At 45.9% G+C, this 143,831-nt stretch overlaps 1 protein-coding gene across 2 annotated transcripts; it reads left to right on the top strand.

Moving 5' to 3' along the window:
* The first annotated feature begins 26,728 nt into the window (after positions 1-26,728).
* Positions 26,729-143,604, top strand: Adcy9 (adenylate cyclase 9). 2 transcript variants are annotated; one of them, XM_075941825.1, is made up of 11 exons: positions 26,729-26,862; positions 27,046-28,781; positions 105,740-105,930; positions 115,196-115,300; positions 116,276-116,493; positions 122,531-122,633; positions 125,112-125,320; positions 128,607-128,766; positions 130,829-130,977; positions 134,303-134,344; positions 139,555-143,604. In XM_075941825.1, exons 2-11 carry the CDS (start codon positions 27,089-27,091, stop codon positions 140,744-140,746), a joined length of 4,062 nt encoding a protein of 1,353 aa, XP_075797940.1. In that variant the 5' UTR covers positions 26,729-26,862; positions 27,046-27,088; the 3' UTR covers positions 140,747-143,604. The 2 variants fall into 2 exon arrangements, with proteins under 2 accessions (XP_075797940.1, XP_075797939.1); XM_075941824.1 differs by having other exon boundaries at positions 115,196-115,357.
* Positions 143,605-143,831: the final 227 nt, after the last annotated feature.

The raw sequence follows: 143,831 nt of genomic DNA, 5'->3' as shown, positions 1-143,831 counted from the left end.
AGCTCAACTTTCTTATCAGTAAAATAGAGATAATACAACACAGCTTCTCAGGACTGTGGGACCGAGCCAAGCCAGACTTTTTTTTCCCCCCGAGTGTTTGACCGAGATATGCCTGTACCAATATCTTTTTGCAGTAGAGACAGAGCTATGTTATCTGTGCCTATGTCTGCCTACCACACACAGATAGGCCAGAGCAGGAGAATTCCAAGGGTTTAGGGACAAGCCTTGATTATTATTTTTTTTTTACAATTTAAAATTACACATATTTATTTATTTAGTGTGTACATGCACATCAAGAGGTCAGAAAATACTTGGGGGAGTAAATTGGTTTCCTTCTCCTGTGTGGGTGCCAGGCATTGAACTCAGGCCACAAGGCTTGGTAGCCAGCACCACTCAGCAACTTTGCCAGTCCAGGCCTTGCTTATTTATAGATTTTACTTCTCTGTTTTCCTTTTCTTTTTTTTCTTCAAGCCAAACTGTACCTAGATTTATTAAAGATACTGCCCATAAACCATCATACTATCTCAGTCAGGGCAGAAAATCATTTATGGTAAATAAGAATTGCCAAATTCCCTTCTTGTATGGACTACCAAAATCAGGAAGCTGTTCCAGCCTTCATTCGATGCCTCGGACAGTGGGGAGAGCTTAGAGTGGATTATCTGAATTAACCCAGGATCCACATCTTTTTTTTTTTTTAAATGAACCACTGTTGTTTTGAGAACACTTAATGATATCACTGCAAAGTCCAGGTTCCCATTAGACTGGAAAAACCATTTTTGGGGGTCTTATTCCAACAGGTCTCTGCTTTTAAATCTATGTTGTTGGTACAGAGGGAGGAGGCTGTAAAAATGAATTTAGAATTTTCCCACACCACAAGGCATTTTGTACCATAGTGGTCACATATGTCAACATCAGGATGATTCTCCTGGGAGCCAAGAGGAATATTTCAAAATTATCAGGGGAAGATGTTTCTCTGTCATCCATCCAGCGTGGGAGACATTTTGTTAGTGACACATGTTCCTTCACCCCCCAAAACAACGATGTGCTCTATGTGCTAATAACATAGTTTTAAAAAAAAAATAAAAGTAAAACAAAACTCTACATTTTTATAAAACTTGATAAAAATAGTATTTCAAACTGTACAGTCACCAGAAGGACACGGTTATCAAAATGCACACTCTTCCCTTGGCATCTCCAGCACCATCAGTTTTCTGTGTCTGGTCATATTGGCGTCTCCACTGTCTGCAGGATTATTAGCATCTTTAGCATCATCGGCTTCCCCCTTCTGCCCCTTGGGTACCTTCTCTCCCTTCTTTGCAGGAGCATTTTTGGGCTTGGGCTCTGGCTTTGGAGGAGCAGGTTTAGCAGACAATCTTGCAGATCTTTTCCATGGCATCCTTTATCTCCGTGGCTTTATCTCCTTTAGCATCTCTGTCAGCTGAATGCAGGGATGCAGTGGTGTGCAGGTTTGGTACCATGGTGTGTGTGTGTGTGTGTGTGTGTGTGTGTGTGTCATCCTCGCTGCTTCTTCACATGGCTAACTTCTCTGTTTCTCCAATAGGGCGTTTTGGCTCTGGGAAGTGGTGAGGACATCGCGGGTGGGTCGGTACCCTAGGTCTTCTCATCCTGACCTCTCTGTCAGAACATTGCTGGTAGTGTGGGCCCAGAGAGGAGAATCTGGATGGGGTCTAGGAATGACAGTGAGGGTGGGAATCTGGGCTGTTGAAGCATAAGGCCTTGTCTTTCATTGGTGCCTGTGTCAGAGTCCCAATCAAAAGTCCAGTCCTCTGAATAGCCGTATTTGCTACCTTGCTAAGAAGACAACATTGCTTCAGTGTAGACAGACCCTCCTCCACTCATTTGGGGAGGCAATAGAGTCATTTTTGTCAGCAGAAGATGGTGTATTTTTATGCCTACAGAGGCATCAAGTATTGGTAGCTTATATGTAATAGAACCCAAGAACAATTTGCTAAAATACAGTTGGAAAAAGGAGGTGGCCCCGCCTCAGGCCTCATCAACCATCCATGTCTCAGCTTGAGTCAGTCTGTTGGATTTCATGGCTACTGACAACTCTGTGGGGGACACTGAAGGGCATGACACAAGGCAACAGAGATTTAGTAAGACCAAGAAGTCATCTCAGGAAGTAGAGGAGTACCTTTGAATTCAGCCAGTACAATAGCCAACAGTCGCTGAGTGCTTACTGTATGCCAAGAGTTGTGCATAGCGGTTCAGATCTATCCACTTATAAAAAAGTTGTATCTTCTACCAACATCTAGAATCTATTTAGCATGTCCTTTAGCTCTGAGTAGAGCAGCAAGCGACTGTATTTTTTTCACAAGGATGTGGCCTTGTGACTGTGGATAGCCCAGACTCTGAGCTGAAGGGAACTCTGAGAATGAAGCGAGAGCATCTGCTTCCTTTCCTCTGGCTATCACGAGAGATGGAGGCAGAAGCCGCTTTGTTGCTGTGAGCTGTGTTGGCATAACCACCGAAGGAAGACATCTGGCTCGCAGCCAGAGAGGCAGTGTGAGTAACATTTCCAGGATTTTGCTGGTGGAAATTTCCACAAATGTGTCTTCAGGGGAGGAGGTCAATTTATTGGACTCATATGGAAGTCTGGAAAGGGTTCTGATTAACTTGTCAGTCTCCTTTCCCTCTGTTTTGTGGCGTGGGGATGGAACCCAGGGCCCTTTCTCATGCTGCGAGTTTTTCATCCCAGTTCAAAATGTACCATTTAAAGTGCACAATTCAATGACTTTAGTTTTTATCTTTTATCATCATCGATTATTTATTTAGTTTGTTAAGGCAGGGTCTCAGGTGGTGAGAGCAAGGGTTACAGGTGTACATCAGCAGGCCTGGCCTCAGTGAGCATCTTAGTACAATCACAGAGGAGCACATGGCCTGATTCTAGAACATTTTTCCAAAGGAGACTTAGCAAAAACTCTTCACTCTGCCCCCTGGCACAAGACATCACTAGTCTACTTTTTTTTTTCTTTTCTGAGTCTCACTGTTTTACCCTGGCTGTACTGGAACTCACTCTTGTAGACCAGGCTGGCCTTGAACTCAGAGCGCCACCTGCCTCTGCCTCCCAAGCACTGGGAGTAGGGGTGTGTGACACCACCACCTGGCTACTAGTCTATTTAGAAAAAAAAGTTATTGTTGTAAATGTATGCATGTGTTCAGCTGGGGCAGAACATGGGTGGAGGTCAAAGGGCAACTTTGTGGCGTTGATCCTGAGGTTGAAGCTCTAGGTTGTCAGACTTGTGTAGAAAGTGCTTTTACCTTGTGAGCTAACTCAGCAGGTACCAACATTCACTTCCGCACCTGGAGATGTGAATTCGACCCCTGGAGCCCACAGGGTGGACAAGAACTCTTGCGAGTTGTCCTCGGACCTCCTTGCTTGTATCACGGCAGGCACATGTGAATACACACACACATATTCTAAATTAAAAGCTAATGAAGAGTCTCATAGTAGGCCACGATGGTACAGCCTTTAATCCCCATCTCTGAGTTTGAGGTCAGCCTGGTCTACAGAGTGAGTTCCGGGACAGCCAGGGCTACACAGAGAAACCATGTCTCAAAAAATTAACCAAACGAACAAAGAGGCTGACACACAGCAAGCGCCTCCTGTGGGTCTGCAGATAACTGACACTTTGTTTCTGCCTTCTGTATCTCCTATTTTCGCTTTTCTTGCTATGTAGTACAGTGACTGGAACATTCGAATAGTGTCAAGCAGAAGTGAGCGAGCTGTCGTTCCTGTCCCGCTCCTGACTTCGCAGGGGCTCTTCTTTTACATTTGCCACGGTGCTAGGTTTTCTCAGTGCTCTGAAAATTATTTATGGGTACGTTTGTGGTCTGGGGATTTGAGGTCTCCTGGAGCAGGAATTACAAGTGGTTGTGACGTGGGTGCTGGGAGCCAAATTCAGGCCCTGTGGAAGAGCAGCTAGTGCTCTTAATGATTGCGTCATCGCACCTGCCTTTTTTTTTTTTTGCACCTGCCCTCTTGCTAGGTACTTAAAAATAGAGTAAGGAAATCCTTAGTTGAAGTTAATATCAATAGTTGTCAAATTTGTAGAACATTTCTGCGTCTGTGTACTGAGATCAAGTGTGGTACTACCATTAATTGCACTAACTGATTTCCCTCCCACATACAAGCTGCTGTGGATTGACCCATGTGTATACCTAGCTCTGTTCCCAGCTCCACAGTAGTAAGATCTCCAATATGATAACAGTCTTGTGTTTCTGGTACATTCCAGGTGGGCATGGAGGAATTCTAAGGTAAGCGGAGGGTCTCACAGAGCTTTGGAAGTCCAGGAAGGATCTGCAGAGCTGTCTTAGAGAGGAGGCTCAGTGCTGAGAGAGAGACGGGAGTATAGGAGATGACTGCAGAACCCCAAGCCTCTTAGCCCCAGAACAAAGGTCTGAGGGGCTGGTCAAAGAGCAATGGGAGAACTATGAACCATACTATTCCTGGAGCTTGCAAAGGGTGGGAAAAAATTTGACTTTGCCCAACTGGAGAAGAAAATCCCTTCTAAACATGTGTAGCTTTCAGGAAAAACTTCAAAAGGTCAATCTCAGCAGCAAGGCTGTTTCACGAGTAAAGTCTATGGAAGACCTTAAGAACATACTTCCAAAGAGTCAACTACATGGGCCCGTAACGCGCCTCCTGACAACTTCTAATGCTCTTAAAAATTAACATGAAGTCTAACATTCCGCAAAGTCGACTTCATAATAAAATGCTGTGGTCAGCAAAACAAGCAGTAAGACGTATCCCCAGTCAGAAACAAAGTCAGCCGATGGACACAGACTCCGATGGTAGGCACAGTGCCACCGAGGACAAGGACTTTAAAACAGTGGTTTAATGTGTTCAAAGATGCAAAAGAAATCACTCACACTTGGGGAGAAAAGTAGCGGATATTTAAAAAATAACCCAGCTAGCTGTGGAGGTGCGTACCTAAAGTCCCAGCACTCAGGGAAACGGTGGAAGGATCATTGCAAGGAAGAGGTCAGATTGGTCTACACAGATCGTTCCAGGCCAGCCAGGACTGCACCATAAGTGAGACCTGGTCCCAAAACAGGAACAACAAAGAAGACCCAAGCAGATGAAAGTGCCGCCACCAAGCTCAACACTGAATTAGATCCTGGAACTGACAGGAGTCATCTCCACTCTCCACATGTGCAGGACGACACTGGGTTGCCTGTGCACTCATACAAAAATAAGTAACCAAATGTAAAAAAAGCAAAGGCCTTCTAGAGGTACAAAGTTCAATAAGCAAAATGATTCACCAGATAGGGACGGAGTAGATCAGCAAACCTGAGAGCAGTAACGGATAGCTCCACAGTAAAGATGAGAAAGTCATATTCTTTCTGTCTTGTGGGACATAGCAAAACACGTGTGTAACCAGATCAGAGGCTGAGAGTGAAGGCCAGGTATGCAGTCGCATACCTGTAATTCCAGGAAGCCAAGGCAGGAGGATGACAGGTTTGAGGCCTGCCTGAGCTACATACCCAGAACCTGTCTCAAAAGACCAAAAGAACTACAGCACTAACAACAACAAAGTCTGAGGAAGGGGAAGGCCAAGGCAAAATTGTTTAAAGAGCCTAAAGCTGCCAAATGTTTCCAAATTTGGTGAGTGTTCTGAACTTACAGATCTAAGACACTCAAAGAGACCCAGACAGGAGAGAACAGGAAAAGCACGCCAAGCTTGTCCAAGCTGGGCCCTGCAGAATGGCTCCCGCAAAGAGGGTTGGCAAGAAAAAGAAGGGTTCTTCTGCTGTCTCGAAGGTAGTGATGAAAAATACAGCATCAACAGTCACATGTCCATCCATGAAGACCCTATCAACAGTCACATGTCCATCCATGAAGACCCTCAGAGAAATCTGGAAATTTGCATTACAGACGTGGAACTCCAGATGTGCTCCAGATGTGCACATTAAAAAGAAATGTTCCATGTCATACGCATGTATGTTTGTCCAGATAATGAGAGGATTCCCCAAACAAATGCCATAATTTGGTGACCTATGACCCCATTACCACATATAAAAAACTGCAGTCAGTGTGGATGAGAACTAAGTGCTGAGTGTCAAACCAAGTAACACAACTGCCCTGCAGGTGTGAGAGAAACACCAGAACCAAACTGCTGAAAGCAGGTGGCCAAAAAAAAAAAAAAACCAAAAAACTTCAGAAGTTTCAGAGGGGCCAAAGAGTCTTTGTGGAGAAAGGAACTCAGATCATTCACGACTTCAGGGTTACTTGATCATCCATGACTTTAGGGTTATCCAGAAACAAGACAGGGAGCCGCAAACAACATCCGTAAAGACAAAAACCCAAACTATCAATCTTGAATCTTGTATCAAGTGGCATAATCCTTCCAAGAAAAAAAAACCCGTCCCCCCCAAAAGACACCTTTCAAAAGCTGAGAGAATTTGCCCCCTGTAGGCTACACTATAAAGGAAGTATGGAGAACGTTCTTCAGATAGAGGAGAGCATTCCAGAGAGAAACCTGGGTGCACAGGAAGGAATGTAGGCCTGAAAAGAGAACCATAAAATGGTTTCTCTCAAAAAAGTCTCCAGGGTAGAAAGGGGACCAGCTGGGAATGAGGAGACTCAGAGGGAGAAGGAGGGGACGAGAGAGATCAATGATCGTGCGTGCTCGCATGTGCGTGTGCATGAAAATGTCACAGGGAAAGCCAACATATACTAACAAACACTTCTTTTTTTTAAATATTTATTTATTTATTATGTATACAATATTCTGTCTGTGTGTATGTCTGCAGGCCAGAAGAGGGCACCAGACCTCATTCCAGATGGTTGTGAGCCACCATGTGGTTGCCGGGAATTGAACTCAGGACCTTTGGAAGAGCAGGCAATGCTCTTAACCACTGAGCCATCTCTCCAGGCCCCCTTCCCCCCAGAAACACTTCTTTAAAGCCAGGCATGGTGGCTCATGCTTGTAATTCAGCACTTTCAAAGCTGAGGCAGATTACTAAGAGTTCTAGGCCAATCTGGGAGATAGAGTGAGACGTATCAAAATCCAAAGCCAAAACACCCCATACAGAACATCCCCACAAGTTTTCTTAAAATGCCTTTTAGGGACTGTAGCTCTGTGACAGAGTGCTTGCCTCTATCTATCTATCTATCTATCTATCTATCTATCATCTATCTATCTATCTATCTATCATCTATCTATCTATCTATCCTTCCATCTATCTATCTATCTATCTATCTATCTATCTATCTATCATCTATCTATCTATCATCTATCTATCTATCATCTATCTATCTATCATCTATCTATCTATCTATCTATCCTTCCATCTATCTTATATAAAAAATAACTGACTAGCCAGACATGGTGGCACACACCTGCCTTTAATCGCAGCACTTGGGAGGCAGAGTCGGGTAGATCTCACAGTTTTAGACCAGCCTGGTCTACATAATGAGTTCTAGGCCAGCCTGCCGTACATAGTTTTTCCTTGAAAAACAAACAGATAAAAGATAACTGCTTCAAGCAGTGTGCGGTTTGTAGCAGGTGGGGAGTAGAACCACCATAGCTTTAGGAACAGAAAGGGAGGAGCAGGCGTTTCCCTGACTCCCTCAGAAGTTGACGTGGGCACTTTCTGACCAATGGCTCAGGGGCCCAGGTGGTTCCTGGTCCTCAAGAGCTGTAAAGACAGAATCAGGCCTTTCCCTCTCTCCCTCCCCTCCCCACCTGGAACCCTGGCTGGAGCCTGCCAGTTATCTTGGATGAAAAGCTGAACTTTGGACTTTGGACCTTGGGTTTTCCTTCCTGGGCAAAGATAACGCAGCAAGACCTAAGGGACTTGGCCCCAGACCCCATGGCTCACCCTCTCTGAACTGAGGCTACTGGAATTTTGGCAGGGAGGAAAAGAATGTACCTTGCTAAACCACTGTTTCTTAGAGTATTCCTCTAACCCTACTCAGTTATTTGAAAAAATCAGCTAGTCGGTAAACCCCTAAGAAGATGACTTAGGGAAGAGAGCATTAATAAACACTATGGCTATTTAAGAAGGGGAAGGAGGGGCCTGTTCTGAACAGCCCTGCCTCTGTGTACGAGAACCTGAGCACGGGTGCTTTGACATAAGAAGAGTCAGTAAGACCAGTGGGTCCCTGAGACTAGGGTCAGAAGGAGGGGGCTCCTACATGGTCAGGACAGAGGTGAGTTCAGTCCAAGGCAAGTGTAACTGGATTTTCTCCAGCTAATATCAGATTTCAGATGTATTCTTGGTGCTGACAGTGTCAAGACCTGGGCACATATGACCCCAAGCGGTTTTGTTTATCTGTGGTATGCTGGGACACTATTCAGAGAAACAGCAGGCATTCACAGGGGCAATCATGATGGTTATGAGTCAAGATGGCCTCAACTGGACGACGGTGGAGGTGTAGGAGAGGTTGTGACTGTCGTGAGAGAACCAGAAACCTTTTGTCAAGGCCTCTCTCGCTCAGAACAAAATGAATACATGTGTAGGGAAAATCACTTCCAGGAGCTGTGAAGAAACCAGACACTTGTACATGCGTGTTCACAGTAGCATGTTCACGGTATGCACAAGTGGGGACACTCCAAATGCTGGTTAGTGAAGGCACAAATGGACACACAGATTGTGGTAGGTGCTTCAAAGGAATGACAATTTCCTTTCTTCTCAGTACTGAGGTGGGAGGATCACTTGCATTCAGGAATTTGAGACTAGCTGGGGTAACAATAAGGAGATCCTGTCTCAAGACCAAATGAAAACCGACTGAGACAAAAAGCATGCAACAACACCTGAGAAATTATACTGAGTGGAACAATCCAGACATAAAGCATTATTGTGCTATTTACTTGTGTGAATTTTCTAGAATGGTCAAATTTATGTATAAAAGAAACACCGGTTAGGTTGGAGATGTGGCTCAAAGGATAAAGTGTCCTCTCTGAAAGTCTGAGGGCCAGAGTTGAGATTCCCAGAATCCATGTACAGGCCAGGTGGGGTGGGCGTGGATGTCTTCCTGTAATCCTAGCACTCTGGAGGCAGAGACAGGAGATGCTCTGAGCAAGGTGACTAGTTAGGTTATCTAAACTCTGCCAGCTCAGGGTCTGTGGGACACCCTGCCTCCGGAAGCCAAGTGGAGAGTAGTTGAGGAAGACATTGTACATCACCCCTAGGCTTCCTCATGCATGCACACTCATTAGAACACATGCACACGTGTGCAGCACACACAGAGTTAGAGATGGCTCAGGGTTAAAACTGGGTACTGCTCTTGCAGCAGAGCCAAGTTCAGTGCCCAGTACCCACATCAGGTGGTTGTAAACCTGTAGTCCAGCTCCAGGGAATTCAAACCATTTGGCCTCCATAGTCACTGCATTCCCATGCACAAGCCTTACACACACAAACACAGACATAATAAAATTATATATATGAGAGAGAGAGAGAAAACAGAGCAGATGTTACCAGGGACTTGAGGACATTCAGGTTTCATGGGGAAGAGTCTGTGTTTGAGATGCAGAGGTTTGGTGTCTTAGAAGTGCACTCTTAATGATTGCTAAGATGGTAAATTTTATGCTGTGTGTATCTTAACACAACTGGTTTCTTTTTGGGATTTTGAGCAGGAAGAGTTCTCAGCATTGTCAGGCCTCCATGCTGCTAGAAACAGAACACTGGCCGTGACATTCTAAAGCATCTAGGCTGTTGCCTTCTGTCCTTGTCCTATCTGGATGCTTAAATAATAGAAGAAAAATGATGCAGAGATAGGACATGATAGCAAGGGCAGGCATAAAGCCAGAGCTGGTGGTGTGTGTACCCATAATCCCGTATCTTGCATGCAGGAGGCTGGAGCCAGGGGTGTGTGCCTACAATCCTTGCCTGCAGGAGGCTGGAGCAAGAGGCTTACAAGCTTGAGACCAGCTAGTCATAAAGAGTAAGGAAGAAGTCCCTAGAACTGGCCAACTCTACCTTGTCCCCAGAGGCTGTGGCCATTTCCTCACGGAGCCAGGCAGTGGCATCTGTTTCCTTGCCCAGAACAGAGCCAGGCTTTCTGACCAGGCCTGCTCCTGGAGTTTCTATGGGAGTGACATCTGCTTGGCACCAGACTGAGAGCAGGGCTCCAGACAAAGCCACCTCTCCCTGACCACCTTGCAGAACCTGTCACTGGAGGCTGCCTACCATGACAACTTACCTAGAGAACTACCTGAGTCTCAGAAAGGCACCAGGAATTCAGTTTGCAGTGAAGCACATTCCAGATCCCTGCTGTTGGGTGCCGCACCCAGATTCCAGAGGAGAACCTCAGCAGCCCTGGCTCCAGCAGGACTTCCCCCAGCCTCTCAGGTGTGTCTGCCCCGTGACTTTGGACCAGGTGCTGTCAGGCAGGGACGAGGTGGGCTCCGGTACTTCTGAGTGACATCTCTTGCTCTGGGAGGGAGGTAGATGTCTTCTCCATCTTAAGCACACTTCTCCAGCTGCCCTGGTTCTGTTTTGGAAGGAGATACAACCTGGTGAGTCTTGCTTCGTCAAGGACTCTCGGGGCACTTATAGTCTGCCATCAATCTTCCGAAGGTTTCCGTTTGACCTCTGAGCCTCCCCTCAACCTGCCTTTCCTGTGGCATTTCCAGATGTTTCCTCCTGTGCCCTGTGCTGTGGCCTCCCTAGCCTGCTCATCACCGCCCCCCCCCCCCCCCCAGCACAGCCCACATTCTTGCCTGGGATGTTTGTCCTTGTGACTCCAGCCACCAATCTTGTAGTATAAGAGTTGTTCAGAGAAACAGAACTCGTAGAGTAAGTAGATATACAGCCAGATAGGTCTGTCTACCTATCTACCCAAATCTATCTATCTATCTATCTATCTATCTATCTATCTATCTATCTATCTATCTATCATCTATCTGTTATATATGTATGTATGCATGTATCTTTATGTATGTTTTGCATGTATGTATCTATGTATATACCTATAGGTATATTTATGTATATATGTATCATATATGTATGTATATATCTATATCTTCATATATACATGCGTTATGCATGTATTTATATGTGTATCAATATGTGTTATACATGTACCTTTGTATCTATCTATGTATCTATGCATCTATCTTTGTATCTATCTCTATTATCTATCTTCTACCAATCAATATCTAGAAATCTACTACCTGTTACCACCTCTTGTATCATCTGTTTATCTATCATCAACTATCGGTTTATTTAAGGAATTGCCTCTCATGATTGTGGGGTTGGAGCTCAAGGGACAGTTGATACTACAACCATCAGTTTGGAGGCAGAACATCTTCTTCCTTAGAGACCCAGTCTTTTTCTCTTGAGACTTTTAACTGACTGGATGAAGCCCACCTACATTACAGACAATGAGCTGCTTTATTCAAAGTCTCCCAATTAAATGTTAAAAACATTTAAAGCAACAACAGCAACAGCAGCAAAACAGCAACCAAAACACCAAAACAAAACCAGAAACAAAACTTCCCTAGTAGCCTCCAGCCTGGTGTTTGGCTAAACAACCAGAATGCAGCCTGATGGAAGCCGAAATTTGGAAATTTGTCATGCAGGATTTACCTCCGGGTGCTGGGTTCACACTAGGCGAGCAGTAGTTAGGTATTTACCTCACACCAGGTATTGCATCCGTGTCTCTTTGGTTGATTTGGCTGAATCCCCACAATTACCCAGTGGTGCTGTTGTTGACCTCGGCTTACAGAGTTTACAGGTTAAGGTTAAGGGAGGTTGAGTCACTAGACCAGGATTGCACAGCGAGCTGAGGAGCTGAGGTCAAGAGCACCCACTGCAGTGCGTTGCGTTTTCCTGAGTCCACAGAGAATACCTATCTAACCCGAAGTTACAGCACTATTTTCTTGCCCGTCTTTGAGGCAGTTTTCCATTGTCTGCCTGTGTCCTTTTTCCTTCGTGTTGGAAACAATAGTAGGTCTGTTGAACGCGAATAAAGCCCCAGATCGCATGTGGCCTGGCATCTTTGACATCTCTCTTCTTCACTCCAACTTCAGTAATCAGGCATTCATGCAGAGTCTCTGTCCCTGGCTGGCACTGTGACCACAGGGTCCTGAGTCCTTCTAGCCTGCGCTGATAAGGAATTGGGAGGGAGCCTGGCTCTGGGTTGAGAAGTCAAATGAGGTTAGCCCCAGGAGGGCATTGTGGCCTGGCTGCAGCCAAGGCCATTAGCACAGTCTCCACCCTCTGGCCCGCCAGGGATAACTAAGTTGCTCAGGAATGCGACTTGAGCCCAGTCTTAGCAACCCTGCCCTGAACCTCCCCTCCCCTGAGCTTTTTTCTCCAGCCTCTCTGACCCTCACAAACCACTACGTTCATACTGGCTGCTCCCAGAGCCAGCATGCTGGTGCTGTTTCTCAGCCTTGGCCCCAGGGGATGGAAGCTGCTTTCTTGCTGCCTGCCGCACCAAGATCTGGCCTGAAGGACAGGGTGACTCTGTGGGCTCCCACAAAAGATATGCCTGTCTCCTAACTCTTGGTACCTGTTTGTACGATCTTATTTGGAAAAGATGTTTGAGTGTATAATAAACCTGAGGCTCCAACGACAATCCATTCTCTCCCTTCTCTACCCTCTCCTCCAAGTGTGGCCTGAAACCTAAGTTCCTCAGGGCCCACGTGTAGCCTAGGCTGCTCTCAAATTTGCTAGGTAGCTGAGGATGACCTTCAACTTCTGGCCTTCCTCTCCGGTAATGGGATCCCAGAGTGCCTGATTTTACATTGTGCTGGAGACTGAACCCAGGGCCTTATGCATTTGTGTGTGATAGGCTAACACTCTGCCGACTCAGCTGCTGCCCGGAGCACAGGACCTCTCTTGTTTATTATTTGTGTTTTGGGTGAACAGAACTCACTAAGCAGCCCTAGCTGAGCTGGAATTCCCGGGGATCCACCTGCTTCTGCTTCCTGAGTGCTGGGATTAAAAGCATGCACCACCATACTTGATCCACAGGTATCCGCTGTGAGGGAGGCCTTGTGTGAACAGGTAGACATGACAGTTAGACGGCCCAGAAGTAAGAAATACTGGGAGGGGCTAGACGCTGGAGGGGCAAGGAACTGTCCTGTAGAGTCTGTAGCGGAAACCCTTTTGAGAGGAAACCCTATGTCAGCTAACACCTTGACTTCAGACTTCTGGCTGCAGAGCTGCGGGTATGAATATATGTGCCTTTTGTTGTAAGCTGCCCACTTGTGTTGATCTGTTAGTCATTCTAATGCATTAACATCCCTCACCATGGGCCTGGGGTTGAGCGAAGGAAGACCTTCTCAGTACTGCCTGGCCCGGCCCTGCCTTGCCCTGTGAATCAGTTCAGGTTAGTATGTTGCTTAGCTGTGTATGTACTTGCGTGTACCGGGCACGCAACTGAAAAAATGAGTGGGCTATAGAAGGCCGCTGCGGTGGAGATGGTGTTCTAGAATTCTCTGAGGTCAAGTTCTAGAATTTGTCGGCCGAATCCTGGCTTCTCTGAAGAGCAGTGGAGGACTGAAGAGACTACAGAAGGACAAGGCAGACACAGAATAAGTGGCTATAAATGTGGCTGTTGCTCTCAGGATAGAGCAGCACGGGGCTAGGAGGCCTGGATTCTGGGCCCGAGTAGATGACGGCAAGGCTGTGACCTTCAGGAAGTCATTTCTAAGCGCCCCGAGTCTCAGTACCAACATCTGTCTCTCCACTTGAGGGGCTGGATTGTCCTGTCCTCCCATCACAAGCCTGCTGTTAGGAAGGAGGTTAGACATGAGCCTCCTGCAACCCTCCTTCACCAGTACAAGTTGTGTGCGTCCTCCTCACAGAGCTATCTTCTGTGTCCCAGGGTGCTTGTCCTTGGACTCTTTGAAAGTGTCTTTGTGTAATCTGAGTCAGGGGAAGGGGCAAGAGGACCGTCTCGAATTTTCAGTGCTACCTGGATTTGGATTATGCTTCTTGAAGAAACTTGGCTCTAGGGCTGGAGAGATGGTTCACTGGTTTAGAGAACTTGTTGCTCTTTCAGAGGACCTGGTTCGGTTCCCAGTACTCATGTAGCGGCTTACACCCATTTGTAATTCCAGTGCCAGGAGATCCTGACCTCCATAGCTCTACAGTTCAGTCCATTGTCATCATGGCGGGGAGCATGGCAGCGTGCAGGCAGGCGGACATGGTGCTGGAGCTGAGAGTGCTGCATCGTGCAGGAACAAGAAGTCAACTGAGACACTGGGTAGTATCTTGAGTGTAGGAAACCTCAAAGATCTCCCCAACGTGACACACTTTGTCCAACAAGGCCAAATCCATCCCCCAAAAGCCACATCTACTAATAATGCCACTCCCTATGAGGTTATTTAAACTATCACAGCGAATGTTCTGCGTGTGGGACCGAGAGCATGAGTACTGGTGCCTGTGGAGGCCAGAAATGTCAGACTTCCTGGAGTTGAATTTATCAACAGTTGGGATCTGCTGATGTGGGCTCTGGGGGTCAAACCCAAGCCCTCTGGAAAAGCTCCTAACCACTGAGCCATTTCGTCTGCCCACAGTTTTGCAGCTGGATTCTTCCTTTGTAGCCTTCTGTCTCTCACACTACGATCACCAACTGACTTCTTCCAGCAGCTGTAGGGAGAGACGCTTGTCCAGGAGCCAGGTCACCTCGCCACCTTCCTGTCGTCTGTATACACACCTGAACACTGAGCCACAGTTGAGTGGCTTACGATGTTTTCAGGAAGGAGAATGTGACCAGTCGCTGCCTTGCAGCTGCTCAGACGCTTAGGGGAGACACACGCACCCGGAATCTTAGCCTGCTTTATGGTGAATGGCAGGTCAACTCCAGGCTGCTAGCATACAGAAGAGGGATCGGAGTCTTTGCACTGGACCCGAGAATGAAAGCTCCACACAGTGGGTTTTCTGGGGCCATTCCCATGAATCTCAAGAACTTGATATTCCTGTTTCCCCAAATTCCTGGTTACAGAGGTTTAAAGGGACAATTACATAAGGTGAGGGGTGAAGTAGGGAGAGGTGCTGAAAAGAAAGATGAGAGGGAACAGAAACTTTTAAATAGTTTTTCCCCGCATAATGGGGCAGAATTTGGAATGACTTTTGAGTCTGAGCCCCTGACCCCTTGCCTGCTGGCAGCACACCTTTTGGTTATGCGCTCCAGCCACGCTATGCGGTTTCCATGGCAACTCTGCCCTCCACCTGCTTTTCCTTGAGTGCTTTCCCTATGGCGTCCCCACCTTTCCTCGTGACCTGAAGCTTGCCTGTCAGGGTTCTTGTTCTGTCTCTAGGGAAGGTGCCGTAGTCTCCTGTCTAGCCACCCTCGTGTCCTTCCCCATCCTTTCTCATGGCTGACTTATTGTGGTTGTGGAGGAGACTTCACTTTCTGGGAATCCAGGTGTTTGTTTTCCACCTGAATATTCTGGGTCCATGATTTTTCTTCTTAACTGGAAAGGCATAAACGACAGAAATACTCTACCATAGTGTTGCTTCCTTAGGGCTGTCATAGTACAAAGTACCACTGACTGGATGGCTCACCCAAGGGAAGCTGATTTTTCACAGCTCTAGATCTTGGAAATCTGAGACTAGCACTCAAACGCCATGTTCGCCCCTGTGCCTTCACACCTGTCCTGTACCTATCTGTGGCCAAATTTCTCCTTATGAAGCCAGTCCTTTTGGACTAGGGACCGCTCTAACGGCCTCACCTCTTCACAGACCCTCAATGCTGAGACCCAGATGAACTGGGATAATGCAATCCAGCCCATCACAACACTGCGATGATTAAGTGGGTAGCTGAGTGGTGTTATATGCGCTATATCGTGTTGTTGTGTATAACTGTCACTGCCATCCATCTCGGACACCAGGCCAGGGTCAGACATTGGTGCCATGGAGGAGTAACCTTGAGAGCCTTGTCCATCACGAATTGTGGATGACTGTGGTGGAGCCTTCACCATGGGAGTCACTGTAGTGGAGCCTCCAAGCACTTTCACAATGCCTCTGTTGGAATTTGACACTGGTTCGGGGGTCATATCAACACTGTGAGGATTGGTGTCCCCCCAGATTGGTGCTAGCTTCACAGTGTCAAGGAGCCTGTATTCCACCACTGACTGTAGCCTGGTGTGGCTGCAAGGTGAGGAAGACCCCTGGTCCATCACCCGTGGAGCACTGCCCTGCGCGTGCTGGCTGCTTGTAGCGATCTGCTGGCGATGGGTGGGCTCTGCGATGAAGGGAGAACCTGCTAGTCCTCACTGAGGGTGCCAGTGCCCTCCTCACTTGTTACCTGCCCAGCTGGTCTGCAGCACACCCGCATTCCTGGAGGGCATAAAGAAGGATCCTGGCCCCAGGTTACCCAGCTACAAACAGAGGAAGCCCCTGCCTGCCACTGCCTCAGTGTGAGTAACTCCTCAGTTCTCTCCCAGACAGTCTGCCTCCCAGTGAGGACTGACCCCTACTTAGCCCTGACACCCTCCAGAGAGGGCCTCTACTTCCTCATTCTGCTGTAGGAGCAGGGCACTCCGAGGTCTGGTCACATGTGTCCCCATTTTAGTTCTCGGAGCACCACAGCTTCACAAATGTAACAAGCTCTCACCCCAGAGCCTTCCTATGACACCGATGAGTAGTTAAAGCCAGTTTTGAAATACTAAAAACAAAACAAAAACTGAAACTATACCAGTCAAGTAACTCTCTGTGTCTCCTTCCCAGCCCCTGGCAGGCACCATTCTGTTTTCTGTCTTGAATTTGGCTAATCTGTATATCTCACACAAGAGGGGTCATAAAGTGTGTGTGTGTGAGTGCGCTCAGTCTTGCTCAGCATAATGTCTTCAAGGTTCATCCGTGTAGTAGTGTCAGACTTTCTCTTCTTTTAAAGGCTGACTCATAGTCTGTCGTAAGCAGGGAAACAATTGAATTTTTTTTTTTTTGGACACAGGGTTTCCTTGTGTACCCTTGGCTTGTCCTGGAACTAGCTTTGTAGACCGAGATAGCTTCAAACTCAGAGATTGGCCTGCCTCTGCCTCCCGAGTGCCAGCATTAAAGGCGTGCAGCACCACCGCCTGGCTCTCAGTTGACTCCTCTAAGTTTATTTTTAGTTTACTAACTCAGCACATTGCTTTGAGTACAGTGTGTGTAGGGCCAACATCTGTTTAATTATACTTGGTGAATATACCTGTGTGGGGGCAGGGGAGTGATGGATGGGTCCTGAAAGAACTGTAGCTATCTGGTGCTATTCCAAGGACCAAGGCTTTCTTCTTTAAGGAAAGTACAAAACAAAATCTGGTAGTTTTTTAAAGTGTCACAAACATAGCTTAAAAGCAGAACTCTTGTTTGTAATTGGAGACTTAGCGCCCAAAGAGTTCCAGTGACCAGAAAGATACATGACTCTTCCAAACCCTGGGTACCTGAACCGGCGTGAGCAGAAATCTCTGACTAGCTTTTTGGCATAGAAAGGAATTGACTCAGCCCTCACCTCTACTCCCAGGAAAGCATGGCCTGGACCAGAAGAAGCTTGGGCCAAGAGTGCAGTCCCTGTGGAGAGATGGCGTGACACAGAAGGAACTGATTTTCTTAGTCCTTGGAGAAAGCAGAATGGACCTTGAGCTTGCAGCTGCCAGGGTCTGTAAGAGTCTCTTGGTTTCTTTTCCAGTTGTGGTTGCTTTTCTCCAAGTGTCCTAGGCCAAAAAAGGACAAAGGATTCAAAGGAAGAAAGATGGAAGGTACCCCCCAGAGACCCTACATCCTATAGATTACAAGCTTATGGATTGGTTCTGTGCTGAGCACTGGGCATGGCTGTGCCAGGTGCTCTGCGCACACGCTCCACACACGATCACGAAGAGCTGGTGCCGGAGGATCTGTGAAACTACTCCGTCCCCACCTCCAGCCATCTGCTCCACGGCTCCCTGGTATATACTCCGTTTGGGGATGACAGAATTCTTTTCAGAGTGATGCAGAGTGCTGAAGCAAAACCCATCAAACATGACACCCCCGTGTGAGTCTGTAGTGCAGATAGCCAGAGATGGTCCACAGATGTCTGTCTCTCTCAACAACACTACAGATTGCCAGAGAAAACCCATGCCTACCCATTGCTGTGACCAACTGGAACCGGATGGAAACCAAGGCCTGGTGACCAGCTAGCTCCTCCCGGGTTAGCTGTCTTGTAGCTGAGGTTGTGAATATACAGATGCTGTCTCAAATGACATGCCTGTTCCCAGAAAACTAGAAGCTTACGGCCATCAAGAGCCCAAGAGCAATTAGGTGGGTTCAAAGACTTCTCAGCTAGTGAAGAAAATAACTGGGAACCATCTTGGAGTCTTACAGAGGCCTCTGCTGCTCATTTCTTACAGAAAGGCTAGTCTCACTTCACACAGCCTCCTTGACATTGCTGCAGTAGTGGTCCTGAAAAAACTGTGTGTGTGCGTATTCGTGTACAAATGCACTCACATGTTGAGGCTGGATGGAGGAGGATGCAGATATCTTCCTCTATTGCTGTTTTATTTTTGAGACTGAATTGAATTGCTGGGTTCTGCCTATCTCTGTTCCCCAAAGCTGAGGTTGCAGGCATGCATGACCACACCCTGCTTTTATGTGTGTGTGGAGATCCAATCTCAGTTCCCCATGTGTGCACACTTACCCACCGAGCCATCTCCCTGTCTTTATTGTTGTTTGATTATTTTGAGACCTGGTCTTACTTTATAGCCTAGGCTGATCTGGATTCTGTTTGCCTGGCCTCCTGGTGCTGGGATTACAGGCATGCACCACCGCGTCTGGCAAAGCTGGGTTTCTATCATGGCTTGTGTAGGATTCCTGTCAGGAGCATGAGGGCATAATGAATGCATTGGAATAGCAGAGCTCTCCAGAGAGAACCAAAATGGTTGCGTGCAGCCTGCAACCAGCCACTTAGATTGTCTCAGATGTCATTGTGTACTTTCTCTTGGAGTTATTCTGTGTTCAAAATGCCTGTTGGCATTGACTCGTATTTTTTTCTGGCTTGTGAACATATATTTGAGTAATGTTAATGATAATTTTATACTCTCCTGTGCCCAATGTAGATACTCATCTTAATAACAAATCTTCAGGCTTCTACCCCAGTTGATACCAAGGGTATTCAGGTTCATCATAGTAGACACATCAGCCTCTGTAAATGACTGTCCTCAATAAGGGTTGAAGTGGTTCCAAAGAATTGGTTTGCATACCTGTGTGTTTGTACATATGTGTGTGTGTTTGTGTGCATGCATGCTAGAAATTAATGATAGCACTCTTTCTGTACCACTCTTCACCTTAATTTTTAAGACAAGTTCCCTCACTAAGCCTGGAGCTCACCAGCCTGTCTAGGCTGACTGGACAAGTCCCAGGGATCATCCTGTCTCTGTCTCTGCGGGGCTGGTATTGCAGACACACGCACGCACACACGCACGCATGAACGCACAGCCCTGCTCAGCTTTTCATGCAGGTGCTGGAGTGGAGCTGGATTCTTTACGTTTGCACGGTAGGTGCTTTTCCAACTGAGCCCTTCTAAGGCAAGGTTTAGCGGCTGCCGTTTAGGATCGCCATCTACCCTTTACAGCTGAGTGGCAGTGGGCTGCAAGAGATTTTTTTCTTGAAAATATGATTAATCCAAGGATAAGAACCTGCAGATATTGACAAGAGAGTGGGAACATTTGGAGGCAGATAGAGCTAAAAAACCATTAGAACTAGAGCTTTAGAAAGGGAAAACAGGATGGAGGAGTCATCAAAGACACAAAGTTTCCTGAATCAGGACTGACTGAAAGAAACCAGCAAGGACCTGACACACGGATGGAAACAGAAAGACCCCCAACACACACCCAAGAAGGGCTGGTGAAACTTTACAGCAGCAGGGAGAACTTAAGAGAGAAAAAAAGCAAGTTCCAGACCAAGGGTCAAGAGTCTTGCACCTGAGCTCACGGCACCAATCCCGAGAGCCACAGAATACGTGGCAGCTCAGTACCACAGGCAAAGAATTTTATTTCTTAGCTCCAAATCTTTGCCTGTAAAATGGGCACAGCGTTGTGTAACCAGAGTTTCAGGGCCTTTCAGAGCTTTTCTGAACAAAAGTGGGCAGAACCTCCTTGTCTTGCCTCCATCTGGTCAGTACCCTGTGGTATCCTTGGGAACCCCAAAGCCCTTAATCCTTTACAATGCTGAGGGTCTGCTCTAATCTGCTATGAAGTGGGGGATCACAACAACCTCTTCTTTATCCACTCTGGTTAGACGGGTCACACAACAGTTTTTATAGTTCAGGCTCTTGCGATTTGAAATGAAATGGCTTGCAGTAGGTTTCTGAGGCTCCCACCACATAACACATTGTTCACAACTTAGGTGGTTTAGAACAAAAAACAATTTATTCCCTGAAAGTTCTAGAGGCCTAGACTCTGAAATCAGAGCACCAGTGGGTATGCTCCCTTGTGTGTGTGCTGTGTAGTTTGTCTGTTGAGATAGGATCTTGTTGATGCAGCACTGGATTGCCTAGGATTCAGAGAAATCCTCCTGTCTTAGCCTCCCAAGTGCTGTGATTGCAGGTGTGAGCCATAATACCTGGGAACACACTCCTATGGAAGGTTCTAGGAGAAGAGCTTCACTTGCCCCTCCTACCTCTGTTAGCTCCTGGCAGTGCGTTACTTTATTCTTGCTTCCATCCATCCTCACACGGTCTTTCCCCTTCTTCTCTTTTCTTCTCTTCTCCTCTTCTCTTTTCTTCTCTCCTCTCCTCTTCCTCTTTCTTTTCTTTTTTTTTTGAGACAGGGTTTTTCTGTATAGCTTTGGAGCCGTCTTGGAATTCATTCTGGCTGGCCTCAAACTCACAGAGGTCTGCCTGCCTCTGCCTCCCGAGTGCTGGGATTAAAGGTGTGCACCACCGCCTGGCTTCTTCTACTTTTCTTTTCTTTTTTTGCAAGGAGGGTTTTTATTTGGAAAAGGGAATAGGAAGGGGGGGGACGGAAGGGAGGAGACCAGTCTCTGGGGATAGGAACAGCAGGAGAGAAGAGAGAGACTTGCTGGTGTGTGATAGCAGCACTCAGAAGGCGTAGAGAGAACTGTAAGTTTGAGGACAATCTGGGCTGCACAGCAAGAGCCTGTTACACACATACACGCACACACCACCCCATGCTTCCCAACATCCACTCCCATTTCCAAGCCTAATTCAATCATGAGTTCTTTGTGGACGCGAGTTTTGCAGGATACTGTTCATAATGTTATGTAGTTCCTGCAGTTTCTCGTGTTCATTTTCTGCTTTGTCACCATCAGCCATGGGGTGGGACAAAAAGGGCTTAACAAACTCTCAGTGGGAGCTGGGCCAGGTGACAATCTGAGTGACGGGCATTGTGTTTTACTCAGACCGTCCCATCCTCATCTAACCTTACCTTGCTGAAGCCACCAACCAGCTCCTCACTTCAAAATGCAGCCACCCGAGGTTTGTCTTCCCTGCTCTAGGAGATCGCAAACACACCCATCCCGGATTGTGTTTTGGGTTCAGAGCAAAGCCTCAAGTGTGTGTAGAGAAGAGCTGCCAACTGATGAATATTATATAAGGTATTATTCTGCTTATTAAAAACAACTGAGTCCAGGTTATGGCGACACATGCTTGTAATCACAGCAGTTGGGAGGCAGAGGCAAAAAAATGAAGAATCATAGCTACATGGTAAATTCAAGGCTAGCCTGGGCTACTGTCTCAAAAAATTGGTAATAATAATAGCAACAAACAAATAAAAATAAAGTCAAAAGTAATTACTTTATATACATCTTATTTCATGTATTCATTCACCAAAGACTTGGGTAATACCCACAGCTACTTTGAATACTCCTGGAACCACAAGGGAACCTGCAACAGATTTGGGTGGTCTTTAATCAGCTTTCTTTGCTTCTCTGTAAAAACTTGCCCTGTCAATGTGAAGGCAGCTATTCAAAACTCATGACTGCCTCCTAGACCCGGAAGTCAATGATGGAAATGGTGGTAGAATCCCACGAACTCTCCCTCACCAGCTGCACTCACTTGCATTTGTAGCCTTAAACATGACACAACAGAAGCACTATCATCTTCAGTGGGTGTTTCTCCAAGATTGTTGCCCACCTGACCACTAAAACATGGGCACTGCTAAAATTTCAGCATCTGTCATGATGATAATGGCCAGAACTCAGGCAGCATGCTACTTCTCTCGGCTGTGGTGTGTGTGTGTGTGTGTGTGTGTGTGTGTGTGTGTGTGTGTGTGGTGTGTGTGTGTGCATGTTGTAAATATGTCTGTGTGTACCTACATGTATGTGGAGAGGTTGATGTCAGGTTTCTTCTTTTATCACTCTCTACTTTTATTTTTGAGACAGGGTCTCTCACTAAACCTGGAACTTACCAGTTTGGCAAGGCCAGCTGTTTAGTGAGCTCCAAGAATCCTTCTGCTTCTGCCCCTCCACTGTTGGGATGATAGGTGTGAGGACAATAGGTGTGTGGACTATAGGCGTGTGGATTGTAGGTGTGAGGACTATAGGCATGTGGACTATAGGTGTGAGGACAATAGGTGTGTGGACTATAGGCGTGTGGACTATAGGCGTGTGGACTGTAGGTGTGAGGACTATAGGCGTGTGGACTGTAGGTGTGTGGACTGTAGGTGTGAGGACTATAGGCGTGTGGACAGTAGGCGTGTGGACTGTAGGTGTGAGGACTATAGGTGTGTGGACTATAGGTGTGTGGACTGTAGGTGTGAGGACAATAGTAGTGGACTATAGGCGTGTGGACTGTAGGTGTGTGGACTATAGGCGTGTGGACTGTAGGTGTGAGGACTATAGGCATGTGGACTATAGGTGTGAGGACAATAGGTGTGTGGACTATAGGCGTGTGGACTATAGGCGTGTGGACTGTAGGTGTGAGGACTATAGGCGTGTGGACTGTAGGTGTGTGTACTGTAGGTGTGAGGACTATAGGCGTGTGGACAGTAGGCGTGTGGACTGTAGGTGTGAGGACTATAGGTGTGTGGACTATAGGTGTGTGGACTGTAGGTGTGAGGACAATAGGCGTGTGGACTATAGGTATGAGGACTATAGGTGTGAGGACAATAGGTGTGAGGACTGTAGGTGTGAGGACTATAGGCGTGTGGACTGTAGGTGTGAGGACAATAGGTGTGTGGACTATAGGTATGAGGACTATAGGTGTGAGGACAATAGGTGTGAGGACTGTAGGTGTGTGGACTATAGGCGTGTGGACTGTAGGTGTGAGGACAATAGGTGTGTGGACTATAGGTGTGTGGACTATAGGCGTGTGGACTATAGGCGTGTGGACTATAGGCGTGTGGACTGTAGGTGTGTGGACTATAGGCGTGTGGACTGTAGGTGTGAGGACTATAGGTGTGAGGACAATAGGCGTGCGGACAATAGGCGTGTGGACTATAGGCGTGTGGACTATAGGTGTGAGGACAATAGGTGTGTGGACTATAGGCGTGTGGACTATAGGCGTGTGGACTGTAGATGTGTCCCTTCCCTCATTTCGTGTAGGTGCATTTATGTCTGCATGCTCCCATGGCAAGCATTTTGCTGACTGAACTATCTCCCAGCCGCCGTGTGACTTCTGATGCTTTGACACCACAGTTCTCCCTCAGCAGGAAAACGTGCAAAGGAGAGAAAGTGAGGATTAGAGGCTGGGCCAGGCAAGGCTCTCTGTGATTGTTTGTAGAGTCTGTGCAAACACATGATTCCCACTGTGGCAGAGTGAGCATTCCGAGTGAATCTGAGACGGGCAGAATCTTGTGGACTTGGCAGCACTGTGGGTTGGCTCTTTGGAGAAAGCCACCTCATCTCTCCCAAACATCCTGGGTGTGAAGTCTCTGTAGTTTGTGGAGGTGGAGAAGATGGATCCTTCTCTGATCCTTCCAGTTTTTGGCATTATGAGATTAATGTTTTCTGTGGAATTCTCTGTTATATTCTGTCTGTCTCCAAGCAGAACTGATTCTGCCTTTATAACCCAATCATCCTTCCACGGTCTATTAAGAATTGGGATGGCACATCACCGCTCTCCAGGCTTGGTGCACAGGGCTGGTACCGTATCTCCAGCCTATGAGGGCTGACAGAAAGATCCACACCCTATCCTGGAGGGCAGGACATCTCCGGCAGCTCGGTTTCAGCAGAAGTTTCATCATCAGGGAATGCAGTCTCGCTGCTTCCCGAGAGATAAAAGGGAGAAGGAAAGACACAAGTGTGCTCATTACCCACGTCTAACAACCTGGCAGGGGGAATTCAGGAATCTGAAAGTTGCCACAAATGGTGGGTGGATTAAAATGGCTTGTGGGAGGCAAGGAAAAGTGCAGACAGGTGAACTCCATTGTTTAAGGCTTTGGTTCTCAACCTTCCTAATGCTGCGACCCTTTAGTACAGTTCCTCATGCTGTGGTGACCCCCAACCATACAATTATTTTGTCACTGCTTCTTCATGACTGTAATTTCACTACTGTCATGAATCTTAATGTAAATATCTCTGTTTTCTGATAGTTTTAGGTGACCCCAGTGAAAGGGTCATTCAACCCACAGGTTGAGAACCACTGGTTTAAGGCGACCAGAAAGTGAGGGCAGCAATGTATTAAGGGAGAATACGGAAATGGTTGAATCTGTCTCCAAGGGTCTCTCTCAATGTGGGTTGAGGGAGGAGATAGGCAAGGCCCAAGCTGGGCCACAGTGAGGTTCAAGAGTGTCATGGCTTCCGAAGTGTGAGGTCTGATTTTAAATACGGACTTATTATTGCCCTTTGTAAGAATCTGGGCGTGTCACTTTTCAGTCCCTGATCTCATGTCTCTACATGAGAGACAGTAATATCCTCCTCAGAGGGTTGCAACAGGTGACTGTGGAGAGTGTCTGTTGGTCTCGGGCACTTCAACACTAGGCCAGGGTTAGCTGAGCAAGGTTACTGCTTACTTTTGCTGTGTGCTCTTTTTCCAAACCTCAGATACACAGGGCACATAGATAAAAACATTGATCTTATCTTTAGCTATATTCTGAAATAATTTCAGAGTTAGGAAAAAAGTTGTAAAAATACTAGGGCGTTCCCTTGTAGTCTACCTCCAGCTTCCGCTAATGCTAACGTCTTAGGTAACCCCAGGACAGCGGATGCATTGAATAAACTGCCTGTCTCACCGGCTGCCTGCTTACTGCCTTTTCCTGTTCTACTTTTCCCCTTAGTGACCATTCCTAGCTTATGACAATACCTGAGGCTTTGTGTTTTGTGACCCCGCACTGTTGAAGAGAACTGGACAATTTTGTTGAGGGGAATGTCTCAGATTGAGTTCCTTCCTCGGATGTTTTTTCATAGGTAGGTGGAGATTTTGCATTTTGGACTGGAATATACCAGACTTTTAAAAATTCCTATTGTTTATTGTGGTGCAATACATACAACATAAAATTTATCATTTCTGCAATTTTAACTTGTTAAGACAATTCAAAGGCACTAGTACATTCATGACATGTAACCACTGTGGAATTCAGGGTGTTGTGTTCCCACTAGGCAAAATTTTTCTTCACCCCAAAGAAAAACCCAGGCTTGGTAGTGTAGTCAGTATCTAATTCTGCATACAACCCCTGGCATCCACCACCTGTCTCTGTGGATTTGCTTGCTCTAGACATTTTACATTAAATCGGTCATACAACATGTGGCCTTTGGTTTTTGGTTTCTTTCACTTAGCATGTTTCAGAGGTTGTAGTAAGTACACTTTATTCATTTTTATAGTCGAATAATATTCCATTGTATAGATAGTTCATATTTTACCTTCCTGTTTCCTAACTCCACAGTGAGACTGGTGCGGACTCCTAGGATGGGCCTGGGAGGTAGGGAAGGGAAGAAAAAGTGCCCTGTGATTGAGAGGAAAGCACTGTACTGTGTGGTGGCTAGGACAGGATTGTGTTTATTTGGGGCAGAGTTTACACGGACCAGGGTAGAACTTGTTCGTGAGAAGCTGACTTCTTTTAGTTTCCCTTGCGGAGAGGGAAGAGCAGTTGTTCAAAAGAAGGATGAGAGGTGCCCAGAGCAGGCAGCTCAGTCGCCGAGCGGCTCCGGGCGGAGGGCGGAGCCCAGAGCCCCGCCCCGCCCCGCCCCGCCCCGCCCCGCTGCAGCCCCAAGCCTGGCGCGCGCTCCTAGGCGGGGCGGCGCGCTGCCTGTGCGCGTGAACCGGAGCCGGCGGTGGCGTGCGCGGGCCGCGCGTGCGCGCTGCGGCGGGGAGAGGGGCGGCGCGGGCGCGCGTCTGTCAGTGACAGCGGGAGGGGGAGGGGGCCGGAGATGGTGGCGGCGGCGGCGGCGGCGGCTGCTCTTCCGACATGAGGCAGCGGCTGCGGGAGGGCTGGCTGCGGGCGCAGCCGCAGCGGCATTTGTAGCTCCGACAGGGCCCCTGGGGCGTGGGCGCGGCGTGCGGGCGACCGGCGTGCGGGCCGGCAGGCGTCGCGGGAGTCGGGCTCTGCTGCAGCCCGCACCGCCGTCCTCTGAGAGGCCCGCGCAGCGCTCCGAGCTCGGCCCTGGGCGGGGGTGCGGCGCGTTCGGCTGCGGGCAGCAGGCCCTGCTAGACCGGCCGCTCAGACGGGCGGCCCTCGGGCTCCGCCAGCTCGCCGGCGGGGGCGCGGGCCAGGGTAGCCCGCTGGTGCTCCGCGGCGCGGGGACGGGACGCGGCAGGAGCCGCAGGTCGGCCCGCGCGCTTTGACGCACCGGGCGCCTCTGCGGCAGGATGAAGCGCTGCTCGCCTCCGGCCGAGTTGTTTTTGCTAAAGCCGCTCCCGGTGCCCCGAGCGCTCAAGGTCTGAACTTCCCTCTGGAGCCGCAGTTGGAGGCGCGCGGCTAGAGGCCAGCAGCGGGCGACGGCGCCCGAGGGGAGCGCAGCGCAGCTCAGCGCGCCCGGGACTCAAGACTCAGCGCCGCCGAGGCACGGGAACCCCGGGAGCACCAGGTACGGCCCGAGCGCTTCTGGCTCGCCTTGGCGCTTTTTCCTCCTGTCTGGATAGTTTTTGTGAGCATATGGTGCCTTCCCAAGTGGCTCGCCAGAGCTCGCACTAGCGACAAGCACGGGTCGCGTGGCCCTCCGGGAGTGTGTGTAGTAAGGCCGCTCAAATTCTGCTGGTTTTGCCCGCAGGTACCTCTGACCCGGTCGGGAAAGGTTCCAAGAGCTCGGCAACATGGCTTCCTCACCCCACCAGCAGCTGCTGCATCACCATAGCACCGAGGTGAGCTGCGACTCGAGCGGAGACAGCAACAGCGTGAGGGTCAAGATCAACCCTAAGCAGCTGTCCTCCAACACCCACCCGAAGCACTGCAAGTACAGCATCTCGTCCAGCTGTAGCAGCTCGGGAGACTCCGGGGGGCTTCCCCGGAGGATGGGCGGCGGGGGTCGCCTGCGCAGGCAGAAGAAACTGCCCCAGCTGTTCGAGAGGGCCTCCAGCCGGTGGTGGGACCCCAAATTCGACTCCGTGAACCTGGAGGAGGCCTGTCTGGAGCGCTGCTTCCCGCAGACCCAGCGCCGCTTCCGGTACGCACTCTTCTATGTGGGCTTCGCCTGCCTTCTCTGGAGCATCTACTTCGCTGTCCACATGAGATCCAAAGTGATTGTCATGGTGGTCCCGGCTCTGTGCTTCCTGGTGGTGTGTGTGGGCTTTTTCCTGTTTACTTTTACCAAGCTGTACGCCCGGCATTATGCGTGGACCTCGCTGGCTCTCACCCTGCTGGTGTTCGCCCTGACCCTGGCTGCGCAGTTTCAGGTTTGGACACCTCTGTCAGGACGTGTTGACAGCTCCAATCAAACGCTCACAGCCAAGGCGGCGGACACTTGCTTATCTCAAGTGGGGAGCTTCTCCATGTGCATTGAAGTGCTCTTTCTACTCTACACGGTCATGCACTTACCTCTGTACCTGAGCTTGTTTTTGGGGGTGACCTATTCTGTCCTTTTCGAGACCTTCGGGTATCATTTCCGAAATGAAGACTGCTTCCCCTCCCCGGGACCTGGGGCCCTGCACTGGGAGCTGCTGAGCAGAGCCCTGCTCCACGTGTGCATCCACGCCATCGGGATCCATCTGTTTGTCATGTCTCAGGTGAGGTCCAGGAGCACCTTCCTCAAGGTGGGACAGTCCATTATGCACGGCAAAGATCTGGAAGTAGAAAAAGCCCTCAAAGAGAGGATGATTCATTCTGTGATGCCAAGAATCATAGCTGATGACTTAATGAAACAAGGGGACGAGGAGAGTGAGAATTCTGTCAAGAGGCACACCACTTCCAGTCCCAAGAACAGGAAGAAGAAGTCCTCCATACAGAAAACACCTATAGCATTCCGCCCTTTTAAGATGCAGCAGATCGAAGAGGTCAGTATTTTATTTGCAGACATTGTGGGCTTCACCAAAATGAGTGCCAACAAATCCGCTCATGCCTTGGTAGGTCTCCTCAATGATCTGTTTGGTCGCTTCGACCGGCTGTGTGAGGAGACCAAGTGCGAGAAGATCAGCACCCTGGGAGACTGTTACTACTGTGTGGCAGGCTGTCCGGAGCCCCGTGCGGACCATGCCTACTGCTGCATCGAAATGGGCTTAGGCATGATAAAAGCCATCGAGCAGTTCTGCCAGGAGAAGAAGGAGATGGTCAACATGCGTGTCGGGGTTCACACAGGGACTGTCTTATGTGGTATCCTGGGCATGAGGAGGTTTAAATTCGATGTGTGGTCCAATGATGTGAACTTGGCTAATCTCATGGAGCAGCTGGGAGTGGCTGGCAAAGTTCACATATCCGAGGCCACTGCAAAATACTTAGACGACAGGTATGAAATGGAAGATGGGAGAGTTATGGAGCGCCTTGGCCAGAGCGTGGTGGCCGACCAGCTGAAAGGTATGTGCTTCTCTTTGTCACCACCCTCCCCCATCCTGTCTCTGTTTGATAGTGATAGCGGCAGTGGAAAGGCTCTCTCCAGGGTTAGTGTCTGGAGGCAGTTGGCTGTCTCAGAACACCTGACTGGGGGAATCAGCATGCCTGTGTTCTAGTGAGTCAGCCGTGGCAGACCTAGTCATACTGCAGGCGGACACCGAGACAGTACTGACCTACATGAGACCTTAGAAGGAAGGAGAACTTTGAAAACTCACGTCTTCCACTTGGCTGTTGATGTCTCTGAATTCTGGTGGAAAGCCCAGTGAGTCTGAGGGTATTGGAGCCCTTTGGAAGTCGGAACTCTTTAGCGCCTAAAGAAATTGCCCTTAAATCCCATGCAGATGTTTTCCTGTCTCCTTTGACAAAACGGTGAACCCCAAGTCCCTTTTCCTCTCCAGGCCTTGCTTTACTTAGGGTTAAAATGGGGGTAGGAAGCTGGCTAGTCTGCAGGCTACTGGAAAGTTAGACATATATACCTGTCAGTACACACGACCTTTTGCCCGAATCGGCCAGTCTCAGTCTTGCTCTTTCCTGTCAAGTTTTCATTTCTGTCTTTCAACTTGGCATTCAGTGCTTTGTTACTGTGATACCTGCTTCGCTTTCTACAGTCCAGATTTCAGAACACAGAACTCCATGAGGTGCCAGGTGGTTTGGAAGAGGAGTGCTTATGTCTCCCCTACTCCCGCAGATTTGCCTCTGACTGCTTGTCCTTAGTCTCAGGATCCTTACTGTCCTTGTTATTTTTGCTGGGCTGTGTCTTATTTTACTTTATTTTCATATATATATATTTATCTTTGAAATCTGGAAAATGGGTGTATAGATTAATGGGACCTAATACCAGGATTCTCAGTAATGTGCTACATCTCTTTGCCCCATTCCCTGCGATTTTAAAAAGTTCCCATGTTTTGCTATAAATCTTCAGGATTGAGGGAACATTTATTTTACAAGTATACAGAGAATGAACATTGATTTTGAAAAGCTGCGTTAAAGCTCTTTTGTGTTTTGTGGTGCCCAAATGCCGCATAATTACACAATTAAAAGCCCCAGGAGAGGGAACCAGGGGAGGAGAAGATGGTTTAAGTCAGATGGGGAGGAAGCGGGGGGGGGGGGCGGGGGGGAACGGCACCTGCCTGATAGCATTGCTGGGAGTTCAGTGGGCGTTTTCTCTCTCAGTGGGCGTTTGTGACCTGAACTCCCTCCCTTGTCATTTATTTACTTGCACTCTGGCCAGGGTGGGTTTTCTTTCTCCTGAGTTTTCTTTATTGTTTTTATTAATTGCTAAAGAATTCATAGACAGAGCAGGAAACTCTTCTTCTAGAGAGATTTAAATGTGGATGTTGACCACCTCACGAATGACACTTTCCCGTAGAAAGATCTCACTATGACAAGTGTCTTTCCCATTAAGAGTGTGGCACCTGCTTTGGGGCTTCGTGGTATCAGGGGATGTAAGCCCTCCTTGACATTTTGGCATCTTTAGGACTGATGGTTGCAGGGGATTGTGGTACAGTCCGGGACTGTGGTGGGGACTGCACTGCTGTGTATGTAGTGATACACTGTGCTGGGTCAAAGGTCAGTGAAAGTGGTTTTGTGAGGTGTACTTTGTGTGATGTATTGTTTGGACTTCAAAAATAAAATAAAAATAGGTGTAGTTATTAAGTATATTCTGAAGTTCCAAAGTCACTGAATTTTTGGAAGTATCAGTGTTTGATAATTTATTGGTGATTTTTGTTTTTAATTCATAGATCCAGGATCTCAAACCCCCTCAAGAAAAATACAAAAAGAAATCCTAGAAGGAGTTAGTGAATTTTTAAGTTTCAAATAGTGTAAATTTAGTAAATTTAGCTTAAAATAAATGTGCATTATATTTATAAAAAGTTTGTAAAGGGACAGGGGAAGGAAAACATAAAGGGATGAACTGTTTCTGATTTTTAAATTCAGTATTCCCTCCTTGTACCATTTTCTCAAGACTGATGTCTTTGCTTTTCCCTGCTCATTTTGAAAACCATGTGGACAGGACTAGCAGTGGCGTGCATCTGCCCAAGTCTCTGACACCTCTTGACACTCGTAGCCCTCTTTGCTTCTGGTCCCTTTCCTTACTCTGGAATTGCAGCAGCATGGCAGGGAGCCCTTCTAGCTAACGAGTCCGAATGGAATGGTGATCCATTATTTCTTCACGGTCACCTCTCCTCCCTCTCGGCTCCTCTTTGTCTGTCCCTGATTATTACACTCCTATGTATGTCTGACACTGTGAATGCACAGACCACGACAGTCCCTGACGTCGGCAAGCTCCTGGCTGGCAGAGTGTTGCAGAGTGGGTCTATGTTTGGGCATTTTGGAGAGGCGCTTACTGCGTGAGACCTGAGATCAAGTGCAGCTCTAGGGCGGGCAAAGGAAGCACTCTGGGTACAGAGCAGAGAGCATGGGCAGCAGCTGCCACTTCTCAGTGGGTGTGGGCTTTGGACCCAGTTCATCAGCACCTCCCAGTGACCTCCGAGCAACGGTGACCAAAGGAGTTTGATCTCAAGGTGGGACGGATCCCCTAATGGGGCTTATGATCTGAACGGAAAACTCCCTTTTCAGTTCTAGGGATTGTAGCCTGGAAGGCAGTGAGCCTAGGGATTAATGTGCTGTTTGAGCAGATCCTAGATGAGGGGGTGGTGGCCTGAGGGAGGGTGAGTGCGGTGTCAGTGGAGAGGCAGTGGAGTGTGAGTAGCGCTAAGATAACCCGATGGGAGCCCAGGCCAGGCTTCATCAGAGGCTGGGATGGGGCATGACTGGGTGTTAGGGCTTGAAGGGAAGGGAGCCTGATGTGTTTCTAGAACTGACCAGGAGATTATCTGGACTGAGGCAGTGTGGTGAGAATGGAGGTGAACGAGTCTGGAAACCCTGGCTCACTCATTCACACATTCATCAGATTCTGCCCTGGGCCCAGTTCTAGGTTCTGGTGCTACAACAGGGTCCAAAATGGATTAACAGAAAATCCTGTTCTCATCTCACGAAGCCTGGGTTTTGAGTGAATATTTGGCTTTCTAGTTTCAAACGGGGCTGCTTCACTAGTGGAGTTAATGGAGAGGCCCAAGATTTTGGAGACGACAACAGAACAATCGCATTTATAAAACTAAGGAGAAGGCACTAAGTTGGAGCTACAGGAAAAGTGGTCCTGCTGTAGCGTTGAGATAAACCTCAAAGCTGGAAGGATGCTGGCCCTTCTGTGTGCCGTCACCAGACAACGGGGATGATTATCCTCTGGGTTGGTTTTTCCTGTGGGAGATACAGAGTTGTAGAGGCAGAAAGTGAAACTCAGAAGAAAGTGCCCCCAGCTGCCTTCTCCTCCCCATGTTGGTAGGCTTAATTTTTGTGGAAAGAATTTCAGGTTGCCATCGGTCCATTAGACATACAGATAAAGGCATTTCTACAGGGAGCCCCTGGGTGAGAAGCTCAGAGCTTCCATCTACATTCTTGGGTAGGGTGTCTCCTACGCGCTGAGACACGGCCTCCTAGGAAGCAAGTGGCTTAGATAAGGTGAGGCTGGAAATGTAGCCTCATTGCTGGCGAAGGAGACCGCAGCAGCCAGCAGCGGAGCAGAGCCCTGTGGACGCTGTTTGAGACCGTGCTTGCTTCTATGCAGCGTAGTACTTGTACTGATAACCCAGGCTGGCCTCAAACTTGCAGTCCTTTTGCCTCAGCTTCTCCAGTGCTAGAATTGTAAGCATGTGCTGCCATGCCTGGCCTTTCCTATGACAACCTTTTCAGGCCCTTTGGGACCGAATTACATGGCTTCAAATGAGTTGCACACAGCTGTTAATTCTCAAGATAAGCTTTTGGGTGGATTAACTTTTGGCAAGGAAATTAAGAATGAGGTTTGCTGAGTTCCTGGTGGAATGCAGAAGAAAAGAAGGTAATGTCTTAGGTTAGAATCACTAAGAAAGTTGAAAACTAAAAAGAAGCATCCTAACAATTGTGTTTCTGCCAACTGGCCACTGTCCCATGTCTACTTAATCCTAGAAAAAGAAAGCCATGCGACTTTTCTATGTACGGGTACCTTGGGTGCAAGTCTGCTGCTTGGTGGTTATGGTTTTGGTGTTTCTGCTGGGATTTTGATGTACTTGTCTGCTCATTCATCGTTCATCTCCATGTCTTCTGGTGGTGGCAGGAAGCTGTTGGCCACAAAAAGAGTGGGACCCAGGGACGCTGCATCCCCTGGGCTTTGACAATCATATGCAGTTTGTATTCGAGACACTTAAAGACCTTCCTAACAGGATCTACCCATCACTGGAAGGGATTTTATAAAGGGACCTGTGTTCTAAAGTGAGAAGGAACTGACGTGAACCCTGGACTGGTTGCATCCACCAGTTTTCCAGAACCAAAGGAAAGGAGCTGAGCTCACAGGGAGTCCTGGTCTCAGTGAAGCCTGGTCTGCAGAGAGGGGGATGGGCCCGGGAAAGGGGCAGGCTTCCCCAGGGAACACTGGAGAAGGCCGAGATGACAGTGTTCTACTGTTGAATGTGGTGTACTGTGCTGACCAGCCTCCCGTGCCTAAACTTGATGCAGAATTTGTGATGGGAGCTGCCCTTGAACTCTCCTGCTTGGGGAGTCAGGTGCTTACTGTAGCGTTCATGGTGTTGTCCACCTAGAGTGTTCCCTGCCCTCTGTGCTGAGGTGAGTGGACAGACTCAGTCCCTTGGAATAGACGAGAATGTCAGCTTTCCCCTCCATGCTGGCTGTAGCAATGGAGGCAGACCCTAGGGAAAGTACAGATTTGCAAACAGGGTGGATAAAATCCTAGGCCTTGGACAGTAAGGCTTATGAGGCCTTCTATGAGCCAGTAGCCCAAAGCTTTTGGTCTTAGGACCCCTTTTCTTTTACCATATTAAGAGCTAAAATGGAGAAATTTAAACAAATATTTTAAATTTACTTCAAAATAATAAGCCTACAACACCATCACATTAATATAAGCAACATTTTAATAAAAATAGTAACATATTTAAAAGGAACTGTCTTCAGACATAAAGAATTGGTGAGAAGAGGAAGTTTGTTAATTGTCTGTGCTAATCAAAAGTTAATCTGAAAAATTTTGGACTCTGTACAGTGGAAATCCACCTCTGTCACCTTTTCTGAGTGTGTCCGCTGGGTCTGGCCCTGGATGGTGAAGGACACGGCACAGCCGTCCTTTTACAGATGGGTCCTTGGGAAGTGAAGGGGAGCTTTATTGAGATCATTGTGTGGGTATTTTTCTTTGACTTCACGCCAATACTAACAAATATGAGTTTCTTTTCTTTTTTTTTGGGGGGGGTGCAATTTTCAAGACAGGGTTTCTCTGTGTAGCCCTGGTCGTCTGGAACTCGCTCTGTAGACCATACTGGGATTATAGGCATGCGCCACCATTGCCCGGCCCCAAATAGGAGTTTCTTAAAGTTTAGGAACAATATGGAGCCCAAGGCCTCGTCGCTTTCTTTTGTATGTTGTCACAGAATGTCTTACTGGAGTTTTAAGTGAATTTTCTCTTCAGGTCTTTATAGTAACATGCCTTGGCCTTCTAGAGAATGCCCTTTTCTCCAGCTAAGATACTCTAAGTGCTGACATCAGGGCAGTCTGTCTGGGGACACTGGGAAGATGCTGACAGGACTGTGGCTGGCATATGTTTTCTAAAATTCTCATTTTCACTACAGAGTTTGAACTTTTATCATCAACAGCAAACACTGTCTGTCGATTTCCTTGAAGCGACATCCCCATTTTGCTATATTTTCAGAAACAGCCTGCTAGTACTCAGGCTTGTTTGTAGTTTGTCTGTAGATACAGCTGATGTTCCATGAGAAAGGCTACTAGGTTAGCTTGCAGCCCCTCGTTTCAACAGAGGCTCTCCGGACAGCCATGGGACCTTGCTGTGTGACATAGTGCTGGAGGCATATTTCCCTTTTTACCACACAGACAATTAAAAAGACACATACTCAAGGTTGGGATTTAATAGTCATTAATTTTTACTGCTTTATCAAGGACCTTCTTCAGTGAAATTGTTTTCCTCTGCAAGCGTAGGGTGGCTGAGAGCACCATGACAGTTCAGTTTGGTGCTTTTGCTCACCGTAGCTGTTGTAACACTATGACACACCATGCTGAGAAGACAAATAAGGTCTTTATATCTTCATGAAAATAGTTTTGTACTCACAAATGCCCTGCTGTGTGACAAAAAAGATCACAGTTGGCTGTGTTTGTCTACTGTGCATGATATTATGGGTTTGATCCTCAATGCTGCGTCAAACCAGGTGTGAGGGTGCATCCCTGTTGTCTCAGCATGCAGGAGGCAGCAAGGTTCAGGACATCTTCAGTTTCAGTTACTTAATTGAGGGCAGCCTCAATTAGATGAAACCCTGTTACACAAAGAAATCAACCAGTCAAGCAAACAACAACAAAACCAAGACAGTGCTTTGTATATATAATGCCCAGATAGTCATTGTCTTGGATGTGAAATGAACTGCCAACATGACAGGCATTTTATGTGTATTGTGGAAGTAGCTAGTAACTCTAGCTCAGAATTTTGCTTCTCCTTAGCACTCCTCTGTGAGAAATCAGTGTTGTCTTGCAGTTGTCCAGTGTGCCTGTCCTTGTGCAGTGTGATTTAGTGGTTAGGTGCTTGGCTCCTGATCTGCTTAGAGTCTGCCTCTGTTCTGTGTTTCTTCACTGCAGGACCCAGACAAGCTGCCCAGGGGCTCTCCAGTGCATGGGGAGCACAGATCTCTGACAGGTTCTCTCTCAAGAGCGGAGAATCAGATGAGATAATTCAAGTGAAGCATTGATTAGCACAGTGACTTGTTTGCATAGTGGCAATGGCCATTGGGTCACCAAGAACCAAGTCTCCCCCTCTGGGGCAAATTATATTTTGTCCTCACAGAAGGACTCTTCTCCTTTGCTATGCTCTCTTTGGTGAACACTGAAACCCAGAACACACCAGGGACTCTGACTGTGTCAGTTTCTTCAATTAAAAAGGGCAAATGTCCAAACTGCAAACCCCTGATAGCTTGCTCTGGTTACACTGTAGCTGATGAGCTTGGCTGCTTCCTCAATGGAAACCCCTGGGAGCTCAGCAATATTGTTTTTGGGAATCTTCAAGTCCCTACAGCTTTGAGGTACTTATAGTGATGTGGCCCTAGATAATTGAGGAGTTATGGGAAAAGCCTCAGCTTTGCGAGCCTGGAGATGGCTGAAGTTTAAGTGAAAACTGTCATTGTACTGTAAACTCTTATTTATTCCCTAAGTATTGAATGAGTTTCTGCCATTGGTGAGGCATGGACAAAGCCCCGGAGACAGACTGTGAGCCTCTCCTGGAGCACATGACCAGTCAAACGGCCACACAACTGTGCACCAAACTTGCCAATTATATGGTATGAACAAGGCTGTGCAGGAGGGACTCTTATTTTCTCCGTTCTGTAGGTGAGGGAAGTAAGTAGGGAGAGGCCCAGTCATTTGTAATGTTCAAGCAGCCAGAAGGAGTCTCTAAGTAGTTAATCCAGTACTTCAGCCCAAAGGAATGTATCAGAAAACACAATGTCCACCTCATTGAGTTGAAGGGATTAAATGTTAAGTACATGTCAAGGGCCTAGAAAGGACTTGGCATACAGTATCTCTCATCAGAGACGAGGTCCATGAACTGATGGTATTGAAAGGGGTGATTCTTTTTCAGCAGCAGCTGGAGCAACCTTACCTCTCTGTACCCCTTTCCAGTTCACATGGCATCTTTACACGCTGTCCCAGCTGCTGTGAAATCATATCACCGTGACACATGTGTAAAGGGTTTTTATTTCCATGGCTTCATTCCTTCCTATATTTGTTTTGGGTTGGTTCTTTTTAAACTTCATTTTATTTATCCTCCTCTCTCTCTCTCTCTCTCTCTCTCTCTCTCTCTCTCTCTCTCTCTCTGTGTGTGTGTGTGTGTGTACCGTTGTGCACATGTAGAATGTGGAAGTTGGAGGAGATCTTTTGAGAAATGAATCCAGGGTTAATTGTGCAGCAAGTGCTTTTACCCACTGAGCCACCTTATCAATCCTGTTTCGCAATGGCTTTCTTAAAAAAGAAGAGATTATTTTTAATTATACATGTGTGAGGAGGCTTGCAGGAGGAGGTCAGAGGTGTTGGATGCTCTAGCTGTAAACCACCTGTGTACCTAAATGGGAACCAAATTCTGGTTCTCTGAAAGAGCAGTTTGAGCTCATAACCTATGAGCCATCTCTCCAGCCCCAGTTAGTTTCTCAACAGCCTTTCAAGGTAACCATGGCTTTCTTCAAGAATATGTATAGACTGCTCTTGGAATTTATACAAGTTGATATTGCATTCCATTACAGGTCTCTTTTCGAAATATTTTTATTTTTGTGTTTCAAGACATGAGTTTCACTGTATAGCCCTGGCTTTCGTAGAACTCTTTCTGTAGGCCAGGCTGGCCTTGAACTCAAACACACCTGCCTTTGCCTCCCGAGTGTTGGGGTTAAAGGCATGTGCCACCACCACCCAACTGAAATATTTTTATTTTTAGTTATGTGTTTGCATATGTGTCTGTGTGGGCATATGTATATGTAACTTCAGTTGCCTGTGGAATCCAGAAAAGGCTGTCACTCCTCCGGTACTAGAATTACAGGCGGTTGAGTCAACTGACATAGGTGCTAGGGACGGAACTTCAGGTCCTCTTGAAGAACAGCAAGCCCAGCCCCCTTTACTGCTGTCTCTTAACTCTCCAGTCCCCCATTACAGAATACCCCATTTTGGTGCCCAGTTTGTATCACACAGTGGCTTAGGGTAGATTTTCTTCTCAGTAGCATTTTTTTAAGTAGCAGAGAAATTATAGGTATTGAAATCTCATTAATTCAGTTTTTCTGATATGTTTATGCAGAGAGACAGTTAAAGTTTACCCCATCCTGTTTTGAAAAGAAAATTAATAGCATATGCATGTTTCCATGAAGAAGTAAACCACAGAAGAAAGCCATGTGCATCTCCAAACTCTTGGGAAGCTCTAGTTTGCATTCTTGTAGTTGGCAATTATGAGGCAACGTGGCATTTATTTTTACAGTGTCTTCCCCTTGAGGTCTGCTGAAGGACATGTGTCTGTAAATATAGATAAATAGCAGCAAAGAACAGCAGAAAGAAAAATCCCTACACTAAGATGTCGATGACCTGCTTGTAGGCTGAGGAGTATACTCAGTATAGCTGCAGAAGGTTCCAGAAGGCAACGCCAGCAGTTCCCTTCCTAGGAGCCTTGTTCTGAACGGTGCCTCCTGGGAAGAAGTGCTGGGTACTCTCATTTCCCTCAGACATTCTTGTGTTTGACTTACTTATTCATGGGTGGTTTTTTTCCACTCTGCTACAGTGTCCTGAGATAAGGGCTTTTCACAGTTTAAGCACTGCTGACATATTGTAGCCACTCAGTGGTTACACTCAGCTCTTTCTCTTCTGGGTTGCACATCTGTGGATTCAATCAACCCCAGAGAGAAAATATTCAGAAAAAAATTGTATCTGTACTGAATATGTACAGTCTTTCTTTCTTTCTTCTCTGTATTCCCTAAACAATACAATCTAGTATAATCCCATTTACGTATCACTTACATCATATTAGGTATTGTAAGTAACCTAGGGCCAACTAGTACACAGGAGGATATGCATATAGTATGTGCAAATGCTGTGCCTTTTTATCTAAAGGATTGGAGAATTTATGAATGGACACTGGTATCCACAGAGGTCCTGGAAGCAGTCTCCCTACTGCCTCACAAACACTAAGGGAGCCCCATTTGACTTTGAAAGTGAGATCTGCTTTTCTTTTGTCTTAGAGAAAATTATTTAAAAAGTAAACTTCACCCCCATGTTTGTGTGTGTCATTGTGTGTGTGACAGGGCAGCCTTGACTAGTCTTTATCTTCCACCTTACGCCTGTCTACTGGAGGAAATATTACTACAGCTTCTTGTATTCTATATTGTGGACACTGTTGAGTGCTTAGCAAATCTTGGAAACCATGGGTTCAGTCCTTATCATAAAAGAACCAAAACCCAAACCCAGTCACCTACCTGCAGCCTCTATTCAGTGAACTCCCCAGGCATTCCCAGTTTGTTATGTATATGTGTGGGGTATAGTCTGACATGGAGCACTATCCACGACTGAGTTACATCTTCAACACAGAGGAAGGGGCTTGACAGGAACTAGTATGGGCAATAGAAGGAAGAGCCCGTCGGGACATGGCCCGGGCATGTGAAAGGAGGCGTTGGGCACCAGAGCAGCAGCTTCTAGTCTGGTGTGTTCCTGTGGCCAGAAGGCGAGGAGAGCAGCCTGGACTGAGGGGCAGGAAAGCCCAGGATTAGGAGCTGAGGAAAACGTAGGGTTAGTTCACTCAGGCAATTTGTAAGCTTTTTAAAATGGAGGTTTCATGAAGTGTGTGTGTGTGTGTGTGTGTATATATATATATATATATATATATATATATATATATATACACACACACACATATATGTATATATATATATCTTGAATAATTTTGTATTCTTGATAATTCTTACTTGTCATTTATGTATATGAAAAACCAGCATTGCCTGTTCACCGACCCCCTGTTTTTGAGGGAACAAAGCTTCAGGTTAGTACTGCACATAATTTCCAGGATTTTAGTGTAATACTATTAAATTCTGTTAGTTTCTTTTTTTTTCCTTCCTCAGGGGAAAATATGATATAAATATCAGCTTTTCAGTCATTTGTTCCCATATTGGATTTATTTGGGAAGTATTAGCTTACTTTTTTTTTTTTTAAATCTGGTCTAGAAAGAGGAAGAAAACCCACAGGTATCTCATTTTTTTGCATATGGATAGTAAAATATTTTGTATCATTTTAAGTAAACACTGTTGTTGAGTATTGATCTGGTTAATTTTGCCCTATTAAGGTTTTTTTGTTTGGGTGGGTGGGACTATGCCTGTGACTCTGTGACTGAGTTCTCACCCCCAGCAGATGTTCCTTATGGGTCTTGTTCTTCCTTTTTGCCTTGTGAAGGAGCTGTTTGAGCACTGACAGGCCTGTTTCTGGAGGGAGAGCATTGCCACAGAATTAATTGCATTTGTGAAATGGATTTGCTCTTGTTGATTAGCTTTCCACGCTAAGATGCTTGCCCCTCCCCAAGTTCAGCATGTTTGACAGCTCTCTCCCCGTGCCTGCTTAGTCTTACTGGCTTTCAGAGTTCTCTTGTTTATAAAATGTAAACTTTGAAGTGGCTGTGCCTTAAGGTCCGCACTGTCCTCTAGGAATAGCTGAGATTCTCTCAGGATTGGAAAATAGTACTTTTCTTAATACGGAGAAGTGGTTTCCCCTTTGTCCATTTGTTTAAACTAAGAACCCTCATTTAGACAAATTTAGCATAGGGAAACTCAGATTTACAGTACTACTAAATTATGGGGTATGCTTGGGATTCTTAACTTCACAGAGGGCTCTTTGCTTCCTTTAAATATAAGTAATGTTGAGTTCTAAAAGTATAAATTTACACATGGGTTTTTAGGGTCACATTTGTTATATAAAGCAAGAGTGCTCCATGAGGACCCCCACTTGGCTTTGAAAGTTTGAGAACTGCTTTTGAAATAACTTGGAGGAATTGAGGAGTGAATAGGATTGCTTAAAATGTGTTTTTTTTTAATCTTCATGTTTGTGCAGTGGTGTGGGGAGTAGGAGGGGGTGGTGGGGTGGGGAGTAGGGAGGGGGAACGCTTGTGAAGGTCAGAGGGCAGCCTTGGCTGTCGGTCCTTGAGACAGGATCTTCGCATTGGTTTCTGCACAAGGCTGACTGACCTGGAAGCTGTGGGGATTTTCCCTCTGCTCCCCATCTTTGCCCTAGGAGGACTTGGGTTACAGACAAGTACTGCCGCGTCCACCTTTACATGAGTTCTCCCCCGCCTGTACACAAGTTCTGGCCTGAACACTATCTCAGAGACTGGAAAGGCTAGTTGTCAGTAAAATGAGTTTCATGGTGTTCTCAAGTTTTTCGTTAGTAGGACTGAGAAAGTACTAGATTAATAAGATCTGTACCAAGTGTGCCATTCCTAAGGTACTTGCTTTTCCTGCCTTTATCCCCCAGTCTTCCTGCCATTTATAGTGTATCAGAGGCTTGCTGGTCCCCATAAGTACCCAGCTCTGGAAATTATAAAGATTTTTACATGCTTTCTTCTGTATATTTTGCATCACTTCAATCACTGATGTAGAACATTTTATCCACTGACCCCCCACACACACACAGTGGGGAGAATGTACTGCAGATGGAACAGAGAGCCCTGAGTGTGCCACTGGGTACCACCCTTTGGTTTTGTTTATGGTGGTTTGAGCCTTGTCTTTTTCTTCTTGCATTTCTTATCCTTTCTAAAAAATAGCAAGGGCACTCCTGGCAGGGAATGTAACATTTGCTGTGGCTTGCAGGGCTGGTGAAATAACGTAGCAAGAAGAAAATGCTGTGTTTGGTTTTGAAACACAGTGTTGTCATTGAGTACCTGTGTCCCTTGACCTGGGACAAGGCTGGGGTGGTGAGACCATAGCTGCCCCTAGAGTTCGGCTGCTCAGAGCCTGCCAGCCTAAGTCAGTCTTGGAGGTCCAAAGTGACTGCTGGCGTTTCTGTCAGCTTGGAAGATTAAGAACCTTAGGATTGCCATGCAGACAAGACACAGAGGCCTTTCCTTGTCCTTTACACACATTTCCCAGAGAATCTCTCAGCTGGAATAACTTAGCACAGTGTTCTTTCTGGCTCAAGAGAGAAATTTTTATCATGAGTGCTTTGAGAGCCAGTGGTTCTAAGATGTCAGCTTGTCCCTCAGCCGCTGGGAGTTCAAGTGGAAATGTTTGCTTTCCTAGCCCTGGCCATGCTGTTACTTTATTTAGTAGCAGCTGAGATTCTGATGCCTCCTTGGAGGTGCTCCCCACGCAGTAAGGTTTCCGTCTCTTCAGCAGCTTTGGCTGAGCTGTGTGAACTTTTCTTTGATTTACTTTTTCATATCAGTTTTTTTAAAGATACAATTTGCATGGCGTTATGTACTTATGCAAAGCTTTCAATAAAATGGGTTTTAAATGTCATGTACTTATTTATTTGTGTGTGTGTGGGGTTGCATGTGTCCAAAGCATGCATGTGAAGGTCAGAGACTTGTGCCAGTCTCCTCTCTCCTCCCACCATGTAGATCCTAGGAATTGAATTTAGGCTGTCAGGCTTAGCAGCACACATTTTACCCACTGAGTCTTCTCACCAGCACAATTCAGTGGCTTTTTTTTTAAAAACAGAGCTCTGTGACCATTGCTGCAATCAATTTTCGGAACTTTTATTACCCATTAGCTGTCACTGCCAGTCTCCCTACGCCTGCCTCCCAGCCTCTGTTTCTGATGGTACAGAGCCTGCGGAATCATAGACCCTTTGATGTGTGGCATCTTTTGCTATATATCATATACCCATGCCCCACATGCTGGAGATCACAGCTAGGACCCTGTGTGTTAGGCAAGCGCTGTACTGGCTGCAGCCTCAGCCTGGTTCTTCCTGAGCTTGGGATGCTGTCAGAGGGTTCAGCTCTTCACATCAGTGTAAGGGTAGACTTCATTTTATCTGTCCATCCCTCGGTAGATGGAAAAGGTGTTCTTTTTGAAATAAACAACTGAGATGATTAAAGATAAGTTGAAATGACAAGGAACTTTTATTATTTAATAATAATATACCATGACTGAGATGCAGCTTTTTTTTTAATTTTTGCCAGTGTGTATAAGTTTTCCTGAATGCTTGGTTAGTGAGAATAAGTAATGGATTATAATTTGTTATACATATAAACAGTTTAGTTAGTTTTTTTTTTTAAAAATAGCCTTTCTTCTAGGCTTATTCCAGGTTGATTAAACATTAAGTTCTTGGGGCCTTTCCCTTTCTTCCAGCCGGTTCCTTAATAGAGGGTTTTAGGGAAGCATGTGGTTGAGTAGGAAACCACTCTCATTTGATATTTTGTGGATGTAAGTACCAATTATAGTAAGTCTTTCTGGATGTCTGGGTTTTCTAAGAGCTGAAGATTTTATCCATTAGTCAATAAGAAAAAAATTTCTTCCTCTTTATTTATTTTGGAGACAGAGTCTCACTTTGTAGTTCAGATTGGCCTTGAATTCTTGGCAGGTTTTCTGCCTCAACCTCCCAAGTGCTGGGATTTCAGGCATGAACTACCATGCCTGCCCCGAAAGTTTTCCTGTTTTAACCAATTTAAACATCTGGTTCTACATTTCTGCAATGTATGAAACAGTTTCATAAAAATGAAATATGCCAAATAAAATGTAATTTTCTTGATGACTCGGTTATTTTTACTACTTGTTATTTGGCCTTTACTAATAAAGCAATTTCCTTTTAAAAATAGGAATTTTTTTGCTGTGCTTTAAACAAATGAAGATTGCTCTATTTTTCCAGTCCTTACATTTTAAAAATTAATTTTTCTGCTCACCCTCTTGATGTCAATGCTTATATAATTGTTGGTATGTTTTCTTATAGCATATTTGCGCTGGCTTTTATATTGGTCCATAAAAACAAAACAAAAAACATTTAGGCTTGTTAATCCTGCTGAGAAGACAGTTTGATTAAAAGGACTAGGAATTTGAACTAGGACTTGGTGGTCCTGGCCTGTAATCCCACGCCTCTGTGGTAGAGGAAGGAATATCAGGAGTTCAGGGTCTTCCTTGGCTGCATTGGGAGTTCTGAGCCAGCCTGGACTACATGACACCCTGTCCCAAAACAAAAAATAACAACTTAGAAAGTAAGAAAAAGGACTAAGAATTTCATCTTTGTGACATTTTTTAATAGAAATTCTGAAAAATGAAGTTGCAAGGTACTTGACTTCAGAATGAGTATGTCACTACAGAAATTATTTTAGCATTTATTTATTTATGTGTTGATTTGAGACAGGGGCTATATAGCCCAGTCTTGCCTCAGACATGCTATCTAGACAAGGCTGTCCTAAAACTCCCTGCTGTTTCTACCTTCCCAGAGCTAGGATTATTGGCATGTGTCACCGTACCGAGCTTTTCAGTATTTCTAACGGGGTGAGAAAGAATTTTCACTGGCATTTGTATCTTAGTGAAGACAGCATGTTTCCCATAGGACCAAAAAAAAAAAAAGATTTATTTTATGTATGTAAAAATAAGAGATGGGAATTCTAGGCCAGATTCTATAACTGTTAATTAACTGGAGCTAATAATGCACTCCATAAATATTATAAACCTAAAATGTGAGCATTACAGAAAGGCTGATTTTTTATTAAAGTGTACCAGAATTTCTCAATAGGATTTTGCAGAATTTCACAAGAAATATCTGGAAAACTGCAGAAACTATTACACATATAGCAATTTTGTGTGTTCTCTGACACACTGCCAAGGAGAACTGGGTACCTGCCTTCCTCTTTGGTTTAATCTGGAGATGTGTGTGTGTGTTTTCATCCTGGGAATCCTGTCACCTGACAGTGCTGGCTTGTCACATGTGTTGGGAAGACTTGTGCTTGTGGAAGGGCCTTGTGCACAGTTGCTTGCCTCGTGCAAGCTGTCAGTGCCTTAATTGTCAATGTGGTATGTCATTTAAAAATGGTGCATAGTTACTTAGGCAATTAGAGTATCTATTTTCTTCTTGGAAAAAGAGAACCACTAAGTTTGAAGGGTGTGGATTAGGATTGATAAGATCATGTGTATAGAGTTATTGGTCCTAGTGGGTGTTCAGAGAACATTGATTCTACCCCACTGCCCTCTCAAAAAGCCCATTTTTATCAGCATTCAAACCCATGTATTTGATGCTACCCCATGAGAAGTGCTGTACAGATGTGGGGGCTCAGAATGGCCCTGTATCTCACATTAGACATGCTAGCCAGAGGGAGTACAGCAGCCCTCACTCTGACTTTTAGGGCTGGCCCCTTAATCTCTGGTGGAACTATGCGCTTCGTATGGTTTCCTTAAACCATAATCTCAGTCTGCCACTGTCTAGGGCCTCCAGGCCATGACCCTGGTGCAAGGCAGCATGTTGTGACTGCAGCTCAGAGATACACTCAACAATTGTAGCTGGAGCCAGTCATTTTTTCATCTATAGACACATGAGAACAAAAGCCCCTGCCTGAGAGAACTTACCCCGAGGTAAAGAAGATAGTTGCAGGGTCAGCTGGACACTGCATCCAGTAGTGATGTAGGATGGGGGCTCAGACACTGGAGTGAGAGCAGCTGCGGTGAACACTGCTCTAGTCTCCGACAGGTACCTAGCAATGCGGAGGCTGGTAGAAGACTGTGCGTTAGTGTGTGGTTCATGCCTATCATCCTGGAACTCAGCTGAGTGAGGCAGGAGGAGCACCACATGTGTGAGTCCATCCTGACAGAGAGTAAAATCCTGTCTCAAAAAACTAAATAAAAAGAAGCTGGGCATGGTGGTTCGTGCTATAATCTTAGCTCCTAGGACTCTACAGCAGGAGGATAGCTGGGAATTCAAAATTAGCTTGATATATAGAGTGAGGCCCTGTCTCAAGTAAAACAAAACAAAACAAAACGCCTCTCATGCTTCCTGGTGGTCTGTTACAGGCAGCCTTTTCAGGGCTTACAATCCACCACTCTCCCAAGCCTTCTTGTTAATTTTTGGGTTCTCCATGCTCTGTTAACTTTTTCATCGAAGTAAAACATGAACCCAGCTGCCTTAAAGCAGTTGATTCCGTGAGGTTCCGTACGTTCATAACAAGCTAATGTCACCTCTGTAGTTCCAGCTCATCCTCTCCACAAAGCCTGGTCCCCAAGAAGCACTCCCTCCCCATCTCCCCAAAGGTCAACACCTGTCAAACACTCATCTTTGTGTCCTAGGAGTCACATACTCTAGACATTTCATGTAAGTGAAGTCCTACAACATGTGACCTCTGTATCTGGCTTTTCCTGCTTGTATATTTTCACGTTTTTATCGGCGCTGTAGCCGAGTCATCACTTGGTCTTTTTTGATCACTGTCCTGCTCCATTATAGGTAGAGATCACATTTAATTTATCTATCCATTTCTTAACAGACATTTTAGTGGTTTCCACTTTTTGGCTCTGTGGTTAGTACAACTATAAATATTTGTGTACACTATCTTATGCCTACATGTTTTTGGTTCTGGTGTATTTATGCCTTTGATTAAATTTGCAGGGTCACCTGGTGTAGCTTTTTGACAGTAGTTTCAAACAAGTAACTTACAAAAGGACAATATAGAAAGTCACACCTGCCAGCTAGATGTTTTGGGAAACATCCCAGAGACTTAGAGTAAAGCCTCAGTTCTACAAATTGTATAATTTTTTTGTTTGTTTTGTGGTTTTATTGTTGTTGTTTTGAGACAGGGTCTAACTGTGTAATGCTTGCTGGCCTGGAACTTGCTATATAAACCCTGGTGGCCATGAACTCACAGATACCTTCCTGCTTCTACCTTCTGAGTACTTGGATTAAAGCATGCTCAGCTGTTTTTTTTTTAAATTTATTTATTTATTAAAGATTTCTGTCTCTTCCCCGCCACCGCCTCCCATTTCCCTCCCCCTCCCCCAATTAAGTCCCCCCCCCCCCAGTCCGAAAAGCAATCAGGGTTCCCTGTCCTGTGGGAAGTCTAAGGAACCCCCACCTCTATCCAGGTTTAGTAAGTTGAGCATCCAAACTGCCTAGGCTCCCACAAAGCCAGTGCGTGCAGTAGGATCAGAAACCCATTGCCATTGTTCTTGAGTTCTCAGTAGTCCTCATTGTCTGCTATGTTCAGAGAGTCCGGTTTTATCCCAGGCTTTTCCAGACCCAGGCCAGCTGGCCTTGGTGAGTTCCCAGTAGAACATCCCCATTGTCTCAGTGTGTGGGTGCACCCCTTGCGGTCCTGAGTTCCTTGCTCGTGCTTTCTCTCCTTCTGCTCCTGATTTGGACCTTGAGATTTATGTCCGGTGCTCCAATGTGGGTCTCTGTCTCGAGACAGGTTCTTGATATGTGGCCCAGACTGACATCAAACTTTTGATTTCCTTTCTTCAGCCACCAGAGTGCTGGGACTGTGGGCCTCATTGCCCTTGTTTTTGAATTCTCTAATCTTAATAGAATTACTTTGTTGACAGTAAGTATTATTGTGCTTAAGATGCAGTTATAGCTGGGCGGTGGTGGTGCATGCCTTTAATCCCGGTACTAGAGAGGCAGAGGCCTGCGAATTTCTGAGTTCAAGGACAGCCTAATCTACTGAGCAAGTTTCAGGATGGCCAGGGATACACAGAGCCTGCCTCAAATAACCCCTCCCCCCAAATGCATTCATAATGCAGCTCCAATGTTGAGAGACTTTTTTGATGTATCAGTATGACCACATTGAGATTATGTGGTAAACAGTACCTAAGGTAAGCTTTAAAAATGCTTTATAAATATAGAAAATCCCAAACAAATATAGGACCTTTCTGGCTCAAATGAACTTGAAGAATCTGGATACAGTGTAGTAAAATGAGGCTTCCCCACAGGTCCACAGTCTCCTGTGCCCAGCTGGGCTGTGCTTCTCTTGCCAGCTGCCCTGAGAGCCTGGGACACGGATACTTTCCATAGCCGGCCTCGTTCCCACACACTTCCTTAATTTAGAACATTTTCAAAAGAAACACTGGCTACTAGGGAACTCTGCTCCCAAACATGGTCATCGGTTCATAGTTCATTTTATTTTGTTTTTATGTAGTTAAAACAAGGGATAATATGTAAACTTGTCAGCATAATTGAGTGTCATTATGGCTTAGAGTGAAAAAGGAGAAAATGGAGTTTTGAGTCAGTAGAGGAAAAAGCAAAGTCCCTCTGCTGCTGAACAGGTGATGTAGGAGATCAACAAGGCCTTGTTGAGAAGTTGGGGAGGGTGGGAATATCCACAGGGTGTGCGGGTATGTCCCGACACTGACCTGGGCTGGACTCCCTTCCCAGTCAGTGGCGTTAACTCTCCACTGGTGTGTATTGGCCCGCCTGAAAAGATGACTTTGTGAGCCATAACATGGCCAGGTTATACCCCCTCCTCCCCACTGTGGATGGTCTCCAAAGCTGTTAGTCAGCCCTGGGTCATAGAGTCCCAGGAAATGTGTACTGTGAGCTGGGATGTGACGGATGCCTGGAGATCAAATGGTTCAGAGTGAGTGGCACTTCCCCAAGAGACAGGAGAGCCAGAGTGGGTGTCAGGCTGAGAATGTGCTGGAGAGTACTGTGCCGTCAGGCTTCGTTTTGCTCTGCTTTGATTTTCATGTTGTGTATGGGGCCGAGTCTTGCTGGGTAGTCTGGACCTCACTGTGTAGTAAGGCTGGCTTCAGACTCACAGCAATCTCCCTGCTTCTGCTTTCTAAGCTGAGAGTGCAGGCATGTATAATCACGTCCAGATGATTTTGTTTTAAACTTTAATTTTTTTGTTTCATGTTGAGAATTTTGTACGAATACTAATAATACCACCTTTTAAAAACCACCTTTGTGAACATCCTCTGGTTGAGCACAGGTTTTGAATGCCTGTTAAAGATAAAGATATGAGGTCAATGTCTCAGGGTCTCCCAGACTGCCTGACTCTGCTGGTGGGGTGTGAGATGGTGCAGCTGTTGTGGGCAGTGTGGCAACTCCTCAGAGGGGGACACGGAGACTGTATGTCCCACAGAGGGAGACACGGAGACTGTATGTCCCACAGAGGGAGACACGGAGACTGTATGTCTCTCAGTTCCACTCTCAGGCATGGACTCAGAAGCACCGAAGACACACTTTTGCAAAAAACTGGTGCACAGCTGTTCATAGCAGCCAAAAAGTGCAAAGCAGCTAAGAGTTTGTCAGTGGGCAAGTGGATGGACAAAATGTAGACTGTCCACGTGGTTGAATATTATTCAGTCATAGAGAGGAATGACACACTGGTGCATGCCACAAAGTAGACGAACCCTGGAGATGTGCTAAGATGTCCAGCATAGTGGAATCCTAGAGCAAGAAAACAGATGAATGGTTTGGGAGAAAGGGGGAATGCTCGCCTAGTGGGAACAGGGTTTTCTTCTTAGGATGATGAGCAGTATTCTGAAGTCAGACTGGTACACACGGGTCATCCCAGGAAGGGGCCTTTTTGGCTATGAATTCAAATCCAACCCTGGCTACAGAAACTCAGGGTAGAGGGAGAGAGAAAGATGGATGGATGGATAGATGAATAGATAGATAAATAGACAGACAGATATCTGAAACTGCTTATGTGGTGTCTGCTAGTTGTACCAAGGATCATTGGGTTTTATATTTGAGTAAGTTGCATGGTTTATGGGTTATATTTAAGTGCAGCCATTACCAAATGCCAGAGCAATGCTAATAGCTAACTATACACTGTAACACACTAGGACCGGGCAAGTGTAGATTGGTGGTGCACATCTGTAATCCCAGCACATAGGAGACTGAGGCACTGAGACGGGGGCATCGCTGGGATCTTGAGGCTAACCTGGTCTACTTAGTGAGTTTCAGGACAGCTAGGACTACATAGTAAGACCCTGTCTCAAACCACTCTTTCCACAAAGGAATAGCGATTGATATAGACGTGGAACTGAGGGTATGAGATGGACGGTGCTGTTGCACTTTGGGAGAGACGGAGATCTTGGTTTGAGGTCAGGACACAGTTTAGCAGATTGAGTGTCTTCACTGCTGTGTGCAGAGTGGTGTAATTTAGGAGGCCTGATCTGGGTTAACCATGAGACCATCTGTAAGGGAGGCGCCAGTGTATTAAGTTACCTTGGGGGATAGGATGTACTTTTCCAGTGTCAAGAATATTCCTACCCAGTGCCTGGGGCACACCCTCCGCAATACCAGAGTCTCCAGTAGTAATATATCTGACAGAGCAGAGCTGTTTTATTTAGTCAGCATGTCTTATCACAGGCTGAGAACTTGAGTATCTTCCTGAGCTGTGCATGCTCCTTTCTTCTTAAGAGAGAAGATGCTACAAGAAAATCCACGTGCAAAACAAAACCTATAAGGTGTGCAAATGTGTGTATATTGTTTAGGTTAGTAGGATCCAGACAAAGGGAGTCAGCTGATGGAGCATGGACAGGCAGAATCCACAGCCTGACAGGCCTCTTCCTGAGGCAGGGGTGTGGTGGGGAGAGACTGTTGATTGGGGAGAACGAAGAGAGGGGTTTTCCCAGAGGTGGGCCTGCTAATTCTGCTAGCTTTCCTCATATGCATGTGGCCTAGAAGTACTTGATCTAGATTGGCGAGGACTACTTCAAGGTGGAGCCAGTGTGGACAGGCTGACGACAGGGGTGGCATTTTACCCATCTTAGAAGATCAGAAAAATAGTCCCAGGAAGAGACTCAAGTTGAGTCAGCTAATAGGCAGGCACAAGATGGGCAGATAGTGATAGCCCAGTATAGGGCAGCTCCAGTGTGGGCCATTGGTTAGCTGTGGACACACTGTTGAACTCTTGTAAGGAACTGACATCTGGATGACTAGGAAGAAGGGCAGCATCCCCTGTCTTTGCATGACCTTGTTGGAGCTGGAATCTTAAGTTACCCCCATCACTTCCTGGTTGAAACATGACCTTTCACCAGAATTCAGCACGATGGAGAAGAGTTTGTGCTGCTTTTTTTGGTGTGATGTGTGTTTTGGAGATATTTGTGGACCAGATAGAACCTGTACCCTGCACTGGTGTTAGGATGAATTGTTCTATGGACCCTGACCCCTCCACCAGCCAGTGGACTCTTTGCAGAGACTGATGTGTTGTCAGAAGCCTGCTGGGGCCTTGACTTCAGATGTTACCCAAAACGAGGCTGCTGTTGCTCTCACTAAAATCCCAGGGACCTCTGGGTTAAGTGGGGCCTTTCCTTGTCCTCTGCAACGCAGTAGACAGGGGACTCTTACACAGTGGACCAGAGCAGAACAGCTGGCCTCCTGCTGCGTCCTCTGAGCTCCTTTAGTGCTTACCCTCCGTCTGCAAGACTCCTCACCTGCTGTGATAGAGAGTGGTGGGTGTTCTGTGGTGGGGTGGGAGGCACAGTCTTTGGAAGGGGTGAGCAGAGCTGAGAGTCCAGGTGAATGAGACTTTGACGTGGTGAGATTTACCCTTTGACGGTCACCTGTGAAGTGTCTTCCTTCTCACAGATGTGTCTTTCCAGAAAAATGTTATAACAAAAGTAATTCTTCAACTTTGGCCTGGAATGCCGAGAAGTGTCACTTGTTCCTGGGAATGAGTATGTCCCATGGGCCAGCTCTTCCGTGTCAGGGGCCTGAGGAGGAGGTAGAAGAGGTCCAGCGTGAGTGGTGTACTGGCTTTTCTGTAACAAAGTGGCGGGTTTCTCAGGAGCTCTGTTATCCTAGGTCTAATGTGTGGCCCATAGGAGAAGACACAGGCAAGGGGCCCGCAGTTCCAGAAACATAAACATAAATGTTTTTTGAGGGTTCTCCCCCACCTTAGTCCTCCCCAGGTTGCATCGTGCACATACGTAAGCTTGCTCCTCCTTCTTCATAAAGCTCATCCCTATAAATACTCCTCAGTTTAAAAATAATGTTTCCCTACTGAGTCAAGGCTCAACTCTTCTCTGTCTAATTTTAGTTCCTTGTTTTTATGAACTTGGAGATGTTTTCCTTAACCAGAAAACAGAATAAAGAAAGAAAGGGAAGAAGAAGCAACACAGAGATGAAGGATCCTGCTTCATTTCCCAGCAGTGAGGTCATCTCCGTGTGTAGTTTTCTTTTTATTAAGCGTGTTATTGAAAACTAAAATCGTGAATTAAGACAGGCATTAGATATGATGCAAAAGGGAAACCTACTTTTGGTTGGCCGTTTCTTGTACTGTGGAAGGGTTTTGGAGTTTAAGGTTAATGTGGAAGCTAGCCAAAAAAAAAACTCATGCTAGAGGCCTGGGGAGGATTATCCTGGTTTTGAAGTTGGCCTGGGAGGACTATCCTGGTTCTGAAATTCACCTGGGGAGGACTATCTGGGGAGGTTTTTCCTGGTTCTGAAATTCACCTGGGGAGGACTATCTGGGGAGGATTTTCCTGGTTCTGAAATTGTGCACTTTCATCACTTCTGTTGCATCAGTTTTTTGAATGAAAAAAAATAATAAAGAAGTCAAAGGACATTAATTTGACACCTGCTGCCAAAAATGACGTTTGTATAAGACTGTAACTTAATCCTGCGTATAGACAGGAATTATTTCTTGATTGAAAGTGATGCCATCTAAGCTGAAGAGATGGCCCAGCGGGCAAGCACATACATGCCATGTTTATTTGGTAACATTTGTAACACAAATGGCAAATCTTAATGATCACTGCACCTCAAATTTAATGAAACAGCCACAGTATTGTAAATGCTAGCAACATAACGAGCAATCTTACTGGTCACTGTCCTTACCCAATTTCAGGACCAGGATAGTCCTCCCCAGGCCAATTTCAGAACCAGGAAAATCCTCCCCATATGGTCCTCCCCAGGTCAATTTCAGGACCAGAATAGTCCTCCCCAGTAGTTACTAGTGGAACCAAATGCTGTGCGCCTGAATTTCTTTTTTTTTATGAGTTGTGTATTAATTGGGGTGTTTGGCTTCTTATTGGTTGGTTTGTAGTAGCTCTTTACATAAGTACCTTAAATTTCTATCTTCCAAATAAATTGAAATTTACCTTTCAGTCATTGATAGTTTTCAACTTACTGAATTTTTTTTCTCTGTGTTTGTCTTTTCTATCCCTGTTTTCTTTTGTGTTTCTGTGTTTGGTGACATGATTAAAAGAATTGTCTTTACTCCAGAATTATGTAAAATGTGTACTTATATTTTCTTTTAATTCTTTTTTTCCTTCCTTTTTTTCCTCCTTACCTCTCTCCTTCCTTCTTCCTCCCTCCCTTACTTCTTTCCTTTTCTTTTCAAGACAGGGTTTCTCTGTGTGGCCCTGGCTGTCTTAGAACTCACCACGTAGACCAGGCTGGCCTTGAACTCACAGAGTTGTGCCTGCCTCTGCCTCCTGAGTGCTGGGATTAAAGGCATGTGCCACTATGTCTATTTTTACATACTTCTCAAATTTATCCTTAGGTTTTACTACTTTTCATTACAACTACAAATAAGACTCTCCCATTTTACTTCCCAGCAAGACATGGTCAGTATTCAGGAAAATTGCCAGTTTCTATCATTTGCATGCAGTGAAATTCAGTTGGATGAGTTTTAATAAAAGCCTGCAGATTGGTAACCCCTGACAGACACATGTTAGATACACACACTGTCACTACACCTAAAAGGTTCCTTTCTGATGCTCATCAATAGCGCTAAAGAATGCTCATTTGTTTAGGCGTACAACTTTTAATCAGTCTGCTTGTCAGTCAGTGATCATTTGGATGTCTCCAGCTCTTGGATATTATAAATAAAACTGCTGTAAACATAAAGATGTCTTTGACGTACATGTATTTTTACCACTTAGGTTAAACAGTGAGTGACCTGTATGGTGAGTATTTAATTTCTTGAGAAACATAAAAACTAATAATATTATTTTTCTCTGTATTTAGTCAGTTAATTAATGCATATTGGGTCTTTTTTTTTTCTTTTTGACACAGTGTCTCACTGTGTAGTTCTCGATTGCCTGGAATTCACTGTATGAATCAGGCTAGTCTCAAACTTAGTGGTCATTCCCCTGTCTCTGCTACCACAGTGCTGAGATGCAAGCATTGACAACTATATCCAGCCTGGATTTTAAAAATCAGTTCTAAGGCAGAGGCAGGTGGGTCTCTGAGTTCAAGATCAGCCTGGTCTACAGAGAGATTTCCAGGACAGTCATAGCTGTTACACAGAGAAACCCTATCTCAAAAAACAAACAGAAATAACAACAAAATTCAGTTCTATATATTCTTGGTAGGAAAAAATCAGATAAATTTAAAATCCTTTTTAATCTTTATTTTTATTTTGTGTGTGTGAGATTTTCCCCCAAATACATGTAAATGGAACTGGAGTTACAGACAGGAACCAACATGTGGGTGCTGGGAACCGAACCTGGGTCCTTTGGAGGAACAGCCAGTGTTCTCTGGGCCAGCTCTCTAGTCCTCCCCTCTCGTTAATCTTTAAGTCTCATTTCTTTTTGTTAAAATGAAATGTACAGACTTATAGCAAACCTTTTCTCTTAAGAGTTATAATGACATTGGACTTATCTGTGTACTTGTGCCTGTGTTCTCCAGACAACTAGTCGCTGGCTTTGGGGAAGTGCATTTGATCTCAACATGGCCTAAAACACCAGGAAATGTTCTCACTCTGCACTCGGAGGTCATGAGAAACTGTACTGGAGCGAGATGCAGCTTTTGATTAAGTAGTGACCCCTAGCCACTGTCTATGAGGGTGAGTCTTCTCGAAATAAAGCTTAGCTTTTGTTGTTGTTGTTGTTTTGTTTTATTTTTTTTTAAGGCAGGGTTTCCTCTATGTAGCCCTGACTGTCCTGAAACTCACTCTGTAGACCAGGCTGGCCTCGAACTCAGAGATCTGCCTGCCTCTGCCTCCTGAGTGCTGGGATTAAAGGCACGTGCCACCACTGCCTGGCCTATTCTCATTTTTTGTGTCATCAAGTTATTCTTTTTGCTCATCCCTCTCACTCCCAGCCTTGAACCAGTGATCATCCTAGTGCCTCAGACTCCTCAAGACTGGGGTTACAGGTGTGTGTTATACATCCAGCTTCTTTCCAGGTATTCTTAACTCCCCCAGGACCCTCTTTAGCTCATCACTGTAAGATCAACTTAGGCCCTAAAGGCTCTTCTTCAAGGAAGTCATTGATCCCCCTCTATGGCAGAACTAGATGCTGTAAGAACGCTAGCTAGGAGGTCTGAGCTCTTCTCTAGACCTCTTGCCTGTTGAGTTTTACATGGATAGATTCGTTGTTGGGTTGGGTTTGGAGTTTTCTTTTTTTTTTAAAAAAAATCACTAGCAGGTGCTGTGGGACAATGATCTTGTACCCTGTAAAGATTTGTTACTTGTATTTTAATAAAATGCTGATTGGCCAGTAGCCAGGCAGGAAGTAGAGGAGGGGCGACCAGAACAGGAGAATCCTGGGAAGAGGAAAGAGTCAGTCTGGAGTAGTCATCCAGATGCAGAGGAAGCAAGATGAGAATGCCTCACTGATAAAGGTACCAAGCCACGTGGCTAACATAGACAACAATTATGGGTTACTGTAAGATGTAAGAGTTAGTTAATAAGAAGCCTGAGCTAATAGGCCAAACAGTATATAATTAATGTAGACCTCTGTGTGCTTCTTTGGGACTGAACAGGTATGGGACCAGACGAGACAGAAATCTCTGTCAACAAACAGGATTCTTTATTTGTCATTGTTAAAAGAGCCCTGCACTTTATTTTTTAAAAATTTAATATTTTGTGTGTGTGTGCGTGCCCCGTGATGCCAGAAGAGGGTGGTGGGTCCCTTGGAGCTGGAGTTCCAGGTTGTGAACCTCTCTTGATGCCTTTCCTTCAGCTCCCAAGCCTGCATTTTAAACAGACCCTCAGATGGCATCTATTGGCACGTTCAGGGTTAGCACTTTTCTCATGATGGGTCTCTTCCAGAGCTACGGTCTGAGGAGGCTCTGTTTCCATGAGGTTGTTTTCAGCTGGGCACTTTCACTGTTCCACCACAGACACGGTGGATAGCTTCTTCTTGCTGCTCCCTGGAGCAGGTTGTCAGTAGTTTCTTTCAAGTCATATGCCCTGTCTCCTGATCTGGTGGGTCTGTTGGCACTCCTGTTTTCCTCTCCCACTTCTGCGTAAATCAGGCTTAATTTAGGGATTAAAGTAAGAGACTAGAAAGAAGCATTAATGCTAGCAAGGTATGGTATTCCATCCTCTCCATTTAGTCTTAGAGACAGGGGTCTCATTCTGTAGCACAGGCAGGCTTTCTCAGTCTTCCCAGTGTTAGGATTACAGGCATGCACTGCTATGCTCAGTTTGTTTTCTTTAAGCTGTAGAAATATAAATGTAAGTGACAATATTGCAAACTTCTCATCATCGATAGTATGACCTTTTATTAATGTTTGAATTTTTTTACATTTATTTGCTGTGTGTGTGCATGTGAGTGTGTGCACACAATGATTGCATGCATGTGTATAACTGTATGTGGGGATCAGAGCTAGTTTTATCGTCTACCATACAGGTTCCTTGAGCTAAGCACAAGTCATCTTGCTGAGCAGCAAATGTCTTTACTCACAGAGCTATCTTGCCAGCCCTAGCAATATTGTCTTTTAGTCTGTTTCTTTCATATTCTACATAAAACTGTTTTAAGATTTAAGTTTTGCTTGAAGTGTTTTTTGCTTTTTTGAAATGACCTGGATTTTCTTTTTTTTTTTTCGAGACAGAGTTTCTCTGTGGTTTTGGAGCCTGTCCTGGAACTAGCTCTTGTAGACCAGGCTGGTCTCGAACTCACAGAGATCTGCCTGCCTCTGCCTCCCAAGTGCTGGGATTAAAGGTGTGTGCCACCACCGCCCGGCTGGATTTTCCTTATGAAGTAGTACTGAGCTTTATCCTCTGTCATTTGTCCACCTTCCTTCTTGCAGAGACTTTGCATACACTTTAATGATTAGCCCTGTTCTTGGTTGGGAAGGGATACAGAGTTGTCCAGCAACCAGTGAATTCTGGTGGTAGTCACCCATGCATGCACATTGTTGACTGTTCCCAATCTTACACCTTGTTTGTAGAAGTGATGACAAGTTCCCTACCAGGGTGACCAGAACACCAGAAGCAACGTGTCTGACAAAGTGCTTGTCACACCAGCCTTTCCAGTGCCAGCAATGGGCGAGGAATCATGAAGACCCTTGCCTTGTCTAAAGAGCTGGATCTTAGAGCATTTTTGTGACTCGGTTCATAAATCCTCTTGGATTCAGAACAGAGGCAGAGGACAGCTTGACTTACACTGCATCCTTGCTTCACTGCTCAGGAGCAGTGTGGTGTCTGACAAGGAACCCCAGCTGCAGCCCCCTTGATGGGGTTTGGTTAGTTGATAGAGAACCTGGTCACTAAGTAATGAGTTGGAAGTCAGCCTGAACTATGTGAGACCCTATTGCAAAAACCAGAGATGTCCAGGTGTGGTGGTGTTCACAGGTAGGATGTGCTGAAGAGAAGAGGCAGGAGGATCATAAATTCAGGCTTATGTGTAGCCCTGGCTACACATAGCTGGGCATAGTGGTGCGTCCTTTTAATCCCAGGACTTGGGAGACAGAGGCAGGTGGATTTCTGTGAGCTTGAGGCCAGCCTGGTCTGCAAAGTTCCAGGACAACCAGAGCTGCATAGTGAGACCCTATCTTCAAACAAACAAAAAATGGAGGCAGGAGAGATAGCTCAGCCTTGAGAACCCTGTGGCTCTTTCAGGGGACTTTGCCAGAGTTTGGTACTCAGCGTGTATACCAGGCAGTCTGTGACTCCAGATCCAGAGGATCCGACCCCCTCTTTTAGGGCATCACGCACCCATCTGCACATATGTGCACATACCTCATATGCATACACAGAATCTTTTAAAAAAGTTTAACTGGGATACATGAGCCTATCTAAAAATCAGTTTTTAAATAAAAATAAAACCAAATACAAAATTAATTTATAAGTATGATAAACATTCAGTTTTACATCTCTGTTTGGTTTTAAAATTTATTAACTTAATATAATAAGGACGCCTTGTTATTGCCTTCCCTTTATTTAAAATGAAGTCAGGTTGAGTGAGATATAATGGGCACACACTGGAATTCAGCCTGTGTGGTCTAGCTGCTGGGAACTCATGTTAGTCCCAACCGCTTATTCTTTCTTTCCCCTCCTTCTTGAAATTTTTGTAAAAATGGAATGTGTGCATGATGTGTATGTGCACATCTGCTTGTGTGTGTGCGCATGCGCGAGTGTGTGTGGGTGCACATGCCCAGGCCAGAGGCTAATACTGAGTGTCTTCTATTGCTCACCGCCTTTATTTTTATTTTATTTTATTCTTTAAGACAAGGTCTCTAACTGAACCTGCAGCTCACTGTTTCAGACTACCTGGCCAGCAAGCCCCTAGGTCTGACAGTGTCTGCCCCTTCCTCTAGCTCTGGGATTGTAAATGCATTCAGTGATTATGTGGGACCCACACTCAGGACTTCATGCTTGCCTAGGAAGCACTTTGCCCACTGAGGCATTCCCATGCCCACCCTTTGGGCATTCCATATTTTATACCCTTCCCTAACTTGTTTTGCAGTTTATATCTTTACCTTTTGCAGTCTGTTGTAAACGTTACGCTGTACACTCCATTGTACAAGAACTTGGTAGCCAGATGTGGTTTTGCTCACCTGTAGTCTCAGGAGGTTGTGCCATGAGCATTGCAGCTTCCAAGACTAGTGTGGGCTATGGAGTGAAATTCTGTCTGATAAATATAAGCTTACAGAGAGTTCTCTGGCCATCCTTGCAATAATACTGCGTCTTACACCTACGATGAACTCTCCAGCACATTACTTTTGTAGTTAACTACCCACGAGAGCTGCACGTCTCAGTTTTCCTGCTGCAGTGTTTGAAACGTTTGGTATGGCACAGTACGGCAGTCACTAGCCACTGAGGACCTGGTGCATGACTAGCTGGGACTGAATTTTAGATGATGTGGGTTAGCTGCCATACGAGACAACGTAGCTTTAGGAGAGTAAAGATGTTGGGGTTTTGTACTCATCTTCTTATGCCTTCTCAGAACGTGGGTGTCTGTGCACCTCCTTTCCCCGCTTCTCTTCCTCTGTTCTCCAAGTCCTCCTCCTTTTTTTCTTTTATTAAGATGAGGTCTCTAAGAAAAGAAGGTCCTCTAAATAAGCATGAGCAAAGCTCACGTGGACTCACAGAAGCTGAAGCACCATGCACAGCTGTGCCCTCTGCACCAGGTTCTCTGTGCTACATCACGACTCCCAGTTTAGTGTTTCCGTGGGACCCCTGAGTGTGCAAACCAGGGGTCTCTGATTCTTGTGCTCCCCTTGGCTTCTTTTCCTTCTGATGGTTTTTCTTGTCCAACTTTGATGTGTTAGGGTTAGGGCTTGCTTATTATTATTATATTAAAAAATGAATGAATGAATGAGTGCAAACCTAGCCACCAGGCAGTGGTTCCCAACCTTCCTATTGCTGTGACCTTTAGTACAGTTCCTCTTGTTGTGGTGATCCCAATCATAAAATTATTTCATTGCTACCTGTAAATTTTGTTACTGTTATGAATGGTAATGTAAATATCTCATATGTGACCCCCAAAAGGGCCATAACCCGCAGTCTGAGAATCTCTACACTAGGGTAAAGGTGACAACTGAACTGTCATTTATACCTGCTAAGAGAGGGAAAATCAGGTTTTCCCAATGGAGTAATGCGGGGCATACCCATCACTTCAGGGCAGGCTCGTGTCGTATAATGCACTCCACAGTCTTTTTGTGTACTTTTATTTGCTTATAGCTTGGTAGTTTTTCTATAGAGAAGCCCTGTCTTGAGAAACTAAAAAAAAAGTATTTTGCTTTGTGATACAATGTTGGTTATAAATATATGAGTGTGATCAAGTATATAAGTCCATTAGTTTTTTGTTGTTGTTGTTTTTTCGACAGAGAATTTCTCTGTGTATCCCAGGCTGTTCTGGAACTCTCTCTGTCGACCAGGCTGGCCTCGAACTCACAGAAATCCTCCTGCATCTGCCTCTGGCACCACTACTGCTTGGCAATCCCTTGTCTTTTTAAACCTACATTCTGGGCAGGAGTTCTTATTTCTAAGTTGCGGGTAAGCTTTTTATTCTCCTCCTGTCCAGCCTCATTAGTCTAATGGCTTCTCTTAGCCTGTCATTTCTAGCTCTTAAAAGTCTTTTCTGTGAGAGCCAGGCATCAGCCACAGATTTCTCTAAATCTGTCTCAGATGGTGACGTACAGTTTAATTGAATAAGAGGTAAGAGAATTGGACGGGGAAAGTGCGTATGCTTTGATGTGGTAAGGATGCTCTCTTTATCACTGTCATCTAGAGAGCATCTGACATTCGTGGACAGTAGAGTCTTTGTATGTAAACAAGAACACTGGAGCACACAATTCTGTGCTTGACCTAGGCCTCTTTCAAGTTTGGATGGCTCCTGCCAAGCAGGCTCTTTTAAAATTAAGTTTGTTTTTCTTTTTTATTAAGGATTATACATTATTTTAAATAGTTATGGTCACTTTTCCATGTATATTGCAGAATTCTTATTAGATAATCTGGTAAACCAGATTATTCTAAACCGGTGAGAAGAGAAAGAAAAGCAATGCAGTTAAGAGTGGAAAGAGGTTCGAAGTGGGAGATGAAAGGCCAGGTGTGTTCTTAATAGTCAGAGATAACTGGGAAAATGTACGTCAGACATGGTAAGGGACCGAGGCTGTAGCTTAGTTGGTAGAGTGTCCACCTAGGGTTCCATTCCAGCACCAAATAGGTGTGGTGGCGTATGCTTGTAATCCCAGTATTTGAGAAGTTAAGGCAGGAGAATCAGAAAATCAGAAATTCAAGGCCATCCTCAACTGTACAGCAAGCCTGGGATCTAGAAGACTCAGTTGCAAGCAAACAAACAGCACACAAAAAGAACTATTTAACACTCTTAGGACTTAAGATCTGTAGAAGGAACCTGAGAGATGGCTCTGCAGTTAACAACACATGCTGCTCTTCCAGAGGACCTGGGTTTGACTCCTGGTACCAACCTTAGGCAGCTCCAGGGGATCTGATTCCTCCAGCCTCCTCAGGCACCCATGCTCACGTACACGTGCCTACATGCAGGTATACACATCATTTTTAAAAAATCTTAAGAAAAAAGGAATTATGGCATGGTAGTGCACACCTTTAATTCTAATACCTAGGAAGCAGAGGCAGGTGGATCTCTTTGAGTTCAAGGCCAGCCTTGTCTACATAGCAAGTTCTAGGTCGGCTAGGGCTACACAGAGAAACCCTATCTAAAAAAACCAAAACCAGCCAACCAGGCAAAAAACTCACAACAACAGCTAGCTATAAACAACTTAAGAATTGCATGGTTTCATAAGGTTTGGTGGGTTTCCATAAAGACAGATAGATCTTCCTTACTGTCCCTCAGATTGTGCAGGCAAGTTTGTATTCTGTACTCGTTCCTGGACTGGTGTCTGTTCTTGCTAGAAGCTATCCCTGTGCCTTCATGTGTAGCAGCAGGAAGTAGAAGACATATTCGACTAGTTTGAAATGTTGGGCCTGGATGGGAGGCTGGATGCTCCATTGACATAAGACTTCTACCCCCCTTTCAGGCTTAACACCACCCTACCTAAGTCACAGTGGTCCCTGAGGATCTAGACAGAAGATGGGTGATGTCCATCTGGGAAGAAAGTACCAAGTTTGGCAGGAAACAACAACAACAACAAAAAACAAAACAAAACAAAAAAGGTTTACTTTCCCTGTCTGCCTGGCTTTAGAGTATGCACTTGGGAAGGGAAGGTGAAAGGAATGTGCAGACGTTTGGAGCAGGATGGATGAGAGTGTGGGGGGAGTGAAGATGGCAGGATTAAGAGATCTTGCTTGGAGCTCCGACAATTACTCTGCAGATGTCATCAAGTCTCCCATGGCTACCAGTCTGGCGTTGCTGTCAGCTGTGAGACCGAAAGCTGGTGATGGGGGTCCCACAGGAGCAGCTGCGTCCTTGCCCCTCCTGACTGTGCATTTCAGAGCCGTCTCAGCCTTTTCCACACACTCATCTGCTACCCATGTGTGCTGAGGTGGGCTGGAAGCCAGGGTCAGCCTGCAGGTGAGCCGTGTGGGCTGAGGATGGAGAGTGAGGTCTATTCAGGTAGCCCTTGGCTTAGCTGTTAAGTTTTTTTTTTCCCACTTGTATTTTTAGCAAACAAAAACCTCTTTATTATGATTAAGTTCAAGCATATAAAGGTGGAGAGAATTGTAACTCTCAAATTAGGGTTCATTTCTATAAAGAGTTTAGAGATTGTATTGAGTCAGTAGACTTGATTTGAGAAGAAATGCTATCCTAATAGTACCAAGTCCTGCAGACCAAGAACATATATTTATTTAAATATCAAATATGTTTTTATGATTATTTGATATTTAGATGTTTATTGAAATATATAGGTTTGCACTTCTTTTTGGTAGTTTTTTTGTTTTGTTTTGTTTGGGGACCTTTTTTTGGACACAAGGTCTCTCTATGAAGTCCTGGCTGTCCTGGAGCTCACTATGTAGCTCAGGCTAGCCTTGAACTCACAGAGATCCATCTGCCTCTGCCTGAGTGCTGGGGTTAAAGGTGTGTGTCAGGCCTGAGTAGTTACTAATTAGGAATCCATTGTAGATGGAATTCTTTCTTTAAATTTTTTGAGAGTTATGTATTTTTATTTTATATGTATGGGCATTTTACCTCATGTATGTTTGTGTACCATATATGTGCCTGGTGCTCACAGAAGTCAGCAGAGAAGATTAGATTCCTTGGAACTGGAGTTACAGACAGTTGAGAGCCACCATGTGGATGCTGGGAATCAGATCCATTTCCTCTGGAAGAGCACCTCTGTTCACCTCTGAACCATCTCTTCAACCCCTGGAATTATTTCTTATCTTTAATTTTAGATTCTTTATTGATGTTTTATAGAAAAGTTGATTTTGTCATATTGATCTTGTGTAAATTTGCTTATTAGCTTTGGTATGCTTTTGTAGACTCATGAGGATCCTTTTTACATAGGACATCAACTGTGTCACCTTTGTTTACCAGCAGCTTTACTTCCTCTGATCTCTGTTTTAATTCTCCTTGCCTGTGTTACTGCCCTGGCCGGGACCTCCTGCACCAAGGTATTTAGAATTGGTGAAGGTAATACCCTTGCCTTGTACCCGATCGGAGAACCAGCTGTTGGTTTAGTTGATTTGCCCCCCTCCCCCCATTTGTCCAACTTTGTTTTTGGCTTGGCCAGTAAGTTTGTTGTCTTCATGAAAAATCTTCATAGGAAATTGCTTTAGCTCTCAGCAGCCAGTGTCTGGGCTGTGAGGAAGTTTGCTTTCTTTTGAGTGAACCCATCTTTCCTCCTAGCAAGGGACATTTGGGGACAGTTCCACCTCTTTGCCATCTCTTCTGGGCTTCTTCTCATAGACTGGATCCTCTTGGTTAGCAGCATGAGCTTTCCTCCACATCTCCTCTGCATTCTGAGTACGTTGTTACATACAGAGAGAGCTGCTTTTTTGAAGCACCTCCATCTTCCATTGGAAGCACATGTAGCCTGTACTGTCCAGGGTGAGCTTCTCATGCCCTCCTGCCTTGAACACCTTGCTTTTCAGAATCAGAACCAGGGAATCATTTGGTCCTGTGAGGGATGGACAAGCCTCCATTCAGAGTTTCCTCCAGGACTCCCAAAACTTTATTGCCAGTGTAGTTCACACAAAACCTGCATTCAGATAACAAATGGAGGCACCAGCTGATTGGCAGTTTTTATTTTAGCACTTAATATGACTTGCATTGTTTCTAACGTGATGTCAGCTATTAATCTTTTGTGGTTCCCTTTTACACTTTCTCCTCATGCAGCCTGATTCTCTTTGGTTTTGGCTTTTTTATGTCCTAGTTTGTTTTCTATTTCTATGATAAACACCACAACCAAAAACAATTTAAGGAGGAATGGTTTTATTTCAGCTTATAGGTCCACCATTAAGGGAAGCCAGGGCAGGAGCTCAAGGAAGGAGGAACGGAGGACCTGAACAGAGACCATGGAGGAATGCTCCTGGCTTATTTTCCATGGCTTGCTCTTTCTTTCCTTTCCTTTTTTTTTTTTAATTTTATTTCCTTACATAACCTAGGGCCGCTTGCCCAGGATGTCACTGCCCACAGTGAGTTGGGTCCTTCTAGTACATCAATTATTAATCAAGAAAATGTCCCATACCTTTGCCCATAGGTCAGTCTAATGGAGACAATTCTTCATTTGAAGTTCCCTCTTTTCCCAAGTGACTTCAGCGTGTTAAGTTGACAAACAAACAGACAAAAAACAGCACACAAAAGTTTAGTACAATGGCTAATCTCTCGCTCTCGCTCTCGCTCTCTCTCTCTCTCTCTCTCTCTCTCTCTCTCTCTCTCTCTGTGTGTGTGTGTGTGTGTGTGTGTGTTGTCCTCTAGACTAGCTGCTCAATAAGCTCTAAGGGTCATCCTGTTTCCACATGCCCTGTGTTCCGAGAGCCTGGATGTTTACATGGGTTCTGGGATTCCCATGCCTGGGATGTTTACATGGGTTCTGGGGTCCCCATGCCTGGGATGTTTACATGGGTTCTGGGATTCCCATGCCTGGTTGTTTACATGGGTTCTGGGATTCCCATTCCTGGGATGTTTACATGGGTTCTGGGTCCCCATGCCTGGATGTTTACATGGGTTCTGGGTCCCCATGCCTGGATGTTTACATGGGTTCTGGGTCCCCATGCCTGGATGTTTACATGGGTTCTGGGATTCCCATGCCTGGTTGTTTACATGGGTTCTGGGTCCCCATGCCTGGATGTTTACATGGGTTCTGGGTCCCCATGCCTGGATATTACATGGGTTCTGGGTCCCCATGCCTGGATGTTTACATGGGTTCTGGGTCCCCATGCCTGGATGTTTACATGGGTTCTGGAGTCCCCATGCCTGGTTGTTTACATGGGTTCTGGGTCCCCATGCCTGGATGTTTACATGGGTTCTGGAGTCCCCATGCCTGGATATTTACGTGGGTTCTGGAGTCCCCATGTCTGGTTGTTTACATGGGTTCTGGAGTCCCCATGCCTGGTTGTTTACATGGGTTCTGGGATTCCCATTCCTGGGATGTTTACATGGGTTCTGGGTCCCCATGCCTGGATGTTTACATGGGTTCTGGGTCCCCATGCCTGGATGTTTACATGGGTTCTGGGTCCCCATGCCTGGATGTTTACATGGGTTCTGGGATTACCATGCCTGGTTGTTTACATGGGTTCTGGGTCCCCATGCCTGGATGTTTACATGGGTTCTGGGTCCCCATGCCTGGATATTACATGGGTTCTGGGTCCCCATGCCTGGATGTTTACATGGGTTCTGGGTCCCCATGCCTGGATGTTTACATGGGTTCTGGAGTCCCCATGCCTGGTTGTTTACATGGGTTCTGGGTCCCCATGCCTGGATGTTTACATGGGTTCTGGAGTCCCCATGTCTGGTTATTTACATGGGTTCTGGAGTCCCCATGCCTGGTTGTTTACATGGGTTCTGGAGTCCCCATGCCTGGATGTTTACATGGGTTCTGGAGTCCCCATGCCTGGATGTTTACATAGGTTCTGGAGTCCCCATGCCTGGTTGTTTACATGGGTTCTGGAGTCCCCATGCCTGGATGTTTACGTGGGTTCTGGAGTCCCCATGCCTGGATGTTTACATGGGTTCTGGAGTCCCCATGCCTGGATGTTTACATGGGTTCTGGAGTCCCCATGCCTGGTTGTTTACATGGGTTCTGGAGTCCCCATGCCTGGTTGTTTACATGGGTTCTGGAGTCCCCATGCCTGGTTGTTTACATGGGTTCTGGAGTCCCCGTGCCTGGTTGTTTACATGGGTTCTGGAGTCCTCATGCCTGGTTGTTTACATGGGTTCTGGAGTCCCCATGCCTGGTTGTTTACATGGGTTCTGGAGTCCCCATGCCTGGATGTTTACATGGGTTCTGGAGTCCGCATGCCTGGTTGTTTACATGGGTTCTGGAGTCCCCATGCCTGGATGTTTACATGGGTTCTGGAGTCCCCATGCCTGGATGTTTACATGGGTTCTGGAGTCCCCATGCCTGGTTGTTTACATGGGTTCTGGAGTCCCCATGCTTATAATGCAGCTCTCCTGACAGCTCTCTCTCCTGGCCATTTCTTTGGGTTTTAAACCAAGGTCTTGTTTTTTAGTTTAGCCAGCAATGAACAAGAGAAGACTCTCCTTCCTCAGTTTCCTTAGTGCTGAAATTATAGGCACGCACCACCATGATACAGTGAGTTTTCCTTTTTGTTTTTCCAGACAGAATCTTACCAGATAGCTGAGACTGGCCCTCTTTATATGATCCTCCTGCCTTAGCCTCCTGAGTGTTGGTATGACGGGCATGTACTTTTCATTTGGGAATCCCTTTCCTTGTGCATTGGTATGCTTAAAGTATCTCTTTATCTTCATTACAAATGTTTTTTTATGTTGGATAGTTTTTTGATCCTTGATGTCATCTTAACTCTGGTATTGGCTTTCTGTAGTGACTTTTATTATAACTGTTATACTTTTGTACTCTAAAATTTCTTTCTGGTTCCTTTTATAATTTTAATCTCTTTATTGGGCTCTCCTCTTTAAGAACTCATTGCTATTACACTTTCCCTTAATTCTTTAAGTACAATTTTTTTTTTAGTTTTTTAAATCTTATGAATGATAGCTGCTTGGAAGCCTCCCAAGTGTTGGTATTATAGGTGTGTATCAACACACCTGACTCTTTTTTGTTTGTTTGGCTTTTTGAGACAGAGTTTCTCTGTACTGTAGCCCTGGCTGTCCTGGAACTCTCTCTGTAGACCAGGCTAACCTTGAACTCACAGATCCTCCTGGCCCAGCCTTCTGTATGCTGGGATTAAAGGCAAGCGCCACCACCACTGCTTGGCTTCATGTTTGATTTTTAAAATAGAAACTTTAGTTAGTATGTAGAAACTCTTGACTATGATAATTACCTTTGACAAAAATCCAAGGTTTTTGTTGTTTGAGTTTTACCCGTTAGTTGTCTGGGTTGATTCTGTAGAGACAGAATACCTTGAGACACTATGGTTTCTCACAAATTACAGAGGATCTACCAATGGGTTGAGCTGAAGGGCATGCTCAACATTCAGGCCTTTAGAAGTCAACCTTGGCTTTTGCTAGGCCCTTATCCCACTCCTGTGTGCACACTTAGCCTTAGATAGGGATGGGTAGTTAACTGTCTCAGCCTTCCAGATCACTAGGGTCGTTTGGGTGTTCTCCCCTGCCCACAGATGGGCACACACACTCTCTCTTGGCTGGTGCACTGGTCTTGCCACACCGGTATTGCAACCTCAGGCTAGCTGAGGTGTTGACCTTCTACAGTTTTCCATGACTACGTTGTTTGTGACAATGCCCTTGGGCATGTGTCCTGCTCGAAATCAAGCCACCCCTTTGGCAGCAGACACCAGTTTTTGAGCCCAACGTGCCCAGGTCAGTCCATGACATGACCGTAATTGTGGTTTGGAAAGGGCATCCCAACTGAGCCCACAGGCTGGGCGACCCCGGCACAAGCCTTCGTACTTTGGAACACTTCTCAATGTGTTTGTCTCTGGTAGATATCCAGCCCTGAAACACTTGTTTTTGAAAAACTAGTCCAGTTGTATAATTAATTACTTTTGTAGAAGTTTTGCCATGTTTTTACTCTGTTACCCAAGAAGTTCTACTTTACTCCAAGCCTCCTAGCTACATGATTGGAGTTATTTCCCCAACTTTCTGAGTATTGTAAGTTCATGGTGAAAATTCTACAGTGTAAAAATGTATAAAATAGAAATGAGAGTCTTTGGTAGTGCCGTCTCCTGGGATAGCACCTCACTGCATGTGACTCTAGAAGTATGCTGCCTGGTTTGTTTTGTTTTTACTGTGGTTCTCATAATCACAGAGGTACTTAATCCATTCAAGGAGAGAAATCTAGATTGTTGGACTAGGGCCTGTGTGCTAGGCAAGAACTCTTTCATTATGTCCATTAAGAAAAAATTTTTTTGAGCCTGGTGTGGTAGTGCCTACCTCTGTAATCCAGCACTTGCGAAGCAGAAGCATGGAGATTGGGAGTTCAGGTCATCCTCAGCTACATAGTAACTTTCAGGCTTGCCTGGGTTAAATGTCTCAAAAACTAAAGAAAAAAGAAAAAAAATCCATTCTCAGAGACACCAAGTGGCCCAGGCTTTTTTTTCTTGGGGTTTTGATGCTTTTTTGGGTACCTTTGATGGGCATTCCTCTTAAGAAGGGAGAGATTCCTTCATTCTGCTCATCAGTTGCAACCCAGGCCTTCTTCTCTTGTGCTCAACAGGATCAGCTTTTCAGCCTGATGGTCTCGCCCATGCTGGAGAAAGAGTTTTATATAGACCACAGCAGCCCTGGACCTGGCTCACTTGCGTTCTGTCATTCTCTGCCTTGTGTTCCTACCTGTCTTTTGAGGCTCTGTTCTACCTTTCTGACCCTCTAGAGCTTTGAAATTTGGGTGTATCATTGTATTTCATCTACTGAAGTCATTTATTAGGGTTGATGATGTACTGTTATAAGAAAGATAACAATCTCAAGAGTTGTTGAATGACGTGTGGAACTCTTTTACATGGCTTGTTGATTTTGTAGATAACCATTAGAGTAGGGATATACTTTTTCATTAGCAGGGCTTCTGGCATCTAATCCCTCTAGCAAGAAGGTTTGTCAAGTGAACAAAAGTGACATGAGTGAAAATTGTTTCAGAAATGAGCCATTTACTAGGTATTTGTTTAACCCACTTCCATTTTCACATGCTGCAAACTGTAAACAAAACCAGAAATCTTCCAAGGAGCAGTAGTGTGTGTCTGTCATCCCAGTACTCAGGAGGCTGGGACAGGAAGGTAGCTGTGAGTTCAAGGTTAGTTTTGACTACATACTGAGTGTTAGGTCAGCCAGAGCTACATAACAAGACTATGTCTCAAGTAAACAAAAAGTGACTATAAACAAAAGCTGGAATCTTTATGGGGGCTGAAGAATGCTGCCATTGAAGTCTGGAACCCAGTACCGGTCATTAGTATTTCTGTGTGTTTCCCGATAACATTGTCTCTGCTAATTCCACAAGTATGTGCTCAATAAATGTGTGCTGGGCAGCACTATTTTTAGCTTTGTAGACTCATCAGCCAACAAAAGAGACAGCAAGCCTTGCTTCTGTGGGACACATAGAATAAGCAAGTTCAAAAGCTGATACCTCTTGGAAGAATATGTAGTATGGCAGTAGTATGTACTTTGAGGAAATAAAGCAGGGAGGGCCATGACCTTATGGAGGGGCAATGGTGATGGCAATTAAACCCTTCTGGTGGTGGCGATGGTCGTGATGAGTGGAGGGAAGTCCTCACCCTTCTCGGCATTCCTTATTGTGTACACTTTTGCGAGTTTATGAGGCACTGTGTGTTACCAGGAAAGAGTCATTTGTGAGCTTGCTGAAGCGAAGAACTTTTGAAGTTAGCATTGGCAGGATACCGAGCAACTGGGCTTGCTGGCTGCACCCCAGCCTTCACATCTGATGTGAACCACAGCTTTGCAAGCTTTCCCTGTGCCATCCAAAAATATTTTGTGACCTTGCTGGTTGGCAGTTTTTTGAAATGTTATTTTAAATCTCCATAAAAGGGAACCATGGAAGTGCAGGCTGTCCATCCCCGTGCATCTAGATGCACCATACAGCTGTGAGATACAATCCACTATTGTAGTGACAGGAGCCTGCTGTTAAAAATAGATGGAGGCTTGCATGCTGAACTCCAGATGAAGGGCAAGTGCACTGGGGATGAATGCCAACTGCTGTTCTTGTCGAAAGCCCTTCTCAAAGATCAATATTATTTTTTGTTTCACTGGCTGAATTTAAAAACAACTGTGAAAGGGCTGCCTGACCTAACTGTTTCCACCATTCCAGCCCACGTGTATTCTCTCTCTTTATTCAGCATAGTAGGCCTTGTGCTTATTTAGTGATGGTTGCCTGATTGCTCATGTCTTTGCATTTAAAATTGTGTGTGGTCTGCTTTTAAACAGTAGATTTATAGATAACATGTTTACACATGTGCCATGATTCGTGGCTGGAAATGTGTGCCTGGTAAATATGTTCGTTTCATATTTTATTCCCCTTTTCAAGAAACTTATGCTGTACTTTATGTACGACATGTCCAAACATCCTGACAGGGTGCTATTCACATGGATGGTGTTCAGTAGTTTACAAACCAGTTTGCCTCTTATGGGAAGAAAGGTACAGTGTGGCGCTGAGTCTTGAACAAAGTTGCATTGTTCTTGGATTAGTTGGACAGCAGCTCCGTGTCAAGGAGAAACTGTGATTATATAGTCTTGCCATCCTAGGGCTGATGCATTTGGCAAAGGAGGAATATGTTAAAGTGCTAACCTTTATAGTTCATGCGTTAAGGGAGATTTTAGTATAGCAGAAGCCATGTTCACTCTTTTTTGACTTGTATATTAGCTTCCCGTGGCTCCTGTAACAACGTCCCTGAAATTGAGCATCTGAAACAGTAGAAGAAGGGAGTGAAGGTGGGCAGGGTTGGTTCTGGAGTCAGTTCACCCCACCCTTTACGGTTCTGGTGGGTTGTGTCTCTCCGGTCCCTGCCTCTTCACACACAGCCTTCTCCTTTTTGTTTGTCTGCCTTTTGCTGTATTTTCAAGGGCATTCTCTTTGGATATAGTGCCTACTCTAATCTAGTGGGACATCATCTCTGTCCTTAAATCACACTTGCAAAGACACTGTTTCCAGATAAAGTTACAGTAGAAGGGTTGCGGGGGTTAAGCTTGTATTCGGCACTTATTTCCTGAACACATTCATTCTAGTATTTGTGTAATATTGACAATACATTGGCGATGGGGTGGAGATCCCAAGAAAGTTACATAGCCCTTTCTTTGACAGGCATATAGTGTCCCATGCCCCATTCTTTTTCAGATGCTGTTTAGTACTTAAAGTAAGAGAGTAAACACCAACACACAATTCCACTGGGATGTCCTGTCAAAAAAACGTTACCTGCTGTGACTATGTTATGTGTGGTTGCTATGGAGAGACCTGGTAGCCCTGTCCTGGCTATTGGAGGACTGGGAAGTGGTATGACTAAGCACCTCTCTTCCTTTGCCCCTCAGCTCTTGCCTTTTCTTTCTTTTTGGCATCCATCCATCTATCTGCCTGCCTCTATCTATCTATCTATCTATCTATCTATCTATCTATCTATCTATCTATCTATCTATCTATCGTTTTTACATCCTGGCTATAGTTTCCTCTCCCTTCTCTCCTCCCAACCCTTCTTCCCCCACTCACTCCTCCTCCTTTCTTTCTCTACAGAAAAGGATAGGCCTCACATGGATATCAGTCAATCATGATGTATCAAGTTGCAGTGAGATCAGGCGCCTCCTTTCCTATTAAGGCTGGGCAAGGCAACCTGGTAGGAACCCAAAAGCAGGCCACAGAGCCCCTGCTCTCACTGTTAGGAGTTCCACAAGAAGGCAGAGCTCAGGGAATCCTATGGAAGACAAAGAAGAAGGATTGTAGGAGTCAGAGAAATCAATGGCATCACAAGAAAATCTGCAGAACCATTTAACCTTGTCTCATAGGGGCTCAGAGACTGAACCAGCAACCAGGGAAGCCTTCATGGAACTGACCTATATCCTTTGCATATATGTTATAATTTTGTAGCCTTTTATTTCTTCCCTCACCTCCCAGCTTTGGGTTCATAGTGACAAAGCAGTCACACTTTGGAAGTAGACAGCATCCCCTTTGAGAATTAAAACCACTGTTTTCATTTGCTTGCCAAGAGCCATTTTAGTTGAGAGCAGTGACCAAAATCTCTGGATTCATTGCCCTTGATAGAGATGAGCCAGGCAGTGGCCTCTCGACATGACCTTGGGTCACACTCTGATCTGCTTTTTTCCCCCCTTTCTGTGAACTGAAGAGGGTTATGCTAGTGTGGAGGGGCTGAGGATAACACATGAAAGATTTGCAACTTAATGTACGGGTGCTCAGTAAATAGTGACTCCTTTTGTATAGTCTGTAGGAATGCTGAGCCAGGGGGAGCTTGGAGTACTGCATTCTAATGCTCTTATGTCCAGCTTTCCAGAAAAGTTTCAAAATACTCCGAGAACTTTCGAATCTGTCTTCACCCTGAGTCCTTATGCTATGCTAATGCTCTGCATTTTCCCAGCACTCACTACAGTGTGGACACATGCACACGCACTTGCCATAAACACATGCACCTTCTTTTTCTCAATCATTTGGGAACCAGGTTTCAGGCAGCACCCCTGAACATTCCTGAGTATTTCTTAAAAGCTAGTGTACTCTCCACGTGTCCAGCAACCATCCACCTACCCAAGTCAAGAAATTAGCGTTGCTGGCATCCAGAACCTAACCCACAGGCCCCTTCATGCTCTGCCAGTTGCTCTTTTGAGGAATGTCCCTCAGAGCCCATCAGCACGTGCTCTGTCAGCTGTCACGGCTCTTTAGCCTCCTTCAGTCTTTGACAGTTTCTTCCTTCATCTTTGTCCTGCATGGCCTCAACATTTTAAAAGACAGCTGGCTAGTTATTTTGCTGAATGGCCGTTAGTTTAGGTTTGCTCATGACTGGGGTTAGCGTGCGTGTTTTGGGGATGCAGAAAGACTGTGTACTCCAGTCCTTCTGATGGTACATGCAAAGTGTTGTCCCATTTCTAGATCATGATTTCTCTATTATAAAATTAATTGGTTATCATTATGTAGTTTAGTTGAAAAGTAGTGTTTTATAAGGGAGACACTTTGTAACTGTGTTAGAATTCTGTATCTCATTAAACTTTTACTCACCATTTTTTTTATTGATTTTATTGAGCTCTGCATCTTTCTCTGCTCCTTTCCCTCTCCCTTCCCCTTCAGCCCTCTCCCACAGTTCCCATGCTCCCAGTTACCCAGGAGATCTTGTCTTTGTCTACTTCCCATGTAGATTATATCCAGTTATGTCTCTCTTAAGGTCCTCATTGTTGTCTAGGTTCTCTGGGATTGTAAATTGTAGGCTGGTTTTCTTTGTTTTATGTTTAAAAGCCACTTATGAGTTGATAATTGTCTTTCTGGGTCTGTTACCCATCATTTCTTATATTCTCTGATGATTCTTTTTTTCTATTTATTTATTTATTTATTCCATGATATTTATTGAGCTCTACATTTTTCTCTGCTCCCCTCCCTGACTCTCCCCTTCCCCCTTCAATCCTCCCCAAGGTCCCCATGCTCTCAATTTACTCAGGAGATCTTGTCTTTTTATACTTTCTACTTCCCATGTAGATTATTCTTGCCTGAACCAATCAGTATGGTGGTCATCAAATGGTGATTTTCTAATTGCACTATTTCTTCTCTAGTTTTTAGTTGCTGTTCCACTATAATGGAATTAGTGTGCCTGCCTGCCTGCCTCCTCCCTCCTTCCACTCCTCCATCTGTTTGTACTCCTCGGGTTTATGCAAGCCATTGCTACCGACATTTGCTTTGATGCTCTGATCTTCCTAGTGGAAACTCCTTCATGCTGGCCTCCGTGTCCTTTAGTGTGTTACTGCTATCCTTTGAGTGTTCCCTTTACTTTACAAAATACTTTCCAGGCTCCTCAATGAATGTTCCCTTGGCCAGCAGTGCAATTGGCCTTTTCTACAATAAGCCCTGGTTTCTTTTAGCAGTGAGCAGTAAGTGCCATTTTCTATTGCTACCGACTGTTAGATCTCGATGGACACAGGAAGTTACCAATAAGCATCCAGCTCCTGTCTGTACACATTTGTTCACGCACATGGGTAGTACACATTTGGAGTTCTGTAGTTACCCATCTAGCTAGCTATAAGAAACAAGTTACTTTAATCCCAGCACTTGGGAGGCAGAGGCAGGCGGATCTCTGTGAGTTCGAGACCAGCCTGGTCTACAGAGCTAGTTCCAGGACAGGCTCCAAAGCCACAGAGAAACCCTGTCTCGAAAAACAAAAACAAAAACAAACAAAAAAAAAAAAAAAAAGAAACAAGTTATAATCTACATCAAAAGGATAGATCATTTTAACCTTATCCATTCCTTGGCGTTTCTCTCCAATGCTAAGAGAAACAGGTGCTTCTTATTGTCTTTACTATTTTGGTTTGTTTGATTAGTAGCCTTGTATGTAACCAGTCTTCTGACCTCTGGGTCACCCAGCCTTGGACCTTGTGACCAGCTGCAGGAGAGTGGTAGCCACAAAGTCTCAGGAAGGCCACAGCGGACAAACTCAGGTCAGCCTGTACTGGCGAGCATAAAGAATAGTAGTTACTTTTCTTGTTGCTATGAAAAAAAAATACCTGACAAAAGCCACTTAAGGAAGAGTTCATTTGGCTTAAAGTTCAGGGCACGGTCCGTTGCAGCGGGCAAGGCAGGAGCGTGGGGCAGCCAGTCAGGAAGCAGAGAGGAGAGCAGTGCCAGTGCTTGGCTCCTGTTCTTTTCCTTTGGTTTAGAACACCAGCCCAGAGAATGGGGCCACCCATGTTTAGGGTGGCTATCACCCCATATCAGTTAATGCAACCTAAACATTTCCTTACAGACATACCCAGAGATTTGTTTCCATGCTGATTCTAAACCCTGTTGGCAATCAAGATTAACACTTACAATTATTTGAAAATTTATACTTTTGCCTTAAAGCGTGATTCTGCTAATTTAGGGATAGTTCTTTGTAGTGGTAGTCTAAACAGAGCTGATATTTGGAAAAAGGTGAAGAAGAGGCCTTCCTCACCAACACTTCTAAGTCAAAAGGGAAAGTTTTGACACTGGACAGCAGGCTGGCCCTGCAGGTCAAGGGACCACTGCGATGGAAGTGCTGGGTTACAAGCAAGGACGTTTATGGCTGTGTCTCTTCCCAGAGGGGCACTAGCGTTTGCTTTGCTCTGTAGCTGGGAGAACTATCCCTTTTCAAGTCAGCACCCTGGAAGTGATCTGACTGTGTCAGGACCCTGGGGCGGGACCAGGCTTAGGTCTGAGCTGGCCATGCATGTGCAGGAGAAGGGTTTGCCCTGGCTAGGAGCTGGGGGTCTGGGTTTGGTTATCTGTGGCCCTGTTACAACCTTTTCTCTTGCTTCTCTCGTTGATCTGCGTGGTCCCAGGTTGGGCTCTGTGCAGCTCTGCAAAGCGGTACTCATTGTCTTCAACTGTTTGTAAGTCATGGACAAGCAGGTGGCAGAGTGGAGCTTTTCCACAGTTTCCCAGGGAGCTGGATATTTGCTGTGCTGCTGCGGTGAGTCAGTTGCTTGGTAGTGACCTGTGCTGCCCCAAGCCATCTGCTTCCCCATGTTTAGAGCCTTTCTGCTCAGGAATTAATATTTCCTCATTGATATCAGGAATTGGTCATTGAAATCCTGGGAACTGGTCAGCTGCTTGAGTTGTGAAAAGCAAGGGTTTTGCTTGTTGGAGACCTGTTTGGCTTTTCTCAGTGAGTGACTGGAGGCCCTGCCCAGTGTTTTTTGGAGACCCCCAGGCTTAGGAGTGGTCTGAGAACCAGGCAGCCTGCTAGAGTGGGCTCAACTGGAACATGGAGCTGTTGCATTGTCTTAAGCCAACATCTACTGTTCACTCCCTGTTGGGTGAGACATCCCAACAAGCCCTGGGAAAGTGGAGAAAATTCCTGTACACTTCTTATCCTCATCTGGCAGGGCGGAGCTGGCTTCTCTCGGGAAAGCAGGAGTTGGCACAGGTGAGTTGTCTGTGGTTCACCATTTGGCTTCACTCTTGAGCCCATCCATCTTCCTGGTTTGTACAAGGACACTGATACTCCTTTCTGCCTGACCCCTGCCCCTTCTCAAGGACAGGAGCTACAGGGTAGAATTAGACTCATTTAGGCTTGAATGGTTCAATTTTCAAAATAAACTCCGTTTTGACATTGTCCTGCCATTTGTTGAACAAAGAAGAGTCACACAAACCACAGAAGAGGAAGCCATGACAAAGGAGTAAATTGTTGTGTTTCACAGTCAGTGTATGGAACTAATTTAGGATGGTTTGTTCACTGTCAAGGAATTAACTGAAATTTGAACAATGCACAGTCAATTTCTTTTAGATGAGACTTCATTTTAATGTTACTAATGTTTTCTAATTTTAAAATGGCACTGCAAACACAGCTTTGAAACAGTACTTACCATTGATTAGATCTCTCCGTTGTTTCATGGACAGCTTCTGACTGTGCCTCCCCAAGGGCAGAGCCCAGAAGCTAATGAGAAGCTCTCTGTTTGGCGCCCTCCCCTAACTCGGACCTGTTTTGACCAGGACGAGTGCAGCGCACACACGGCCAGCGAGCGTCCGTCACGTTCCCAGAGGACCAGGGTGGGCCCCGAGGAAAGGGCAAGTGCACACACATGAGCAGTGCGAGCAGTGCACTTGAGAGGCCGTACTGCTCATCTAAAGGCCACGCTCTGTTTTCTTACAGTGCCCTGGAATTCAGTCGGAGAGCCCCAGGCAATGGAGTTCAGCTTAGGTAGTGGAGTTTGGACTTCAAGACCAGCCTTGGAGCAGTCTCCCTTCTTGAGCCCTGGGCCTGCTGTAGCACACTGGCTCACCCACTGCCCAGGCCAGTGGACCCCAAAAACAGGGTTCTCCAGCGTTCTCAGACCTCAGCTTCATCGGCTCCTCTCAGCCGTGGTCACCTGTGTCCTTCTATGCTATCCACTGACTCGGTGTTTGCGTGTTTTTGGAGAATAAGTGTATCTCATCTAATCCACCCCCTAAAACACTCATCATCGGGGAATGACCACCCTCACCATGGAGGAAAACTTTGTTCTTGGCTTGTTCTCAGGCCAACATGGGAGCAAAGAATAGAGATATTTCGTTTGTTTCTTAAGTGTGAGATGTGGCTGGGTGTCCTGATCATCACGCTGCTGAGGAATCAAAACACTTCAGCCAAAAGTCTCAGGGTCTGTGCAGGTGATTATGTGAGGACCCAAGTGTAGATGTCCATGTCATTTTGCTTTCTGTCCCGAATGAATTCTGGCATGTGACACAGGAACCTCCTTGTCAACCTATTTGTCCCTCAAAGAGAAGGTGGTATTTCTCCTTTATCTTTATTTTTTAATATAATCACTATAAACCACCTGTGCATCTTTGAAAGAGAAATGCTATCTTTTTAAAAAGTTATTTATTTTAATATTATGTGCATTGGTGTTTTGCCTGCATATATGTCTGTGTGAGGGTGTCAGATCCCCTGGAACCAGAGTTACAGAGAACTGTGAGCTGCCACATGGGTGCTGGGAACTGAACCCAGGTCCTCTGGAGAGCAGCCAGTGCTCATAACTGTTGAGCCACCTCTTTAGCCCTGAGAAATGCTATCCTGAGAAGTAAAGCATGTGAGAACTTTTGGTTTGAGATTATAAGTCAAGTAAGATGGTCCCTGGCTGTAATTCCAGGACCAGAGAGCTAAGGCAGGAGGATCAGTCTGGATACATGCTGAGACTGTCTTAAAATGAACAAGAACCTCAAAACAAAAGGGACAGGAGGAAGCCGTCTGTATTGACTAGTAGTCTAGAAATTTTCTGTCTTTTCTTTTTTTGTTTGTTTGAGATAAGGTTGGAGCTCACTCTGTTAACCAGAATGACTTGAACACACAGAGACCCACCTGTTAACATCCCACTGGCCTTAGTGAATGAGCGAAATCGTGGGCTCACTGTGTTTTAAAGAGGTGTGGTTGGTCCTAAGAACCATAAGTTTTATTGAACTGATGAATAAGTTTAAGATGCAGGGCACCACCAGTAGTTTAGTCAGAATGAGAATTAAAGCAATTCTTGATAGCAAAGTAGTTATCCTGGAACCCAAGAAAAGAGAGGCTGGTATCAATTTTCTGATTAAGCTCTCTCTCTCTCTTGGGAGGGGGGTCCACAACTATGGCAAGATTTTTTAAAAATTACTTTTGATCAGTTAGCATAGAAACAATTTTCCCCTAAATCCAGACATAGTTTTCTTTATCTCATGAGGTGTAAGTCTAAGCCTCTCCAATTTTGTAGGATCATTTCTGCAAGGGAATCTAACTCTTGTTAATACCTCTAGGACCTGATCAACCTGTCTGATTAGTTTAGGAAGCATCAGAAGAGACACAAGTAGTCAAACCATTACTACATACCCTCCAAGTGGTCTCAGGGGCTCAGTAATATTGTTGGTATCCATATGAATTAACCCACAAGGCAGAATATCAGGCACCAGAATCAGGGGAAGTGTCTAGGTTAAAGTTGTAGATATTAGACATGTTTTAGCTGTTTGTAAGTCCTCTGATGTTAATTTGGGCTGCCCCCAATCACAATGAGTTTTATCAGTCAGTGGACTGACAGTCTGGTTAGTTCCTATCCTGTGTAGTACCGAGGTTAACCAGCAGTCCTGGCTGATTTCTCGCTGAGAATAATTAATTCCCTTCCTGTGGTACAGAGTCCCCCGGTTTTTCCTGCTTCCCAAAGGCCAGAATGTTTTAAAGGAATTTTTCAGGAAGCCTCAGTTTTACAACCCCAATTTTTACAATGGAAACTCCCTTGTTTGTACAACTAGGGGGCCTAGACACAGGGCGTGCTCAGAAATGTGAACTCTGTATTCCTGTCTCAAAGATAAACTCCCACATCTTCTCTTTCCTCCAGTATAACCAGACAGTTCCGGCCAGTACCTCCCCTGTATCTGTCTTCCTCAGTTTCCAGTGCAGGCCTGAGGTCAGTGGGGGTTGGACCATGAGCCTGTATTTATACCAATAGTGCAAAACAAGATTCAGGAGGAGGTAGAAGGGCAGGGAGTGGAAGGGCCTAGCGCCTCAGTGAACTGTAATTTTAATGGGTCCATAGTCTGGATACAGTCCGTTGGGCAGCCTCCATGTTTCCACTTTCTTGACCTGGCTGTGGTGGATCCATGGTGTAAGCCAGCTGCTTTCCACAGCCTTCGGAGTGGAGAGAATAACCGCGTAGGGTCCTTTCCGAGGTGGTTTCACTGCCCCTTTGGCTACGTGTTGGACCCAGCCAGTGTCACCAGACTTGAACCAGTGAAAACTAGTGGTGGGAGCTGGGTCTCGGGATCGTCTGATAAGTAGCCTGACTGGAGGGCTAGGACTTGAGAAAGGAATAGTTAGAGTTCTGCCAGCTGGTGGTCTCTTAGCCTGGGAAGCAATGGGGCAGTGGTCTTCCAAACATAGTCTCCTAGTGAGTAAATCCCTCCCCTGTATGGGGTGCAGTGGGCAGAAGCAGAGCACAGGAAGGAAGCCTGTTCATACTTTGCTGAACTCTAATGAGAGTTTCGTTAGTTTCTTTTAATATCCTGTTTATTTTTCTAATCTGGAGTCTATATACACAATAAAGCTTTCAATCTATGATCTGAAAGCTTTAGCTGTTAATTGAAAGGTTTGGGCTGTGAAAGCTAGACCATTGTCGAATCCCTTTGCTAGGGGGAGGCCAAATCAGGGACAAGTTCCTGGAGGAGCTTTTTAGCTACTACTCGGGCAGTTTCAGTTGGGTGGGACACGCTTTTACCCACCCGGAAAGGGATCTATAAAAACTAGCAAGTACTTGTATCCTCCCCTGGCAGGCTGGACCTCGGTGAAGTCAGTCTTCCCAGAGTTCACAGGGTGTTGGCCTCTCTTTGGCCCTCTTCCTGGGAAAGGGCTCTCCATTTTTGATTCATTGAACACAAACCTGCCATCTAAGTGAGAGTCCCTTGTTAGGCTGTCCAGTTTGGGTATAACATGCATTGGTCTGAGCAGCTCAGAAATCCTGTGAACCCCAGAAGAGTAGCCTGGTGCAGGTCAGTTACCAGAATCTTGCCAGTTGTTTCTGGGAAAACAGTCTTTCCCTGTGACTGTTTTCCCAGAAGTCTCCATCGAGTCTCAGGCAGCACCACATTGAGGTATGTCATTAGAATATAGGCCCCACTGGTCTCAGGGCTGTTTGTAGGGCAGTCAAATCAGCGGCCAGGCAGTAAAGGATAGCAAATTTGTACCAGAAGCCAAATAGTCACTAGGAGGACCAGGGTTTTTTCTGTTTTTAATGTCCTTTCTCTGATGGTGAGAAGCCCTCTTTCTCCATCAGTCATACTGTGGTCATACATGGTAGTAAAAGCATAGTGACTGTCTGTGTATACTTTTCCCCATCTGAGAGCCTGGGTCAGATCAACCAGTTCTGCTCTCTGGGTTGAGGTACCTGGTTTGGGTTCAAATTGTTTTAGTTAAAGTGACTACTGCAGCTTCCATGTACCTGGTTCCATCTTTCATCTCATGAATGTCATGGATGAACATTTGTGGGTTAACATCAGGAAACAGAGTATCAGAATTGATAGCAGTGGGTTTCTCAAACAGGACTCAAGGGTAGCCAGGAACAGGGGGTGGTATTGGGTCATACAGCCACTAGACAGCCAGACAACACCGTTCTATTGTTCCTTGGAGGAGGACCTCCACTGAGTCATGGGGTGCTGTGATCTTAACCCAGAATTAACTTGTCTTGTTATGTTTTTCATTAGACTAGCAGTAGCCACCACAGCTCTTAGAGAGGTGGACCATCCTGTGGCTACAGCAGATCATCATTTGAACAGATATAGCATAGGACATTTCCAAGGCCCCAGAGTTTGGATTAAAACCACATTTGTAATGTCTTGAAAAGGTTTTCTGCCATGTACTCCCACGGCAGCTCTCAGGACTCCTGTGTCTGATGATTCACCCTGCTGAACACTGATTGTCACCTGCTGTATACTCCTACAGGAGCTCTCAGCCGTGTGGAGACACTTGGAAGTGCTTGGGCACGAGCTGAAGTCAGAGCTGTTTCTAAAGCCTCAAATGCCTTTTGCTTTCAGCCCCGCCCCCCACCTTGTGCTGTGTAGAGAGGCCTCGCTATTCCACAAACTCAGGTATCCAGAGGCAGCAGTATCCAGCCGCACCTAGGAACTTGCGGATCTGTCTCTTCGTGCTTGGAGTTGGGATCTGAAGGATGAAGGCAGCAGCCCTACTCTGGGCGCCTTTACCTCCCCTCAGCTGGTGGCCAAGACAGGTGGCCTCTGATGTACAAAGTTGGATTTTCTTAGCTGATTTTCTGTAGCCCAAGGTCTGTAACTCTGGCAGCAGTCCCTCAGTGGTCCTTTATATCTGTTTTCCTGGGAAACCTCTGATGGAAGGACAGGAGGTCAGCATTTAGTGTCTCATCACAAAGGCTGGAGAATTTTTAAATCCTTGGGGCAACCTGGTCCAGGGAAGTTGCGTGCTATACCCTTTCTCTGGGGCTGTTCATTTAAAAACAAAGCTAGGTTGACTCACCTCTGCCAGTGGGAGGCTGAAGAATGGATCTTTCAGGCCAGGACAGTGTACACCTGTTTGTGTGGAAGAATCAGACTCATGAGAATCAGAGGCCCCCAATTTCTTCACAGGCAGGAGAGGTATATTCCAGGGTGACTGGCAGAGTGCCAGGGTGTCTGTCTCTCCAAGCCAGGCAATATGGACTGCAGGTTCCCCTTTTGTTTCCAGGGCCATAATCGTTTAATCTGAGAGGTAGTCTAAACGTATCTTTTTATTGGAGGAAGAACCTTCAGCTAGGAGTTTTGCTGGGTATCTCTAAATCTAACTGTGTCTCATCATCCGGGAAGGTGACAGTGGCTTTCAGTTTGTGCAGAAGGTCTTGTCCCAAACTAGTTCTCTGCTTTACCATCTTTTGAGCTTCCTCCAGCAACTGGGGCCTTCTTATGCTTTTAACTTTATAACTTTTTTCTAATATCTGGGTCCAACTGGGTGACAGAGGAAATCTTTTTTTTTTTTTTTTTTTGGTTTTTCGAGACAGGGTTTCTCTGTAGCTTTGGTGCCTATCCCGGAACTAGCTCTTGTAGACCAGGCTAGCCTCGAACTCCCAGAGATCCGCCTGCTTGTGCCTCCTGAGTGCTGGGATTAAAGGCGTGCGCCACCACCGCCCGGCCCCAGAGGAAATCTTTTTAGCAGCTGTTTTTAATCTTTTAAAGGGATCTAGAAAAATTGTTTAGTTTCCTCAATCATTGTAGGACAGAAGGGGAAATCTCTTCTGTCCAGGCTGTGTTGTCTGATAGCAATCTCTGCCCAGCCCAGGGGCAGTTTTTCTATTTTTTTTTCTCAGAGAATGGTGGGTTTTGAGTCTTCCCATCCTGCAGATCACTGTTTGAAAAGTAAACAGAAGTCATAAAGAGAAAGAAGTGGAATTTTCTCTTTTCCTTGGGGCTCAGCTCATTTCCTCCTTCTCTGGGCTGCTTAGAGCAGGCTTAGAACAGAGGGAAAGCTCACCTGGGGAACTATTTCCCCTCCCTATCTGTGTGCTGTGCTTAGATGGCAGGGGGCCTGTATGAGAGACCCAGCCCCTCCCCACCTCCACACACAGGGCCCAACCCTGATGTGAGCAGGAGTCCAGCTACAAAACAGGCAAGTGCTCTTGCTCTCTGATGGAGCAGGTAAAGGTTTTTGGGGTTTTTGTTTGTTTGTTTGTTTGGAGGGGTGTTCTATGGGCAACCTGACAGAGGCAAAAGGATTCCAGTCACTAACAGGAGGGGGCACAGGTTTTATGTCAGAGGGTTTTTAAACCAGAGAAAGTCACTGTGCAACACAGGGAAACAGAACTGACCGAAACACATAGAAAGACATACAGACAGAGACAGACAGACATAGTAAAGACAACCAGGGGCATCCACTACACATTCATACACCTAACAGACAGAAGGATCCAGTGAAATCTCACGTGGATCCCAGACCCTTGATCAGCAGCTGTGTCTGACCTCTCCTATGTGTCCAGACAGAAGGTACCTTAACCACACTTACCTCCAGAGGTGACAGACCAGGCAACTTTCTATTTGTTTCCTTTGGGGTGAAGGTGTCAGACCCCTAGCAGCGGTTAATCAGAAGGGAGCCCTGGGGATCTGTATCTCTTAGGAATCCTTGACCACTGTACTCTTCCTCCCTCCAAGGGGCTCTGAGATCCCTGGTGTCTCAAGGTCTGGTCTCTGGGATTATGGTGGTACCTCCAGAGATGTGGGGTTATCACACAGAAGACTGCTCAGACATGGGTTTAAGCCAATAGAAAGTCATTGTTAGTTGGCCGGTGACTACACTGGGTGTTGTGTTTAGGAACCCAGCATAGGTCTGAGCCTTTCTCAGGGTGAGCTTTTTAAGCACAAAAATTATGTTCTAGGTTGACATACTTAAGTTAACGAGACCAGCTAGCAAGAAGGGGAACTATAGAAGCCAAAAAGCAAGGTTAGTACATGTAGAGACTTTGCTAGAACTATGGGTTTTGCTGGATTAGGTCTTTGTTTTTGTTTTGGCAAGCGGTGCTGTCTACATGCTGGGTTTATGGCCTGAATAACACTTCTATCATGGAGTCAGTTGTGCTATGGTCAGAGTGCCTACTTAGATATGGGGCCCTGTTACAATTACTAGATTTAGATTAAATGCTTGTAAAATAGCTTCAATTCTTTTTCATTAAATATACACATTTGATATTGCTTTGGAAATTTCTGCTAATGCATTCATTTAGAAGTTGTGTTTCATAACACGTATCAGTCATGACTTCTGTGACCTTGGGCAGCTTCTTGAAGCCTCAGGTTCTTAATCATTCACATGACTTACTTATAAATTTATAAGGCGTTTCAAAACTGGTTATCTAAAATCTTGACTTCTTAGATGGATAGAGAAACTTGGAAGGTGCTGGGCATGGCAGTGTATACCTGTAATCAGGAGATTGAGGCATAAGTTCTGGGCTAGCCTGGGACACACAGTAGCACACCTGTAATCCCAGCACTCAGCACAGAGGCAGAGGATCAGGAACTCAAGGTCACCCTTAGCTGCTTGAGACCTGTCTCAACTTCCCTTTCCCACCACTAAATAAATAAATTAATTAAAAAAATAGAGGGAAAGAAAGGAAGTTTGGGGGGTAAAATGGGATCCTCTGTAGCTAAAGCGGAGAGCAAGCTGCTTCTTGCTCCCCAGGCTTCAGTGTTTTCCCTGCCACCGTTTCAGTTTTGATCTCCTTCACACAGATTCCCAGGCTCTAGAAATGGTGCCAGGATCTCTCGTTTATGACTTTGTCCAAAGGATTAGTTATGATGTTTTCCTAATTTGTAAACTACGAAGATCAAATTAATTTATGAGTTGTGTTAATAAATATTTACTGCATGCTTGCTTCATGAGTAACACAGACCCGGGAGTCTCCTCTGTCAGCGTTTACAGTGGGACTAGGGAGCCAATCACCATGAGGCCACGGGGCGGGGTGGGGGAGGAGGATGGCAGGCACAGGGACGACAGGACAGTGGAAATGGGTGGATGGAGAGTCCCTCCATCTGTCCTTGCTGTGGGTGTGGGTGTGGCCTGGGTGTCCTGCAGCCCTGGAGCACTTCCTCACGTGGGTGTAGGTGATCCTCTTGTGTACTTCTCAAACAGTAGCCTTCTGTATTGGGGTTATGAGTGTCCAGAGCCCTTATTGATTCATATTCAAGTAGTCGTAAACCTATCTTCAATAGTAAATGCAGGGTGCTTGTTGATAATGAAGTGTTGTTTCTCTGGTAACTGAATTTTAAATATTTCGACTGTGCAGGTTTCTAACTGAGATGTCTAGGCCTTTAATATGTGAACTTTCCTTCAGGAGTCTCTTTTAGAAATCCCTTGGCATATGTTGTTAAAAGTCTTGAATAAAATGGCTTGATCAGGTCATAGAATTTTATTTATAATGAAATTGGTTAGATGAGTCTAGTTAAACTATTTTGTTTTGATTTTTAAAAGATTTATTTTATGTGTATTGAGTGTTTTTCCTGTATGTATCCATGTGTACCGTGTATGTGCCCGGTGCTTGGCGAGTTCAGCTTTCAGATCCCTGGACCAGGCGTTATGAGACTGTGGGTGCTGAGAACTGCACCTGGGTCTTCGGCAAGACCAGCCAGTGCTCTTAACAGCTGAGCCAGTTTCTCAGTCTCAAGCTGTTTAATTTTTTAAAATGGGAAAGATGGAGATCCGTGGAGCTCCAGTGCCCTGCCCAAGGTCACAGAGTTACGAGTGTGCTCATTCCTGCCAAGGAAGACTATTCTAACAAGTCAGTCCGTAAGTCATTGGTAAAGCGCTAGGAGACAAGTCAGGCATGGTTTTCCTTTTTCTTTTTTGATGTGTGTGTGAGGGGGGTGTGATAGGGAGTTTATAAAAATGTGTATGTTCGTGTGTGTGTGTGTGTACACGTTGGAGCACAACCTTCAGGCGTCACTCCTCACCTCTCTATCGTGTTTGACACAGGGTCCTTTTGCCAGACTAGCTATCCTGGGAGGTCCCACTGATCCTTTTGTTGCTACTCCCCACTTCCTAGTAGGGCACCCAGAGATTACAGTTGCTTGCACTGCGTCCTCCAGCTTTTTGATGTGGGTTCTGAGGACCCACATTCAGGTCGACAGGCTGTGCAGCAGGAACTTTCACCCAACAGGCCATCTCCTACTTGGCCACTACTTTTTCTTTTTAAAATAAAAACAAAGGCAGCTTTTAGCTGAAACTTATGAATCATCATATTTTCTTACTCTCACACTGGCATAAAATAGACTATAAGGGTGGAATTCACTGCATTTTATTTTCCATTCCAGACTTATATACTATCAGAGTCAGATATCCTGTGCGTGTGGCTGTGGGTCTAAAAAACATAGGAAACATTTAGGAAGGAATCCTTTAGGAGTAGGAGCAGAAAGAGGGATGCGTGTGAGCGGCTGCCCCGCTGAGAGTGCGCTCAGGCCTCTGCTGCTCTGGGAAGAACAGGGACTTGCTCTAGTGTCAGCAGGCCAGTGCATGACTCTCCCCAGCTTGTGGGATTTTCTGCCTGTCTTGCGCAGAGTTTCCATCCTGAGCATTAGGTGCATGGTCACCCTGGGTAAGTGCACCCTTGTGGTTTCTGGGGCCCCCACTGCTGCTTGGGGCAGAGGTGTCTTACCTGTCTCACCAGAAAATCTCATGAGGTCATGGGAGCGTGAAGTGCCTGCCACCAGGTGCCGTTATTAATTCCAACTCAGTCAGCGGGCAAGACGTCCGTCTTTAGTGCCAGGCATGAAGAACACACTTCTAAAGTACTCGTGCATCTTTAGGAATGGCTCCTCTTTAAGTCAGGAGGGAACCAGAAAGTGTGATTCTGTCCAGTGCCTCCTGAAGAGCAGTCATGGGTGCAGGCAGAAAAGATGTCCTGGGAGCATCCCTTTACAACTTCCTTCCTGATGCGTCGGCTTCATCGCCCAATAAACGTGAGGGAGAGAGAGAATCTTCAACAGCATCACCAGTCAAGACGGTTAAATAGGTCTTTAAGTGTACACAGGTGAAACCTGGTTATTACTGACTGTGTTTAGAAGTTTAACAGTTGTAAAGGGCTGGAGAGATGGTTCAGCAGTTAAGAGCATTGCTTGCTCTTCCAGAGGACCCAGATCCAATTCCTGGTTTCCACAAGGCAGCCAACAACTGTCTGTAGCTCCAGTCTTAGGAGATCTATCGCCCTCCTCTGGCCTCTGCAGGTACCAGGAAGACACATGGTACACAGACATTCGACAGGCAAAACACTCATAAAAATAAATTGAAAATAAAGAGGGCTGGGTATATGCAGATACCAAGTTCACAGAGGTCTGAAGTGAGGTCAGTTGTGTCTCTGACTAAATTGGAAGTCCATGTGCCCTAGACTTCAAGAGACAGTTATTATGGGATCTAGATGAGAGTAGCCACCATGTTCTCTCCACCTTCCCAGAGTCAGTGCTGGAAGTGGGAGGGATTGTGTTCACCGTACATGGCCTCGAGGTGCCAGCTTGCCTTGCTGATCCAGGGGAGCTGTTACACCAGAAGCTGCTCGATGCCTGGAGTCCTTGGGTATTCTATCAATCTGCATTCGTGACCAACTAATTATAACATTTTTTAAAGCAACATGAAGTCAGTGCTTCTACATATCAGCTGCATTTGTTTTTTTTAAATATATATTTATTTACTATATATACAGTATTCTGTTTGCATGTGTGCATCCACGCCAGAAGAGGCACCAGATCTCATTACAGATGGTTGTGAGCCACCATGTGGTTGCTGGGAATAGAACTCAGGACCTCTGGAAGAACAGCCTGTGCTCTTAACCGCCAAGCCATCTCTAAATATTTACTCTTAGTGTTTGTCAGGTCTGTAAGACAGTATCATACCCTCCCAGACTAAGAAACTGAGGCATAGAGAGGGTAAGTAATTGCTGCCAGCAGTGCAGGCTGTTTGCGGGGCTGGGTCTGAATTTGTTTTGAAATCCAGGAGCTATGGTGTAACTATGATGCTGATGCTAGCCTGGCATGGGACCTTCAGTGAGAGCATCCACGGTTCAACTTAAAATCTGGACACTCTCACTGCAGGCCCTCTGACAGGCTAAACCTATAGAAGTGTTAGACATGTTTTTGGTGTTTATCTGTGACTTATGGAAAATAAGTTCCTGGAGAGCAGTTTTGTTTCACAGAGAATGACTGCCTCCCAGGACCGTCATCCTTTAGTCTGAAGCTTAAGTTAGGGTATATGCATAGCAACCCAGCAGTGAGAACCCTTGCTGCATTGACGCCAGGGACTAGTGCTGTCATGGCTGTGTAACTGTGCCGTGGGGAGATGGATCCTGGGGCCCAAACTCTTAGCAACCTGGAGTTGAGGGGCTGGACAGCTTTTCCTTCCATCCAGATTCTGACTTGATTAGTCTGTGCTTTTGCAAATCTCTCTCTCTCTCTTTTTTTAAATGTGTGAAACATGGGGTTAGAGAGATGGCTCAGTGGTTAAGAATGGTTGCTGCTCTTCTTGGACACTCGGGTTTGGTTCCAAGCACTCACACTAGGCAGCTAACAACTGTCTGTAACTCCAGCTCCAGGGGGATCCTATGCCTCTGGCCCCTCAGGCATTTGAATTCATATGCACATACCCACACACTGACACACACACTTATACATAATTAAAACTAATAAAAATAAATCTTACAGTATCTGTGAAGAAGGAAACAGATGTGGATTGTATATAGCAATGCAGTCTGATCATAGGAAAGTGATTGCCAGAATCTACCAGACAGTCTGCAAAGAGAACAGCCATCCTCTTCTGTCTTCTCCCCACCAAGAGTAGCCACTTTCTTGCCATCTATGCTTACTGCATCCTTGCTCTACGTTCTTGTTTTCTAACTCAAGTGTGTTCCTGTGAGCGTGCAGCTTTGCCCTTCCATTTTGCCTGCTCATTGGTTTGTTCCTGGTTTTAGCTTTTTCCACCAGCTCTTCGTTTTGACAGATTTCAAACCTACAGAACAGTTGAGGCCAGTATGAGAGACATGATACGTCATAACATCTGTCAAATGTGTGACTCCATAAGTGTATGTACATTTATGTTTCCTGTATATGTGTGTATATGTGCACACATATGGCTGGTGTGGATCTTGCTGTGTTCTAGCTGGCTTCCCGCCTCCTAATCCATGCGATCCTTCTCCCTCAGTCTCCTGAAGAGCTGGGAGTACAGCTACACACCACTGAGTGGACATATCCATTTCCGCTGGGAGCCTTTGAACCCTTACAGAGTAAATTGTAGGCACAGTAGCCTTCTACTTCCAAGTTCTTTAGCACATATCTTATGAGAGTGAGGACTTTCTCCTGCATAGACAAATCATGAAAAGCTTAGCATTGTCAGGCATGGTGGAGGCTGAGACAGGAGGGCTGTGAGTTTGAGGTCAGCCTGGGCTACATAGTGAAACCTTATCTCAGCAATAACCACCACCACCAGAATGTTAGCAAGATGGCTCAGCAGGTAAAAGTGCTTGATGTGCAAACCTAGTGTCCCAGCTTCTTTCCTCAGGTCCAGCGAAAGCAGAGAACCAACTCCGAAAGTTGTTTTCTGACTGCCACACATGTGGCAAGGCATCTCTACCCCCATACTCAACATACTCATAACACACACACACACCAGCAAAATTTAAAAACCAAGTGCTGAGGATATAGCTTAGTGGTTGAGCACTTGCCTAGCATGTGTGTCTCTGGGTTCCATCCCAAACATTGTAAAAAAAAGAAAAAGGAATTTAGCATTAACAAACTTCTCTCATCAAGTATTTGTGTCACATGTCCCCATTGTCCAGTATCCTTTTAAATGTACTGTCTTCACTAGGAGTGGTCAAGGCCAATCTGTTGGATTTACTCCTCTATTCTTTAGATCTAAATAATGCCTTAGCAGACTTCAGATGCTTCTTTTTATTTCCACCTTTAGCTCTGTGTGTGTGTTCATGTGTGTGAATGCAGTGTGTGCACGCCGTAGCATGCATTTGGAGGTCAGAAGACAGCCCTGGGTGTTAGTCGTTGCTTTCCTCCATGTCTTGTTCATAGCTGCCTATGCCAGGCCTCCCGGCCTGTGAGCTTCCTGAGGTTCTTCTGGCTCCACCTCCCATCCTGCACTAAGAGCTCTGGGATTCCAGATACACACTGCTGTGTCCAGCTTCACGTGGTTTCTGGGATCTGCACTCAAGTCTGCATTCTTAGGTGGAAGTGCTTTACTTACTGAGCCATCTCTCCAGCTCAAATACTTATTTAACTTTTTTTGCACTTAAGTACAATTTCCATGCATAAAAAATGGTTGAGACCTATCAAAAAATAAATAGATCCACAACCATCACCCAGGTTCTTCCTCCCAAGGGGAACCTGTGTCCTGACTTCTGGTACCATGGTCTGCGTGTGCCTGTGTTTGAATTCCATATAAATGGAATCTGAAGTTTGTATTCTTCGGTGATTCCGCCCAGCCTGCAGTCTTTGTTGATGATACTCATTCCTACTGCTTGTGGCTTCCATTTCATTTTCACGCTGTAGTGTATTCTCTGACCACAACATAATCATCCCATCTTAGTCTGTGTGGATGTTTGGGTTTTGTCCAGTTTTGGCTTTTGCAGAGTTCCTGTGAAAGTTCATTTATAGCATCCTGGCTCATCCTCCCCTGCATTTCTGTTAGACAAATAAATGGCCAGGAGAGGAACTGTTGTGCTGTGGAATATGAGCATCTTCCATTCCAGCAGACAGTCGCAGGTTTTTCTACCAGTCTCTTTACCGTTGATATGCCCAGCCACAAGGTTTGCGAGCCTCCATGGCCCCACCTGCTTCTGGAGCTAATCTTAGCCACTCTTGTAGATGGCACCTCTCTGTTTGAGTGCCTTTTCACAGTCAGTTGGCTGTTGCGTCTGGGTTTGCTCCCTTGTGATTGTTCAGGTTTGCATATTTCCCCACAGTGGGCTGCCTTCGTTTTCTCGTTGGTTTTAAGGAGCTCTTTCTGTGTAGGCTGAGCTATATGTGTAGCATGATTCTTCTCTCATGTTGGCCTTTCCTTTTTACTGTGAAATTGCTGTTTTATGGGTCATTTGGCCAAATGTTGGCAATTGGCATAAAATCTAACCTAGGTTTGGTACTCTTTTCCTTGATGGCTCTGTATTTTCTGTGCTAAGTTACCCTACCTACTTCTAAGGCCTTAAAATTCCTTTCTTGTGCTTCCTAAATGTTCTGTCGTTTAGCTTTTCACATGTATGTTTGCAATCCACATGAAACTGATTTGTGTGTGTGTGTGTGTGTGTGTGTACACGTGCGTGCATTGTGAGGCAGGGGCAAGTTTGCATGAAAACAAACAGAGATAACTACTTACCTAAACACTGTCTCTAACAGTTTTATTACGGTGCCATCTGCACACCATAAAACCCCACTGTTAAAATGTGTGCAGTGCACCTATTTGCAGACAGTCTAGAGAGGTGTTTGAAAATATTCCCGTTACCCACCAGGCTATTCTGTTCATCATCAGGAGTATCTGCCCCTAGTGCCAAGCCTCAAGTCTACTTTTTGTCTATACGTTTGGCATTTCTTGTAACCAGAGTGTGTGGCCTTTTTCATCTAATTTTGTCTGCTTATCATTTTGAGTGTGAGGCCCCTCCATGCTTTCCTGCCTTCTGAGTCAGCTCCGTGGTGTGGATGTACCGCAGTTCACCCGTTCCCCAGCTGCTGCACTTTTGGACTGCTTCCACGTCTTGGCTCAACAAATGAAGCTAGTCTGAACACCATACAGGCCTAGTCTACATAGGTACTCTAACTTCTCATGAGTAGTGACGTGTATGGCTGTGGTCATATAATTTTATTTTGCTAATTACCTTTTGTAAAGTGCTTTGTTTCTCTCGAAACACAGCTCTGAGGGTTTTAATACAGGTATAGATTCTATGGCCCAAGTGCAATCAGGATACCGAGCAGTTCCACACGCCCCAGAAATCTTTCCTGTGATGAAGAGATTTCTGGGCCTCTCCTTTTAGGGACACATCATTGAGACGAAGGCATATGGTGCGTGGCTTTCATGACACGTTTCCTTCCTGGGAGATTCATCCTAATTGTTAGGTCTATCTGTAGCACGTTCCTTGTACTTGAACAGTGTTTCATTGTGTGAATAGCTAGCCATAGTGTTTATCCGCCTACCCACGGGAGGGCTGGTAGGGCTGTTTCCAGGTTTGGGCAGCTGTGGATAGAGCTGCTGTAAACACTGGTGTGTAGTGTTTGGTGTTAATACCAAGTTTAACTTCTCAGGGGAGAATACCCAGGGTTGAGGTCACTGGATGTATGGTTGCAGGTTCCTCATGGTGGTGATCCCATTTTACCTTGCCATACCTCATTCCCATGACTGTTTCCATTACCTCAGAGACCTGCAAGGACTCGAGGCTTAAAGGTATATAGTGAAAGCTCATGGGTTTTAATTTGCATTTCTGAAATGATTATTGTAGGACTTCTATGCATAGTAGAACTGGCAGCAACAAAAGGTGTCACTCTGATCCGGATTCTGTTCTCAGAGCCACCCTTTCCTCAAGCTCCAAAAGGAAGCTTCATTGTAAGACAATGTCTATGTTTGTCCTGTGTCTGTATTCCACTGTCCTCGTTACTATGACTTTGTGAGGGTACTGGAAGCCTGTAAAAGCCTCCCCCACAGTTCTTGAGGATGTTTATGTAAACAGAACCATACCCTGTGTGACCTTTTGGGTCTGTTTTCAAGGTTCGCTATGTTGTAACATCTGTCACTGCTTCATCCTTTCTCTGGCTGAACCAGGTTTCATGTGTGGCTGTGCCACTGGCTGGTGGGGCATTGGATCATTTCTGTTTGTTATGAACATTCGCTTACACATACTCTGTGAATGAGGGCTATAGCTTCTCTTGGGCATCTACCTAAGAGTGGAATTCCTAGGTCACATTGCGACTCTATGTTTAGCATTTGGAGGACCTGCCAGACTGCTTCTTGTGGGAGCTGCATCGTGAAGCCTCAGCTGCAAAGGAGATTTCTGTTTTTCCTTACTTGCCAACATCTTTGTTTTCGATTGTTCCCCTCTTAGTGGGTGGAAGCATTTACTTATTTATTCATTATTTTAAATTTTTTGGAAGTTTTATTTTATATGTGTAAGGGGCTTTGCCTGCGTTTATGTCTGTGCACAACATGTGTCCCTGATGCCCTCAGAGGTCAGAAGAGGTCATCAGATCCCCTAGAACTGGACTTACAGATGGTTGTGAGCCACCATGTAGGTACTGGGAACCAAACCTGGGTCCTTTGTAAAAGCAACAAGTGCTCTTAACCTCTGAACCATTCCTTTAGCACCCTTCTCTCAAAGAGAAGTTTCCTTGATGAGGGTTTAAAGACTACACTGACCTGTGGGTATGAGGACAAATGTTTAGACTGTTCTTAGGGATTATTCTGGTTTAGTAAAGTGGTGGTTGTAGGCTCTCTAATGTCCATGATGTCATTTAGTGGTGAGTAGTTAGCTAGGTTTCTCATAACAGGCTCAGTGTAGTTTGATTTGCATATTCTTGCTGACTAATATGCTGAGCAACTTTTCATGTGCATGCACATTTTGGCCAAATGGGCATCTTTGAGGAAATCTATTCAGTTCTTTGCTTTATAAAAATGGGGTTATTAGATCTCTTCTTGTGGGAATGATTTACATACTATCACTGTACTTCCTGAACAGTCTCTGTTTTACCTGTGACATGGGCTTGAGCCCTGAACCGCTTTCCTGACGTATCAATCATCTGCTTCCTCAGATGCACATCCACTCACTCCCTACATGACTGCCTATCTGCTGCCTTGGCTGTCTTTGTCTGCTGGGTGGCTCTAAAATAGCTAGTTCCCACTATCATCTGCTGGCAGCATATTCATCTGGAAGATCCTAGATTCTTTCTTTAGAGAGCCTTTATTCCAGGGGGAGCCTTGGGATATCTTGTATCAGTCATTCTGAAATGCAAACTAAACTCTCCATGAGGTAGTTCTTGTGAGAGCTGGTGGAGGCTTCGACCCTACCTCAGCCGTATGAACTTCTTGTCACACTCTACCAGGCTAAGCACAACCTCGTCCGAATGCCCACAGATGGGCGGAGCACTTAGGGTTTCTTTTCCTTTCCGTTTTTTTATGGGTGTTATGTAATCCTGCCGCTGCTCAGTCTTGGCAGTGTTAGATTCTCTCTCCTCCATTACACACTACCCCTTTGATGTCGCTCTCTGCACGTGTAATCTCCCCTTCCCTTGAGCCTTCTCACCGCATTGGTCCTCCCAGGCTGCCCTGCCACTCCTTCAACAGGCCAACCCACCAGCCAGCCTGTGCCTTTCCTGCATAGTGCTCTCCTCCACGGCCCCTGGCTGCTTCCTGCTTGTCCACACTCACTTTTCAGAGAGCCTTCTTTCTAGAAGCATTTGACCTAGTGATCTGTTCCCATCTTGACTTTTCCACCCTCATGGATGTCTTTGCATGTTGTGTTTCTGCTCATATTGTTGCCCCTCAGACCCATTGCTAAACCCACCTCCCTTGTCCTTTCTGAGCGTCAGTTTCTCAGGCCCATTTCTGCCAGACTGGAGTAGGATGGACATCTGTGATTTTGGTGACCTAGACACTAGCACTTTCATTTGGATAGGTTCTAAAAACATACTATTTATTAAAGTAATGAACAAGATAAGAGGTAATATTTCAATTTTAAAAATGGTCTACAGTTAAATATGTATGTACTTATAGACACACATAGACATATTCTCATAAACATGTTTTCACACACATTTACACATGCGCAGAACTGTGGAATGACTTTTGTTTCTTTGTTTTAGTTTTGTTTCTATGAGACAGGGTCTTGTTTTATAGTGCCGTCTGACCTAGAACTTGCCAAGAAGCTGTGTTTGGCTTTGAACTCCTGATCCTCCTGGCTCTACATACCAAGTGACAGAATCACATGTGTGCACTGCTCTCCCCAGATTTCAGCTACTCTGAAGACGACCGCCCCTGAGAACACTCACTGCTGTGTCTGAGGGAAGCTGACTAAAGGCTGTGCAGAAGAGGCATTTGCTAGAAATGTTTTTGATGGTCTCAGTGATTAAAGGTTATGCTGTCTATAAATTTAATTTTATTTTCAGTTTGGAAAGAGGACATTACAATTTAAGTATGTGGTAAAGATAATAAATGTTTAATGAAAAGGAGTCGCTGGGTCTGCTAGAGTTCAGGATCTGTGGCTTGGCCTTGCTTCCAGAAGGTGTTACTATGACTGTTCAAGGGAATTTAAAATATTCCAGAGACCCTCACAGGGATCCTATGATGTGCCCCCAAAGGGTCAGAGCCTTGTGCTGGATCCTCTTTGTGGAGGCCCCATCATGTAAGGCCTTACAGAAACTGAGCAGATATTGTATTACAGGGACTTTTGATCTGCGGGAGTTGGGGACCAGATATTGTCATCCACATTCCTGCTTACCATGACCAAGGTAGCTTATAGAAGAAAGTTTATTGTGGTCTCACAGTTTCAGAGGGTGTGTCTGTGACTGTTCATGGTGGGAGCATGGAGGGAGTCAGGCAGTCAGGCGTGGCACTGAAACAGCAGTTGAGTTGAGTAGGAGGCAGAGAGGGAGGAGGAAAGAAGTCAGTTAGACAGACAGACAGACAATACACACACATGGAATGGCATGTGCTTTTGAAACCTCAAAGCCCACTTGCAGTGGCACACCTTCTCTAGCAAGGCCACTGTAGTAATAAGGAGCTGCGGCGGGGCTGCGTCCCCAACACCCCAGCCGCCTGCCCGGCTAGCTTTACCCGAAATAATTACACGGACACTGTATTCTTTTAAACACTGCTTTGGCCCATTTCTATCTAGCCTCTTCTAGGCTAATTCTCACATATTAATTTAGCCCATTTCTAATCATCTGTGTAGTGCCCCTAGGTGCGCTTACCGGGAAGATTCTAGCCTATGTCCATCCTGGGTCGGAGCTTCATTGCTTGCGTCTGCCTGGGAGCTGGGAGCATGGTGTCTCTCTGAAGGCGTCTGCTCCCGAGAGGAGAACTGTCGAGTCTGAGCTCACTTCCTCTTCCTCTCAGCGTTTTGTTCTGTTTACTCCTCCTACCTATCTTCTAACCAATGAAATGGGCCAACGCAGTTCCTTTATTAGCCAATGACCTTCCTCCATCAGGCCACACTGCCTTATCCTTGCCCAGTAGTTCCACTAACTGGGCGCAAAACATCATTCATAGATGAGCCGACTGGGGCCATTGCAGACTAGGGAGAGCATGGAGGCAGGCGAGCAGGAGTCACGATACAGCGATGCCCCGTGGGATCTATACCGTGCTCACCGTCCTGGTGGCTAATAGGATGGAGGAACAGTGGGATAACCTTGGAGATAGTGGGGTTCAGGGGGAGCTGAGATGACCCAAGTTGGATTCTCTCTGCCTTCTCAGCTTGCTGGGAGTAAAACCTCAGTGCAAGCAACAGTGGAGTATTCCTCCCCTGGAGCACGTTCTCCAGGCACAATCCTATTAGCATTGTGGCCATGTACCTAGTCAAACATTCAGGCTCCACAGTGTCAGAGGCCCCAACATGGCCATTTGTGTAGTGGTGTGTTGAAACACATGTGTCATTTGTAACAGGCATGAGAAAGCAGGGAGCTCAGGTGTTTGTGTCACAATTATTTTGAGGGATCGAATAGTAAAATTTAGGGTATTTATTGAAGGGGAAAGCATAGTATATTTAACAAGTATTCATATTAAAAAGATTTTTTGAGAATATTGTGTCAAGGTCAAGCTACATAGATACAGATTCTGAATTACGTTCGAAATCTTTTAGATCTGTTTATTTTATATGTAAGAGTGTTTTGCCTGCATGTGTCTGTATACCATATGGGTGCCTGGTGCCCTTGGAGCCCAGAAAAGGGTGTCATTTCTCCTGAAACTGGAGTGACAGACAGTTGTGAGCCACCATGTGATTGCTGGGAATTGAACCTGGGTCCTCTGGAAGAGCAGTCAGTGCTCTTAACTGCTGAGCCGTCTCCCCAGCCCATGAATTACATTTTAAAACCAAATTTTCATCTCATTTAAACTTTCTAAAGATATGCACATGTTCCTAGTACTTCTGGCCCCTTTCCTTAGGTTACCTGCCACTCTGTGTGGATCTGTCCTGTCTTTCTCAAGTGACCATTGTTGCTGCACATGGAGATGTCTTGTACTGTTGACCCCTGATGCTCTGTAACGAGAGTTCATATTTAGTTATCTTTCTTACCCCACCCGTTCTCTGTTGGAGTTTAACCACCTGGTGGCTGTTTAGGAAGGGTAAGAAGAGCTGCTTCTAGTTCAGTGCACTCCAGTGGTGAGAGGCTGAGGTGGACTTTTTGATCACAATGGTGGCCGACAGCCCTGTGCAGCTACCTAAAGTTTAAATTGCTTCAACAACAACAACAACAACACTGCTCCATCCAGCCTACTGACCTCCCCATGCATCATTTTGTTCCTTGCATCAAGTTCAGGGCATTGAATAGAAGCCCACTTCATTTTCTGGGACCTTCTAGAAGTCCCCCCTCTGGCTTCAGCACTAAGTTCCATGTGGCTGAAGTGTTTGAGTCATACTTGCTCTGACCTGTCATCATGAGTCAGCCTGGTCTTGGGTTATTTCTGTGGCCCCTTCTCTTTTCTTTATGATGGCAGATTCAGGCCCATCAGCCTCAACAGACACAGTTATGAGCACAAGCTCTATGTCTGAACCCCTTTTAGGCCTGAGAGTGTGCTGGCCTAGAGCTATATAGTCCAGACAGGTCTCCCAGTGGCATTTTGTATATTTTAATCCTACTATCATATATTGTTTTTTTAAAATGATTTTATTATTAATCTCCCTGCCCAACTCCCATGTGCCAGGATTGCAGGTATGCACCTTCATGCTTGCATGCTTGGCATAGTTCTTTTCTTTCTTTCTTTTTTTTTTTAACTAGGACTTAGGAGTTCAGAGTTGGTGGCAGTTAACTCTACAAGTTCTTTTTCAAATTGTAGAACATTTATTCAGTGGGAAACCTCAAAATCTGAAAATTGGTGAGCATGAATCACATATACCAATATGATCAAAGCTCAAAGAGAATGCTCCACAGAAACAGCAACTTCTAGAAAAAGTGCTCATAAAGTGATGTCCTTCACATGAGTTATTTTTTTAGAAGCTTATAGTTTATACTTTAATGTGTTATATTTTGTTTTTAACTCAACATTGAGTATATCTTGCATAGAACAGAATGTATAGTTATAACTATATAATTTGAATATTATTAATGATCATATAAATGCTACAACCAAAGTAGAAAACATTTTTCTAATTCTAAAATTCATACCCTTTTACAGTTAAATTCCCTTCACTCCTCTTGAGAGTTTAATTCTATTAGTCCTAACCCTGCTCTCAGGCAAACGTTGATCTATTTTTAATTTAATTTTTATTTTCATATATGTATGGTATGCATGCGTGTGTGTGATGTTTGTGGGTCACCAGACTTGCTTTCATCTGCTGAGTCATCTCACCACTACCTCCTCTGGGTTTAAAGGGTGCTTCAGTGCTCCATACTGTTAGGAGAGTGTGTATCCAGTAAGAGCCTGGGAACAGGGCTTGAACAGGGTGGGTGGCAGCTCTCCCTCAGGTCAGTGGGAGCACAACTCTTCAGTTTATTTTCTTAACACATTTTTTTTGTCTAAAATATTTTGCAACAAATTCAGCTTTACACACACACACACACACACACACACACACTTTACCAGGTTTTATATTGTACTGGCCTGGAATTCTGTAGCCCAGGCAGGCTCCTCCTTTCTCCTCTCTTCTTTCTCTTCCTCTGCCCTCTCCCCATTCCCTTTCTTTTGAAACAGTTTTATGTAGGCTGGGCTGTTCTCAAACTTCCCTACATAGCCAAGGATGACCTTCAACTTCCCATCTTTGAGTCTGGGGTACTGGGATTAGAGGTATAAGCCACCACATGGAGTTTGTGTTCTTTTAAAACATAATACAGATAAGCAAAATATGTAATAATATAGAAAGCGAATGTTTCCTATCATGCTGGGGCCCTGTTGTATGTTGGTATACACTGTGGTTTGTGTTAACAGAGCCAAGCCCAGTTTTAAATAGAGTTTACTTTCCTGTGGCACTAATTTAACTGCGTACTCAGTGTCACCCTTGGGGCCAGTGCCTCTCCTCTGGAACCTTCCTTCCTGGACTTCTGCCCGTTTCAGTCTCTCACAGCGGTGGCTCTTCCAGGGTCTGGAGTGGAGTTCAGTTGCCACCATGTGGTCAGGGAGCCCCTGAGAACTCCTCTAGCCCTTATCTTGGGTGAGGTCTGTCCCTGTCAATGTGTTCTGTAAGCTGAGTGTGTCAGATGTCCAGCCACACACCTCTTGTCCTGTCCTCTCCTACGAGGGCGCCCACTCCCACCACCTTGCTGATGCTTTCTGCCTGTGCATGGGTCTACAACCGTTGTGATTCTCCTCAGACATAAATGACACCCTGTACTGTGCAGTGGGAAGGTGAGTCCCCACTCCCTGGCCTTCCCTTGGCCAGGATCAACTTCGTATAAGTGTGCAAGCAACACTTTGAAGTTTATTGCAAATCTGCCACGCAGTTTTGATTCTCTTGAGAAGAGAGAAAATGAAAGGTTGCTACTGCTGCTGCACAAATGAAATTGGAGATCTTGGGGGTGCCACAAAGAAAAAGGTTTGGAACTAGACTGGTGCCTGTGATTCCTGCATTTGGAAGGCTGAGTGGGAGGATTGCAACTCTAAGGCCTGCCTCAACTACAGAGTGAGTTCAAAGCCAGTGGGCAACTCAGTGAGACATTGTCAGAAAAAATATAATGAGGGCTAGGGAATGTAGCTTAGTTATAGAGCTGGGTCAGTGTAGTCACCCAATTCAAACAAACAAACGGTTGGGGACTCTGCCATGTGCTCCATAATCAAGGAAATGCCATCTAAAAAGCTGCTTCCAGCACTAGAGCATCCGGGACACAAAACACTCATCAAAAGATAGAGCAACAGTCCAGAGTTACACATGGCTGTGAACCACCATATGGGTGCTGGGAATTGAGCCCAGGTCCTCTCAAAGAACAGCCAGTGCTCTTAACCACTGAGCCATCTCTCTGGACTGTTGCTCTATCTTTTGATGAGTGTTTTGTGTCCCTGTGGCTGCTCACACAGAGGCTTCATCAAGTTCTTAAGAATCCTATCTTGCCCTCTGTATAACCTGAAGCTTACAGAAGTCATGGTGTGTCTTTGGTCTGTGGATCTGTGTCACCGTCCTGGCCAGATGGAGATGTTCCTCAGAGGTGTGGGTGCAGGAGCCACAGCCATGAGTCAGCAGAAAGCATTCTTGCCCATCAGCGCATGCGGCTGTGTGGCGCCCACACGCTGCGGAGGAGCTGTGTCAGCAGTCTTAACACTCCAGCTGGGTGTGGGCCCCACCTTTCTGGCTACACTGCAAAAGTGAGAGCTGCAAATCTGGTGATTCTTAGAGATTTCTCGTGAAGGTCAAGTTTTGTTTTGTTGAGTTTAATCTCTCGCAGACTTTTGAATTCTTGCCATGTAGAATTTTCAGTTCTTCAAGGTTATTTAGCCGTATTTCTTATTTGTATGTTTCTCCAGCCTAGCTCTACCTCATTATCTGTTTCTAAGCCCTCCACCCCCTTTTTAAATGCTTTTTTCCTTTTACCAGCTTCGCCTTGAATCCTCAAGGATGCATATTTCTTCCTGGCTTCATTTCTTCTTGAAATGTTAGCGCTCTCACATCTTGTTAGAGTTCACATAGTGTTATTTCTTTTTGTTTTAAAACATTTTTGATTTGTCGAGGAGTGTTTCTCTACAGCCTACAATTCTGTGACTTCGTGTATTGACGAGTGGTGTAATCATCACCGTAGTTTTAGTTGATCTCATCACTCCACAAAGGAAACCTCTCTGCTGGCAGTTACCCCGGAGCAGGCTTGGTTCATAGCCACTGCTGGTCCTGAGAGCCCTGCTGGCTCATAGTATTCCACAGCAGTCAGCCTGGGCCTCCATTCTTCCTTCACATTTGTATAGCTCATCGGTAAGATGCCTCGGTCTCTCCTGTGCATCCTGTCGTCACCTCAGGCCCTTGGCCAACACCAGGCTCCTTGTCTCTATGCAGTTCCCTGCTCTAGGGCACATTTCACTGAAATGGAACCATGGCCTTTTGAAACTGGCTTTTTTTCCCCCCGAGGAACCTTTGACTTTATATCTTTCTTAAAGGTACTCTCTTATTTGGTTTTCCCCATTATTTACCTGTTGCATATTCTCAGATTTACTTATTCATTTACAGTGCTGAGTCTGAAACACAGAGCCTTGAGCGTGTGGGGCAAACATTCTACCCCTGAGCCTCACTGCCCCTTCCCCAATTTTAATTTCTTTTCTTTCTGGACTCTATTTTCCACGTGTCTGGAAATCACTGGGAGCGGAAACGGGCTCAGATATCTGTGCTGTGGCACAGGGAGGCTTGTCCTCTCAGACACCAGTAAATTAGTTGCTAGTTTCGGTTACTCACACATTGCTCCTAAGCAGGCTCAGCTAGCAGCGTTGTCTGGCTCTTTAAGCCCTGGAGTCTCAGAGTGTTCCATAGTAGTTACCCTGGGCCTCTATTTTTCTTCTGTGGTCGACTCATTGTAAAACCTTTAATGACTTCTGAACATACAGTCAACAGGCGCCTAGGGCCCATGACTTCCCTCTTCCTGGGGATTGTATTACTCTCGCTGTCCTCCCCTTCACTGCTGGCCTGGTCATTCATGCCCTTCCTTGGTTTTCTTGAGTTACTCCTCATCAGCCTCTAATGCCCACAGCTGTCCTATGTAGCATCATTCCTACGCTGTAGAATTTCCATTTCAGAGACAGGGAACTAAGGCCAATATTTTCTCCTGACTCAGTTTCTGTAGGTGGAGCAGTGTCTGCCTTTTAGTCCTTAGCCCAGGTCATGGGGCTCAGTGAGGACTCCGTCTGTACTGAGTTTGTGGAGTAAGTGGATGAGCATATGAATGAATGGGCTGGGACCAGCAGGCTGCTATGGGCATTCTCAGTGTGATCTGCCAGAGTCGGTGGTGGTCCTGAAGCCTGGTGTTAGACCATATAGACAAAAGGTTGATTTTATTGTTTGGACTTAAAATTTTTCACAAATAAAACCTTACTCATATACACATACTATTGAATTCAACCTGTGATTTATCGTCAAATATTGAGCCCACAAGTTAGTTCCCACAGTTAGTTTTACATAGGAGTAGAAGAATTTGACCTATATAGAGCGTTTTTATTATTAAAAGATGAATTTTTCCCCAAACTTTTGCTCTTAACCAGAAACATTAGAAAGTTTAAAAGTGTTTCATCTAAATCTTCATAGATCTTGGTGATTTGATAGGTTAATTCTTTTAATTCTTATTTTCCTTATTGACCAATTGAATTTTAGTTTAATAAATAATTTTCATTTTTTTTGGCCATTTTAAACAGGACAAAGGGAAGAAACATTTTAGGATGTTTATGAGCCAGACCAAGCTAATTGCTTCTCGTGTGTTTATTGTTTTAAATCAGTGATGACATCAGCTTCTAGGCAGTTGCTATGTTGTTCTTTTAACCCCCGCCCCAGTCATGTCCTAAGCACTCTTTCCTGGCCTTTCTTTTCTTTTTGGTACACTGACCGTCAAGTCCCTAAGAGTCCTGGTGACTGAGGAACTCATTCCAAAACAAGAGCCCCGATGAAGAAGACAGGTTAGAAGATGCTTCTTTTCTGAACTGAACTGTTCCACCCATTCATACACTTGGTCCCTAAAACCCATCACCAGTGTGTACAAGACAGAGTCTTTGTCCTCAAGGAATTGAAGACAGTCATCCATTGGCACCCTGGAGCAATTGGTTTGAGGATTCCCTGTGGACACCAAAATATGAATATGTTCATGTCTCTTATGTAAAATGTCATATTTTCATATAATCTACATACATTGTCCTATATACTTTATCTATAGATTGCTCATTATACCTGATATAGTGTAAATGCTATGTAAGTATTTGATACACAGAGTTTTCTGAACAATAGACAAGGAAAAATGCCATGTGGTGGTTTGAATGGAAATGGTCCCCATAGCCCCAAAGGGAGCGGTACCTGCTAGGAGGTGTGGCCTTGTCACTGGGGGTGGGCTTTATGTCCAAATGCTCAATCCAGGCCCAGTGGCTCTCTCTTCCTGATGGTCCAGATATAGAACTCTCAGCTCCTTCTCCAGCACCATTCTGCCTGCACACTGACGTGCTTCCTGCCATGACGAGAATGGACTAAACCCCTGAACCTGTAAGCCGGCTCCCATTAAATGTTTCCCTGTTAAGAACTGCCGTGCTAATGGTGTCTCTTCACAGTAATAGAAACCCTAAATAAGATATGTCTGTATATGTTCAATACAGAAACAGTTTTTCTTTTGTTCTTTATGTATACACATGTGATGTGCCTGTGTATATGTGTTCTCATATGTGAGTGCTTGTGCATGCATGTATGTGAAGGCCTAAAGTTGATGTTAGGTGTCTTCCACAGCCTTCCAACTTATTTATTGAGTCAGCGTCTCTCAATTGAACCCAGAGCCATCAATCAGCTAGACTAGTTAGCTCTCTTGCTCTACCTCCTTAGAGCTGGAACTGTAGGTAACTGCCGCATCTATCTCACTTTCTCATGGGTTTTGGGCATCTGAACTCCAGTCCTAATGAAGCATTTTATACACCGAACCATTTCTCCAGCTCCGCAAATACAGTTTCTGAAACAATAGTTTTGCTCAACAGTGGAATTTGTAGATGAAAAATCTACAGTGAAGAGGACTGACTATACTTAAGACTAGTTGGGGGGGGGGTGGAGAGATGACGCAGTGGGTGCGAGAGCTTGCTGTGAAATCATGGGAATTGGAGTTCAGATTCCTAGCAATCACCTAAAAAGCTATGTGTGGCTGTAACCCCAGTGCTGTGGTGGGTGGAGGCAGGATTGTTGGCACTTGCTTGCTGCTGCCTTAGGTTTAGATTCAATGGTAGAATTTGTCTCAAAAGAATAGATGAAGAATAGAACAGGATGCCCAGTGTCCTCTTCTGGCCTCTATGTGTATAGACCACACATATACACACAGAAAAGACACAAGGAAAGTTGGGTCTAGAATTCTAGCTACTTAGGAGGCAGAGGCTGGGCTACAAAATGAGATTGAATCTAGTCCAAGCAACATATTAAGACCTTGTCTTAAAATTTGAAAAGGAAAAAACATGGGAGAGGGTTTTCTAAGCCCCTATCACTATCCAAGGATGTGTAGTTCATGGTTCCTGGGAGAGGGAAAGAGATTTCCTTCTCTTTGTGTAGGAACTGGTTAGTTTCCCATGCTTCTTTGACTAACTCCTCACCCATGTTCTTGTAAGCAACTCTAATTAAACTCGCTGGACTGCCAAAAATACAACCCAATGCAACACAACACAGCACAACACAACACAACACAAAATACAGGGAGTCAGTAAGAGTGGAAGCTGAACAGGAGAGGCCAATGGTGGCGAATATGACCAAAATACACTGTATATATGTATGCAAGTTCATAATGAAACCCATTGTGCGTGGTTGATGTATGCTAATAAATAAATTTTAAGTATTACACATGGGAATGGCTCAGTGGTGAAGCACTTGCCTAGTTTATACTGGGCCCAGGCTACCATCTCCAGTGTGGAAGGGAGTGATAAAAATATTCGAGGAGGAGAACCGTGTGATGCTCTGTGTACGCTTTTTTTTCACTAGGTGGGAACACATTAGGAAGCCCCTCCCCACTCTGCAGCCCTGTAAAATGAAGCTGATAAAAGATATGAGTGTTGATGAGGCAAAAAATGAATTTCCAAGAAAGCTTTCAGGAAATAATACTAATTATTTTCCTGTATATGCACATTTAACAAAGTAAATACTTTGTCTGCCTCATTTGGGCCTTTCAGCCCAGATGAGCTGTTCTAGTCATATCAGAAGCCAGGGTCTATAAGTGTGATCATCCCCTAAGTCATTAACGCACAGGCCTAGCCTTTAACTTTTCTCATTGTGGACAGCTAAACCTGTGTTTCTGTTTCATGCTGAGTTCCTTTAGTGTGGGCAGCAGGACTCACTTTAAATTTAGCTCTCCATGTTGAAGCATAAAAAGTTACTTATTTACCATTCTCCCTTGCTTTAGATGCCTGCATAGGTTCAGTTTTTGTTCAAAAGCAGTATTGTCTCTACAAGTTGGTCATTTTGAGCTCCCTGAGGAAGAGCTGAGTTAGAGACAGGTTTGGATGGGCAGAGCAAACACCTCGTTGGTAGTAATAGCTGCCGTTATCAGGCAAACTGCGTACTGAGCACGGCTGTAAAGACCTATGTGGACCCTCGACAATTACCCCAGTCTCACGGGCTGCTCTTCTTCTAAGCCTCATCCCACAAGTGAGAAAACAAGATGACTAGTCCCCTAGTAACAAGGGGATGGAACCTGAACCTCATGCTCAGGGCTTCTCTTCAAACACCACACCCTATCCTTGTGTTGGCTCCTGACAGAAGCATCGCTACCACCCTTCACGTCGTGTCTGGCTTTTCCACCAGCCCCTTCCTTATTCTTTCTTCTTGCTTCCCTTTGGCATCCTTGATGTACTCTAGAGACACACATACACAGGCACATACTACATACCATACACTACATACACACCACACAACACATACCACACACACTACACATGCACATACCATACACACACTACTCACACACATCACACACACACCACACACACACTACACACACCACAGATACTACACACAAACATCACATACCCACACATGCGTGCTCCATACACCACACGTACAGTCCCAGCCATATTAAGCTCAGCACCACCTGATGATTACACTGCCAAAGTCCGTTGGAGGAATCCCCATAGACTATTCTAGAAATACCCACTCTGTGGGGATGGATGCCTGGGCTGACGTCTCTTGGAGGACCTGCTGTTCAGGAGGCTTTCTGCCTTAGTCTAATGGTGCTGCCATCACAGAATACCACAGACTGGGTCATTTATAAGAAGAGAAAGTTATGTCTCACAGTCTGAAGGCTTGTCTCAGGTCAAGGCCTTAGTGCTGATTTGATCTGGTGAGAACTGTATCCTTCTGAGGGAAAGACTTGTCCTCACAGGGCTGAAGGAAAAGCTACCAATACTACATAGGTAGAGCCTTTCTAGGGCCTCAGACCCACCTGTGAGGGAGGAGCACTTCCCAGTCTTACCACCACTTGTAGCCCTGCCCCTTAATACCATCATAGTAGAGGACTTCCAGTTTTGGAGAGGACAGTCAAGGCGGCCTCTCTCATGCTCCGGGAGCACCCCATCTCTCCCTACCCTGCACGGTGGTGACACTGTCACCCCTGCTCCTCTGTCATCTGGGCTCCCTCTTTGGGTGCATCCCTGATAACATACTGTAGACAGGAAGTGCTTGATAAAGTACGTGGTGAATGAACACTGGTTTCCCAAAGCCAAGCCACAGCCAACCCCAGGGATACATGCACAGAGGCATGTTTGAAGACAGCGGCAGCAGAGACAGGCTGCCGTCACAGGGTGCTCAGCATGGCTTGCTCGGCCTTTTCTCTAGTGCAGGGGCTGCACCCCTCCAGGAAAAGCTGTCTCTGTCTTCCTTTGCAGCACAGCCGGACAGTTTCCTGGATACAGGACCCTGCCGGGTGTTGAGATCAGGGGTGGGTATTTACAGATCCGAGCCAAGCCAAGTAGACTGTGGAGCCAGCCCCCAGTCTCTTCTGTCTCCTTCAGCCAGCAGACACAAGATGCCTTCGTGGAAGAGCTGTTAACATTTATTTTAGTTCCCAGAGGTAAAACATGTAGTCAGCCATTCTTCAGCGCAAACGTTAGAGAAATGCGTGGAGCATCGTGGAGGCGAATGGTCTCTGAGGCTGTGTCTGCCTGGGAAAACTGTGGTACCCCCATTGTCACCATCCTTCCACCTTCTAGGAGTGTGTTCTCCACCCACAGAGAGCAAGACCCAGCTGCATCCCAGCCAACCGTGCTTTCCATCTGTGCTGATTGTAATTTTTATCCATCATAGGTTTGAAGACATACCTGATATCGGGCCAGAGAGCCAAGGAGTCTCACTGCAGCTGTGCAGAGGCCCTGCTTTCTGGCTTTGAGGTCATTGACGGCTCACGGGCGTCCTCAGGCCCTAGGGGACAGGGGACAGCATCGCCAGGGAGTGTCAGTGACTTGGCCCAGACTGTCAGAACCTTTGATAACTTTAAGGTTAGTTTTTTTTCCTCTCTTTCTCTCTTCTACGACTTTGTAGTAATTCTACAATAAAACACATGAAGTAATAAATACCATATGGCAGATGACTCAGGATGCCTTTCAATTGAGTTTTCATAATTTAAGAGTTTAGTATAAAGTTAGTTACATTGTGCATTTTAATATGCTTGCATCTTTAGCATTTTATACACCTCATTTCCTCTGCTTCGCATAAAGATACTTTGCTTTTTTTAGTTTTTTTTTCCCCTCTATGGTGTCTTTGGGGACCTCTCAAAGATAATGATAATGACAGTAAAGGTTATTTCCTCACATCTGCTCTGAGAGCTGGAATCTATTTTATTTTGGAGACCACCTTAAATACTCTCCTGTCTCTTGAAATCCACAATTTTGTGATTATCTTTTTTTTATTCCTTACTTCCTTCTTCTCTTTCTTTTGTTGTTGTTGTTTTTCTTTGTTTTTGTTTTTCAAAATAAAAGTCAGGGTTTCTCTGTGCAGCTCTGGCTATCCTGGAACTTGCATTGTAAACCAAGCTGGCCTTGAACTCAGAGATCTGACTACCTCTGCCTCCCAAGTGCTGGGATTAAAGGTCTGCACTACCACTACCTGGCAATTCTGGGATTGTCTTTGATTGTGTTGGTATGGGTGAATCTTGCAGTGCAGTTCCATCCTCTGAAAAAAAGAGCATTGCTGAGAAGATGCTAGTATTTTGTTACTGGAATAGAGATTTCCTGGGGGTAGTCTAGAAGTGCATATTACTGGGCAGACATGTTATAATAAACTACTGGGGGAATTAACACACTCAACTTTGGGCATAAGAAATTTTTCTCATTGAGAGCTGTTTTTCATTATCACATCGGATTTAATTTCCCTACTGTTTTTGTTTTTACTTTTACTTATTAATTCTGTCTGTCTCTCTGTCTGTCTGTCTCTGTGTATGTGTGTGTTTGCATGCATGCTTCTGTTGCCTGTTGGTGTGAGCATGCATCCACATGGAGACCGGAGATCAACCTCTGCTGCTATCCCCAAGAACCGTCCGCGCCCCCCCCCCCACACTTTAAAAACAGGCTTTTCTCACTAGTACCTGGGGCTCACCAGTTAGACCAGACTGACAGACAGGTCAGTCCCCGCCTCCTCAGCAGAGGAGTAAAAGTGCATGTCACCAGACCCAGTTCTTCACGGGGTGCCAGGATCAAACGCAGGTCCCCGTGCTTACACAGCAGGCGTTTTACTGACTGGTGTTTCCTTACCCCTTCTATTTATTTTCACTTTTAAATATTTGCTGTTTCCATTTTTAAAAAGAGAGCAAGATACTTCTAGAATTCTTTGCTGTTCGGAGCTTTCCGATAACAAGAGTACGATGATAGGGTAACAGCTGTGGTCTGCTATGACTTTACCTACATTCTTTAGCAGATGTAAGAGCTCGCTGCATGCGCATAAGCTTAGAGTTGCATAGGCTGGATATAGTGGCTTATGTCTATAATTCCAGCACTCAGGAAGCTGAAGCAGAAGGATTTCTGTGAGTTTGAAACCAGCCTGAACTAGAGAGCAAGGCCCTGACTCCAAAAGCAAAAATAAAGCTAGCTCTCTAATGTGGCAGTATGCTGGGGTATTTAAGCGCCCATCACCTGATTACTTCTGGTCGCTGCTGTGTCCAGGTTTATTGAAAGCCCTTGTGTATCATTGTAGTCATGTGCCTTATGAGTTTAATAAAGCTTCTCAACAGATTGGACCAAATAATCCTGGTATGCGGCTGTGCTGCATGTAGCCGGATGGTCAGCACCATCTCTGACCTCTGCCTACTAACACCTCAGTCAGATCCTAAAATGTCCCCAATGTTGCCCAGTATCCCCTGGGAGAAAGGGATGAACACTGAGCTACTGGCCTCGGTGACAGCCTAGGATGGCAGTGGACCCCTGTATATGCAGGACAGCCAGCATATCTGACTTTGCCTGAACTGCCTACCTTAGAGATGGGGACAGGTACTTCACCATCAGTAGTTGGGGTACCCACCTTATAGACTGACTTAACACAGGTAGGGAAGGATTTAAAGATGTGGCTTCCTGAAAATGTTCTTTTTGCATATGGAAAAAATGGTTTTTCCCAGGCCTCCAACTGAGCCTTATTTAAGCAGGAAAATAGAACTCAAAATTCAAAATTAATGACCTGTGTTCATCTGCTTGTTGGGCACACATGACTGAGTGCCCCATGAAACACTGGCAGCTCTAGGATTCTATGCCTTAAGACAGATTTCTCTTATATTAAAAGACCATTTTCTTATAGTTGTAAAGATTTGTTTTGATTTGAAGGGCAGAAACTACTTATCATGTTCTATTGCCATACGCACATTTCCAGACAACATGAATTCTTGGAAATGGAATATAGGATCCATCAAGTCGACTGAACTGCCAAGACATTTGTCAGAGAGGAAAAGAGAAGGTCTTTGTTTCCCTTTTAAGAGAGAAGGATGAGTTAGCTCATGAAGTATAATTTCTGGGTTCTAGACGGGTAGTTTGGACACTTGGTCAGCATTTGTCTGACTAGAGCTGTCCCAGGATATTGGAATCATTTGGATCCCGCATTTGGGGTACACAGTACCTGAAAGATAAAGGGCAGGCCACGTGATGGACCAGCTACTGCCAGAAGCCTCCTTACAGCCCTATCTCCCCAGCAAGAAGTGAACAGACTTCCATCCTGAGAATTCAGTAGCACTGGGTAATTGTGCTGTGATTACACAGAACACCGAGTGTGCATCCAAGGTAGTGAAGATGGTGGCCAGTCCTATAAGATCCCCTCTCAGGTAGGAGATTTGGTAAAACTGGTCTAGTTTCTCCAATACACCTGTCAGCGCCTTGCACAGGTGTCCTTGGCTTGTTGCCTTAGTGATAGTGTCTGCCCTAACAGGAGCTTCCACTGAACTGGGATCCTACGCAACATCTGTTTACTTCCCCTCAGCAGGCTGCTTTTTCTTTGTCAGTGACCACGTCAAGGAAAGCAAACTCCTTGTGGATTTACGAGCATGTACCCTGAGGAGGCCTAGTTTAAGGTGATGTCTCTCAAAATATGTTCCCTTGTGCGGTGTATCCTTTAGACTAACACAGGTGTGAGAAGCAGGGCAATCTGGTCCGGTTGACTTGTGAAATTCTGAGTCAAACAACACAGACAGGATTTCTCTAACCACAGGACTACATTAGCAACCATTGTTACCTCTTCCAAGAACTGACAATCAGAAAGGTATTTGGGAGGCAGTCTTGCTATACAACCCAAACCAGCCTCAAACTCACAATCCTCCTGCCTCAGCCTCTCTAGTGCTGAGAACAAAGGCGGCGGCAGCACACTTGACCCTGTTTCTCACAACTATAAGTCAGAAAATATATATTTTTTAATTAATTTATTTATTATGTATATATACAGTATTCTTTCTGTGTGAAGGCCAGAAGAGAGCACCAGATCTCATTACAGATGGTTGTGAGCCACCATGTGGTTGGTGGGAATTGAACTCAGGACCTTTGGAAGAGCAGGCAATGCTCTTAACCGCTGAGCCATCTCTCCAGCCCCCCAGAAAATATTTTTAAAGAAATTTTGAAGCCCCTGAGATGACTCAGTAGGTAAAGGTGCCTATCACCAAAGCTGACAGCAGAGTTCAGGCCCCAGGACTCTCATGGTGGAAAGAGAACGACTCTCACCGTTGTCCTGATTCCCACAGGCATGCCACAACATGCATGCAACATAAATAAACAAAAATGCAATAAGGAGATTATGAATATTAGTTGAAGTAGAAAGATATGCATAATACTGTTTAATGAAAGTTATCAGATGTGCAGGGCTATGTGTAAGTGAAATTTCCCAAAATACAAAATATTTCCCTCATTTTGTTTTTCTCGTGGAATATTTCCACAACATAGTAACAATTTTGTTTTTTTATTTCTCTTTCTTTTTATCTTAAGATAGGGTCCCATGCAGCCCAGACTGGCCCAGAGCTCCTCATCTCTCTGCCCTGCTCGTGCTTCTGGGATTACAGTCTGTGCTCCATGCTCAGCCGAATCTAATCTGTCCTTTACTTGGATTGTTTTCTGTTTTTTAAAAACCAGCCTTTGTTTTTCAGTCCCAAAGCCTGTAGGGTTGAGGAATTACATTAGAAGTTCAGTAATCCAGTGTTCTGTGGCTCTAGCCAAGGCGGCTTGGAGATCTGTGTCTGAATTCTGAGTTGTTTACTCTCGGTTCTGCCTCCAGTGTTCCTGTCTGCCTCCTGTTCTCAAGATGGTGGAACTTTTCCTTCTGTGGCAGTTGCTGTTTTGTGCTTTTTCTAAGGATTCATTTCTGTTTACCTCTTAATCTGTATCTCAGCAGAAATCTTCTGTTTGAAAATGCCCAAACGTCATCTTTTTAAGTGACAAAGCCCTGGCCAGAGGTGGCATCGTTAGCTGGTGTCTTCTTCTCAACTCGCAGAACCCAGTGTGTGGTGGTTAAGGTCAAGTTTTTTCTTTCCCTTGGGCTCATAGTTCTTCTATGGCTTTCTAACTGTGTGACTATATATAGGTGAGCCCCTTCTCTTCTCTGCCTTGTTTCCTCTTGTGTAAAATGGAACTTTTTGTCCCTGTTTCATGGGTGTTTCTGAAGAGGAAAAAAAGTGAGACACAAAGAACTTAGAATTCAGTGATGTTTGCTGTCATAGAGTCATCCTTACTCCAGCCAACAATGTCCAACACAAGTGTCATGGGAGAAGATGCTTCTTCTAGTATCAGAACACTCTGCTAACTAGTTAGTAAGCCGTAGACTAAACAGGTAAATCCAGGACCTCGCTGATGTTTCGTCCTCCGAAGAGGCTTCCCCATTTCCTCCTGTGGCATTTATGGAAAGGGACAGGCATTGACTTCAAAATGATTTATCTTGCAATGGGAAATCGCCTTAATTAAAAGCAAACAAAAAACAGCAACCCTTCTTTAATAACTCTGTGCCATGCATTCTGACTGGAATTAGGGTATGTGCACTGAAGCATGTCAGAATCAGTTGGAAATGTGCCCATGTGTGTTAGAAGGGTAGTTATGATTCTCCTTTCAGAGCCCATGTCCACCAAGGGGGAGGGGAAAGGTGAGTTTCCAAGGACTCTCAGCAAACTCCTTGGCCTGTAGGTGTGCTGTTTAGGGGATTGTAGCACTCCCTCTACTGTATATGTGAGGGTAGAACGCTCAGAAGAGCCTGGATGGCTGTTACAGCAGCTTGGGTCATTTCAGGTGATCAGGGTCTATCTAGCAGATCAAAGTTCTGGGATTTTTTGAAGGCCTTCCTTGTCACAGGAAAACCCCACAGTGATCAGGGTTCAGGAGCTCTTGAGTCAACCCCAGTGTCCACAAACTAACTGTCTGTCTTCGGAAGGCTTTTATCTTTTTGTACCTGAAGCACAATGGTTTTTGGCCGGGCTGTCTGTCCAGTAATCCCCAGTGATCCTCTGCTCTCTGCCCCAGCTCTAACACCAGGATTACAGGCTTCTGACCACTCTTAGCTTTTTCAGTATGGGTGCTGGGATCTGGGTATAAATTAGTGAAGTTTTTCTAACATGTCTGCCAGTCTTGCTCCACAGTTAGCTGTGCCTCCCAAAGTGTATAGGGAAGGCTCTCTTCTGGGTTGGTGGGAGGTTCTTGGCAATAATGGAGATGCTAGCAGCTGCAGGGGAGAGTGGGGAAAGTTTCACAGTTGTCTCAGTGCTCAGCAAAAACTGGGTTTTAAGATGTTTTAATTCAGATTGAAATTAGGCTGGGGGAACAGTCACAGGAAAATGGCTGTGGGGTGTAGAGAAAGAGACGAAGCCTACACCGTTGTACGTAGTAGATGCCTCGTGCTACAGAGGGTCCTCCAGACTGAATGGGGTCTTGAGACAGGAGAGCGTCTTTCCCAGGAAGGGTGGGTTTTTCTGAAAATTTGAGGTTTTTTTTTCTAAGACAGGGTTTCTCTGTAGCTTTGGAGCCTGTCCTGGAACTCACTGTGTAGACCAGGCTGGCCTCGAACTCACAGAGATCTACCTGTTTCTACCTCCTGAATGCTGGGGTTAAAGGCGTGCACCACTCCTCTTGGCTTTTGTTCTAAACTTTTAATCAAGAAAATCTCCCCCAAAAGAAAGAAGCTGAGAAAGAACGAGACTAGCAGAGTCCCATTTTCAGAGTTCAATGCAATGATCTGCTCCAGGTCTAGGCCCCCCTGGTACCACCCTGCTGAGAATGTCCTGAGACAGCATCTCCCATGACTGCTGTGTTCCCACTTGTTCAGCCTTTTATCCATGGCAGAAATGACCCAGAGGGTTAGTGAAGTCAGTACCTCCAGAGTAGAGCTGCAGACAGAATGAAACTGCTCTGAAGCTGTGTGTGATGTCACGTGCCTATAATCCCCAACACCCAGGTTGTGGGAGCAGGGTGATTACAACCTCAGAGACAACCTGAACTAAGCTGTGTGATGAATTTGAGAACACCCAGGGCTATATAGTGAGACAATGTATTAAAAAAAAATACTTACTTTAAGTGTGTGTGTGGGGGCATCCCATGGAGGCCAGAAGAGGGTGTCAGATCCTGTGGAGCTGGAGCTTCAGGTCTTTGAGAGCCTCCTGACATTGGTGTTGGGGTCTGAACTGTGATCCTCATAATTGAGTAGCGTGAGCCCTTAGCTACTGAGCCATCTCTGCAGCTCTGAGATCATGACTTTAAAATAATAATAATAATCTGTTCTTGAAATACTCTGACATACTTTACACATACCTCCTCTGTTTGCACTTATAGTAATATACTTTAGGTAGACAAAACTCCACTTTGTAAAAGAAGGCTTAAAGAGGTTTTCCACCTATTGTGTGGTAGAAGCAGGACCACTGTGTCAGGGTCAATGACTTTAACCCCTGAACTAAAAGGCTCTTCTCCAGTCTTAATGTTTAAAAGTTGTTGGAGAAATAATAGCTATTTGCTGTTTCACCCTCCCGTTTTCCAGATCTTTGGAACCTAGGGGTTTGACTCAAGTTAGTGCCTTTTAAACCATAAGGCCAGCCTGTCCTTACAAAGCTGTGCCCTTTCCTTCCTTAGTCAACTACTGGTTATAAAATGTTCAGTGTGCCCCCTGGAGGAGCAAGCCAATCACTGCAACCAGTACAGGTTCTCATCCCCAGTTGGAGGCTCAGAGGGTCACTTTGTGCTGGACATTGGATGATTGTGTGTGCGTGTGTGTAGGCTAGAGGTCAGTGACAGGTATCTCCTTCAGTCTCACTGAACCTGGCGCTCCCTAATTCATCTCAGGTAGCTAACCAGGAAGGACCAGGGATCTTCCTGTGGCTACTTTGTCAGTTCTGGGATTACAGGTGCTCACAGCTGTACCTGACTGTTTTTAAAAATGGGTTCTGGGGGATGCATGGCAAGTCCTGCACTCTTAACACTGTCCATTAGCAAATGCTTGAACTTTAATCCAGTCAGTACAAGATGTCTGAAAATCATTTTGTTGTAGCAGGGTGGTGGTGGTGCACGCCTTTAATCTCAGCACTGTGGAGGCAGCGGCAGGTGGATTTCTGAGTTCGAGTTTATCTTGGTCTACAGAGTGAGTTTCAGGACAGCCAGGGCTATATAGAAACCCTGTCTTTACTCTATTCCCCTCCAAAAAAAAAAAAAAAACCACACTAACCTGAGATACCTTCTCAAACAAATCATTGAATCAGTTTAACAAGGGAGCATTCAGTCTTGCGGACATGAGTTTTGGAGCGTAAGCACAGCACCGTCGGGATGGCTCCCTGAGAAAGCGCTTGCTTGCCACGCAGTCTGAATGTGATCCCCAGAACCCACTTAAAAATAGAAGGATAAAACCAGCTCCGTGAACCTACCCTCTGACTCCTGTATACGCCCCAACCCAGCATACACGCACACAAAGTTGAAATTAAAGAATATAAGCAGACTTTACCTGTGAGTTAATGTATTTGTTCAGATATGCTAATTAATAAATGATAGCTACTTTGGCATGCATATTTCCATCTTTCAGTTGAATATGGATGTTCAGTCTGCATTACATCAGATTCCCAAACTACTTAACTCCTTAGGATCTTTATGCTTTAATTTGTGCAGCAGTGATCTGTAAACCCTTACTTGGGTCCTGCTCTTGCTCTTAGATTATGAAGTGTTATGTATTTTTAATTTCCCAATAATATCTAGTCTTCCATAATTAATCATAGTGTTTACTAGTTCTCACTGAGAAGAAATCATTCTCATTGACAACTAGCCATTGCCATCCCTAGGCTTCTGTGTCACCTTAACAGTAGAAGTAACTCTGTTCAGGACAAAGCGAGTTCCGGGAACTCCTGTACTCCTTAAAACGTCTCTCCAAGAAAGGCTTTTACATCTTACACATGAGGGTCCTGAGGTAAGGTGGTCTTAGTGAGCAACTGAGCTCCTGAATATGAGAACGACAGACTTCCTCCTTCTCTGCCTGTACTTGGTCAGCAGTTTCCTAAAACTTGGAATTTCTGGGCCGCAGGAGGGACACAGACACTGCAGCTCTGTTCCTGGCACAGGACAAGCGCAGTATTGGCTTTGTCAGCATCAGTAATGGATGGGGTGGGGCTCATGGGGCTCTATCCCTCTGTGCTGAACTTAGTGGCTTACTGACAGATTCTGGAAGAGGGCAAATCATTGTCTGTCCAGTGATAAACCCACCAGGTTCTAGTGGAGAATTCCAAACCCAGGGTCGCACATACATTCCTATGCCCTGTGTTTTATCTAGTGGGTCACAACACAAAGCGAGAAGATGGGAACATGGGAAAGAGATTCGTAGGAAGGAGGGGAACTGACAGGAGTGGAGGGAGATAAAAAGAATGAGGCTGAGAGTAATCAGAATGTACTATATACAAACATGAAATTGTTTAATTTTAAATTATGAATCTAATTTTAAGAAAAGCAGTGTGTCAGGGGTTTGTGTGTGTGGAAGCAGGTGTTGGGGTTTTGATTTATTATGGCTGAGTGACGTCCCCATGTATGAATGAGCACAGGTGGTTGATCCATCAAAGCCCATGGGCATTTGTATTTCCTTTTGGCTGTGCTGCCCTGAGTTTGTGTGTAGGGCTTGTTTTCAGTTTGTGCTGCCAGTTTGTTCCTAGGTCTTCCTGAACCTGTGTGGTTCAATGAGCCTTCCCCTTGATTCCATCATCTCTGTGTGAATACAGGTTGTAACAGCAACCTTGGAATGTTTGAATCATGTATCAGGGAAGTATTTTGCAAGTATATTCCTATGCTGTGTGTTTTCTCTCAGACTTGCCCTTCTTGTGGAATCACATTTGCTCCTAAATCTGAAGCTGGTGCAGAAGGAGGAACTGTGCAAAATGGCTGTCAAGACGAGCCTAAGGCCGGCACCAAGGTAACAAGCTCATGGCTGTTGTTCCTGTCAGTACCTCTCCTGGCGCATCCACCTAAGGTGACATTCCCTTCTCGTCAACTTCTTAGTTCTCAGAATAGCTTCTCTTAGGTAATAGTGCACCATGCCTTCTAGGCGTGGTTTGAATAGACCAGTAACTAAAATGACAGAGGGGCTGAAGTCTAGCTCAGTAGTGAAGGTAGAGCATGTATTTTGCATGTGCAGGGCCCTAGATTTGATCCCCAGCATTGAAGAAAAATAAAGCAACAAAAAGATTGGCCAGTCAGAGCCAGTCCATGTAAAGTAGAACTGGATCTGATTCTTCAGGGGCAACCAGTTCAAGAGGCTTGGGTTACAGGGCTATGGGCTGGGCTTTCTATTTGGTAGAATGCAGAGGTGCGCAAGGGACAAAGCGGCTCCTCCAGGTAAGAGATGTACCCTAGAAGGAGGCTCCTGAGGCAGAGCTAACAGCCTGGAGCCAAAGCTTTGAGGCCAGGGCAGGCCTGGAGTGAAAGCAGAGGAAAGCCTGAACAAAGAGCTGCAGGAGACTCTGGAAACTGCTCCTGGGACCCCCTCTCTGTCATTCTCCCTCTGCCTGTATCAGCAAGGGACTCAGATGGGATGTTTCTCATAGCCAGAGGTTCCCCAAACTAAGTCCTGTTCATTCTTCATCCAGAAGCCTGGGTATTCCTTTCCCAGAACCTTCCCTGTAGCTGTTTTCTGTGTTACGCTGGTCTTTTTCACCTCATGGATATTCTAAGACCTCTTTTTTCTTTTGGCTGCCAAACACCCAGACATGTCCTATCCCAAAGCAGGGCCTCAGGCAAAGCAGGGTAAGGGGAGAAGTGGAATGTTGGGTGGAAACAGATTCCCAGTCCTCCGTCTGGAGGCTCCAGCATGCTGCGGGCTGGGTGAGAAGAGTGTATGCTCCCGGCCACTACTTCACTCCTCTGCTCCTCCCTCTTTGTCCTGAGGCAGGCTTCCGGAGGACCCAATTCCAAAACCCAGAACGGACTCCTGAGCCCTCCTGCAGAGGAGAAGCTTACCAACAGCCAGACCTCCCTGTGTGAGATCCTGCAGGAGAAGGGACGGTGGGCAGGTGTGAGCTTGGACCAGTCAGCCCTCCTCCCGCTGAGGTTCAAGAACATCCGTGAGAAAACTGATGCCCATTTTGTGGATGTCATCAAAGAAGACAGGTAAGACCCCATAGCCAGCAATGTGGCAGAGTCTGCAGTTGTGCAGCCCTAGATGAGGCAGAATCTGCAGTCGTGCGGCCTGCAATGAGGCAGAGTCTGCAGTTGTGCAGGCTGTGATGAGGCAGAGTCTGCAGTTGTGCGGCCTGTGATGGTGGCAGAATCTGCAGTTGTGTGGCCTGCGATGAGGCAGAGTCTGCAGTTGTGCGGCCTGCGATGAGGCAGAGTCTGCAGTTGTGCAGCCCGAGATGTGGCAGAATCTGCAGTTGTGCGGCCTGCAATGAGGCAGAGTCTGCAGTTGTGCAGGCTGTGATGAGGTAGAGTCTGCAGTTGTGCGGCCTGCGATGGTGGCAGTCTGCAGTTGTGCGGCCTGTGATAGTGGCAGTCTGCAGTTGTGTGGCCTGTGATGGTGGCAGAGTCTGCAGTTGTGCAGGCTGTGATGAGGCAGAGTCTGCAGTTGTGCGGCCTGCGATGAGGCAGAGCCTGCAGTTGTGCCGATGAGGCAGAGTCTGCAGTTGTGCCGATGAGGCAGAGTCTGCAGTTGTGCGGCCTGCGATGAGGCAGAGTCTGCAGTTGTGCCGATGAGGCAGAGTCTGCAGTTGTGTGGCCTGCGATGAGGCAGAGTCTGCAGTTGTGCCGATGAGGCAGAGTCTGCAGTTGTGCGGCCTGCGATGAGGCAGAGTCTGCAGTTGTGCGGCCTGCGATGAGGCAGAGTTTGCAGTTGTGCCGATGAGGCAGAGTCTGCAGTTGTGCGGCCTGCGATGAGGCAGAGTCTGCAGTTGTGCGGCCTGTGATGAGGCATAGTCTGCAGTTGTGCGGCCTGCGATGAGGCAGAGTCTGCAGTTGTGCGGCCTGCGATGAGGCAGAGTCTGCAGTTGTGCGGCCTGCGATGAGGCAGAGTCTGCAGTTGTGCGGCCTGCGATGAGGCAGAGTCTGCAGTTGTGCGGCCTGTGATGAGGCATAGTCTGCAGTTGTGCGGCCTGCGATGAGGCAGAGTCTGCAGTTGTGCGGCCTGCGATGAGGCAGAGTCTGCAGTTGGGCGGCCTGCGATGAGGCAGAGTCTGCAGTTGGGCGGCCTGCGATGAGGCAGAGTCTGCAGTTGGGCGGCCTGCGATGAGGCAGAGTCTGCAGTTGGGCGGCCTGCGATGAGGCAGTCTGCAGTTGTGCGGCCTGCGATGAGGCAGAGTCTGCAGTTGGGCGGCCTGTGATGAGGCAGAGTCTGCAGTTGGGCGGCCTGTGATGAGGCAGAGTCTGCAGTTGTGTGGCCTGCGATGAGGCAGAGTCTGCAGTTGTGCCGATGAGGCAGAGCCTGCAGTTGTGCGGCCTGCGATGAGGCAGAGCCTGCAGTTGTGCCGATGAGGCAGAGTCTGCAGTTGTGCCGATGAGGCAGAGTCTGCAGTTGTGCGGCCTGCGATGAGGCAGAGTCTGCAGTTGTGCGGCCTGCGATGAGGCAGTCTGCAGTTGTGCTCTTTCTCTGAGTTGTCTCAGTCCATATGTTTGTCCTCTGTTGTAATTATATTACTTTATTTTTATTCTGAGGTAATTTGAAACGTGAAATTCACAATATACTCTGCCTGATCTACCATCTTTTGGCATTTTTTAATTTTCTTTATTCTTTCTTTATTATTATTGTATTTCTTTAGTGCGCATCCCCCTGCATGTGATTATAATGCATGTTGGAGGCCAGGTCAAGGGCCAGATGCAGGTTGTCAGGCTTGGTGGCAAATCCCTTACCTGCGGAGCCATCTCACCGGCCCATTGTTTTATTAATTGTTTTGAGTCATATGAAGAAATGGGTTTTGTGGTGTTTTTATCATTGCACTGTGTTCTTATTTACTCTCCCCCAACTTTTGGGGGAGCAGTGGTTGACTCTGGGTCTCACTGTGTGGTCCTGGTTAGCCTGGAACTTACTATGTAGATCAAAATGGCCTTGTTCTTGTAGAGATTCTCTGCTTCAGCAAACATGGGTGCCACCACACCCAGTCTGTATTTATCTTATCATTCATTTTTCTCCCCCTCCCTCTGTTCCCTTCCCTTCCCTCCCTTCCCTTCCCTTCTCTTCCCTTCCCTTCCCTTCCCTTCCCTTCCCTTCCCTTTCTCTTTTTGTATTTTTTGAACCAGTTGGTAAGTATGTTGGGTACAGTGTGGTCATTACCCCTTCGTATGGCAATTTCTAAAAATAAGGATGTTGCTTAGGGATATTCTTTCTAGCCTTAAGTCCATATTGCAGATTGTCAAATGATCCGTCACGTCTTTGGTGGCACTTTCTCCCTCTGGCCCAGGATCTCATCCAGGCTCCTATGTTGCATCTGGTCAATCCTCTGGAATCTTTTAAAATCGGAGATAGCCCTTTGGCTGTCTTGCTTAGTCTGTTCTGATACTAACATTGGAAAAACTTTCAGACCAACTCTTCTACAGAAAGACTTGGATGTTGGATTTTGTGACTTTTCCTATCAGATTCATGTTCTGCTTCTCTGGCTAGGCTAATGAGAGTGGTGTTCATCATACCCTTCTCCCCATGTCACATCCAGAGGACATGATGCCCGCTGGTCCTTAATATGTGATAGGCATCTTGACTGGGTGAGGTATTTCCAGTCTCTCCAAACTGTTGTTATTATTTTCTCATTAGGACTGTAGGCAATCAAGGAAGGTCTTATAATTAGCCCACTTCTTGTCAAACTTCCTTAGGTCAGCATCTGTTGATGAGTCTTGCCTGAAGCCGTCTTTGCTGTGGTAGTTAAGTGGTGGGCTCCATTTGCAGAGTGCTGCCGTGGGTGTTCAGCAGCCACTGTCAGGAGGTCCCCTCCCGGTCCTCCTCTATCCACCATCGTTACCCTGAACTCATGCACTCCTGCTATGCCCCAACCTTGTGCTTACTACACTCCAAAGCTTGACTCTGGCCAGCAACACCCTTCAAACTGGTGAGCAGGTCCTTTCGACTTGGACCGTCGTTTGTCTGACGTGATCTCTTTAATACAACAGGAAGGTCCAAGCTTGCTTCCTACCTTCCCCGCTCTATCTCAGGAATGACCCTTTTCTCCAAGGTGCATTGGCTTCTTTTCATGCTGAATGGGTTTTGGATATTTCATTAATACTTATTTAATGCTGTTGTCTAAGAACATGCTCTGTGTGATTTCAGTTATTTCATATAAATTGAGACTTGTTTTATGTTCTCATATATGGCTTGTTGTGGTGAAGATATGTACACTTGAAATATATATATACATATGTATATATTATATATACATATACACACATATATATATTCTGGGTGTCGTCAATCCTTAACTATTTTTCAGAATCATCTATAAGCATCAGTTAGGTCCAGATGACTGACAGTATTGTTCCGATAATCTGTTTGTTCACTTCTTTTCTGCTGTTCTGCCAATTATTGAGCAAAGAGCATTAGACTCTCCAGGGGTACTCTGAGAGTTTAGTGGTGGCTGGACACCCAGACCATAGTTTAGTTGTAACTCCAGGAGTTACAAACTCATACCTGTTCTGGTTTCCATTCTAATGCGGTGATAAACACCATGACCAAAAGCAACTTGTGGTAGAAAGGGTTTATTTCATCTTCTACCTCCAGGTCACAGCCCATAGAGGGAAGTCAGGGCAGGAAATCATGGCAGGCACCTGAAACAGAAGCCCTAGAAGAATGCTGCTCCCTGGCTCTCTCCCTGGCTCATATTTTTAATACAGCCCAAGACCACCTGCCCAGGGGTGGCACTGTCCACGGTGGGCTGGGCCCTCCCACACAAATCAGCCTTAAAGACCACAGGCCATTTGCCAGTCTGATCTGGTAAATCTCCCAGGAAAATCCCCCAGATAACTCTGAATTATCTCAGGTTGACAACTGAAGCTAAACTTGGACGCCATCCTTAAACTGTATTTGTTGACTTCGAGTTAATGTTAAATCGTTTCATCTTAAATGAGGACATCTTGCCGTGTATACTTGTTCCTCTCCTCTCGCTGTTACATGTGTTCCACTGCATGAATTAGCAGTCCCTGCCCTCTTACCCCAGACTCTCTCTAGTCTTGAGTTCATCTACAGTGATTGCACTTCTTTTATGTGGGATTGTGTTTTCCCATTCTTTGCAAGCCTAGTAACATTGGATTGTGCTGACATTGTGTGTGACCCTTAGAAAATCTGAATTCCATTGTATCTCTTTGAAGAACACTAAGTTTCTGTCTCAGTAAACAGTTCACTTAGCTGAACTCAAATGTTCTAACTGGGCTGCTTGGAGTCTAGCTCTCATGTGCAATTAAGATGCAATTCCAGGAGTCAGAATTAGATAAGAAAACAATTTTTATGCAGGATCTGGGCTTCCTCTTTCCTGCCTCTTACTTTCTGGAATTTATAACCTCATTCTTTATCTGTAGTCATCCCAAACTATATTGTCTAATTTTGGGGTTAACTTAATTTTTTTAATATTTATCTTATTTGCTTGAACGTTTTGCCTGCATGTATGTGTCATTGTACTTCATGTGTGGAGGTGAAAGGGGACATCAGATCCTCCGACGTGGGGGTTGTGGATGATTGTGAGCCACCATATGGGTGCTGGCAGCTGAACCTGGGTCCCCTAGAAGAACCGTGAGTACCCTTAACAGCCGAGCTATCTCCCCAGTCCCTATTTTCTAGCTTTTAAAGCCATTAAGACTGGATTCTAGAGCCAGGCATGCTGATGCAAACCCAAGATCCCAGTACTTAAGGGGACAGTCTCTTTCCTCCCCTTCCCCTTCCTTTCCTCTCCTCCTTTCTCTTCTCCCTGCCCCTGCCCCAGTCTTATTTATAGTCTGTGTGTCCTTAAACTCTTGGTCTTCCTGCCTTGGCCTTCCGAGTGCTGGGATTACAGGTTTTTCCATCAGAGGGTTAGCCAGTGGTACTAACTCATGTCTGTCTCTAGGAAAAACCAAATGAAGGTTAAAGGTGAGAAGTGTACCTGGCTTCCTTCCCTTTCTCCAGCCATGCCCCTCTCCTGCCAGCTGTCCTGACTACTCTCTTGTGCTTCCTAGCAGTTGTTTCTATATTTTCTGTGAGACCCAGAAGCAGGAACTCCCAATAGTTTCAGAACAGCCAAACAGCGTCAACAGTGTTGATTCTGCCACGCGAATGCTGAAGTGTAGGCACCAAAAGCCTTTTGCAGCTGCCGTGTCATTTTTCCTCTGTTATTGTAAAGGCCGGAAGAGAAGCGTGCAGGGACAGACATCCCTCTCTTGAGTCTGAGAAGATTCGTTATTGCATATTCTTCACAGAAAAGGATCTAGCCTGCAGCAAGAAAAGGAGGGAGTGCACCACTGTACACCACATCTGAGGCTCTCCTCCTGTTTTACATGATGGCAGGCTGGTGGCTACTGGATATGGGAGAGAGAGTATACCCATATTCATATTACCTTCTGAAATCACACTAGTGTTCCCTTAAATTGATAGTAATTCTCCAGATCATAACAAGGACATTACAATATGCTAACAGTCCACAAAAGAATAAATGAGTCACACAAATCAGGTTTGATTTCTCAGCTATTAAAATCATTGAGCACGATCACTTTTCAGGTCTCACCTGCACTCTGAGTATCTGACGATAGCCCCACAATTACTCCAGCTGTAAACACCAACTGGTAGTAACAACCTGTTAGATTTGAGGTGTAAGTACTGTCAATATTCTGGATGACGGGAAGCTTTTGGAACTGCCTTCATTTGATGCCTCCGAATCAGTGGAAGGCCTGTCAGTGACAAGATCTGCCAGATCTGCTGGCTGTCCGAGAAGATGTCACCTTCTCTGTCCTGCAGTCCTGCATATGTGGACTGTGTTCTGAAGCAGGGTCTAATAGAGTGTGGTGATGGTGGTGAATTGTCATCCCTAACGGAGGGAAGCAGCGTCTGGTTGTGTCTAGAGACCCAAAGCGCTTTCCTAAAGGTCTGCTGATGGAAACAGCACCCGTCTCGCAGTGGCTTTCAGAGGTAGCTTTGGTGATGTGCTCAGGGAGAGGCATCTGAGACTGATTCTGCTGGTTGACGGGGTGCATTGGTTGTGTCTTCCAGCCTGATGAAAGATTATTTCTTCAAGCCACCCATCAATCAGTTCAGCCTGAACTTCCTGGATCCGGAGTTGGAGCGATCCTACAGAACCAGTTACCAGGAAGAGGTACGTTCTTCCTGGGACCTCACATGGGAAACTGTTCATCTGTGCTTTACCAAGTGACAGGAAAATGAAGCCCGGTGTTGATTTCCCACAACCAGGAAGCCCTGTTTTGGAACTGTATGTGAATTTATCTTTGCCAGAGAGAAAACCAAGGCTCTTTATGCTCCTTTGTCTTAAAGCCATGCCACACCTCACTAGACTGTTTCCTCCATAGCTGGTGTTTCTGGTCTTCTAATGGGTGCCCCCTGCCCTGGAAGGATGCCTGGTCACACCTGTTCTAGGTTTTTGGTGACACTTCTCTCCCCATAGTGCTGTCACTTCCAACCCTCTGAAATAGGACCAAAAAAATCAGGAGATCTGTACCTCTATCCAGAATATGGCTTCATATTTACACCATCTTAGTGCCCTTGAGTTAAAGGGTTAACTTTCCTCTCAGCCTACACATCATTTTCCCCAAGAAGCCATCCTTGACACCAGCTGGCTCTTATTTCCCTGCGCCCTCTTTCTTCTTCATGTGCATCCCATTGTTGGAACCCCATGATTTCTGGACCTAATTGAGCTCTGTTTCCGTGCTATCTAAATCCCAGCACAACCCACACACCAGATATACTCGGCAGGCATGCTCGGAGGGAATGAGTGGAGGAACCTGGAGCTGACTGGAGCTCTCTTTCCCTTGGCCTGACTTGAGTGTCCCAGAGCCAAAAGGGCACCATCACTGGACCCCAGGACCAAGAGGGGTTTCGTTCAGCTTCCACTTACTTATTGGGCAAATCTTCATCTTGATTATGTCCAACCCATGATGTACAGGATATGACTAGTCTTTGCTTTGTGTGGTTAGAATTGTTGCCTTGTCCGTCCCCCACTGGACAGTGAGTGTCATCCAACATTCCAAACACAAATCCTGCAGGTATTTGCCTAAAGCAAAAGTATTGAGCCTTAGCATTCTAGACCGAGAGTTGGAAAAGTTGGGAGACCTTGGTATTTAGGTGAGAATGGCTGACCTGAGTCTTCTCTGCCCAAGCCCTGGCTCCTCAGACCCCGGAATGATAACTAGATTCCAGAGAGAGCAGTGGCAAATCCGAGCCTCTGCACAGGAGGCACTGTGGCAGCCTCGCCTCCAAGATCTTGGGTCTTTTTAGGGAGCCTCAGAAGTTAGAGCCAGGCCGAGGCCATCTGCAGAGCCTATGCCACTTCGCTCAGTGAGGTCAGGCTTGACACTGGCTGACCAGGGCTCTCATTCCCCAAGGCCAAGTCCTGACATTTCCCCGTCTTGCGCAGTTCCTGGGGTGTATCTGAGCCAGTTTGACCTGAAAGGAACTTGTTCTAAGCTGAGAGGTGGTCACAGGCCTCTCCCTCCCACATCCCTGACCCCTGCTGCCAAGGCTGAATGCAAAGCCCCATCAGCAGTGTGCTGTGTTCTTTGCAGCCCCTGTCTCCACATTCTCTCTTCATCCTAAGACAGACCTGGGATGCACTTGGGAGTCAGCTTATGTGGCTCTCATTCCTGGGTTCCCGGGGTTCCCTGGGGGTAACCACTCTTAGCCTCCATCTGCACACAAGGAGCAGTGGCGCCTCCTCCTGACTGAGATGGTGCTACTGTGAGGGCCTAGAAGGCTCTAGAACTGGTCATGTTTTGGACACATCTTGTGGTAGCAGTTTCCTCCTCCTAATTTCCTGCAACACGCATGTGCCTCTTCAGTAAATCACACAGTGCCCTGTCTCCTGTGCTTGGTATTCCACGGTCAAGGGAATTCCAGTTCCCTTCAGGCATTGTTTCATGTCCACCCTACACCCAGCACCCAGCTAGCCCAGAGCAGCGCGCGCGCACGCGCACACACACACAGAAAGGCTTTATCTCTTTTAAAAAATTGATTCATTTATTTTATTTCTTGTGTGTTTGCTTTTGTGTGTATATGTGTGTGCACCACGTGTGCCCATGGAGGTCAGAAGAGGGTACTGAATCCTCAGGAACTGGAGTTATAGTTTTTAACAACCATGTATGTGCTGAAAATCAAACCCAGGTCCTCTGGAGGAACAACAAATAATCCCCACCCTGGAAAGCTCTCGTGATAAAGGTTCTATGCTCCCATTCCACGACTGGGGACTTCCCCACTACTGCTGCTTTCCTATCTGCCTGTCTTCCCGTGAAGCCGACCCTCACATCCATCCATTTACTGGACTCCTCCGTCACCTACGGCTTTCCAGATGTGCACTCTTGGTCTCCAGGACAGTGACTTGTCTTTCTAAGTGACTGCAAATGTGTTTGAGAGTCTGTTGACTTTCAGTCTGCTGCTGTGTGATCCTAGGCACGTTTCTTAACTTCTCTCTGCCTTTTCTTTAAATGTGGCCGTAACGAGGAGATGATCCACTTGGAGCATGCACCAGCCTATGCCTGGTCGAGAGCACCTGGTCTTGTCCCTCACACTGTACTTCCTGCCATCTGTGGGTCCATTCATCCCTGTCCTTTCCTGCTCTAAACAGGTCATAAAGAATTCTCCTGTGAAGACTTTTGCCAGCGCCACCTTCAGTTCCCTCCTGGATGTGTTTCTGTCCACCACGGTGTTCCTGATCCTCTCCATCACCTGCTTCCTAAAGTATGGAGCCTCGGCCACTCCACCCCCACCCGCTGCCCTGGCCATCTTTGGTGCAGACCTGCTGCTGGAGGTGCTGTGCCTGGTAGTGTCCCTCAGGTATGCACCAGTTGGAGGAGTCACTCCCCAGTGGTTAGCCTCTAGCTCCCCCTTCTGGCGCCACAGGGGACAGGCATCTGAAGAGGACAGCACTTCTGTTTCTCCCTCTCACCCTATTCCGTCCTCCTTGTGGGCACTGACCTTCACTCCACCCAGGTGGGACACTACAGAGGGTCAGTCCCCGTGCAGCCCAGCTGATGCCTCATGGACCCTGGGTCTCCTAAATGAGAAGTGAGACATTCAGGAGGAAGAAGAGCAACAGGAATACATGTCAGGCAGCAGCGGAGCAGAAGTCTTTGCCAACCTAGGAGCCAGACCAGCCCAGCTGAGGAAGCTGTGTCAAATGTCTGAGCTTGGAATAGGCAGCACTTGCTTAGAAATGACACCAGAAAAACAGATACATTGAACTTTATAAAGGTTCTTAAATGTTGTGTTAAAAAGAATACCATTGAAACCTGGCATAGTATCACACACCTATAATCCTAGCATTTGGAAGGTGGAGGCAGGAGAATCAGAAATTCAAAGCCATCTTGGTTACTTAGCAAGTTCAAGGCTACCTGGGCTACACAAGCCCTGCCATGCATCAGCCTAGCTAAATCCGCTGATAATTGCCCCCAGGAGCTTGAGCTAAATCAGAAATGGCAACACCCCAAAGCAGAAAAAACAAACAGCTTAGCTCTGGTCCTGAGACTTCCATGTTTATCTTTCCTTCCTTTAAGGTGGGTTGGCTGGGACACTCACCTCCTTCCTTTCTTACCCACCATCCTGCGGTTCCCACTTAGCTACTGAGATTGCCCTCAGCCCTAGTTGGAACGATGTGTCTGCACCATCGCTTAGATTATCTTTCAGAACGAAGCCTCCTGCCACAACAAGCAGCCCCCTGCTCCAGCCCCACTCACCTGCATCCTAAGAAATGGCTCACACACAAATCCTGCCAGGAACTACTCCAGAACTCAGGCCGAGAACTGCCTCCACCTCTCTATGTTCTTTTTCTTTCTTTTGTATTGGTTGTTTCGGTGGTGCTGGGGATTGAACCCAGGATCTCACACGTGCTGGGCAAGTGTCGTCTCCTGAGGTAGATACACACCCAGTCTTCTTTTCTTTATATTTTCAGATGGTCTCACTAAGTAGCCTAGGCCAGCATTGAACTCCTGGTCTTCTTGCCTCGGCCTCTTGAGTGCCTGTACCACCAGATCTGGATTGTTTTCCTTTTGTCTTTTAAATGAACATATAACTGGGCATTGTGGTACGTACCTGTAAGCCCAGGCATTTGGAAAATGGAGGCCGAAGGACCAGAAGTCAAAGGTCCTCTTTCGCAAGCTGCCAAGTTTGAGACCAGTCTAAGCTTTGTGAGACCCAATCTCAGAAAACCAAACATTAAAAATAGAACGAGTTTTATTATGACAGTTCACATGCAATAAACTCATTCATTCCGATAAAGAATTCAGAGGCTGGGGAGGTAGCCCAGTGGTGGGGTCAGGGCCCTGGGTTAAATACCTGGCACTGCCAAAAAAAAGTGTAGAAATCAGTGAGTTTATTTAAAGTGAGTGAATTTAAAGAGTTGTACAAATATCACAATGTAATTTGAAGACGTTTGTGTCACACACACACACACCCCCGCGAAACCCCTCATGCCTGTGTATATTCTCCTACACCCAAACCCTTGAGGTTTCTGTTGAAAGCCTGGAGCTCCTGGTCTCTATATCTTTTTACTATAGCTCTTTGATCGATGTTTTCTGTCCCTTAATATCTAGTCTGGAAGAATTAGCCCCACCTGAGCTTAGCTGCAGAGAAGTGTTCCTACCTGTGCACTCTGTAGGAGTCTGGTGAGCCAGCTGGCCACTTTATTCCTACGTGGACAATGCAGTGTCACAGTGGCAAAGGCTAAGACCAGATCAGAAAGACCTACGCAGTGGGTTACATAGGTGCCCAGGGAAGCTCGGAGCCTCCTCCTTCCACTCCAGCCCTGGGGAGAGGCTGATATTGGATCAGAAAGACCTACGCGGTGGGTTACATAGGTGCCCAGGGAAGCTCGGAGCCTCCTCCTTCCACCCCGGCCCTGAGAAAAGCATTGAGACCAGCTGGCCTTCCCTTAAAACTGTATGATCTTGGGAACCATGGTGAAGTCTTCTGAGCATTCCATCTCCTGGCTGGGACTCAGCTCCCTTTGTCCCCCTGTCTCTGGGCTCTGAGTCTCACCTGTGAGGATATCTGTGGTTTTTCTCAATGATGTTCCAAGGCTTCTGTTTTCATTTAGATTTTAGGAAGCCAGAACAGCCCAGGGATCCTAAAAGTGTACTTGAATCTCTGTGGGAAATGGCCAGAGGATAAGGAATTGCTGGTCATGGCTCTGGCTAAGCATAGCCAATATAGCTGTTTTGGGTTTAAAGCCAAAGGTGCAAGTTCTGGCATATGCAAGATGCCTGTGCTACTGATCACCACAGTGGTTCCTGACCAGAGGTGAAGGCAGTGAGCCCGTCCATACCCCCAGCGATAAGCCAAAGAGAGTCTCCATCCTGAGATCCCAGTGTCCTCTTCCACCTACCTGATGTGGGACGTCCTCTGTGTATGTGATGCTTTTATTGGCTGATGAATAAAGCTGTTTGGGCCAATGGCTTAGCAGAGTAAAGCTAGGTGGGAAGTCCAAACAAAGATACAGAGAGAGTAGGCGGAGTCAGGGAGATGCCATGTAGCTGCCAAAGGAGAAAGATGCCAGAACATTACCTTGGAAGCCACAGCCTTGTGGCAATACTTAGAGTAAAAGAAATGGGTTAATTTAAGATGTAAGAGCTCTCTAGGAATATACCTGAGTCATTGGCCAAACAGTGTTGTAATTAATATAGTTTCTGTGTGATTATCCAGGAAACAAAAGCACGGTAGAAGTGGTTTTGCGGGTCCCAGTGGAGTGTCACTGTATGACCCTGGCAAGGCATCTCTATCCCTGCCTACTAACAACAACCTTCTCCCATTGTGCTCCTAGAACACCTCCAGATAGGCCCCATTCAGGGCTTCCTGACACACAGGAGACTTAATTTGGAGTTGTTCCTGTTCTTTCACAGACCCACGGAGGTTTTTGATAAGTGTATTTTGCCCAAATGGAGCAGGTGACTTTACAGTTGGGTTTGAAGATCTGGGTGTAGCCGTTCACTCACTTACCGACAAGTTAGGGGGTACAGTCTTTTGCCCTATGCACCCCTCACTCCGAGCATCAGAAACTGCAACATGGGACAATTGAGACACGGTGTGCTAATCCTCTTCTCCTGATCCTCTGCCCTCTGTGTCCCAGAATGGTGTTCTTCCTAGAGCATGTCATGATGTGCACGAAACGGTCGCTGGAATGGATCGCTGGCTGGCTCCCTCGACACTGCATAGGGGCCGTCCTGGTTTCTCTCCCTGCCCTGGCTGTCTATTCACACATCACCTCTGAGTTTGAGACAAACATACATGTAAGTAGCAGCATACCAACTTCTCTCTGTGCTTTCCAGGCTCCCCAGTGCCTTCTCTCACATTAAGTCTGATTCCTTGGGATAGGGTTGACACACAAGTCCTCAAAGAGTACCCTCTGTCGCTGCTTCTAGCCATCCTCCTCAAACACAAAGCATGTGCTGGGTGTGGTGGCGAGTCCCTGTGGCCCAGCACTTGGAAGGTGGAGACAGGAACATCAAGAGCTCAGGGTCATCTCAACTACATAGAATTTGAAGATAGTCTAGACTGTATATACAACACCCTGTGTCGACACACACACCAAAAACTTGTGCTAGTGGCTATGCCGGAAAAGTATCCATCAGTTTCAGATCAATTACAGACAATCTCAACTTCCTGTGGTTCAGAGCTTCAGCCTTTTGGCCTTACAGTGGTGCAGACGTATACCCAAAGAACAATTCTGATTTCGCTTCCATCCATTTCAGCCATTTTGCTAAGATCACATGGAAGTTGTTTATTTTCACTTTCAGAGCTCAGTGAATAGCAGAGAGCAAACAGGCCTGGTATTGGATGGCTTTGTCCATCTGTGTGATTATGTAGGAGTTCTGAGCGTGGTGAAACTAGACCAAGCTATGGTGTTTGGAAGCCTAGGAGTCTTTACATGCCTTTTTATTTATGATAATTTTCATTTGTCACACTGTTGTTTTTAATTTGGGAGATGCTGAGGCTCAGACCCAAGACCTTGCTTATACGTGGCAAGTGTTCTGCCACGGAGTCACATCCCCAGCCTAATGGTATGTGAAGGGTGTACTGAGAGGCAGCTCTGCAGCAGTGCACACATTTGTACCTCAGGCTTTATAAAGAGGCTTCTGCCCCATGAGCCCATTTGACACAAGATAATATGCCTGTCTGCTAAAGCTGCTGACAGGCTCCTGGATCAGCTGCTGCTCTGGGAAGGAGCTTTGGAGTTAACTCCATGAAGAATGAGCTAGTTGTGGGAAAGATTTGCTTCTTGGCCTTTAGGCTGAGCTCCACTGCAGTGTATGTCCGAGTGTGAGAAGAGCTACCAGGCTGTAGTAATATTTCATTTGTATTTTAATAAATAAAACTTGCCTGAAGATCAGAACACACACAGCCACACTAGTCAGCCGTACAGGCCAGGCAGTGGTGGCACACACCTTTAATCCAAGCAGCCTGACTAGTTAGCCATAGAGGCCAGGTGGTGGTGCATGCCTTTAGTCCCAGCACCAGAGAGAAACATAAGGTTGGATGAGACAGGAACTCACTCTCTTTCAGTCTGAAGATTTCATAAAGGCAGGAGCTCTCTATGACTTGGCTGCTTTGCTTTTCTGATCTTCGGGTTGAACCCCAGTATCTGTCTCTTGGTTTTCATTAATCATGCCACACTAGGGGGCATCTGTGTCTTAGCATCAGCTCACATCTCAGTGCTCTTAGCAGGACTAAAGACGGTGACTGATCCCATAGTGATAGGGCCCCAGTAAGCAGCTTCTCTTTTCTATCCGTCAAAGTGATGTTATTTTACATGCCTGGAGGAATACTCTCCTAGCAGTGCGGACATGTAACCTCATGTGCTGCGCTATCTGTGCGTGTGATCTGTATATAAAACTGGTAGGTTACCCAGAGGAAGACCTCTGTATGTTTCATGGCTGCTTCTTGTCACCGTGACCCAGTGTGTGATGAGAAACATTGTAAGGGGCAACGAATTGGTTCTGGCTCAGGACTCCGGGGTATAAAGTGTCATAGTGGGCAAGATGTGGCTCTGGCTGAGGCTCCATGTCTCCTTACAGTCAGAGAGACGGGAAGCAGAGATAGAAAAGACCATAAACCTCAAGGCCCTGCCCTCCAGAGACCCACTTCCTCCTGCTAGGCTCTACTTCGCAAAGATTCCACAAACCTCCCAGGATAGCACCCCTGTCAAACTCACGCATCTCTGGGGGACTCTACACTCAGGCATCACAAGTGTTAGCAGAGATGCTTGATGTTGAACAGAGCATGGGTGTTTTTGCGGACAGGGTGGAGGCACCGTGGAGGTGGGAAGACCACTAACAGAGCCTTCTCTTGCAGTCCACCATGTTCACGGGCTCTGCGGTGCTGGTGGCCGTGGTGCACTACTGTAACTTCTGCCAGCTCAGCTCCTGGATGAGGTCCTCCCTCGCCACCATCGTGGGGGCTGGGCTGTTGCTTCTGCTCTACATCTCGCTGTGCCAGGACAGGTACGTGGCCGCACTCCCACCTCATGCCTTCCCCGCCTAGCCTCTCTTAGGCTTGGCAGTGGCTCCGTGTCAGTGCTGCGTGATGTGTTTTCCATCATGACGTGGAATAGCTTCCAGCACACGTAGTACCCAAAGAGTACCAGCCTGACCTGCAGAGGCCCTCAGTTCAGTCCCCAGGACTAACTACCCCCCCACAAAAACCCCAAAAGTACTAAAGTGCCATAAGGATGACATGAGAAAGATAAAACCATTTATAACAGCATACCATAGGTGGAGCATCCTTAATCTGAAAGCCTCAACTCTGGATGCTAGAAAATCTAAATTTTTGAGTGTTGGTATGATTCCAATGCCAGAAGTCTAATAACTCAGGGTCCACAAGCTTTGATCAATGCACAAAATTATTTAAAAATTTGTTTAACATTACTTTCAGTTTTTGTGTATAACACACACACACACACACACACACACACACACACACACACATATATATTGAAATACAAGTGAACTTTGGACTTAGACTCAGTTTCTGTCCCTAAAAGATACCCTAAAAGATAATCAGTTGTGTGCATATATTCAGAATTCCACAAGCATGATCCAAGCCACTTGGATTTGGGAACTCGACCTATATATATTTGAATATCGATGTCCTTGGGTGCCTGCCTCTGCCAGACACATGACTGTGATAGGATACTGACTTATGAATTGGGATCTAAGAAAGGCATGAGAGTCAGGATGATGAAAGAGCTGAGGAAAAGCCAGAGGGATGCAGGTCTAAAATCCTAGTACTTGGGAAGCCGAGGCAGGAGAATTTCAAATTTGAGTCCAGCCTAGGCTACATAGCCAGACTAATAGATTGCCGGGAGCATGGTGGAGAGACAGACCTTTAATCTCAGTAGGCAGAGGCAGGCAGAACTCTGTGATTTCGAGGGCAGCCTGGTCTAAAGAGAAAGTTATAGGACAGCCAGAATTATACAAAGAAACTCTGTCTCTAAAAACAAATGAATAAAAAGCACAAACGGAACCTGGAGAGATGGCTCAGAGGTTAAGAACACTGACTGCTCTTCCAGGGGTCCTGAGTTCAATTCCCAGCATACATGGCGGCTCTCACCCAACTATTATGAGATATGATCCCCTCTTCTGACAAACAGGCAGATGGAACACTGTATATGTAATAAATAAATGAAAACTTTTTTGTGGTTTTTTGAGACAGGATTTCTCTGTGGCTTTGATGCCTGTCCCGGAACTAGCTCTTGAAGACCAGGCTGGACTTGAACTCAAAGAGATCCACCTGCCTCTGCCTCCCAAGTGCTAGGATTAAAGGCATGTGCCACCACCGCCTGGCATCTTTTTTAAAAAGCATAAAATACCCTCACACAAACAAAAAAAGCAAAAAAAAAAATCAAACAAACAAAACAAAATACTATAGGCACATGCCTATAATCTTAACCACGTGATATGTAGAGGAAGGAGGATCAGGAAGGAGTTCAAGGTCTTTATGGCTGTATGTCTGAGGCCTTCCGGGCTACATGAGACCCTGTTTCATGGATAAAACAAAAATAAAAACTATTCTTCTGGCAGGGGCTAAGGAGGAGAAAGTGTGATGTGGACAGAAGAATTGGAGTCAAATGATGGACCTCTGAGGGCAAGATCAGTTCTCATTGTGCTATAGAACTAGAGGGACATTTAAACCCTGTAAGAGCCAGGCATGGAGTTCACATCTATATCCCCAGAGCTGGTGAAGGGGAGGTGACCACAGAAAGACAGGAAGTTTGAGGGTAGTGTAGGCCTCAGAGTAAGACCTCATCCAGTCAAACCAAGCAAGCAACCAGTCAACAAAGTAAAATAAAAACACCCAATGTGGGCAAAGAGCAGTGAGATTGCTTTCGGCTGCAGGTTCCATCAGGTGCATCATACTTTATTCTTAGTTGCTAAAATGTATCTCAAGTTTCCTATTACACCAGCAACTGGCTTTGCCAGCTAAGCACATAGTTGCAAATGGAATAGAGACTAGGATAGCAGAATGCTCAGTTAGTACTTTACAACAGCTCATGATCTCTTAAGCCAGTTAACCTTCTGTTTGTGTAACAACATCTAAATATCAGGCTTTTCTCTTAACTCCTTAGAGCCGTGCTTCCCAGGTGCGGCAGAGAACCACCTGTTTATAAATCTGCTGGGACCGGGGAAGGGGGCGCAGGTTGTTTTAAAGTTGCAGTGGACAGTTCTCCATTATGCTTTGCAGGACATCTAATATGTCTAACATTCCTGCTCCCTAACTTATTATCACAACCAGGGACTGCCACACTTCCCAGGGGCCCCTTGGGAGTGTCATTGCTGTCACTGTGGACCAGCGCTGTAGTGAATGCTGCTCAGCACTATTAGCTGTGTCCTGGTGATCCATGAGCAGAGTGACTCTCCATCCTCGGCTTCCTCACCGTTTTGTAGCAAATGTGAAACATATTCATGTTCTCTGCAAACCAAGAGAAAAAGGCAATTTGAAGCAGAGCTGCCAGCCAGTGCGGAGAGGCTGTGACAAGGAATTACATTAAGCGAACTGAGGCTGCCTCCTGCCTTTGTGGGGCATCTGGATTCCTGGCCATTACAATGCTCTGTACAAAGAGTATGGAATTCCTCAACAGCCTTTAACCTCAGATGCTGTGAACCACTCACGGTGACATTTAGTCACAGCTTTGGCTTGTGATCCAGAGAGACAAAGTAGTGGCCTCCCATCTGCCTTCCTGCTATAAGGCAAACAGCAGGTTTTGGAGTGGAATTAGTAGGTTACCTCGCACCAAGACCTCCTCCACATGGAGGGCCCTCTGACCCTACGGCCCAGTCCCAGCTGTTGCTGGAACTACCAGGGTTCAGTGCTTGTCAGGTAGTAAACAAAAGCCTGAATTCGCCTTTTCTTCTACGAAAGAGAAGTGTTTGAAGACCAGCTATCTAACTAAAATATTTCTCTGTTTAACCTTGAAAACATACCTAACATGACTACAAGTTTGATTATTATAGATGACTAACTACTAACTTGTCTTCCTTTATTATCTTAAATAGCTTTCAAGGACTAAAACTTTGCGTTACATTTTTAAAGATATTTATTTATCTATATTAGTGCTCTATCTGCATGTACTCCTCTATTCCAGAAGAGGGCATCAGATCCCCAACATAGATGGCTGTGAGCCACCATGTGGTTGCTGGGAATTGAACTCAGGTCCTCTGGAAGAGCAACCAGTGCTCTTAACCCCTGAGCCATCTCTCCAGACCCTTGGGTTGAGTTTAATAATGTCTTTTTTGTTTTCTATAATATTTTTATACATTTTCTTTCCAGTTCCATAGTGATGTCACCCTTGGATACAGCACAGAACTTCAGGTAAGCTTTCAACCTGGGCCTGTGTTTGACAAGTGAGAGCCGCCGTCTCTCCACTCTGTGTCCTGAAGGCACACATGCCACAAATAAACTGTACAAGTGTGTGTGCATGCTTGTGTGTGTTGGGTTGAGAAAGCAAGCAATAGCTGTGTGTTAAAGTGTCCAGTCACAGTTGTATCTTACTGGGAAGGTGATTGGTCACTAAGTCATTGATTAGAGTTAGTTTAGTTTTATGCAAGACTTTAGCATGTTATACAGGAACTCTCACAAATCAAAGAAAATATTTATCATCTAAAGTATTTTGACTTGGAGCCATCCAAATGGCTCTGCTGTTAAAGGTGCATACCATGAGAACAGCAACCTGAGTTTGATCCCCAGAACCCATGTAAGAGAGGCTGGAAAAGCAACTCCCCTGGCCTCTCCACATAACCTCGCCATGCCACACAGACAGACAGTGATAATAAATAATCTAATGAGAAATTTGAAATAATTGATATTTGAATTATAGGTTTAGTGTAAAGCAAGGGTTAAATATTTAATTTAAAAATTGAAGGGGAACAGGTAAAAATTATGTGTGCTGTGTCCGTTCATATCTACAGCCACACCTGCCCCTGTATTAGTACATGCAGACATGCATACCACAAAAATAAAAACAAATATTTAAACTATAGCAATTAGAAAAATACTAATTTTCATGCCCCTTAAGACAGATAATCTTCCAGTCTTATCAATAATAAATAGGTTACAAGGAAAATAATGGATGACAAATTAAAGAGGAAGGGAAAGAAAACCAAAACAGACAGAAAAACATTTGTGGAACAAAAAGCACACACAGATGAAATTTCGACAAAGTACTCAGAGTTCACAGAAGAAATATATCACATATTAACCCCATTTCCCAATCCTGGGACCCAAACGCAGGGCACTGAACATGCTGTGCCAGTGTCCTCCACTGATCTTCAGCTCAGCTTATATTGGGCCCTCGAAAAGCAGTAACACGATGCCGACCATGGCATGCAAGCCTGTGATACTAGGCTCTGGAAGCTGAGGCAAGGGCATTGCTGTGAGTTTGAGGCTAGTGACAGTGTGGTCCTGGATGTGCAGCCCTAATAGACCCCACATGGCAACAGCTGCCTTGCCTCGCTCGCTGGTTAGAGCTGCAAGTGCCTCTTGCTTTCTGTTTCTTTGATTTATTTTTCTATTTTAAAACCCCTCTTTTGCATGGTAACAGACATGCATTATTATTAACTTCCATTCACGATTTAATGTCCCAGCATTCAGTTATAAGTTAACTCTTACATTTATTCACCTCAAATTCCTCTTTTGGACTGGGCCATGATGGTGCAGACCTGTAATCTCAGCTACGCAGGAGGCCAAGAGAGCAGGAAAGCTTGCATGGGCTACAGAGTGAGCTCAAAGCCAGCCTGAGCAACTTTTTTGAGACCCTGTCTCAAATAGAAATGAAAATCAAAGAGCTGGGAATAGTTCAGTGGTAGAGCACTTATCGCCAGAACCACCAACACGCCAAAAGTCTCCCTTTGAAAACTGGCCTTTGCTATTTGAATCTAGAACTGGAATTGCCTACCTTTGTCCACAATCTTAGAATAAGAATTGCTGGTTGTTTCACCACAGGCCATAATCCCAGCACTTGGAAGTAGGGACAAGAGGATCAAAAGTTCAAGGTCATCCTCAGCTACAGTAGTGAGTTAATTCTAAGACAGCCTGAGTGACCCGAGACCCTTTGTTAATAAAACCAAATATTTCATGAGGGGTGCACCCACACACTGAGACAATGGGGATGTTCTTTCGAGAACTCACCAAGGCCAGCTGGACTGGGTCTAAAAAAGCCTGGGATAAAACCGGACTCACTGAACATAGGGGACAATGAAGACTGCTGAGAAGTCAAGAACAATGGCACTGGGTTTTGATCCTACTGCACATACTGGCTTTGTGGGGAGCCTAGGTTGTTTGGACGTTCACCTTACTAGACCTGGAAGGAGGTGTGAGGTCCTTGGACTTCCCACAGGGCAGGGAACCTGGTCTGCTCTTAGGGCTGATGAGAGAGGGGGAGTTGATTGGGGGAGGGGGAGGGATATGGGAGGTGGTGGCGGGGAAGAGACAGAAATCTTTAATAAATAAATAAATAATAAATAAAAAATAAAGTGGCAGTTAAAAAAATAAATAAATAAAACCAAATCTGGTATAGGGCAGAATGGCTCGGAGAGTACAACACTGGCTGCTTAATGCAGAAAGAGAACCGATTCCACAGACTTACCCTCTGACCTTGACACACGCAAGGTGGAATGTGTGTGTCTGCATTCACTTAACACACACACACACACACACACACTAATCAAGTGTTTTTAAAGGTATGGGCCAATGATAAAACTCATTGGTGCTTTGCTGCCAGCTCTTTTGACCTACGTTCAGTTCCCCAGGAAACTGAAACAGCAGAATTACTGCAGGCTTGAGGCCGGCAAGTGAGGAGAGAGCATGAGATTGATTATGGAAACACGGGTACTGTGGCCTGTTTCTCCCACTGAGGTTTAGAGCAGTTAATGTTAAGCCTGCTGTTCTTACTAGAGGGGGCTGTTGTTCGATGTGCAACATTGGAAAAAGCACACCGAAACTTAGCCCCAGACCAGCAAGCCATGCTCACGGGAGCCCAGACCCTTCCCCAGCTCCGCTTAAAAGCCCAGCCAGAGAACTTCATGTTTTAGTCAGTTAAACAAAGTGGTTACTTTGCTTAGCATTTGAGAATCAGAGGCATTACCATTTGTCTCAATGAAATAAGTAAAATAGATAAGCATGGCTATCCTACCATAGAGAGCTCTGTCCCGTTCCTGACCACTGAGCTGTGAACCTGTGCAGGTCCCCTGCCAGCCTAGCCAGATTCCAGGGTTCAGCACGGTGCAGGGATCAGCAGAGGAGAAGCTTCTCTCAGGAGCCCTTCCGGGGGAACTGTGAGGATCTCAGTCAAGGCCGCAAACAAAGCCTGGAGGGAGAGCGTGGTCAGCATGAACTGCTCTGCCTGTGCAAGCAGCCTGAGACCGCTGGCAACTGTCACCCAGGGATGACGGAACCTTTCCCCGGTCCCAGCCTTTCTGAGGATGGTGGCCTCCCCTGCAGAGCTGGCACCAAGTTCCGGCTGGGAAGGTGTGGTTTGCCAGAGACCCCCATACTCTCCAAGTGTTCCACCAGAGCAAACCACAGGACCAGTCCAACGGCAGGCCTTTGTGACGGCTCTTTGGGGAGTGTCTCAGTGACCTCAAGTTCACTTTTCCTTTTCCTTTCTTTCCTTCCTCTTTCTTCTTTCTTTCCTTTCTTGTCTTTCGTGTTTTTTTTTTTTTTGAGATAAGATCTCAGGTAGCCCAGGCTGGCCTTGAACTTGCTGTGTACTCAAGGATAACCTCAAACTCTTGACACTCCTGTCTCTGCCTCCAAGGTGCTAGGGTAACACATGTGTGCCACCAGGTCTTCCTAAATCCATTCTTTTAAAATACCCTTATGTCAGAGGTAACAATAAAACTTTAATTAAATAGTGTGGTTAAGGAATTAAGGTTTCTGTGTCCTAGACCATCTCACCTGAGGACACATCAGCTTTCTGTCCATTTATATTGATACAGTCACCAAGTCCACCTTTACATAAAATCTAACAGCCTACCTCAGGCAGTTTAGAAATGTATTAACTTGTAAAACTGATAGAAACTGAACAGTCGCAGTTACTCTAAAAGTAGGAGGGGATGGAGGGAGGGAGGGAAGGGGAAACTCGAATGTTAACATTAACTGGCCTGGGTAGTAGGACAATGGATGAATCGGTTTTTAAATTTTTACTTTTCCCCCAAATTTTCTATGATTGAGCATGCAGTATTTTTAACAGAGGGAAAAAAGCCTAAGCAAATTAGGTGGTGTATGCTTGGGAAGTGGAAGCAAGAGGATTAGAAGTTCAAGGTTAGCCTTAGCTGTGTGGCAAATCCAGGAAGTGTGGTCTCTAGGAGAATGGTTTGAAGGCTAGGGCTATAGTTTAGAGAATATTTGCCTAAATGCAAGGGCCTGGGCTCAATCTCCAGCACTGAAAAGGAGTTCTTGGGAATGTCTAATTAAATTCTTAATGCACAACATTTAAAATTATTCAATAATCCCAATATATGCAAAGGAGGATATAACTCCCAAGAACGGAGAGAACACACAATTCAACTCTGTAAATTTCTGAGTCTCAAGAAAGAAACATTATGTAACATCACAGATGCCTTTATAAGAAATGATGACATGCAGTTGAATTATTCTAGTGTAAATTAGTCTCTAGTTGTGATCAGAATTTATACTTAGAAAATAAAAGACTGTGAATAAAAGTGAAAAAAGAGACGAGGGTACAGGAATGTTCCCCGAAATGTTATGTTTCATCGTAACTGCAGCTCCCTCAGTGTGAGCGTGGTGCGTCCATGTCTTAGATTCCTCCACAGCCGCGACAGATAGCTCTGTGTGTCACCTCAGAGGAAAGACTGTCCCACACTGTGCTGACTGACACCCTCACCATATGCAGTAGATGTTACACATCTCGTATTCTTTTTGAAAACGCTAAGATTGTCTCAAATGGCCTTGTCTTGGGAAACGCACACTAAAATAGTTAGACCAGCAACTTACTTTCAAAATGTTTAGGAAAAAGTGTGTGTGTGTGTGTGTGTGTGTGATGTGTGTCTCTGTATGTGTTGAGAGGAGAAGCAGAGAGGCAACATTTAACAGTTGTCATGAGATCCAGGTGAAGAGCTTCCGGGTGTTTGTTTTATGAAACTTAAAGTTTCCATAAGGTTGAGATTGTCTAAAAGAAATAGTTGAGAAGAAAGAAAAGATCTCTTTTAATCCAATGAATTCTTTTCAAAAGCAGTTAGAGCTAGGCTTAGTGGGCCAGGACTGCAAGCCTGTCGTAGGTATGGAGGCTGGAGGATGGATGCAAGGCCAGCCTCCAACTACGTAGCAAGTTCACAGTCAACTTTGGCTGCATGAGACCTCGTTTCAAGAAACCAAATCAAATGTAAATAAAACAAAAGTGTCCCTGAAGCCTGCAGAATAACCAGGCTGCTTTCTGGCCTCGGGATGTCAAGGGTAATACTCAGCCACCCTGAGCAAAGCAGGCTCACGATCTGAGCGGGTTTGGGGACTCCCTTAGAGGTGTTCTGAGCAGCTGTGTCATTTCTCCTCTCTCTGCTCCCCAGTGCCAGCGGGAACCCATGCAACAGCTCACTGCTGCCGGACAGCAGGAGGCCGGCCAGCCTCATAGGCAGGGAGCTCATTCTCACCTTCTTTCTCCTGCTGCTCTTGGTCTGGTTTCTCAACCGAGAGTTCGAGGTCAGCTACCGCCTGCACTACCATGGGGACGTGGAAGCGGACCTGCACCGCACCAAGATCCAGAGCATGAGGGATCAGGCTGACTGGCTGCTGAGGAACATCATCCCCTACCACGTGGCCGAGCAGCTGAAAGTCTCCCAGACGTACTCCAAGAACCACGACAGTGGAGGCGTGATCTTTGCCAGCATCGTCAACTTCAGCGAGTTCTACGAAGAGAACTACGAAGGGGGCAAGGAGTGCTACCGGGTCCTCAATGAGCTGATCGGGGACTTTGATGAGCTTCTGAGCAAGCCAGACTATAACAGCATCGAGAAGATCAAGACCATTGGGGCCACATACATGGCAGCATCGGGGCTGAACACTGCCCAGTGTCAGGAGGGTGGCCACCCACAGGAGCATCTGCGGATCCTCTTTGAATTTGCCAAGGAGATGATGCGTGTGGTTGATGACTTCAACAACAATATGTTGTGGTTCAACTTCAAGCTCAGGGTTGGCTTTAACCACGGACCCCTGACAGCAGGTGTCATAGGTACCACCAAGCTGCTGTATGACATCTGGGGGGACACCGTCAACATCGCCAGCAGAATGGACACCACCGGTGTTGAGTGCCGCATCCAGGTGAGCGAAGAGAGCTACCGCGTGCTGAGCAAGATGGGTTACGACTTTGACTACCGCGGGACTGTGAATGTCAAGGGGAAAGGGCAGATGAAGACCTACCTTTACCCAAAGTGCATGGACAATGGGCTCGTGCCCCAGCACCAGCTGTCCATCTCCCCAGACATCCGTGTGCAGGTAGACGGCAGCATTGGACGGTCTCCCACGGACGAGATTGCCAACTTGGTGCCTTCTGTTCAGTACTCAGACAAGACTTCCTTGGGATCGGATGACAACACACAGGCCAAGGAAGTGCATCTGTCCTCTAAGAGGCCCTGGAGAGAGCCGGCCAAAGCTGAGGAAAGGTTTCGGTTTGGAAAAGCCATAGGGAAGGAGGAGTGCGAAGACACGGGAATAGAAGAGGCCAATGAGCTCACCAAGCTCAATGTCTCCAAGAGTGTATGAGGCGGCGTGGCGAGCTGCCGAGGTGCTCCGGTCATCCACACACAATAATATTTGTACTGACGGGCTGGCGTGCTCTCTAGCCCCTCAGTTCCTGTTCCCGGATGTGGTGTCATGTGGTCATTTCAGCCCTGATCTCTGTGTGGATCACAGTTATTCGGGGTCCATTTCCACCCCCTCTTCTTTCCTTTTCTCCCTTTCCTGGAAGCCTGCCCCCAGCCTGGGGGATCCATTCAGCTGTGGAGGAATACAAGTGCCTTCAGGGTTTGGCCTTGAGTCTATGGCCGAGGCCACTGGTGGAATCATGGCCCTGGGTATTATTTGACTTCTTTAGGGGAAAAAAAAGAAAACAAGAAAAAAAAAGCTGTGGTTAAGATACCGTTTTTATTGCCTTTTCTCACAAGTTTTTTTCCTCATACAGTGTTTTCCAGTTTATTTTTTCTATAAACGTAATAGTGTTTTCAGTCACCTGGCCTTTCTAAGCACATACACGCACACACTTGCATTTATGAATCTGACATAAAGTGCCAGTAACTCATCTGGGGGAGGGGCTATAAAGGGGAGCAGGGCTGGGAAGGTCAGCAAGCCCCCTCCTGGCATCTCTGGGTACCTGGGCCCACGAACACTGGGCAGTTTCAGGGGCTCATCTGCACGCAGGCCAGGATTTCCTATACTCACCAGGCACAAAGCTCACAAACCAGGCCTCAGGAATCTCAAAGCCGTGTTTCATCCTGACCCTCCACAGAGGGGTCTTCCAGCCAAGAGCGAAGATGTTCGTCTCAGAAGCCGACTCGCCTGAGGGAGACACTCAGCCATCTGAGGGTTGCGTTTATTTATTTATTTATTTGTCAAAACGTGTATTATGGGGAGGGGGCACAGGGTAGTTTTGGTAGAGGGAAACGGAGTGGGCAGGGCAGTTTGCAGAGGACACAGCAGATCAATGACAAGATGTCCCTCAGCGTTTCATGTCTCATCCACTGTGGCCCGTGGTGCCTCCCAGGGTGCTGCTCCCCCTTGTGGGGATCCGGAGTAAAACTGGCTCTGCTCCAAGTGGGATTTGGCAGCCCTTTTGTCCAGTCCTGCCGCTGTTGAACTGCTGGTCTGCAGTAGGATTTAACTCTGCTGGCCAAGTCAGACTCTCTAGAGGGGTTTCTTACTGTGCACCGAGGGGGGACAGAACCATCTGTATGCCAAAGGAGGTGCAGACAGCCGGACACGGAGAAGCTAAGGAAAATGGTTGTTAGCCTTGCTTGGAATTGTCTTTCCATGCTGAGTCTCCAGTTTGTGCTGATTGGAGCTCAGGCTACAGGTGCCCTGTCGTCGTCATTTTCCAGGTGACGCTGGTGTGCAGCTCAGAGGCAGCCGAGGGCCAGCTCTGTTTGGTGGGGGGTCTCGTGCCGTGCCCTGTGGTGTGTCCTTTCACTGGTAAACCTCACTGTATAATTGTCACATTGTTACTCACGCCCAAAGACAGACAGAACCTGCTGATGCTAGCGAGGTGACATCTTAGTTCTAGTCAGCAACTTCCCCTGGGACTCCTGGGATGGCCACCCAAGCATCACAGCCATGCCAGGCCCCAGTGGACCTAGTGACTGGGAGACTTTCCATCCCAGTTGGCTCCCTGTTGGTCTTCCAACTCGAAAAACAGACAGTTGTGACAATACCTCTTGCTTCTAAAGAATGTATTCTTGTACAATGCCACAGATTTTTTTTTCTTAAAAACACTACCTGATTCTTTCCTAGGATTTAGGGCATGTTGGGTTTCTGCCTGTCAGTATTAGGGCGTGCGCTCTCTGAGTGAGTGCCGGTCTTGTTCCGCCTCCAGGCTGCATAGCCAAGGAGCTAGCTGGTTGTCGGTGTCCTTGCAGTCCTGGGTAAGATGTGCTCTACCAAGTTCATCTCTACTCACATTTTCCCTCCCAAACTCTTCTTCCTTTCTCTGCTACAAACGCATTTGTGATTCTTTCCCGCCCTACCCCTAACCATAGACCTGCAAACCAGCTGGAGAGAATCATTGGCCTTGAGCAGGTAGTCCAGTTGGGCATTGTACAAACAGAGCCCTGGATGAAGGGCAGCTCGCGCGGGGTGCAATGCTCTTTGGAAACACCCTGAGCCTTCCTGAAGAACCACAGACATTCTTTCTTCTTTCAGGGTGCCAGGCCCCCGAGGCCTTCCCAGCTCCCTGCCCCAAAGCATACCTCAACACAGAATCACGGGCTCTGCAGCACGCCTGCCGTGCAGCCTGGTCTGTTGGCATTGAACAAACAGCTGGAGACAGTTGGGCTTCTAGGCAGTGGACTCGGTGTCCTTCGGGTGGCAATACTTCTTAGGAACCTAGGGCAGGAAGCAATACTCCAGAACTGAATGTGTGTAAATAGTCACTTGGCGTTGCAATTGCGCTTCCCTTCTCGGTCCCGGCTCAGAGTGATTTTATACATCAGTTATCCCACGCAGATGAGCATAGAGCATCAGTTATAAGCCCCTAAGCTGCTTGCCGAGCCCCACAGACTGTGCCACGCCTGTGCATGGCTCCCTTCACTCTGGTTTCACTCCTGGGGACTGCACCTGCACATGTGCACATGACACAGAGCCAAAGGCAGTGTGCAACCATCACCTGGGCTGTAGGCACCAGTACTTTCCAAAGAAAAGTCTGCGCTTGAATCTCCTGATTTTCAAGGTCAGCATTTTTTGATTGGTTGTTTTAAAAATCGCATCATGCCTAGATCCTGAAATTAAATTAGCAAGAACCAACTGTTTGTGTTTCCATGTTTCCTTTGCTCTGCTCTTTTTAACTTGTTAATTCTAAGAACTTCAAAATGCATCCACTGAAAAAATGGATATTAAAATACTCTAAAACTTAACTTTGGTGCATGGTATTTCCTCAGTGAAAAGCTTGATACGACCTCAGATTAGGCCCGCCCTCCGCCCACCCCTTGTATTGTCTGCAACTTTTAGCCAAAACAGGAAGATTTATTTTTCATTTCCACCATGGCTTTAAAAATAGGAAAAAACAAAATTCCAGTTTTGTTTGTTTCTGGGGCAATATTATTATTATTATTATATTGATGAATTCACCTACTGCAGTCAA

Source organism: Microtus pennsylvanicus, chromosome 11, assembly GCF_037038515.1.
Source record: "Microtus pennsylvanicus isolate mMicPen1 chromosome 11, mMicPen1.hap1, whole genome shotgun sequence".
Lineage (NCBI taxonomy): Eukaryota > Metazoa > Chordata > Mammalia > Rodentia > Cricetidae > Microtus > Microtus pennsylvanicus.
This window is presented reverse-complemented; position numbering and strand designations above follow the sequence as displayed.

What these genes read in the sequence shown, in the direction of transcription:
- Adcy9 (XM_075941824.1), top strand. Translation starts at nt 27,089, where the DNA reads ATGGCTTCCTCACCCCACCAGCAGCTGCTGCATCACCATAGCACCGAG. An exon ending in ATCTCGCTGTGCCAGGACAG is followed by an intron (nt 130,978 to 134,302) that starts GTACGTGGCCGC and finishes TTTTCTTTCCAG; the next exon opens with TTCCATAGTGATGTCACCCT. An exon ending in GATACAGCACAGAACTTCAG is followed by an intron (nt 134,345 to 139,554) that starts GTAAGCTTTCAA and finishes TCTGCTCCCCAG; the next exon opens with TGCCAGCGGGAACCCATGCA.